This window comes from Tyto alba, unplaced genomic scaffold (assembly GCF_018691265.1).
Source record: "Tyto alba isolate M040663 unplaced genomic scaffold, T.alba_DEE_v4.0 Super-Scaffold_46, whole genome shotgun sequence".
In the NCBI taxonomy this organism is placed as follows: domain Eukaryota; kingdom Metazoa; phylum Chordata; class Aves; order Strigiformes; family Tytonidae; genus Tyto; species Tyto alba.
Window position 1 is genome coordinate 10,576,979 of NW_024881322.1, and position 144,179 is coordinate 10,721,157.

General features: G+C 40.3%; 1 protein-coding gene across 2 annotated transcripts; it reads right to left on the reverse strand.

Moving 5' to 3' along the window:
- Positions 1-21,714: 21,714 nt before the first annotated feature.
- STAC (SH3 and cysteine rich domain) lies at positions 21,715-96,225 on the reverse strand. Of its 2 annotated transcripts, none has more exons than XM_009975126.3 (11): positions 95,733-96,224; positions 71,553-71,829; positions 50,078-50,178; positions 47,756-47,837; positions 45,883-45,998; positions 41,454-41,535; positions 37,201-37,265; positions 36,209-36,297; positions 32,702-32,753; positions 32,438-32,575; positions 21,715-24,745 (listed from the first exon to the last, which is right to left on the reverse strand). In XM_009975126.3, the coding sequence occupies exons 1-11, from the start codon at positions 95,847-95,849 to the stop codon at positions 24,647-24,649; spliced, it is 1,218 nt and encodes a 405-aa protein (XP_009973428.1). In that variant the 5' UTR covers positions 95,850-96,224; the 3' UTR covers positions 21,715-24,646. The 2 variants fall into 2 exon arrangements, with proteins under 2 accessions (XP_009973428.1, XP_032844787.1); XM_032988896.2 differs by lacking the exon at positions 21,715-24,745 and adding an exon at positions 31,200-31,385 and having other exon boundaries at positions 95,733-96,225.
- Between the last annotated feature and the right edge of the window lie 47,954 nt (positions 96,226-144,179).

The following is a 144,179-nucleotide window of genomic DNA, read 5'->3' on the forward strand; positions in this document are numbered from 1 at the left end:
GAATCCCCTGATAAAACCATCTTCTACTGGGAGGCCAAAAATTTTCTCCTAAAAAAAAAATAGCAAGCACCTCATGTATACCTAAAATATCAAGACTTTTTTACTTGTGCTTGCTTTCCTAATATGAGGCTTAGATTATTCAGATGTTTTCTGAAGTTTGGTTGTATTGTTATTTGAGCAAGAAGCTGGCACTTATAAAAGCAGTGTGATTTGGAATGGAGAACAGTCTCATGATTTTCACTATAAATTCACCTACTGCTGGAATAACAACAGATTTAATTCTTCCCTCAGAGGACTCCCATGACAAGAGTCTAACGACAACAAAACCAAAATTAGAGTGGACAAAGCACCAGTGCCCCATCTGAAATCAGTCCTTCAGGTCCCTGCATATGTCAGTGGTTTGGCACCCTTCTCTGACTGGTCAAGGGACCTGTGCAGTTGTATTAGATCTGTGTTGCATGCCTCTGAATTTATATGTTTTTTCCCTTGTATGGGGATTTGTGGCTACAGCTACAATTTGCAAAGATCAGTGTTTTCTAATTCATTAATTTGCTTGTTGCTGTTGCCATGGTGCTTTTATTTGGTAGGCAGGGAGCACTCTTAGCAAGTGCACTGAAGTCAAGCTGGAATTAATTTCTGTTTTCTCTCTGTTTCTTTTCCTTGCCCCTCCAGTGGGGAGGTGTGGAAGGAGCCAGCCAGGAGTATTTCCTCCAGTGTGATGGGAAGTTGCTGAAGCTGGAAAAGGGTCACATGCCTGTACGCCTGCTCTCATCAAGACATCCTGTCCCCCATCCCAAGTCAGCATCTCCTGGGGCAAGGAGGAGGATGAACCTTCCTGCACTGACCCATTCCTGATGACCTGTGGTGATGGAGAGGGAAGGCACAGCAGACGTGTCAAGAAACAGGTCCGTGAGGCATGGCAGAAAGGTGTGAGGCTGACCTGGAAAGCAGAGAGGTGCCCCAGCGAGTGCCAACCCGGGACGGGAGGTAGGAACAAGCCCTTGACACCAGCATGTGTCCATGTGCTTTTCAGGGCTGGTGTGGTTCCCTGTGAGTCTGTGGAAAGACAATTAGACAACCTGGCTAAGAAACCTGTTTTCTTGCCGCTCCTGACATCAGAGCATTTACCCTTTCCAAAGGTTATTTTACTAAAGTGTATACTAAAATACTTTATTGCACATGAATCCTGATTTTTCCAATTACGGCACTAAATAAGATGTAATGCCGAGCTAAAATACCCACTGGCAAGCATACTGCACTGGGCCTAAATCCTCACCAGATGTTTGTGAATGGTGTATGCCGTGCCCAGGAGCTGTGACTTTCAGGAGAGACAGCTGGTATTGTTTCTTGGCTTTCAGCCTAATTGGAGCTACCGCCGAGCAAATGTGGGTGGATCGGGTCTCCAGAGCTTCTACGTGTACGAGCTGTACGTGTGGTTTCAATGCCTGGTCACAGTGGGCCTGTGGTTGCTCTGCCTCCCACCAGCAGACAGGAATTTGAGTTGATTTCAACAGGGCCACGCCAGATTCAAACTGTGCTGTGAACACTGGGGCTTGGGTCTCCAGAAGCACAACAGCAACTGGGAGGGCAAACTCCACACCCTCTCCAAAGACCTGAATCAGGCAATGGAAAAAATTCAGAAGGATCAGAGAAACCTTCTTCCTGGCAGAGTCACTGTTGTAGGGGGTAGCTCTGCTTGTGGAGGAGGGCAGGAGGTACCAGAGATGTTTGTCCTGGAAAATGGTACCCAACCTCTTCTCTGCAGCCCAGGGTGGAGGTACACTCACTGTAAAACCTCTCCTCCCTGGGAATATGTAAGAAGTGGGACCGCTCTGCCCAGGGGTGTGACTCAGAGGTTTGTTTCGGTGGGGCTGAAGTCAGGGCAAGGACCACTCTTTGCATGCCTTGAGCTTTCTGCTTTCCTCAAGCACCGGCTGCTGACTGCTGCTCTCACCCATGCTGGAAACGAGTCGTTGGGCTCACTGGATTGTCAGGTCCCAAAATGGCCATTCCCACCTTGTGCCTGCTAGAATCCTGTGCAGCGAAGGATTTCCGTGCTTTGTTCCTGACCAGTGTGTATTGTTCCCATTAAGTAATATTTGCTTTGTTTCCTCATGGACTTTTTGCCCTTTCTCTCAAATCAGCAACAGCCATTCAGTTTTTTCAATCTGTCTTCTAAATTCACTTCTGTGGTACCTTGCCACAGTATCCAAACGCCCAAAACCTCAGATCTGTGCAGAATTTGGCCATACACTTCATCTCTTGGCTTCATGTTGTTGCTTGCTGTCATCACCCTGAATTCATGGCTGGTTGATCAAGTTCCTGTTCAGGTGACAGTGTTCACATCCAAAGCAATTTGAACTAACTTTGACAGTAAGATTTTTTGACATGGCATTAGATGCTTTGCAAAATCATTGTATATCATAGTTACTCTCTTGCCATCATTCATACTATTTTTTTATATTCCCTTATAACTGCTCTCCTCAGTGTCTCATTTGCCAGGTTTATTCCTTCCTTTCCTTCCTTCCTTCCTTCCATTTTTCAGACACCTGCCTTGTGGTTGTTGTAAGTGTGGGACTCTCTTCCCCTCCCTTCTGCCTCCCTTGTTTGTTGTAAGACAGTGAAATAATAGTGATTATGATATGCCTCAACATATTGACCTGGTTAATAAATATGTTAATAGAAATTATTAAGTACATAGAACACGTTGCTAAGTCAGCTCCACATCTTGTAGCACAACGATTAATTATGTAAATAATCACCCCATAAATAGTCCCATTGGGTTCAACAGTGGTACATGGGCAAGGGAGGATTTCTTATTAAGCATTCAAAATTGGGCCCAGTGCACAACGTAATGAGCCTATATTATGGTAATGATGCTTACCAAGATAAAAATAGGAGAGGAAGATGGTAGAGGAAAGAAAAATGCTGAATATTTATCCCATTAACAGTTTGAACCAGTTTGAGTCTTAAAATGAGGGCAGGGAGAGACAGCATTGTACATCCTTTTCCTTAGGGGTTCAGCTTCAGGTTTTCTTGGTCATTAATTCAAATAGCAGCAGTATCTCTTCTTCTATTATGGATAATGCCACATGAATACTTACTGTGCAGGCTCCTATTTCCAGTTTTGTTCCTATGATCAGATCTCTATTCCAATTCCTTATGTTTATTGCAATTGAAATAAACAAATGAACAGTGTAGGTAACTGAAGCCTCCCATTAAGAAGCTAGCAGCATAGCCCTTTCTCTTGCAAATTTGATTTTATTGACAGCAGTCTCCATTCTGCAGTCCCCTTCTTGGGCAAAATTCTTTTGGGAGGTGGCAATGAACCAGAGAATGACAACTCGGAAAAGAGTTTTCACTTTAACATCTCATTGAAATGGGGACTGTGAAGTTATGTGATCCTCAGTTAATTCACTGGGTTTGCCAGTGTCACTCTGTGAGTAATGTGGTTTGTCATCTAGCCAAGGTAATTAGCTCTATGTGCAGGGAACGAATATGAAACTTTGAAATCCAAGCTCTAAGCAGAGTGCAGGATCAGTGTGAAAAGGAGCACTGGGGATATATTATTTCACTGGACTGTATTACTTCAAACAGCATTGAATAGATTGACTGATGGTAGAAATACAAAGCTTAAAATGGGGCAGCCTCATGGTAACCAGAGCTCAGATGGGGCAGAGACAGTGTCTTGACTTGTTCTCTTTCACACCTTCATGACCACTCAAATTCTTGGTTCTTCTTTCAGATGTAATTCTGGTATCCCTTTTAAAATGAGTCTTCTCCGACCCTGTGATTATTAAAGGACTGCATTGCCTTCTGCTGCAAAACTGGGAAGGTCTTCTCTCTTCTGGTTTCAGCCCACCATTCCTGAAGGTCAGTTCTTCCCTTCCAGCAAACCAAGTGACTGCACTGTGGCAGAAGATAACTCACAGCCCCGGGCAGAGCCAGTTTCCTTTTCTCATTGGACTTGCTCGGCTTCCTCTACAGAGTTTGCTTGAGGTTCAGCAGGTGCAAGACTTGTTAAACTGAGGATGTACAACACAGTGCAGTGGTTTAAATCCAACAGGCAGGATGCTTGCAAAGAATCCATGTGAAAGCTTTACTACGATTTTATCTGAGCTGAAAAATGTGAAATTGAAAGGGAGGACAGTTGATAGAATTAATATTACATAGTATTATTATTAATATTGTAATAATATTACAATAATAATTAGAAATACTAGAAGCCCCAGCCAAAAGAAATGAATTCACAGTATACCAAGGATTGCTTTTTAATCAAACTGGTTTTGAATAACAATGATCAAAAACGTATCATAAAGCAAAAGGTGTGACTCTAATCATCGCATAAGTACCATAAATAACTTTCAGTTATTGGAAGCTGACAATTTTCCTTAAAATTCAAGTATTCACAGCTTATTTCAGTGAAACAAGGGTTTCTTGGTTTTTTAGCCCTTGCTCTGTAAGCCAGCTTTTCTTCTCATTTGTGAAGGTGCAGGCCAACTTCAATCAGAAAGATTGTGTTTCATTCAGAAGTATGTAATAAAATAGTTGTATTGAATACCCTTGATATTAGATGAAAGCTTCTGCCACGCCCAGTCTGTTTGCATCACCTTACACTCTCTTCTCTATGGTAAAATCATTTATTGACCACACATAGATAGATTGTAAATATCTAATCTATTCTGCACTAATTTATATTTTCAGTGATCTCATTTGTTTCCAAAAGCACTTTAGGGAAAACAAGGAATGCAATCTGACCTACAGTTTGATTGTAACTTAAAGTGATCAAATTTTAAATTACCAAATGTTTGTGCAAGGGAGGCAGCCAGTTAGCCTTAAGTTGGTCCTTCCCTGAGATCTTGCATGTCAAGATTAATCTTAGAGCAAATATTTATTTGTCCCTCATAACTGTAAACCACATGTGCTTTCTTTAAAGGAGAAGAGGCCAGTGATGTTGTGCTCCAGAGCAAGGTATGAACTTTAACCGTCTGGAAGGGTCCAGGAAACTGGAGACTTGGAAACTTCAAAGTGAGTTGCTGGTTTTGAATTTTTTCAATGTCTTGGTCATTTGAGACATCACTTTATCTCCCTTGCTCTTTTAATTTCCTCTGGTCTCCCTCTTTTTCTCTTACATGAAAGCAAAGGAAAAGGGTCACAAAGGGCCACAGCTCAGGTTTTCCGTGAGTCGGGTTGGATTAACAGGAGAAATGAAACAGCTCTGTGCTTTGTTCATCCTCTTAGTAAACAGCTGAAAATTAAATGACACATATTCTTGGTTTTCAATAGCCAAACCTGAAATGCTAGATTCCCATCATACCTAGTTTGCTTACCAGTGCACAAGCCACAATGTGTGGAGGTCATGTTGCAAACAGACTTTTCCTTGAAACAGACGCATATCACACACTCACTACTTCTTTACAGTGGAGAGATGGAAAATCAGCATTTGAATTGAAGAAAGTCTTGTATTTCACGTAACCCTACTCCACAGAGAAATTTTTCTCTGTATTTAAACAGGCTGCAGGTCTGATTATTATTACTGGAGGATGCCAAGTCAGTTAAATGTTCATGAATGTACCCATGCTTGTCAGAATGAAAGAGGACTGTGCTCAGCTTCCATTTTTTTTTAGCGCTGTGATATTGCTCACAGTGACAGGGATGTCACTGCGATATTTGGAAGAATAAAGTCAGAGGTTGTTAGCAACAGGTCATTGGGGATGGGAGACCATGCTGCTGAGAGGTCTTATGAACAAATTCAAGAATATGTTAAGATTTGAGGAGAGATACGAATATTTAATAACAATCTATGTATGACCAGCAGCATGAAATGAGCACATAAAAAAAAATACATATTATGGTTAAGATCTTAAATTCAGCATTTACCTATTACATGCCAGCATGGAAAATGTTTATTTGTCATTTGTGTGCAAACACATGATGGGACACACTAGTGAAAAGACACTGGTCATGGTGCAATTATTGTTAGTCCAGGGTCCCTAAGTCCTATAAATAAAACAGGCTAAGTATAATTTCTGCTTAAGTTTTTTTGTTGTTGCCCCATGAAATAGCCTCTAATAGCCAGTGGGTTAATTTGTGCTATCTCCTACAATGGACAGCAAAGTGTATTTATGGGTAGAAAAGCAATCATAATCTGACTTCCTTTCCTTGGGATCAGCATGGCTTCATGATCTGCAACATTCATTCTTCCTTTCTTGCAGGAGTGAAGAACAAAGTGCTGTACAGTGGCTCCTTGCTGCTCATGTTATACTTTACAACACATGTCTGCAGAGCAGAGAGGTAATGCTTTTGCCCCGTTTGCACAAATGAAGATAAATCCCACTACTAAGGAAAGACAAGTTAATTCTGTAGGTTTTTTTATATTTAGAAACATCTCCGTGAATGCAGACACCAGCGAAGGTCTTGCAAACTGGGTTAAGGTGATAAGGGCGATACAAGATATGATAAGCATGGTAACTCACCATCATCTTTTTTTCAGTCGTGTTTCAAAGATTTCTGTCACTGTCAACCTGAAAGGAAACATCTATCATTTCAAAGGCTTTGGATAAAGGTCTGGTCATGATGTCAGCAATATGTGGGTGTTTCAGGGAACCAACACAATTCAAAGGACAGACATTAAAACACGTTTTTAACTATGTGGGACCTGCTTCCCCACTCCCATATGTTTAGTAGATCAATATTAGCTCCTCTACAGTCAATAGAGCTCACTGATGTAAAACTGCTGTGTGCATGTTCTTAATGATTCATAGTTTTGAAGCCCGGCCAGTTCTATAATTCAACCCTCGCAAAGGCAAACAACCTCCTGCCAATCTGCCCTTTCTTCTCTCATCCTGTTATTTGTCAGGCGTCTGTAGCCCATTACAGGCTTACTATGGTATTAATATGTGGCATAATTATTCATAGCCAGAACTGCTGATAAGAAACCGAATGCACTGGTAAACAACTGACTGCTTTTTTTCCATGACATCAACAACAAAGTCAAATGGGGTACTGGAAAAAGGATAATTCCCAGGATCATGTTAAAAGATTGCATGGTTGTGTAGAGGAGGGGAAAAGCTGCTTTCAAAGCACTGATCAGGCAGGTTCTGTGTCATTTCCAGCAGACACACACCAGCATGTCTTCTGCACGGACCAGGGACATATAGACTCATATGTCTAAGAGAGTGGGTTTTGGGGCAGCTCTTTGCATATTACAGGGCTGGCTGAGCAGGCGACTATCTGCACACAGGGCTGCTGCTCGGTGCTGTTTGCTCATGCGCCAGTCACACTGGCATGGGTGCAAACCCCAGAGTCAGAATATATGGGTTTTACATTATATGTGTGTTTTACGTTGTTGTGATTCCTCTGGCTTCACTAGGGTTGTTTGCATCGGCACCTGTGTGACACCAAAACTTTCTCCTCCTCCCCTCCCCTTCCTAGTGGCTGGCTGACTAATAACTGGTTTTGAGGTTGAGATTAACTGTGATTAGACAATTGAAAACTCTGAATAATGCTGAAAACACTTGGGCAACACCTCCTGAAAAAGTAAGTGCCATTTTTAAGGTTTAAAATCATTTCCACTCCTTGTTCCTGGATAACACAATTGCTCCTTTTTGTTTCTTTGAAGTACACTCAGTAACTTAGTGCAAGGATATTATAATGAAAGGCCTCTCAAAGACCTTCAGTGATTCATTCCCATTTTATGTTTCAGGTTAATAACAATGATTTTCAACAGTGGTTCAGGGAGATTAAGTTCAGACGTGACCCTTATACCATTTCCCACATTTCCTGAGTTATTCCCAGTCTTGCAGGTTTACTACTGTCCTGAGGCTAGTAGCTTCAGTGCAGGATGAAGGTTGTTTTCTACCATTCTGGTGTCTTGTCCAACTGGTCAGTTACCCTTGCTCCTCAAAACATGGACTTTATTGCTGGTCTGAATTTATCTCATTCATCTTTGAGTCCTTGTTGCTTTTTATGTCTTTCCTGGATGAAAGAACTTTTCACTGGCCTTGGCCTTGTTCTCTGAAAGTAATAACACCAGGTGAACAAATTACTCAGAAGCCATCCTCTTCATGAATTTCTGAATAACTACCTATCTGGAAGTAATTTTGGACGTGTCTGGCATAGTTTTTGATGCTTTTTCCAGCACCAGTTTTTTCGGCACTTAAATTGCAATTAGTTCTGTAGATGGTGTTCATCTTACCTGTGTTGCCTGCACAGGTAACACAATCTCTCTTACTGTAGGACACATATTTCTTTTTTTAGTCTATTCTAGGGTCTTTTTTTTTAAATCCCTACAGTATCCTGCTGAAGCTTCTTTTGTGCTGGGTGGGAAACCTGTAGAATTTATATCCTTTTCAGTGAGTTTCAAGATGTGACTATCCTGATCTGAAGGTCTGTGATTTCTCTGTATTAGAAAAAAAGTGTCTCTGATCATCCATCTAGGAGAGATCTCGTGTCTGCGGGTGCTAGAACACAGCGTGTTTGAGTGGGTCAGGTTAAAAACGGCTCATCTCCTTATGAGTTCTTTTTGCCATGACTTTCCAAAAAGATTTGAGCTGTATTTGTTTAGTGCTGAACTGGAACTTCAGCATCAACATTGGCAGTTCCTTATCCAACTTCTGTTATACTGAGCATACTCTGACAAGTCCTCTTTCCTGGTCCTGGCAATCCTAGATCTTTCCCTGATATCTTCAGCATAAACTCCAAGTTTTAATGTGTAGAACATAAAAAAGAAAATTAAAGACACTAAAGAAAAATCTAGAATAAATTTTTATGCATTGTAATTTGTTCCATATCAATTTCTATTGGTTTCTACTTTTCTCTCTTGTTTTTAATATCAGCAATTACATTCTTTGTCAGAGAACCTGGGAGAGTGTTTAACACTAGAGTTCCTCCATAGTCAGAGACAGGGATTTGATGGTGTCTTTGGGCTAGCATCTTTTTGTCCAGGATGTATCGTCTCACACAGAAGTGACTTGGAAATTCAGTCTCCTTTACTAACAGTCTGTACAGCATCACCCTCAACCTGGCCGTAGCATCTCCTTACGTGGGCATATATGACCTTCACTGGATCCAGTATGTTTTTCTTTAAGGAATACGTGTGTAGGCATTCAACTTAAAACTTCTATTATTAATGATTACGTTTCATTCATGTATCTCTTGTTGTCTTTAAATTTTAGTTTCTCTCCCAGATGCAGCAATCTCTGTCCCTTCCTTCTCTCCTCCTTCCATTGCATTTTTCTGGAAAAAAATTATTCTTAACCCGTCTTGTTTAATTTGCTCCTTAACTCTTTTCAACAATAAAGCACAGGCAGTGAGAGGTCGGATCATGTTCTCCAGGGGAGTCTTTCAGCTAACTTCAATGGAAGCAGGATTAGGACCTGTTTAGTCTGACCTCCATCCCACTGTGAGCACTTGGCAGTTAAACCTTTTTGCCCACACAAACCCCCTCTGGCACCGCTGGGGCTCTACTCACTGGGGACGAAGGCCATCATTTAAAAACAAAGATGGAGCATAGATATTTCATTTGCTCCTCTGGGATTCTGCTGTTTTCTTCAGGAAAATAGAGGCCATTTCTGGTATTATTTTGCTCCCAGTTGTTTCAAGGGTGATCAACGCTGAAGTGCTACATGCACTTGTACAAAGACAGACATGATCTTTTCTGTTGGCTTTTCTGTGATATTGATTTAACAAAAGATGTCTGTCAAGTGGGAGGGTGTGTGGGTAGGCCAACACATTCCTGGGCATGTATTTCTGAGCAGTGTTTCAGCAGCTCGCCTCTGACTGTGGAAAGCAAGGCAGAACAAAAGGACAGGTGATATGACCAGTGCAAAGCTAGCAAGGCCAAGAATAGCAAACAATACATGAGTTGCATGGATTTAACTTGCAATGTTGTGGCTATTTGGGTGTGAAAGCTTATCAGCTCTTATGAAAACATCAGATTTGTTTTTTTGCTGGAAGGAAGCTTGTGATCTGGAAAAGCCATTATGAAGTTATTGTCTTCTTTTGAATTAATTTAAAACCATCTACTCTTTTATAACATCAGTCTTTGCATCTGAGTACTGAGAGACAGTCATTTTAGGGAAACAAAAAAAGGCCCAATAATTAACTTATGTACATCTGTTTATCTACAGAGCCAGAACAGCAGCAAGAGATTTTAGAGGACTGTTCCTTTTCTTTCCTCTCTGGTATCTCTCTGCCCTCTCTTTGTTTTCCTTCCAGTTGTCAAACGTGCCATCTCTTCTGTTCCCAAAAGGAAGCAGCAGAAGTGGTAAAGCATGCTCTGCTCAGATCATGCACTATGCTCTACACATGCATTTGTAGGTATGGAGGAGTATGAACTACTGTAAGGAACACGCAGTCTTTTCCTTAAACCAACGCAAAGTTTGCAAAGAGATTTCTTAGTTTTAAGCAGCGCTTGAAATCCTGTAGCACCATAAGAGACACCACCTGACAAATATGAAATTCTTAGGAAGAACAGCAAAACAAATTTTCAAGTCAGACTCTTAAGTAAAAAAAAAAAAAAAAAAAAAAATTGTTAGTAGTGCAGTATTTACACTTGTACCACAAATGTCTCTACTGAGGGAGGCAAAGCCAGACTGCAGCTTTCCTCCTGAGGGAAGGTATGTGGCTGTGCTTGGACCCAGGGCAGAGCTGCAGAAACCAAGTGGGAGGTTTCAGGTGGGAAGAGGTGCCTGAGCATCTCAGGGGAGCTGCTGCAGGTGTCAGCCCTTGCAGGCTGCGGGTGGGCAGAGCTGGCTGGTGGCCTGGGGCTGTTTATCAGAGGACAGAAAACAAGCTAATGTTGGAAAATACACAGGTCTCTGAGCCTCAAGTGCCAGCATACCTGGACTTGGTAGCAGAAGGACTCATGCTTCAATTCTTTTAATTATCTCACACTTCCCTTAGGATTCTAGGAAGACAGAGCATGTCCACAGCCCACTACTAGGGGCTAGATGACAGGCTAAAACTTATTCTGAGACATTTCATTTGTATGCTCCAGCCTTATCTGTCTATTGCATTATTTATTCCTGTGGCTTTTCCCCTTTAATCTCAGTTTTCAGAAGCTCAATTTTCTCTAGCTATCACTTTGTGTTGTGATGTATCATGAGTCATGCCCCATATACTGAGTTGTAATAGTGCATGCAAAGAGAATTGTACCAGCCAGCATATCTGAAAAAAACATCATTTTTAGAAAGTTGAACTGCCCTGTTGCAGCAGAGCTAGTTTCAAGTTCCCAATCTTAATGAAGTTGCTACCTGAACATTTATTTTTTTGAGATTTATTTTGCATACATGTGATTACAACAGCCTTGATATCTTAAAAGATGACAGAACAATTCTCTGAAGCCAGCAGGACTGTAATTAGTGTAATGTCCACTAAATGACAGCCCATTTTGTGAACTTTAATCACAGCTGCTCTGGGTGTTATTGGTCTTTGAGGACTTAGCCTGAGCCAAGTCAAGCAGAAATGGTGTTAATCTTGCATTGCAAATATGACAGAGATCTTATTATGAACTTCTCCAATTTCCTCAAGATTGATGATTTAGATCAACCTGGCTCTGCATGCTCCAGCTAGGATCTGAACAGGACATTTATGCAAAAAAAGCTATTACACCCAATACTGAACTTTGATTAGAAGGCATCAGAGATTTATTAAAACTGGCCTTTTATTCATCAGGAATGAAAACATCATAACTGGATGCTTCACACATGTCACAGGGATCAGTTGTCAGCTCCAGGAGGTGAATGCTTTTTTAATTTGCTAGCTACCACAATGCGAAGGGTACCCTTTCAAAACTTTTTTTTTTTTTTTTTTTTTTAAATTAAGGTGAAAGAAAGAGTGATGACTGAAAGGCTGCTGATTTATCTGGAAGACACCACTCCAGGACAAAAGCCTTCTCCAAGGGGTAACTTCCAAGAGGCCTTGGCCTTTGGCAGTTGGATGCCAGGATTCACTAGGAAATGGGCATTCTGGGCACAGGAAAGCTGAAAACTTAGTCCTGCATGCCTCTGTCTCCATTTAAAGACTGTGAGTTGTTCAGTAACAGTTAGGAGAGAAATTTTGGCTTCCGAACATGTGACTGTCCCTGAAATGCAGTTTCAGTCCTGTTTTCTCCTTTCTTCTACAGAGTAACAATTTGAACCAGCTGATAATATCAGTGGATTTAATTAATTTTTCCTCCTATTATTCTTTCCCTTCCCCAAGTTTCCTCTGAGATCAAAGCTTTTTTTGACAGATGCTCTGGTGGCAAACTGGGATTCTTCCTACTCTCTGGTGTGATTTCACCACATCACACCAGATCTCTGCTGAAAATCCAAATAGGCTCAACAGGGAAGCACAGCAGACCCTGCCAATGGACACCACAACACCCCGTAGCCCTGCTGCATCTCTACAGCATCCCGGTATATAGGAAGCTGCACTCATTGTCATGTCTGTTTAGCGAGTTAACATTTTTCTTATAGAAATTGCATTTTGTAGAAACTGAGGCATTTGATTTGAGATTTTACTTACCTTGATTAAATTCAAACTCTGAATATGCTACTGGGAAATTTTTTTCATGCATATGGGACAACAAATTTCTTTAGTAGAGAATGTATTGGGCTTAAAAAAGACGTAGAAGTAACCCATGTGGAAACTGATTGTCGTTAAAAGAGTGCATGTTGGTCACATCATATCTCCCAGAGACTTTTATGAATGCAGGCTTTTTACTGCTGAACATGGTAAAAAGCGTTTCATCCCCAGTTGTTCTGACTGTAAGACTTTTCAAAGGAAAAGCCTCATGAATCTTTCCAATATTTTTCGGTTGTGGGCAGGTTTTATTGTGCTGTGTGGGGTCTTCAAAGCATGCTATTCCACTGGCTTTTGGTACCTCCTTCAGAAAGGAGACAAAATCAGGAGGTGTTTTCGTGATATTGTCTGCCCCTGTAAAACAACTCTGCAGCAAATTTGGGAGAGGTGAGTGGTCAGCAGGAGCTTCGCGGGGAGTCCTTCACACAGAGGAAACCTTATGTGAGGAGGAGGATGGTGGAATTGGTGGCAGTTGTGCCAGAGCACAGCATGCATAAATCCTGCAAAAGATAGTGAGAGCTCATGCAATGCAGTGGTTGCAGCATTGCAGGATATATATCTGCAGTGTCCCCGGAGTCTAACTGGGAGAGAAAACTGTCACAGGGATGTGTAATGCAATCACTGTCTGAAGCATTCTTCTTCTGGAGCCTCAGAGGTGACTGATGTTTGGCTCCCACTGCTTTGTCTGTGTAGCACTGACATGACTAACATAATTAGGAGGAAAGGCAGAGTTAGAGATTTCCAGCTGAATAATTTAAAACAATAAATAAACTGGGATTTTCACTGTAAATCCTTTTTTCCCATTCATTTACTGCCTTTTTTTTTTTTTTACCTTATAACTAATTTTCTACTTTTCATCTTTGTCAGCTAAGATTCCTCACTCAATTTTTCTTAATACCAGTCCAAATCTGTTGCCCATCACCTGCTACTTACTTTTGAATAAAGAGTCTGTGCCCATTTTACTCATTTCAATTAACTGCCATGCTTAAATGATCTTTTCCAATCCTCGCTAACCCCAAGGCAGCTCTTATCTGCCATCTTGATAGGTGATTAATGACTTTCCATTCCTGGAACCAATGTGAAAGACAAAAAAGAAATAAGACAACCCAGAAAAGACTCTCTTTCTAACCTTCTTTCACCTCAGTCATTTCAGGAAAGAAGATGAGAAGGGTAATAAATGTTTCACTCTTCTTCATGGAACATCGGCTCTATTAGTGCCCAATGTTAATTACCTGAAAAATATTTAAATGAGTGAGCACAACTTGAAAATAAAAAGTTCTTTTCTCTTGTAAAGTTGGGCTGGTGGCAAAAATAGATTTCTTCTGTGCTTCATGACACCATTAACACCCTCTCCCTTTGAGTACATTTTTATGCTGCTCCCTGCAATCCAGCCAAGCCTAAGAGCAAGAGCAACACATTTAGTGGGTGTGATTTTAGACCTATCACCGTGTGCCCTTGGAGTTAATCTAATTCAGTCTACAGTGATTTATGGAGCACCAGTTGCTGCCAGATATCCGTGTTGTGGTAACACTTTGGGTTCTGGTGGTACAAGATTCTCAAAGTGCTTTACAGTCTTAACTCACTTACCTTGTCCCATGTTTCATGGATTTTTTTATCACCCTTGCCCACTTGTTCTCAGCCCTCAGTAGCATGGGTGAACATGAATCCAAGCATCACATAGCATACAATTCTTATTATGCCATTGCACTTGGGTCTCAGGGGTTTAAACTGATCCACAAGGTCTTCCTGCTTCCCTTCATCTTCCCCAGGGCAAAACCAAATTCCCAAACATATCCTGCCTATTTGAGTGCTGATCTGTCATGTCAGGCCTTACTGCAAGTGCTTGACTGAGATTTGACATGCAACTGTTGTTTTTACATACCCCAGGTCTCCCTGTGTCATTCCCACCATGGTGGGAGCTGCCTCCATTCCTCAGCACCACTTGAATCTGATCTGGTGAAGCGGGGTGCTCCTTCCCACCGTAACCTCAAACCCATGGCTAACTAGCTTATTTCTCATCCTGTAGATGAGCAGAGTCACCACGCCTCCACAGCTCTGTGCAAACCTGATGATCCTGTTTTGGGACGAAGGGACTTGTGGTGATGTACAAGCTTGGAGATAGATTCTCAGGAAGCTGGAATGGCATATTTACTTTATTTAAGAGTAATTTATGGTCCTGTTCTCAGTTCCTGCTAGGACTCTCAGTGTTTAAGGGCAGCCTTGAGTATGGCTTTGAGATCACCTAGAGAGTGTTTTGGTTTTACTCAAAACAGTTCATTTTATATTAGATTGTATCTGGTATGGCTAGGGTGGTATCATATAAGCTGGTTAGCAAGTATCTCTAACGAAGCAATGAACCCTGAAAGAAACATCTGTCTCATCCTATTCAGGCTCTCCGATGATAATTACATCACCTGCTCGATATCTCATTAGCGCTGACAGCTCTTCCTTCCCTTGATCCCAAGACAGCGGGGGGAAGGCATTTACCCCATCTGTGTTTGGATTTCCACTAAGCAGGAGCTGAATCTTCATCTTTTGTGGAGAGATTCAGAGGCTACAACATTACATTACATGTTGCTCTATCTACTTGTCAGGTCTTTCCTTGACGGATCTGAGACCAAAGCCACAGTCTTTGATTAAAAAAGGGTGAAATCTTACTTACAGGAGGGTAATATCTTTGAAAGCTGGCTATGAAAGTGCTATTACTCTGAAGGGCCAGGGGTATTACCTCAGTTTTTAAGTTAAAAAATGCAAAGACCACTATCTGGCAATGCCTGTCTGCAAAAATTACTCTTTGGGGCTGAGGATGACCTGGCTTAGTCTAGAGGTGGAACCACCTTACAGGAATGAGAGCAAAAGTGGCCATTCTTATTGCCTCCACCACCCAGGGCTGCACTGATGTGGCAGGTAGAGTTCACTCACAGAATTGGCATTGCAGGCAAGAGGTTTCTTTGATGCCTCTGGCCTGCTGCAGATTGTTTCATTAATTGTGAGCTTTAAATGTGACTAGTGTGCTAAATCTATGAGGGGGTTAATTGGGGCACCAAAGCAGGAAGACTTCTTAAAGAGCTCTTAAAACTCAAGAAATTACGGAGCTTCCTTCTCAATTAGCAATTTTTGTGCAACTGAAGTCTAAGGGGTGAGTACAGTGCTGTCAGGTGAAGAACTATGTGTCTGCTCCACCATCTGATCTCTCAGCTGACACAGTGTTAATTGGGCTTGTGTGTTGCGGGTGTAGGGGGGAAGGCATTATGCAGAATAGCCGACTGTATTTTTACAATCCTTACCAATGCCACACAAGCCAACATAAGAGCCACTTGGATTTTGGAGAAACCAAGCTAGAGCATCGTCACCTGTGAAAACAATACAGTCAACAGTGGGCAGACACTGACTGAACACAGACTGGGAAGTGGTGCTTTCTGCACCGCCAGCACTCACCCTGTACACCAGCAGTGTGGCAGAGCAGCCAAGACCTAGCCTACAACCAAGGCTTCATTATGTCTGTGTGAAGCACGTTGTAGATGCAGATATGCCCAGTGTGCCACCTTTTTTTGGCACAAAATGCATATAAGTGCCCAGGATACAAAGACTGTCCTGGTTAACATTGTGTGCAGGCTGGCATGTCCCACTGTACTCCCAGTATTCTGATGGAAGGCCAGCACGGGTTCTTTGTGGTGTCTCTGAGGTCTTTAAAGAGCAGAGCCTTGCAAGCAATGGTCTTGGTGCTGCAGTCTTCAAGAAGAAATCTGTCTCTTCTACAGTCTGGCCATGTGGGACCTTTTGCCCTTCTAAGGAAGACTGTAGGAAATATCTTCCTGTCCAATGAAGATTTATGTGCAGGAATTAAACTGATTTTTCTGTTCCTTCCATAAAGCACCTGTGAGTTAGTTTCAGGATGTCAGTAAATCAGATTTGCCTGACATTTGTTCTAATAATTCGTATTACAGTAGTCTTTGGAGACCACAGGACTGTACACATATCTGCAGAATAACTACAGCAGATGGTGTAAAAGCTGCATGTATAAGATGATGGGTAAGAGTAAGCTAATAACTTTGTTTTGGGCTGTTTTTGTGTATTTACCATTTTATTTACATGATAAAATGCTGCAAACTGTATAAATACAGAAAAAACCTATCTGTCCCAGTGTACTTTTCTATACTGTCCCACCACAGTATTAACTTTAATTTTAGGTCCAGTACCACTAGATGAATTGCTTTGCCCATACTTAAGCAAGAAACAGAACACATAGCAACTAGATACTATTTTTTTATGGAGTAATCTTCTCTTTACACTGTAATAGCCTGGACTTTTCCCTGTGCAGCTGATACCTCATTCCTGGCAGGACTGGGCTTCAAATGGCTTAGTCAATTCAACCGATACTTAGTAAAGTGGACAGCTGTGCTTAGGTAATACATACCACATGTACTGTCAGCTTCGTCTCCCCCATGCCTGCTAATGTAGGATGATGTACTTTAGGCCTGCCAGCAAGCACGAAAGAGTAGCAAGCAAGTCTGCTGTGGGCGATTAGGGGCCTGATCACACTCAATCCCACTAATCAAATAATTCACCTTCTCAGTACCCATATGGGGGTTTAGCGACTTCTGGTTAAGTGGTCTACTATGGTCTGAAAAAAAAACAAACATGACCCTATACTTCCTTCCAGCAGGAACGAATTGCAAATTAGACTGCTGTGCTGTCTTCAGACCTGACTGTGGTACAGGTACATCAATGGGGCTGGATGCTGCCCAGCTGGAGATCAGGCAAGTCCCTCCAGGCCCTGCCCAAAACACAAAACCACTAATGAATATCATTACCCTCCCTCCCTTCCTTCTGCTTGGGTGTTGGTGTCCATGCCATGAACAAGAGGGTCTTCAGGGAACTGCTATTTACCAGGGGTCACTATCAACACAGGAAAGCCTGGCCCCACCATCCTGCAGAGGGGAATTTCTCACTGTACCTGGCATAATATCCACAGGAAGCATGGCAAGAGGAGAAAAGCCAGGGAGGAGAGAATTTTGCAAGACCAAACACAAAGACACAACTCAGCAGCTGATTAGGATGTGGTGTGAAAGAGGGAGCAGGAGAGATTTGCATTCACTTGGCATTTCTTGAGCCCAAATGTGGTAAATAATGGGAATGGGCTGAAATCAGAAGTTCTCCCCTGTTTAGTATGACTCACCTAATACTTGGGCTTTAGAGACACAGACTTCTTCCAAAGGGTCAAAATAAGGTAGCATCTGTTTTTTCACTTCCATCCTTGATCACATGGGAGTGGACCCTCTCCATCCCCAGGGCTGGTGGGCACGTGGCTCACATCAGCCCCATATCCCTTTGAATGAGGATTTCCAACCAGTTTGTAGAAGATGCCCACGTGGGAAGGCTGCTGAGCCAGGACCAACACCAGCCTTGCCTTTTTTTTTGGGGGGGGGCAACTTGCTTGACAGCAAGCATTTGACAGAGCGGATGCACTGGATGGGCCTGAAAGGCTTTTCCTGGCAGGACAGCGAGTGACACTCAGTGGGTGCAAAACGAGGATGGCTGGTGTGCTGGGGAGGAAGCTGCTGCAGCCCGCCCAGCCAGAGAAGGACCACGAGCGGTGATGGGGAGTGACACCTTGCTGGGAGGCACAAAGAACAACCATTTTCTTGCAGCGCGGTTTGCCACACCGCAGGGGCGTGCAGGAAGGCCAGACTCCAAGGTTTTGGGGACTGCTGCCACGCCGGCTGCTTTGTTTGGCTTTTGTCGGCTTGGTGATAATTTTGGTTATTTTCTCCTGCCAGGCACAAGGGCAAGCAGCAGCCAGCCAGCAACAAGCCTGGCATGATCCCTGGAAGGAAGAGCAGCTGGAAAGAGGCTTTGCTGGCGTGGGCTGGGCACGCCGGGAGCAGCCCAGGGGTCTGTGCCCACACACCTGCGTGGGGTGGGAGCCCACGCCAGGGAGAGGGGGCTGCATGGGACACACCAAGGGGTTTGCTTCAGTACCATTGCTGCACAGTTTCTTTAAAAACTTGGATTTTACCCACAGCTACCTCTCATTATTTTTTTTTTTTTTTTTCCTGCTTGTGATGCAAAGCTGAAACAGCTCTCAGAGTCTTTCAGTTTTGTGTTGTCAGCCTCTGACCCTATCAGCTGGCAAACCGCTGGTAGCATAGTAATTACTCAGATGGTGATTCACTTCATTCTAATTAAGGTAAATTTATGTGCCCTTCTCATGGGGCATATGAGGGACTGACTAGCACTTTTATTAAAATTTGATTTTAAGCCCATAGGAATCCCTCCTGGCTACCTCTCCTTCAGGCCTCTACAGAGAAGTTATTTTTTATTTTCAATATCTCATTATTGTGAGGCAGCCAGGTCAAAGAGGTATGATTTACATGTTGTTCTGACAATGTTTTCAGGCTGCCAATTTGTATGCAGCATGCAGTCATAACTTTACCTGATGAATGACATGCATTTCAGAGCAGCAAGTTTCTTGACGGTGCTCAGCATATTGTGTACTTGCAGTTCAACCGCCTGTAACTCTGGGTTTATACCTTATATGCTTTGTCTAACACAGATAACGCTTGTCAAGGCTAGACTCCTCTGTCCCTATAGCCATCTGTCTCAGTACTTATCAGGCACCAATTACCATTCTAACTAGGTGCTGAGCACAATAAGATAAGGAAAAAATCAGTCAGGGCATATTTTTAAAGGCATGTGCTCTTGCCATTGGGTTGATATTAATGAATATAAGATATATATATATATACACATGTTTATGTGTTTCCTGTATGTACATAAATAAAATATGAAATTAATTTAAGCTTATTTGATTGAACACATGACATTAATTTAGGTAGGTTTTGTACAGAGTTCCTTGAGCAACTGAGGAGATGGACATTCATGCTGACCTGAAGCAGTCCTGCTACAGTTTTTCTGGGCCTCTTTTCTGGAGACCCTGCCAAGTGTTCATTCCCCAGGCACATAATTTTCTATATAAAGAATGGTTTTAAAAATAATTCTCATGCACCTCTTAGATTCAGATGTTCTTTTTAGCCATGGAAAACTCAACATCGTGATGACATATATTCCCACTGGGGAAAATATTTATTCTCCTTGCTTTGCAAAATGTAGTGCACACAATCTGATGATAATTTGGGACTACATTTTTTATGAAATGCCTCAAACATTAAATTAAACACTTGTGTTGGTCTGACCCTATTTGTAGTAGAGCAAAATACAGAAGGAGTATGCATGGGAGTATCATTCACACTCCTCCCTCCTTATTTTTTAAACAGAACCCAACATACTTAGTACTTGTTCACTTTCTTTTGTGCTTATTTTCATTGTTGTATGAGCTATTTGGTAAGTGTATCACTAGAGCATAGAAAACAGATATCTGCATTTTGCTTTTTATTATGTACGAATGAGCACACCAACACTCACCCTGGTCTGATTGACCAGGCTGATGCTACTCACTGTGGCGGTTCGTAGAATCTCAGAATGTTGTCCAGCAGAAACACTGTGAAATGTTAGTAGAAAATGAACCACACACAAGTCTACATCCCTAGGCATACGGAAATGCTGCTACTGTTGCTCTCAGAACTTATGGACCGTCAGTATTTTTGCAGGCAGCGGTAGGACCATGCCAATATTCTTCCTGTTCAGTATTTTAAATTATAATGTCCTTGATAGGGTCAGTTCTATATGATATTAAAGCTATGTTTGCATTTAAATTCAAAATGTTCTATTTAGGAAGCCACCATTACCCACCAGCCAGTGAAGGAAATCCTATAGAAAGAAAAAGGGGAAAAAATGAACTTCTCTTCTAATTTCTGATAATAATCATCACCAGTAACTTCAGAGGCAATGTAAAAAGACACATGGTAGTCAGGTGTATCTGTTACAGAGATATATGTTACACCTGCACATCCAGAAATTAGGGCTAGGAACTCTGCTGCCCTGATGCAGACATTACACCTGTGGAGGTCTACACCTGACCCAGCTAACCAATGCTCCCTTGGTTGCTGATGGGTAGAAACTGTGAGGCACAATCTAGCTCATGCAAAAGCAGACATCTTCAGTCAGTCAGATGAACCATAGTACTGAAGTGGATGTTACTCTCTTTTCTGGGGAAAGACGAAAGCTTAGTTGTAGACATTTACAGTAAGATCAGACAAATTACATCATAGATTTAGGGGAGAATGGTAACATTGACCAGCTTTTTCCAGGATAACAGATGAACTCCAGTCTCTATGTCATTCAATTCTTTTTACCATAGATTTAAATTGGACAAGACTGATACAGCTTGTTGCATTTATTCAGTGTCATTTAGGGAAAGAAAGATGTCATTTGGGTGCTCAGTAAATCAAACTGTCTGCACATATTTAAAATAAATGAGTTGGGTTCATTTTCCAAAGACATCTGTCTAGTGCCATTTTAGACAACTTACATGGTCTCTGGTGGCTTTTTTAGAAGGTCACAGCTCTTCCAAATCTCCAGTGTCACTGCCTGCTGGCCCTGTGCAGGTTTCTCTGATGGCACTGGGTGTTATATTTAGTCAACTGAATTTCAACAATTAATTCCAAAAAAAAAAAAAAAAAAAAAAAAAAAAAGTGGCCTGAAAGCAATGCGAAAGATGCACAATGTTTGTAGGAATGTCTCAGGTTCTCCTCGGGCAATGAGACCACCCCTGACTGTGTACTGCAGTATCTGTCTCTGAAGGAAGTCACTGAGTCAAAATGGCCAAGTGTAGAAAAAGATGATAATAAAAAGATACTGTGTTATTTACGGACAGGAGGAGATCATGATTCAGGCAGCTCATCCTCAACTCACGTTGATCAACCGTTCCTAGTACTTATGAGAATATTCTGTAGCCAGTTTTATGCCTTGATGAGATGTTGAATGGCTTAAAATACATCCTGATCTGCCAGAAACAAACGTTCAGGATGGCCCCACCACAATACTTCAACTCTACACATGCTACATACATTGCAGAAGAACTACTTTAGAAATGGTTTGCTAAACGTGGCAAATATCAGTGCTGTAGATTTTAAATGGAAATGCTCAGTAACATCTTCTGCTGATGGGATTAGTGAATGTTCTTGAAGGTGGATAACTGAAAATGATACCGACTGATGCAAAGAAGCCAAGACACATACACTTCTATTCTCCTTCCAACCATCGCATAGTCTTTATTAAGCAGAATATTAAATTAATTCTGAACAGCATTTATCTCCTAAAATTCAATTTTTCTGAGTATATGCCAGATAAGGTCCATTCCATCTTCTGTCTGACTTTTAACTGCTTGCTAATGCAGTATCTATTGCAAACTGCATAGGGTAGGAAAAAAAAAGATGGGATACTCGTCTGGATTCAGAGTAAGGCATCCAAAATAAATCTGAGGAAAATGACCTTAATTCAGCAAAGTGCTTCAGCTTTAAGCATGCAAATAGCCAATGAATCACATGCTTAAAGACTCGTGCCTTGCTAAATTAGTCATAAATTCCGTCTACATATCAAACGGCAGCAAAAGCCCAGTAAAAAGACAAAACAAAACAAAAAAAAAAACACAAAGAAAAGATAACCATGAAAGCTTTGGTTCAGAAGCCATGTTTTCTCAGATGTAATACAGTCCACATAAGGTCTGTTTTGTTTTTACTCAGTCACTTTATTATTTATTGCTCAGTATCAAAAGGAATCAAACTGACATTGATTAAAGGCCATTGTGAGTTGAAGGTAATACTCATATAATTCTTTGAATAGTATGATGCACATTGTAGGGATAAATTGAAATCATAGAAGATTGAAATAGGAGGGAATCACAGTATGATGCAATCATGTAAACAATAGCATATATGTATAGATTAATACAGATTTCCTTTGTCCACTTGACAGCCCTGATCAAAAGTAGCAAATATTTTAATTCTGACAAACACTTAAATTTTTCCTTTGAAGGGGTGAATATATATAAAAAAAAATCTTATAAAGCAGAGTGGATTAATATGTCTCTATTTTTTTTCGTCTTGATCTTTAAGGCTTATCAGAATCCTCCGTCCTCTCACTGAATTTACTGGTTACTTAGGAAAATAAGCTGAGCAAATATTCATTGTTTGAACTGAAAAAAAAAATCTATAAATTGCTGATATTCCCACAGAAGATATGAAATCAGATACGTGTGATCAGCCAGGAGGACAATAATTGGTATAGACCACTTATGTTACGGAGGACCACGTTTCAGCAGTTGACACCCCTGAAACTACCTTCTCTGCAATTAAGTGATACACAAGAGCTGGAAAATGTGTCTCTGAGAGGCTGAAGGCTGATCTGCTCTGTGAACTTCTGGTCAAGGTAGAGTTGCACTGGATTTCATAAGGCTTTCAGTAAGACCGCTATTCAAATAGGGCACCCCAACTATTGAGACCTGGGCTGTGCAATACAGATTCAAACAGCCTCAGTATACGGAGCTTGCTTTTAGAAATAGCATCAACTTTGCAAAGGCCTATACTAGCCTGGCAGCACGTGAATTTCTTCTTACAGTATCAGCATTTAGGACATCAGTTTGAGGTTAATCTCAGTAAAGACTGGCATTCAGTCTCAAGCTGGTCAAATAAGGCATGAATTCAGCAGGGGGCTCTGGGATAAGACTTAATCTCTACATCATAGTACACACTAAGCTGTTTAAGTGTATTTGGTGCAATTACATCCAATTAAATGCTTGGAAATTAGATTCCCTGTCTTTAAACATCATAAAGCCCCTGCTCTACAACAGGATTGGCACTGTCTGACTTGTATAATTTGATCAAGATCTGCAAGTCCCACATACTGCTCTCCAGGTACCAAAAGGTTCATATGCCCAAAGCATGGCTGAAGATGGAGGCTTATATGATCAAAACAGAGCTGCCTGCACAGTCTCACCAGGACGGAGAAGATTTACGTGGTGCTCATGGTGGTTTATGCCAAGGAGGAATTAATGTCAGTGTATTTACTGCTGAATCTGCAAAACTTCTATTTAGCAAAGAAGACACCTTTGGTGTGTGAACACAATGCTAAGACACTCAGTGCCTTTCTGTCACGAGTTCTGGACATTGATAATTACAGACTTCACTTCAATGTGTAGCCTGTCCTTTCCTAGAATTTTCAGTCTTCTGGGGGTTAGTTAACTGTTTTATTTTTTATAAATAGGATCAATATATAAAATCTTCTAAGTGCAATAAACACAGAAAAATATAAAACGTTTCAAGCCTGTGGCTCTCTCCCAGCATTTCACCAATTTTCTGTATCACCAGGTAAAGGTGCAGGAAACACAGAAGGACGCTTCCAAGCAGGCTTGTGAATCAGAGGACCGGCTATTTTTGTGAGCTGTGAGAGCAGCCATCACACCCATCATCCGCTGAGAGCTTTTGTTCATATACAGAGAAAACAAAGGACACACAGGTTCGCTACTCTTTCATATGGGAAGATTGCACAGAAAGAGAAAGCTGCCGACTTCTGGGGCACAGTGCATTTCTCTGATGTTCACATGGTGTCTCCAAATTGCTTTGTTATGAGACTAAACACCAGGATTAGCTTGAACTGATCGGTTGATACCAGGGACAAAACTGTAGAACCACAGCCACACTTTACTACAAGCATTGAGCTGTAGTACAAGGACAGTTTGAATGGTGTTTTCCCCCCTCCCCCCTAAATACACACTTCAAAGGAGAAAGCAGTCCAACAGTTTTCTAAGACACAGGAACAGGACATGAGTGTAGTCCTTCAGAACAAGCTGTCTGTCTCCATCAGGGTTGTAACAACCATCTTGCACCCGATATCAGCCCAGACTTTTTTTTTTTTTTTTCCTTACCTTATTCCTGTTAGTGTTCAAGGACCTCTCATTTCCCTAGAGGTTTCTGACTATATTTGCTTTCAAACATTCCACTTCTCTTTTTTCTTAGTGTTGCTGTGGCAGTCTAAATGTCTTTTTCTTCTTGTAGTTGCAGTTTTCTCACTATTTCCCTGAACATCTGCAAGACAGCCCATCTGGGTTGACACAGTGTGAGATGAGGCAGACAGGCATTGCCAACAAAGGGCTCCTACTGCAGCAAGTGGGCTGTTGAAATCAGATGTTTTCTAAGACGTCTATGGGGACAAAGCCTTTCTTCTTCCCGCTGTATACTTTGATAAAGCCATCATGTTCCTTTTCAGAAGTCACGCAAATCTGAATACAAAGAAGGTACGACAATAATAAACTCTTTGCCATGATCAAAGTGACAAATGATTCCAGGCTATTTATCAGGTAGCTTAGACATCCTGCTAGTTACTTCTATAAGTAGAACAGCCCCTTTTAGACTCACACTTACTTTGATAAGAAAGTCAGACCCATATATTTAGAGAGTTACCTTTCCCCTGACTCCCTGAAGAGACACATATACATGAGAGACATTAAAATCATTAAGAACTTTGTGGTGGATCAAAGATTTTGAAACTTGAATTATGACTTCAGCCTACTGTAATGAGTGTGATTTAGTTGTCTATGTATGAGAGGCATGGGTATTTCAGATCATGAGCTAGCTGGCTCCCTCAACTGCTAGTGGTGAAAAGTAGACACGATGCCAAGGTGGGTCACTTGTAGCAGCTGACCTGAATGCAAGCATATTCTCTTTTGTATGCTTAAGGAGCCCAAGTACTTCTCAGATGAGAAGTAGGTTATGTCATTTACTCAACCCTTGTACCTACAGGTGCCTGTTTTGGATACCGAAGTATGTGATCTAAATCCAGCTCTGCAAGAGTGTTTCCATAACACCTACTCCAAATGAAGCCAGTTGTGGTGAAACCATATGTTCTTTAAGATAGCACAAGTACTACATCGTGGTAGAGGTTTCAATCTCCTGAAGACCTTAGTGATCTCAGGTATTTCTACTTCAGGGCCCTTCCTGAGACACTTCCGGTAATAGCCAAGCCATTTGAAAGCCTACTGGCACAGATGCATTTGACTGCGCACTTGAGCACAGAGTCACACAAAATAAAGTATTATTTTCAAACATCTGTGCCAAAGAGCTATTTATTTCCTACTGCTGAAACCAGGTTAAAAAATAGCCAGAAAACCGATGGTCCTATTGAGACCAACTCACTGACTTCTCATGATGTCAGTGCCAGGTCTTTAATGCCCTCTGTCTGGACTAACACTCACAAAGGCTCTGTCTGATAGGTATTTACAGTGTTTAATTGCAATAATTCAGAGGGTATGAAATGAACAAAAATGGCTCTAAAGCATTCCTGGCTAAATCCATTTCAGCATGAATGTCATGGATTGTATGGTGACACCTAAATACCACATCTGAATTCTGGTCCTGCTTGTCCTCTTGTTGTTACATACATAAAATTTACAAGCAAACACTGGTGCTGCCAGAGGGAAATGAAAGGTCTTAAGATGGTGGTGCAGCTGTTTCATATTTGCCACCTCCAGTATTTGGAAATGGTCAGGTGCATCTCTGTACCTGCAAACTAAAGTTTGGAAATCAAACGGACTCATTAATTTTCTTAAGTTATCTACTTAATTCTAACTGAATTGGATCCCTGCGGCAGAATGACTGAGTACACCAACAGATATGAAATGCAGTAACAAAAAAAAAAATGTATTGTTGTTTGGGCTAAATTACATGGAAAGCATGGGAGAGGTATGGAATTCATGCTATTTAGTTTAGGTTCTGTTGCAAAACAGCCAAGCTCATTTGTGTCATGAATCCCTAGCACAGCAGCTGCTCCCTCTGCAGTCTCACATCACCATTCAAATCAGAGAGGTGTAAAGCACATATATACAGAAAGGTGTTTCTGCCTACTGCTAGATGTTGGTGTCTCTGAGAAAGACTATGAAAACTTATGTGATGAGAGAAAAAGACTGCAAAGCAGCACAAGACTAAGGATGGCTGAGCATGGCAGAGTATCCAAGAGTGGGAAAGAGCATCTTGGTCAAAAGATGCCCCTTCTCAGCTAATCCCTGCTGCTGTGTGGGAAAATGAGCCTTTGCTGCTTCTCCATAACTAGACCTGACTGGTTAAAAGGAATGTCTGACTCCATCACTCTGCTTTCCTCTTACATAAAGGCATCTGCAAGACCTCTAGCTCTTTGCATGGGACAAAGAATCCCCCAAATAGTCAGATCTCCAGAAGGTACCTCCAACAGGTCACTAACCACACTGCATTTCTTGCTTAACCTCTGGTGCTGTGCAGAACATATTGCGAGAACAGAGTGCTTTTCCCTGGTGTCTTGTACTGTCAACAGAAAGATTTGTTGACAAAAGAAAAATAGTGAGCTTTCTGAACACAGGTTTTCATTATCTTTGGAGTGAAAAGGGATGACAGATTTCGTATTTTTTTAGAGTTTTTTTTTGGTTCTGCTGCTGTTTTGAATGTTGCTTGATATCAGTGGGAGTGCTCTGCTACAGCAATAACTTTAGTACTTCACTGGAGCACAAGTTCTGTAAGAACTTCTCTCACTCTACATACTGATACACTGGTTTGAATTCTCCAAAATTCCAGCTGAAATCCTCTCACAGTAATACCCTAAGCCTTGCATGTGCCAGCCTCCAGATGGCAGAGAAAAAAAAATCTCTCCTTCCCAAGGAAAGGGATGCGTTAGGGTCAGAGTGAGCTTCACCACAGCACGCCGCACTTTCCTAAGCCTGTGTGACTCAGGAGGTCTCCTGAGGCTGTGGCAGCTGCTGGAGCTTTGCAAAGCCCTGGAGCTGCTCCAGACTCTACAGTTTATGAAAAGAGGGAACACGACACCATCTTTGGCCACTTTTGTCCTCATCCCCTTTTGTGAGTGCTGCCAAGGATTTAATCCACAAGTTGTAGCCTTGGGATTTGGCTCTTGACTGTCTTAGGTGGATGTAAATCAGGAGTAACCCAGAGAAGTGCATGGTAGTATCCAGAGTTTTGGACTCCATCTGATGAATCAGCTGTTGCTGAAGACTAGCCCTGGTGACAGATGGCAAGCATGACGGCTGTGAAGGCACGAGGTACCATCACCATCAGATGATCACAATTTTCTGTATCAAATTGGAAACTACTTAAAACGGCAGCTACTCAGGCTGTCATGTTTTGGGGGGAAGGCTGCTGGTCCAACAAGGTAAGTGAGCCACTGAGCAGCCACTCTCCAGTGATTTCGGTAGTAACACAAATGGAGACAAACACTTGTGGTTTTTCTCCTGCACCCTGGCTCAAGAGTTAGTAGACTGGAGTAAGCCACAGGGTAAGAAACCATCAGGCTATTTCTCAGTCACCAAGTGATCTTCAGAACTATCTGGAAGTGGGATGTAATATTATAAAGTCACTTCCCCATTCTTTCATTTCATTTTGTTTAAAAAAAAAAACAAACAAACAAACACTTAAAACAAAACAAACAACTGTATGGATCGAGTTGTCTGAACTTGTCAATATCTGCCCTGAGGATTTTTTATTTGTCAGTCTGCCCCAAGCAGATGGTGGAGATGAGCAATTAGGAAATTAGACTTTAAGCTGCACAGTCATTAATACTCTCCTGTTCTTTTAAGTCTTGTGCTTTGAATCTGGGCTCAAGTGGCAAATTCTCCTTGTCTAGGAGTAACTTTGAACTTGCCCTAATTTTCTATAGCTGTCTTCTGCTTATCTTCTCTCTCCCATATATTTAACCCATCTGTCTGTCACAGGCTGGTTCTGATGAAGTAGGAACTTGGTTATGAAGACACTACAGTTTCAAGAGCTGTCCTGGAGCCTGCAGACAGTGCCAGGTCAAGAAGTCTGAAAGCTCAAGTCTTCTGTCTGTCTGTAAGAATCACAACACAGGGACACTGTGAGTTTCTACATCTGCTGCTGCCCATGCACTGAAGTTCTTGCCCATGCGAGCTTTGTGGGTGGAAATGAGAAGTTGTTCAGTTTTCATAGCCATTCAGCCATAGTGCAAATGAGGATGACAGTCTTTCTATCAGCTGTTACATTAGCTTTTGGACACAGAACACCAGTTTGTTTTACCTATAAAACTCATTTAGGGTTTTAAAGATGACCTGGACTATACTGGATGCATAATGGGCTGTGCCCATAGTTTGGACTCTTGCAAAACTTATGTGCCACCCAGTATCTCTGATTGAATGGGGACACCCATCTCTGTTAAACAAAACTGATGTTAATGAAAATCAGAAATAAATGGAAAACCGTCTTTTCCCCTTACGCCTAGCTGTGAAGTGCAGCAGTTACAGCCAGGGAGCACATGAAGAACTGCAACATCACCTTCTGTGCTGGGTTTGTGTTTTAAATTATTAGGTCCAAACGTGTATGTCATCATGATGCAACTGATTTTCAAATGCAGCTGAGTCATGCCCTTAGAATTTCATCCCACGATGAAAAATGTGGGGATGTAAAGTAATTCCTAGGCAGTGAGATGAAAACCCAGGTAGTAACAAAGCATCCGGACTAATCCCCCCAGGCTGGAGACCTGGGCTGCAATCCTGCCTTGTTGAGTCTAGCCTCGTGGATACGTTCAAGCCTGTTCCCGGGCTCTCCTGGAGCGGCTGGGTCATATCTGCACGTATTTGCTAATGTACACGTGCCTAAATGTCACTCTCTGAAATTCGTGTGACTGGGTGTTGGGGTAGGAGGGAAGCTTGTCCCCTGAGCTGTGGTGCCAAGGGGACAGCAAGGCTGACAGTTCTGGTTGGGAGGTTGTGGCCATTGTAACAGTGGCGGCCTGTCTGCAGTCACTGCAGAAGCTGGCTGGGAGATGCTTTTGGTAGCAGAGCTAGTTTACATCAATGACATTTATAAAACACATACATCACAAAATAGATCTGTTGCAATGACCTTATTTAAACTCACAGTCCAGATCTGGATGAGGCAGAGTTTTCTGATTGACAGTCTTGTTATAAATGTCATGGTTTGGGGTAATTTCTATTGCACAAGATCGCTTACACAATTTAAAATCAATTGTGTTATTTAATCACAAAAAGCCCAGCTCTAAAATGGTTTGTGTGACTGTAGACATCAGAGGGGCAGCCAGTGAAGGGTGTGAGTAGGTTTTTTTTAAAGAGGTTATTTTCTTTATTTAAATAGGATGATACAAGAGGAGTAAAACCAGACATTGAAACAATAGATTATTACTACTTCTTTAAAAATAAGGATGACCAAAAATGTTAAAGGCATTTTAAAGGATGCTTTTCCAAACACTGATGATATAATAGATATGACGACTTTTCTTTTATGAGTAGAGGTCAAATCAGAGCCTTTAGTCATGAAGAGAAGCATTTGTATAATGTGTGCTAATGAATTTGGGTAAGCTAGAGCAGAACTTACAGGCTGGAGAAAATTTTATATATTCAAGTGATGGTACAATGAATAAGAGTTAGAAATTATGCAGCCAGTATTGTGTGTGAGACAGCTTAAGAGAGTGGAAAGCCACTGAAATTAGTGGGTTTTGGTTTCCCTGTTAATAATCTTGCTTTACTGATGTAAGGGGCTATGTCTACCTCCTTCCCACAGATTCCTGATTGATCCCTGTGGTGCCCAGTCATCTTCTGAAATGGTTTCAGGACCCAAAAATCCGTCAGTGAACCCTAAATTCCAAGATGTTCATGATTCAGAAGCAGTTCACTCTTCTTTCCCCAGGCTGGGTTTCGTATTTCATAATGAAATTTTCAACAGATCCTTTGTGAAGATTAACTCATGCATATTGCTCAAGATGGGTAAGCAAATTGTGTTGTTTTTCCCTCAGTCCTCTCCTTGCATATTGGCTTTGCCAGAAAGGTTTGCATGAAGCTCAAGATCAAAATATTATTCCCAGGACATGAAACTGCTAAACAATTCCAGACAAAGCCTCACCCACTGTGCTTCAAACTTTGAAAATGTCTCTGCTTGCCTGAAATGGCTTTTCTTAAGGTAGTCATGTGGCTTTGTTGATGTGAATATATTGCTTTTTGCCTTACAAGATTAGACTCTCTACCTGGGAACATTCATATAAGGCACAAAGGGCATAGAGACCTGCAGTATAAACCATGAATGGTATAGAGCAATATAATGAAAATTCATATTACTGTCACTGGATAAGTTTTTCTATTGGTATATCATCCCTGCCTTTGTTGTCTGAATGGATCTGGACTCTTGTTAGACCCTGCAGAGTTTGACCCAGTGAATTAACAGTATAAAATTGAGACAATTTGCCATACTATCGTCACAAGAATTTATTAGACCAGTTAATGAGTTTTTCTAGCTAAGTGAGACTTGACAGGAATTGGTAGCAATGAATAATCTCCCCTTCTTGCTAATTTGGAACAAGCCAGTGCTTTGCACACAGTACATATATTGCACTCACAGCACTCTGGACAATGTGCCCAGAGACAGCTAAAATGGTTGGTTACATCCCACAGAAATCCCCAAATAGAACAACAACAACAACAAAAATTCTGCCAAAATTTACCCAGAAGTCCCATTCAGATGACTGTTTTTCTTTTTATGCCTTCCCCACTGCACTCCTCTCTGCTTCACATGGAAGAAAACAGGGAAATAAAGGACAAAAAATAGAGGAATGGCTGAAGAAAGGAGAAAGGAAATTTGACTTTGGAAATATGAAATAAATTTTTAAACTAAAAAATTCCCAAGAACAATTAAAATGTTTTTTACAATGAGAGTTTTTCCACAGTGAGGGCAAAGTTGTTCTGTTAAAAAAAAAGACAAAAGATTGTGCCATTCAGGCAGTGATCTCCATGGCAGGCACATGTCCCACGGGCCAGGTTCAGGAGACCTTGTGCTCCTGTCCCCATGGTGTTGCTAGACGTTGGCCCAGTGCACGGTGCCATCTCTCACTGGGGGCTGTTATGGGGGGCTCAAGCCCTGTATGGAGGGACAGAGGGAAGAAAATGAGTGTCCATAGCCTCACCGTGATTTCTCACTTAGAAATTACTCAAAATGGCCTTGAAGCTCCTTGAATGTCCCTTTTTTGCATAATTTGTATGAGGGTGGAGTGGAATCTGTTCGCTCCAGTCTTTTCCTCTTGTGTCTCTGCATTCATGTGTTTGTTCAGTGTGACCTCTGCCCCCCTGTTTTACACCAAGCATTTCTTTCTTCCTCCCAAGTCTCTCCCATGTGGAGTGAGGACCTAACAGCACTCACATTCAACCTCAGCATTTGTGTGGATTTGAGATACAGCTGAATAAGTTTGCTAAAAAAGAGAAAGTAGTAGACAGACAGGACGGATTCATCCCTTTGTTTACCTCCTGCCCTACCAGAGGCGACGACGCGCGCCTGACTGTGAGCTCCCACTGTACGTGGTGAACTTTAGCTCACAGCAGCACTTCTTGTTTAGAATAAATTACAGCCTGTGAAGAGGGTGTGGAAGTGGTGACACAAGCAATTAATGATTGAAGATACTTTGCAGCTGGTGAACAAGAGTTAAATTTGAGATTTACAGGTTGGTTCGGTGCTGTCTTAACTCTGTTCCTGCTGAAGCCAAAACAATGAACTGTGTTTAGGTCTTTAGGTAAGTTAAGGTCTGGGGAGGGAGACACTGTCTTTTATTAGATTAGCTCTAATAGTGAGGAGAAAAAGATCATTTTTCAGGCACAAAATATCTACCTCTAAGACTGTGCGTTCTTCAAGCTGGCCCTCTGACGTCAGTGGGAGAGTACATAATATGTAAAGTATCTTTATGAATGTCTGTGAGACTGAAAATTTAGGCTATGTTGGGCAGGGAGTATGCATTTGCACAAGGCCAACACTGCTCTCAACTGGCTACTAAACACTATTACTGTACAAATAATAAATCTTGTAGTAAAACTGCAGTGAACAGCATCTGCCTGTGCTCATCTTGCAGAACTTTCCCTCCAGTCATTGGTCAGACTGCTGGATGCTCAACTCTGGTGGGGATCCGGCACAGGGGAACTTACCTGGTTCTCTTTCAGAGTTATCTGTCCCTGTTCCTTGCAGCCAATGAATGTCCGGATACACCTGTAAATCTTCTCATCGTGTTGCACTCTTTGAACAAAGTTAGCAGGAAAAAATCCAGTTCTGTCATCAATTTTCCCCTGTGGAGAAAACATATTGATAGAAGAAGACTGTTAACACTAGTAGCTGTAATACAAGTTCAGTATTGAAAATAACGTATTTTTTCCCTTTGGAAAGAAAACAGACATAAAATAATTAGCACATACCTTCCACCAGTCTTCATTGGAGTCTTCCAGGAGAGTGATCATATCCCCTGGCCTGTAATTAGAAGAGGAACAGTAGTTAAGATGACTTTTAATTGTTATGCTGCAACAGCTTCCACAATTACTTTCTAATAGGAAGGTGGTCCTTTCTTGATCATTTAATCTGAGCATTCGCTGTGGGCAGACTCAATGAGGCAGCAAGGTTTTCTTCAATCACACATACTAATGTAGAAAGAGTCTCTGTATATTGGGGCTAGATCTTTATTTTGAAATAACATCTGTGAACTGGAATTTCTGTTTCCTGTTTAAGAAGAAACTGTTTAAAATACAGTCCCTAGTTGTTACAGACATTATCTTGTTACTTCAAGACATTTCACATTGTTGGGACACACCACTTTATCATCTGTGTTTTCAAGCTGTGATTGCAGAAGGAAGGCAGCAGGAAAATAGTTCTATTTAACTGACAAAGGCAATTAGTCAGCAGGGATATAATTCTGCCCAAGAATGTCTTTTTGATTTGAATGGGACATATTTACCTTTATAATGTGTGGTGCAGGTTTGTAATTGCTAAGTATCAGCATCCAGCTGACTAGTTCCAAAGCAGAGCTAGGAGAATAATTTGGCTGGAAATGCTAATAGCAAAATGTGCTGAGCTGATTTTGTGCAGGTAGTTGAACAGTTATTTGATCTCTTTCCCCCCACTGGAGGCACTTCATCAATGTTATTATGTAATTATAACAATGCTGCGTTGTAGAAAGTAAGTGGCAGCCCATTTCCAAATGGATTAACCTCAGAAAGCTCTGTCTGCTTGATAACAGGCATTTCTTTAATCTTAATAAAATTAATGGTCGACCCCTAATTATTCAGCTTTTCTTGCATTCCCTGTTAGGCTCACTGTTTTGTTGAGGTATCAGCAGAAGAGCTTGCAAACCCATCTGGAGCACATGATGGATAATGGGTCCAATTTAATGGGCTCTTTCAGAGCACGCATAGAAGATGTGGACCTGTCCAGGATGCAACTGGAGGTGGGAGTGGTGGGGGGGCCTCTTTGGTCCACTTTCCAAGTAGTTGTCATTGCTGCTGACAACTGGAGAAATAGGCATTTAGTCTTCTAACATTGCGTAGTCTGAACCAGAGTTTTTCAGCTTTCACAGAAACTCTATCAGTAGCAACAGGGTAGGATTTTCCTCAAGCTCTCCTCACAAAGTCGTTCCAATGTGTTTGGAATAATTAAATGTTGCTGAGGTGAAAAAATAAGCTAGAGGCAAAAGGACAACTTGGTATCCCAGTGGTAAAAGTTTTTTTTCCACGAGAAAGGACATCTGATTCCAGTTAATATTTAAAATAAAACACCTAATGAGGTTTTGAGAGAGCCCATCTTGCCACTTCAAAGTGAATAGACTGTAACACCACTGGAACCCTTACACTGCAAAGAAGAACACTTTAAACAAGAAATGTTTAGAGAGCCTCACCCTTCAGCTTGGTTGTTAGAAAAATAACTTAGAAAATATAAATTTATTTGGCTGTCAGAGAAAGATGGCAACTGAATCTAACGTCTGTCTATGTCAGTGGTCTGAGCGCAGAGATTTTTAGATGCAAGACCTGTAGATTTTGCTGCCTGACATTTTTTAGCACAGGGCTAGCACAGATGTCTCTAATCTCCCAAAATTATTCAAAATACAAGTCCCAGTTGGACCTATGTTACTCTTGCTGCCTAGATTTAGGCCCCTAATCCCTGAAAGGTGGCAGCCTGCTTGGTGTTTACTACTGGTTGAAATCACTCTCAGGTCTCATCTTTTTCTTCTGTAAATCATTAGCCTGGTGAAGTTGTCGGCTTTACATCAGTGCTCTAGACTTCAGTAGGTGACAAAACAGGCACTAATCAGCCCTAAAGCAGTCATGCAACCACTGATGATCATTGTAGGTCCCTTCCAATTATTCTATTCTATTCTATTCTATTCTATTCTATTCTATTCTATTCTATTCTATTCTATTCTATTCTATTCTATTCTATTCTATTCTATTCTATTCTATTCTATTCTATTCATTGCAGTGTCTGAAACCTGGGGCTGCTTGTCTCCAGGATTCTCTACTTACTGTAATATAAGGCCACCTCTTAGAATAAGCATATTACCACAATGTCCCACTTACACCAGAGCTTTGGAAAATCTGACTGGCTGCTCCTGCTGTTGAGGAAGAAATCAAGGGTGTGGCAAGTACTAATTGCTGCTGAAATCAGGGCTGGCACTTCTCCACCACAGTAATCTGCCACACATTGCATCCCCTCAAAGGTGAGCTGAGATCTCCAGGAATCTTCCCTAACTCTTCTCTCCAGCTCAGGTCCTTCTCCTGTTACTTGCCTTCATTATGTTAGGGTTGATCGGTGTCTGGCTGGTCCCTGACTTGGATTCCCAGGACAGTGCTTAGCAGTCTTGACAACGCTGTTATGCTGAACCCATCTCCAGCAACTTAACTATGTTAAATGGAAGTTCATGCAAGTGAGCTGAATCCTGCTTGGCTCTGCAGTGACCAAACAACATTACTAGCTATTTGGCATGCCTTATGAAACAGTGTTAACCCGTGTATCACTGAAGTTCTGTCCATGGGACAAGCAATGCTGCTTTACCTGAGTAACACTAGTCTAAAACCTGGCTGGTGTCTCTGGAAAAAGCCTGTTAGTCATGACAGGTCTAGGCTGCAGATCACAGGTGCCTTTTACCCCTAATATGAGGGACAGCTGGGAAGAGGAAAAAGGCTTTTTATGAAAGAGATGCTGACAAGAGGGGCATTTCTCTAGCAATTCCCTAAATTCTGTGGCATGTGCATGATTACTTTGATATAGGGGATGCCTTGAAGAGAGCTGACACATTTCATGGCAAGAGCTCTGGTAAGATGATGCAAAATGTGAATACTACAAGTCAAACTAATTGTACTAAAAGAAAAACGTCATTTCGCTTCAGCGTGCTTGGATTAGACCTTGCACAACTGCTGCAGAACTGTAGAAGAAAGCGTTAAAAATTATAAATAACAAGGTTATTTTGCAAAGCTCAGAATGCATCTTTCTCATGTGAAAACACTGCCATCCGGTAGCTGGACATCATTCTCTTTTCTCAGACATAACCTGAATGTGAGGGAAAATCAAACAGGACTGGCAAAATGTTCAGCATTAGCATGATTGCTGCTGAGGAATTCCTAGCTGAAAACTTCTGGTTGAAAAAACAAAGCAACTGAAAACTGAGTATTTTTTAGTTGAAAGCCATCTTGTTCCTAAAGTGACATAAGTGTTTTTGAAACTTTTTATCTATTGTGTCCTTGACAAAAAAGTTGGTCACCAGATTTTTATCTATGAGAATATCTTTGTATCTACAAGAGGCTACTTCTACAAAAAATATTACAAATATTACAAATACAAATGTCAGAATGAACCCACCCTCCCCTGAAGTCATATACAGCTATATGACCCTCAGTTTGCATGGGTCAAATCAACTAACAAATATTTTGGGTCTTTACCTCATCTCCAAGTCTTCATTTTCTTGTGGTACAAATTTGTACAAGGCAACATAGGTGTTCATTTGTAACGTGCTTTTATAAAATGGTCCCTTTAAGAAAAAAGAGAAAGAGGAAATTTAAATATCTGTCCTGTACAGGAATTTAGTTCACTGTTAGAGACTGAGGAACCAGGGCCCTGATCTTCCAAGAAATGAGCTGGAATCATCTCACTGCTTTCACACCTTGGAGGACTATGGCCCAGATATATTGCGAGCCATTAAGGCAGTAACTATCTTCATTTAGAACTATGATTCTTTGAAGCCCAAAATCAAATTCCAGGATTCCAAAGAACACAAGCAAAAATCTGCACAAGTTGGTCTTTTGGGTGAGATCTAAACATGAGCCTGCCTTTTGTTCTCTGTTAATGTATGACTCTTACAAACCCAGTAGTGTATTACTGGCATTATATAAGGTGTCTATAATACAGTCCTCATTATGGATGGAACTAGAATTGTTCAGTGCACAGGTCAAAAAAACAGGGTGGGAAAATCACTTTCTTAAACAGAAAGCTGCTTGCACTGGGCTTCCCACAAAGAAGACTGGCTACTCTCTCCTCACTTTCTCCACTGGTAATCTGGAGAAAAAATAGCACATAAAACAAACCCCAAATAATTTTCCAAATCAGATCTGTGATTTTTATGTTCCTGCAGTTCTACTTTAATGACATGGCCTCCATATGGGATTTTTTGTGTTCACAATATCAATATGTAATAAACATAAGAAAATAAAAGGGACCATAACAGGTAAACAAAAGAGCCATCCAGTCCTGTATATTGCTTCCAGCTGTGGCCAGTGGCCCCGAAATAGTATAAGAACATGACACATTCAGATATCAATGCTTTTCCAGAATAATGCCCCAGCAGACTTACTCAAGATCCTCACCTATCTGTAAAAACAAGACTTTTATATGACTTCCCATTCCCATTGCATTATCATAAAATTTATGCCCATACCGAGGAATGTATACTTTTTGGTTCTTCTCCAAAGTGTTCTGTGCCATTTTCGGAGTATGTAAACACTGAAATAAATCAAACACATGGCATTTTAGGAGTAGTTTAAGACTCTTCACCTCAATAGGATCACCTTTATTTTTTTAATCTCTTCCCTTTCCCCCTTACTTCCTTTGATCCCTTGTGTTCTCTGAACCCCGCTGTACCCCCAACAAAACCATGTACACCACTGGCACGTGGCACAAAACAATCTCTGCCCTGAAGAATTTACAATCATAACCAATAAACCATTTTGATCAGATGAATATACACAAGTAGAGCAATGGAAATAAAACCTAGGTCCCCTAACTGCATTACTATTTAAAGTCCAGCAGCCTTTTTCTTACACTAAGTGCGGTATTTTCATCTTTAGGATGAGCAGTATTTCCATCTAAAAGCACCTGCAAAACCTGATGACCATACATGAGCAATTCTGTGGGAAATTTGTATACAAAATCCCTTATTTCCCCTCTTCAACCCTCTATCTCTAAATGTTTCATAGCTTTCTTGGAACTCTTTCCAGTAGTCCCTGCCTGGGGCGGGGGGGCACTGGATATGCTGCCTCTCTGATTTTATAGGAGGTACCCAAATTGCTTTCAGACCAGGATGGGTTATTTGGGACATCTTCTTGCGTGTGTGAAGATTTGCTTCTAAGTTACTAAATGAGAAACTCGCAGACTAAGCCAATGGAAACAGCACCTAACATACCAGGTATCTAATCAGTTACCTTTTATTGCAATTTCTCCATGAACTGACTGACCACAGTGGCTTTTATACATTGACTGAATTCTCCCTTCACACTTTAAGAATTGCCTGATGTTTATGGCTTCTGGATAAAGTCTGAATATGATTTTAACAGCTGGAGTCTTTGAGTAGCTAGAACCATCAGCATCTTCTCGCACCATTGACCTCTGCAGGTGTTTTGAGCAGAAACTAGATTTTTGTAGTCTCTATCAATTTGGAAATCTCCAAGACGGTAATAAGTAGCAGCCTGATTGAGTGCATTTTCTTTTTGTTTCTCTGTGATACAGCTGCATGTGTTCAGGGGAAAGAAGATGCCAGGCAACACCAAACTGCTGAATTTCTTTACCCCTCTGCTCTTTCACTTGCTCACTCTTTCTTACATTAACACATATTTCTGTGACTATTCTACACTGTAAATGACAACTAAACAAGGAGTCTTTGAAGAAGGTTTATGAGTGAAATAGTAAGGTTCCTTGATAGTAGAGTTGTACTTAGACAATGAAAAACTGTTGTGTTCTTCTAAGAGAGGAAAGATATATAAAAGGGCAGACACGGCATGCATGAGACAGATTTTGTACAAAGTGATGTGCATTCACAAGCACATGTCCTCTTATAAACTGTAAGAAAATACCGTAGCTATAAAGTCCAACGTGTGAATGTGAAGACAGCATGTGAGCTGATACCTGCAGAATTTAACCTGAAAATGTCCCAGGTTCTGTCCAGGTGGTCTGACTGTACCTTACCCGGGGGCCTCATTGTGCTCCTCACCAAGTCCTGTTGTAGCAGGACTCTGGCGCTGCAAACTGTCACGAGTACCTTAAAAATAAATCTAATTTCCTGTATCTTCTAGTATAGGGATATATGTATATCTGACATCTGTATAAAGGGGTGTAAATCTTTGCCGTTAGAATCCAGCAGTCCTTAAGTCGGTTTGTTTTTCGTATCCAGAGGAAAGGAAGTTAGGGAGGCAAATAGAAAAAGTTCTGGTGAATAATCTGTTGGGTAACCAGAAGTATTTTGGACTTGCAGAAAATCATTCACCAGATGAAGTGGAAGTATTTCCGCATCTTGTTTGGAGTAATTTCTGCTCAGTGACAGAAAATAAATCCGAGTTACTAATGTACAGCCTCGCGTGCTGCGGAGCTGAGCCGGCAGGCGGGGAGGGAGCTGGACTGTATCCTGCCCTTGGCTGAGGAGTGCTCACTGAACCTGGCTTTGCAGGGAGGACAGCCCGTGTTTGAGTTGAGGGGAAAGTGCTCAAATCCCTCTTGATAACAGGCTCCTACACATCACTTCAAGTACATTTTGGCTTGTGGGACTTCTGTTACAGATGGCAATTCACAGCAGTGAAGGAATGTAACTGGCTTCTAGGAGGCTGAAGGGCTGGAAATTAGGTATGCCACTTTACAGTTGCAAACTGGGAAGCTTTGTTTCATAGTATGTATGCCAGGGACTGAATGAAAGAATATTCCCTTGAAGTTGTTGTCACGGGAGTCTATAGGGGCGATTACATGGCCACACGTGGGCTGGGTCCTTTCACCCTTCTGCAAGCTGTGTCTTTTTCACCGTTTCTCTTTAAGCAAAGAGTCTCAAACGTACATTTTCCTAAAATATTATTTACAAAAGACAGTTTTTTTAATGGGAAAGAAAAAAAAAAGAAAGAACCGGAATGCACCTGATTCATCAAGGCATTAATGTGGAACTGGCTGCTCAAGAGGCAGTGGACAAGTGAGGAAGAAGAAGTGGTGAATCACACTGCAACATCATTTTGAATTTACTTTGTTAAATTTTTAATCTGTTTAGCTCATTGTCTCTGGATACTACTAGGAGGCACATGAATCTGAAAGCTATACAGGTACGTAGTTCATGTCTCTGTACAACAGAAATCCATCTTTTTCCATATTTGTTTGCCCTAGCAGCAGCAGACAAAAAAAAAAAAAAAAAAAAAACAACCCACCCACAACCACAGAGCAGGGACTTTTACAGTTGGAAAGGATTTTATCATTTCCATAGCTTGTGCAAACAGTGCGGGCAGTTTATTAAAAATCTACCAAGGGGAAATTTTTGGAGTGACTGATGCATAATTTATACCCTGAACCTCTGAAGGATGGATTGTAAAAAAGTCAGTGCTGATCAAAGGAATTGTTAATGTGCCGCGGAAGTTATTTGGAGGTTTGACACATGCTGAGTTTTTAAACTAATCTCTTTGAGTAAGTTCCTTGAATGCCTCTCAGTGCATTCAGTGAATACAAATCTCAGAGAAAAAAGTTTTTTTGGGTTTCAAAAATGAAACTACTGATTGACAATGAAATAAAAAGTTATTTGAAAACTCAAACAGGGCCAAATTAATCTCAGGTGGGCATGATTAAACAATGTGAAGCAGACTGAATTCTTTAACCAGGTCAGGTCAGCTTGCACTTCAAGACAGAAAACCTAAATAAATTGTCAGGAGAAAGCAGATAACACAGATGGGATGTTCATGAAATGAAAGGGAGGAAATGACTGAAGACAGTGAGAAGTGATAGGACCAAGAAGGAAGGAAAGGAATAAGGAGGTAGCATGAAATGGGAATGGACAGCTGAAGCTGGCGTTTCACCTACATGAATTGCTAGCAGCATGTAAGGAGCACTGCGGGTGCTATGAAGAAGAAAGCTATGCTCGTTGTGATTTATTTTTGCTTTTGCAGTGTACTTCTCGTCAGGTTCAGCAAATCAGCCTTCAGGTGCTGCTAGAGAAGTTGTTCTGATGGTTTGGGCCTGAAGTTTTGCTTAGTGCTCCAAACCCCTTTATACTTATTGCTTCCCTCACCATGACTGTATTCAAGAACAGGGTCACGAACATCATCCCTCAGTGGCTGAGATTTTATTACTAAGCTCTCGATTGGTATGATGGTCTTGAAATCCCATTATACCACTGCTGTCAAAACATTGCTCTTGTACTGCAAAGCAGAGAAAGGAATTGGGCTACTGATATTACTGGGCACATAATGTAGTTGTACTGAGAAGCTGTAATTATAATCAGGATTCATTGTGTTGGGTATTTTACAGACACATGGATATTATAGGATTCATTTCCTGTCCCAAAGAGGTTATGGTATATAGAGACATGTAGACAAGTCAAACATATGGAAAAGAAAGGTGTTTTTTTATTCCACTTTGTCGATGTGGAACTGAAGCATATTAAGTGTTTAGACGACAGTAATGTTCATGAAGTGTAGGAGATAAGGAATGGACCTGAACCTTGTTCAGTGTCAAGTCTGGACACAACAAATTAAGAAAACTGCTGGCTTGGATTTCATCTGAATGGCAATAAGCATTCCCCAAATTCTTGCACCAACTACGCGCCTCACTCACCTCCCGCCTTGAAAAGCAGAATGCTGCTAGAACAGGGACATGCTATAAGAAACCCATCTGAAATAGGTTGTACACAGGCCTACACATCTGAAGATGTTACCCCGGCCTGGCAGCACTCACCGCTGTTGCTGCGTTTCCTGCTTATGTCAAGGGTGCCTGCAGAGCTATCGCCTTCCTCAGGAACTTCTGCTAGGTCAGCTGTCTGCAGGGAGAGAAAGAGCAAATGAGATGGGATAAGCCAGGAAAAGCGAGCGATGAGTTGAAATAAGACCACACAAAAGCCTTTGGGGAATGCAGGATTTGGGTGCTGTCAGAGCAGAGCCAGGCAGCCTAATAGAATGGCAGCAAACATTGCACCTGCTGATGCACGAGGAATACCTACTGCAGTGAAAACCCACAACGACTCCAGACCAAGTTTACAGTCTGGAGTACAAAAAATTTCAACAGTAAAAGTGAAGTGAAGGTTAAGGAACAAAGGATTATGTTAAACAATGTGGTTCTCTGTATAAAATAGAAGGGGTTTGGAGGAATTTGTAGATCCTGCAGTTATACTGAATAGCTGTCTACCAAGGAGACTGGACATTAATTGAAACTATTAATTTATTAACCCTGAATACATTATTCAGTAAAATAACTGTAACATAAGAGTGATTTTAATTCTGTTAATGTTCTGTGAAAGAAGGAGCTGGAGTTGGTGAAGTCAGTCTTTAAATATTTGCCCTTACTTTCTTTTTGAACAGTCATCTGGCTGGTATGCTTAGGGAAAAATGAAATGCAAATGTTATTGTTAAAATTACTATGATTTCTTATTTGTGCCATATTAATGTCCATTATGATTAGAGACCCATTGTTCTAGGGTGTAGGAAAATGTGGGATGACATAATCTCAAGCCTCAGAAGTGTAGTCTGCATAAGGCACCAGATTCCTTGGTTGGGTAGTCAGCTTCTCCATGTATAGCCCGACGGGAGCCAGGAGCTGCTCCAAACAACTCTGTCCGAATCTGACCTTATGGAACTTCAGTTTCTGAACTCTCCACATGTGGCTTCTTTTGGTTAAAACTTCTTTGCTAACCATAAAAACCCAAACACAGAACTCAAGTCAGGTGTTCTCTCTAATCTGAAAAACTGTAAATCCTTATATGCTCCTAAGATTTATTTATTCATTGTTAACAGGATTTTAAGACACATGGAAGGATTTAACTTCATTATTCCATGACACTTTACAATTCTATTGTACAGATAGCTCTGTCCATTGCTTTGCAGACCTTTGCCTGTTTTACAGGAAGAAAAACCAAATGAGAAACATTCACTGCTTTTGTTCAAGGAGCACAAACTCTGAATTGCTTTATAGATTTTTATATGTTTTTTTCCCTTTACTAGTGTTGACAACAAAGCTTTTTTTTTTTTTTTAGAAAGTACTTTGACAATTTTATTTCCCATGTCTAGTACTTTCCTAGCTACTTCTCCATCCAAGAATACTAATGAAAAAACAGGTTAAAAGTAGATTTGTGCCACAGGTATATTGTGGTTATCTTATTTCCCTTGCTATTTTAAGAGTCTTCCACTTTGCTGCCTTGGTTTTAGACTCAGCCTTTTGCAGCAGGTCACGCTTGTCTTGCATCTTGCACAAATGGGTCACCCCTGGATAAGAAGGCACTGCAATATCAGTGCTAACATGGAGTCAGTACAGAGCATATCTAGGGATTTCTAGTTGCTGGGTGGAGAAGGGAAAGACTGGCCTTGTTGAAATAGTAAATCCCAGCTATTTTTCAGCTCATTGCTATGAGATGTTCCTCAGTCTTCATAGACTGCTTCATAATTGCTGATTAGCTTCATATTTTGTTGGGTACTACAGCATATGGGATGTGCAGTGACTGTCTCTTCAGTACATACCTCATCCAAAACCTCCTGAAATAACCTCCGTTACCTTTAATGATTTTTCAGTCAAGAGCTATATGACAAATGGTCTAATAGAAATGATAGAGGTACAAAGCTGCTTTTGAGAAGAGCTGATCCATGGAAAACTAACAAGAACTGAAGTCACATTTGTGTCACCTCGAGTGACTTTCTTTATAAATGTGGGCTGCAGAAGCACATTTTTGAAGGAAGCAGTAGGTAGTAAATCTGGAGCATATGGCCACTTTCTTTTATGGGAAATGCAGGATCTGGACTGAAAAATCACAGTGGGTGTGTCCACACTGCTCAGGCGTTAAAAATACCTTGGCTAGTTCAGAGCAAGACGGTTACCTCTACTCTGTGCAGAGACATGAGCTGCAGTCCTGGAAGCTTCGTGGCTGTAGAGGCAAGGAATGGCTCCTAGGCTAGTCACCTTTGCTTTTAACTACTTTCAGCAGGTAGTTAAAGGCAAAGTTATCTGCCTTCTGACCCAGAGCTAGCCCTTTGACAGCTTGGACACCACCTACAAGGTGAAGTAGGATCCCAGGTGTCACCACATCCATGGTGTCCCTGGTTTGGTGGCATGGCAGAACCTTGAAACACTCCTCAGCTCCCCGGGTGGGGGCACAGCCCAGCCACAAAGCCCCCGTGCTGATGTGGGCCTCACAGCTGCATTCCTGCTTCTGCTTCGAGAGGAACAGAGCAGCGCATAAGTGGGGACCACTAGGGAAAGATTTTATATGCATTATTAACTGCTCACACACGTGCTCTGGTGCATTTTTACCTGGACACTAAGGGCTCTGTGTCACGTCCCTGCTCTGGTCACTGCTCAGTGCCTGCTGCCCAGTCACACATCACTGCTGTAAAGCTGCATGGCTCCATCATTTGGATCAGGGTTGTGTCTGCCCCTGGTTTTCATCCTTGTCTCAATCCACAGGCTTGCACTGATAGAAGTTATGGTTTCACATGTCTGTTTATTCAGTTCTCCAATGTTTTCTATTTTCTGTATGCTGACACATGTTATATTCTCTTCAGCCTCAATACCCTGGAGAAATTCCCATAATGAACTTACATTCCTCATTCTACACCCACACCCCCCCAGTTATGATCAGCTCCCTAGGGCAAGTTGACACAGCATTCGTGATTTCTACGCTTGAGTTGTCATTCATAATTCAACAGAATGCTTTATTGATTTAGAAAGCAATAATTACATTTGTAGAACTTCTGTTTCGAAGCAAATTAAATAACTGAAAGAAAGAACTGTATTCACAATGTGACAGGTGGTAGAGTCACTTTGGGTTTTAAAAAAGAATGGAAATCACCAATTTCCTTTTAAGGCACAAACAAGGGTGGATAGAGGACGTGTCCTTTAATAACTCCTCTGCAGATTTCACTTAGTTCTTGTTTAAATTTATCTGTCTTCTTTCCCATCTGACACAAATGGACTTGTTTAGAGGCCGCCTATACTACCTGAGGTTACAGTTCAGCCACATGAGTGACAATACATTTAAGTGCCAGGGAAATGTTGTACCAAACATAAACAGATATTAGCACAACTTTAAATTAAACACGTAAGTATCTGCTCTGAGGTCTGGAGCCTCATTATGCCTGTGTGACTGATGATTTTTATTCTGAGGTGAGGGCAGGAGAGATTGTCAGATAATGTGAGTCTGATTTTTAGACACAATCAGCTTTAGCCTCCAGTGTATTCAGGTGTGATTTTTTTTTTTTTAGCCCCCAGGGCAGTGGGGGGATGAGGAGTTGGGAGGATCTCTCGAAAAAAAAAAAAAAAGAGAGCCTCAAGCATAGGCTTAATTGCCTGTTAGAGAGGTGAGGGGGTATGAAACATTCTTTCAACACCACAGATGAGCTCCTGATCTCGTGTCTCCCAACGCTGTTGAAATAACTGTTTCTGTAAGGAAGAAGCTGTTGAACTGGATATGGATTTAGCAAAGGCAGGGCTGAGGGAACTATCACTTCCCTTGTCATCCTTATCCATCTCTTCTGCCATAGTCCTGAAAAAAGTGACTTCTATGACAGGAGAGAGTGAATGACAAAGATTGAGATGAAGGTGAAAATCTCCCTGCCTGGATACAACAAGCTGAGCACAACTGTCTGTATTTTGGTTTTGGAGAAAGGAGCCCAAAGCTGTGATGCCTCTCTCCTGAGTCTAGACTTGGCAGGGGTGGAGGTGCCAGTCCATTATCTTGCTGTGGTAGCAGTGGTTTAATTTTAGCTGGGCTTGTACTGTGGAGCCTGTACTTTTAAATCTAGGCTCTGAGGACTCCGATCCATCACTATCACTTCTATAAAGGGTAAGTGCTCACCATCAACAAGAGGCAGTATGCATCTACTCCAGCGTGACAGTTAAATGTCTCTGTTCCACTTTTACAGATATGCAAAATCAAAGGAACATAAGAAGATTATTCATTTAGTTCATATTTTTCTGTTTTTCTCAAGAGTCATCTAAAAGATACTTAAACCCCAAGTTTGTAAAAATAACATGCTTTCTGGTCTCATTTTTGGAAGCTGAGAGTATTTTTTTTTTTTAACAGTTTGAAATACAAATTTTGTGAACTCGGAGACAAGATCCTGTGAATGAATATCTGTTGCTCCTCCAGAAAGAAAATGGAAGAAAGATGTGGGATACTTACAGAGTTTCTGTTAGGAGAGTCAGATCCACTTCCAGAACTGCCTTTTTTGGTTTTCTGGGCTAAGGAAGTCCCAAAGCGGAGAGTTTCATACACAGGGTCAACCTTATTTCCACAGGCTGCAAGAGAAGGAGCAAAACATGCATCAGTCCCTTGAAGATATTTCTGGTCATGTTCCTGCTCCACTTGGAGAAACACCTGCCTCTACCAACATACTGGGGTGTATACTTAGGCACAAGCTGAGTCGTTATCCTGATAAAAAGTGTTTGATGAACTTAGTGGAATTGGTTTTTGCTAGTGATTTACTGTTGCCTCTCTGGTCCCATAAAGATCATTCTCCCCTCATACAGGCTCTTCAGGTCCCGGCCATTGCCTTGTCTCTCTTCACCTGCCATCCTCCTTTTCTAATCACCACTGATGCTGCCTACACTGAGGTAAGGAAGACAAAGTACCAGGAGGCTTTAATCCATGTTTGCTGCCTGTTCCTACCACTGGCCTCTTGGATTGCTCTCAACAGTAGATGCTTGAAGGGAAAGAACCCTGCACTGTGCCTGAGCATCCTTGTGGTATGGGTAGACCATCGCTTTTATCCACCTACCCTCACACAGTGCTCCTACTTGGCTAATCTGGGTAAACAGGATGTCCTGGAGTTGCCTTGAAAGGTACTGACATCCCCACTGTGGGGCCACGTGAGGTCTAGAGGGAGACGTGAGTAGGTACCTGCTGTTCGGAATGCGCTCCAGGTTGCTCAGCTCACTCTAGGGGTAGCCAGAAAGGCCACCACCCCCACTTGTGTATGTCCATTCAATTCTCACTCCCACTCTCCCTCATAGCTGGCCCCCAAAGTCATCTCCCATGGCAGAGAAATAGATGTCTTCAACTGGCATGAGCAAATCCAGTTCAAATTCTCCAAACTGCATTATTAGACCTCAGCCTGCCTTGCAGCAGTAGATGGGTAGAATACAGTACATTTGTAGCACTGTGTAGGAGGAGGGAAATTTTGGCCAAAGTACTGAGAAAATACATAGGATTTTGAATTTTGATGAGAGCAAAGCACACCTCATTTTTTAGCCAGTTTGTTCAAAATGTTTCCATTACTTCTGACAGAAATGATGGATTTTTTTTTTTAGAAAGAGAAACTTAGATGAAATCCATGTAATTAACTTTTTTTTTTTTTTTTTTTTTTTTAAATGCTGAAAATAACAAAGTAAATGTCCTGAGACAAGTAATTTAAAAATGTCTGCCTAGTTTTGGCTTTAATTTTTCATACTGCCAGGCTTGCCTGGTCATAGTACTGGTGGGGAGAAATATTTTCCAGAACCAACTAAACTTCTCCATTTCAAAATATTTCTTTTCAGGAATTTGGTATTACAGTGAGCAAAATCTGGTCTTTTAAGTACTTGGACAATGTGAAGACATGGTCAGTAAGGAAAAATATGAGGTAAGTAAGAAGTGTGGATGAAAAAGAGCAGGAACCTAACAGTGTCACTCAAAAGCCAGACCAATGGTTTGAGCACCTCCTGATCTTTTGATCTCTCTGTCTTTTATTTGGTTCCTTCCAGTTCAGACCTTCAATATTCCAGCGATTCTTCCCTTTTAAGTTCCTACTTTGATCTCAGGTAGTTATTATGATAAACAGGGTAATTTCTAAGAGACTATATGTACAGGGGGTTGAGTGAAACGCACAATAAACACACCCTCTCCTCTTCCAGCTTTGTATCTTTGAAGTGGTCCTTTCCTGAGATGGCAGAAGGACATCCAGTCACTGAAAGGAGCTGGAAGGCTGCTGAGGGTAAATACCACGGCTGGAAGTCTGCCGCTGCTGTTGCAGAGCACTGCCAAAGGGAGACTGAACAGAAAAGCAATCAAAACCTACCAATAGGCATCACTTCTTTGATGCAGCCAAACTGTTCATGAATGAGTAGTGGTGAGCTGTAGTACCGTCGAAATCCCTTCGGCTGGAGGGAGAGAAAGCAAAAACAAGTGAAGTGCATTACTGCCACATAGTAGAAATAACCTCAGCTCTTCGGCTAATGGCCCAACAGTGTGGTGAGGCTGGAAATATGCCTCCTGTTGATGAGTCACAGCAGAGTTTAGACATCAGGGATTTACTTGATTTTTCTCCTGGAAAAAAACCAATTTCCTGTATTTATGTGGAAGGAGGGGCTAATTTTCAGTTCCCCTTTTTCTTTTGTCTTACACAAAAGCACCACTAATTAATTGCAGCAAAAGTGCTGAATCACTAGAGGTTCTGGGAAGTTTCCCTCTCCCTTTCTTCTTCTGTAATGTGAATTTGCATTGCTTTACATTTGCTAAATATGTGACTGTCCTTCCCCACCCTACCTCCAAATCCTCACATTCCCATGTACACACTTGTGAAATCCAAGGAAATTATAGCCTTTCTATAAGCTTTTCTAAGGTTTGTTGCTGACTGACTGCAGCTTCCATTGCTTTTTTTGTCTTGTAAGTTCAAAAACTCACCAAGTTGTCACCAGATAACCCCTCAACGCCCAACTGTAGAGAAATGCACTATAACAACTCAAGCTATACCATTAAAGAGTACCACAATATGGCCAATAACAGTGCCCTATACCACTCCAAAACCTATTCTTAGAAGGTTAAACATTTCCTGTCACCTCTCTATTTACTATCTCAGCTAGCAAATATTTCAGGCAAAGGTTGAGTATCCAAAATTAAGGGGTTTGGATATGACCTACAAAGTATTAGAGATTCACAAATGGTCTCTCAGTTTTCTAATCTTTGCAGATTGTGAGAACTTTCAGTCACAGTGAGAAGTGGAAAAGCCTCGTGGAGATGTGCATATTTTCTATATCCTATGCTCAGTATACATCAAAAAATGAGAGAAAACTAGTTCTTTTGCTAATGAGCTGCAGCATAGACTGAGAAGGAATGAGGGGACTGATAAATTTGGTTTCATTGAGAAATAAATTCCAGATTCTCCAGCCTTGGTTTGCCCCCAAACTAGATTCAGACACAACATGAGCTCATAAAACTCCTGTGACTTTGCTGGACGACTTCCTGCTGTAAATTTGGCCTCTACTTTTGTGCTTTTGTAAACTAGTGACCACAGGAGCTGAGGCTGGAATCAAAAAATGTGTGAAACAATTCAAGTGATTTAATATTTGGCTTGTCCAGGGCTTGCAATGAGGTCATTCAGCTCTTCACATACCAACTTCCTATACCAAAATGCCTCACCTAAGGTTAGGATTAAGATTTAAATGCATAAAGATTTGTCCCAGTTATATAAATAACAATAGCTTTCACCAAATACTCTTGGAAAGACAAGATCTTTTCAGTGAAAGGTTGGTTTTCTAGCCCTTTTGAAGTCAATGCTTGCATTTTTTCATCCTTTAATAGAATGAAACTGTTTGGTTTTAGCTCATATTTGTCTCAGGTGCCTTCAGTTTGCAACAAATCTGAGAACATTTGAAACATGAATATATGTATTCAGTTTTCATATTCCAAATGGTCATTTCTCCAAGTTCTTTTTCCAAAAGTAACCATAGGAACCATATTCCCATAAAAATCATTAAGCTGTGTTCAGATCGTCTCAAACACAGTGTCCTGCCTTTGTCAGTTACGAGAATTTGCTGCTCAGAAGGTGACCCAGGCACTAGGGTGTTGTGTCTATACAGGGGCAGGTCTCCTCCCAGTCTCTCCTACTGAGAGATTGCTTCACACTCTGTAGTGTCTCAATGTGAAATATCCTTTGGTTTTCTTTTAAGGATGAATTATGGTTTTTCTTCAAGCCCTAACAGTGGAAAAAACAATAAAACCTAATTTGAAGGATTTTTCATTTATTCAACTCCACTGAAATATTTTGACTAATGTATAGCATTCCTTGAGAGACTTAACACTACAGTAAGCACAGTTTAAAACAAGGGAATCAATTCTGTTATTTAGCTAGATTTGGATTCTGTAACTGTATTTTCACATCCACAAAGCAGACCAGATTTGTGCTTCATTTTTTGCTCAAGTTTTTGGGTAGTAGCAATCGTCCAAATTGATAACAGGGCACCACCTGGCTTTACTTTTCCTGCCTCAGTAAAGTGACCTGGTGCCAGCTCTGTTGATGCACCAACTAGATGCCAGCCAGGGGGTCAGGCACACAGAATAAGCGGTTCCAGCACAAGCTGGTGCCTCCTGCTGCACTTGCTGCCCTGAGCTGCTCACTTACCAGCTTGCCCATGCAACGCTGCTGTCCAATACTGTCTGCACACTTGTGGTGGATGCTCATCTTACAAGCCTTACAGCGCAGTCCGTGCTTAGCGTTTGTCCCTGTGAAATGCACGGAAATTATTTAATTAGACAAAATCAATATTTTCCATGCGTTTAATGAATGACCTGAAAGAACTGATGGTGAGGTCAGTTGCAGTAGAGTAAATATTGACAGCGTTCTTCACCTTGCCTACTTTTTCTAATATACATTTATACATGCATTTTGTTTACAGTCTCTCTGGTTTAGGCATTTCTCCCCCAGGCTCTTTCCTAGGATACTGCTGCCTTTAGATATATATTGGATTATGCTCTGCTGTATGATAGTCTTATCAGGGATGTCTGTCTCATAAACATCAAGCAAAATCCCTTTTCTACTTTGAAAGGGCTTGGCATGAGAGCCGTGCATATCTGAGGGAGCCACTGAAGGAGTCCCCAGGCTCTGGAGCTGCCCTGGGGAGCCAGGCCATCAGTGGAAGGCCAGTTTTTGTGGATAAGAGGTAGCTCCAGGTATGTGTGAGAGGGCTAAGCCAGCTCCCTTACAATTTCCCACCCATTTGCCCAGGGACTGCTGCTCTCACCACCCCGGACCAGTGCTCAGAGGGTGCAGGAATTGCTCCTTGCACATCCCTGAGCAGGACAGGGAGGATGCCATGAGTCTGACCTCACTCCTTTGCTGGCATTGGAAAAGTTCAGTGCTGCAGGTAGAGGAGCTCTAGGAGAAATTTAGCCTTACAGAAACAGACTTCTCCCACTTGGACAACAGTAGTTCTGCATTATCTTCAATGTGGACCTACTCTTAAATGACAGAGCCAAGTCCGTTTGCTTCCAGGCAGGAACAGTCATTCTTACTCATCAGACTTCCTAAACTATGCAGAAGCAGTTAAGCAGTTAAGCTGCAGCAACTCTTTTATCCCCACAGGACTATATAAATGGAATGAGTAAACACGTCAGTTCATTATCATCTACTGCAAGGGTGAGTAAGAGACAAGGTAGTAAAAAAAAAAAACCCAAAACTCTTGACATTTTAACTGGCCCTCATTAGTCGGACATGATAGGAATATTAGTCAGAAGGATCCTGCATCTGAAAGTACTCCTGTAGCTCTTGGTTATTTGAGTAGTCAACACCATATACATGCTGCTGAATTCATTCAGTGAAATAGTACATCTGAAAGAAGCACTTCAGGGAAGGGTTCATCAACTCTGACAAAACCCAAGCTGTGACAGCACCACTTTCAGGGGAAGAGGCCCCTGAAGTGGCCACTTTTGAGCCAAACAGAGGCAGGCTGGAGGAACTGGGGATGGTTGCAGGGAGGCAGGCTCAGACGTTTCACTTGTGCGCTTCTTGTAGGACAGGGAACCGACACCCTCCCCCACCTTCCTACTGAGACTGCTGGAGAGATGAGGAGTGAATGGGGTTGAGTGTGGGGTGCACCCCAGGGACTCCCATGGAGTGGGGTCAGTGCTTGTTCCCTGCTTGTTGCCTGCCTGGCTCCTCGCAGCTGAGCCAGTGCTTGGGTATGTGCAGACATCTAGCCTCATTCCCGGGATCTTTTTTCCTAGTAAACATAAGATTTACTAGGACATATCCCTGTTTTGTTTTGTTTTTTTTTTTTCCTGCGTGGTTGCACTCAGATTACCGTGCTGTGAAAATTCTTCCAGTTATGGTTTCTTTTCAATAACACATGCTTAAACCAATATTGATTTCTACGGCTTTGTGTTTTTATCACTGATGATGAAATGCTGAATCACCCTTCCCGATGGTCAACAACTGACACAGTAAGAAAACAGGACTTACTCCACATTTTAGAATTATATTTATAGGGTAGAATGAAAAAAAAGGAAAATTACATCATATTCCGCCTATACAACACGTACTTAGCATCACTGGGTCTAATGTTTCTCTCATGCCGGTCTCTACTGGCATAACTGTTACCCGCTTTACCAAGTTACTCCTGAGATTCAGCTGAAAAGGCTCACAGTCCTTTCTGTTGGCTGTATTACACTCTTCCAGCCATTTTAGTGTTAATATTACAAGGTGGATATTGGCACTTCATATGTTATAAGCATGTGATCACAGAAGATATACATCTGTCAATATAACTGTGCATCCAATTGACGTGCAAAATGAATGCAAAGTATCTGTGCTACATGCAAAAATTAAAACACAGCTTCTTCAGAACTGTGGTCATGTGAAAATGAGTAAGACAGTAAGTTACAAAAGAGCAACACTTGTTTCTATTGACGAATGCCATTTGTTATCCATGGTTATGTAAATAATGGCTTCAAAGAGAGGAAAAGTATTTCAGTCACACACTCAGTCTACAAGAAGTCTTTGCAAATTAAAGTAAAATTCCTTGTAACTACCAAAAGCTTCAATCTTTAATTCATTGTCATTTCTAACTACTTGGTTTACTGTGGGACTAGGCAGCTTGGAAATAATTTGCATGTATCTCCCTGCCTCCCAACGAGGAATAACAAAAGGGCTTAAAGAAGCATTTATCCTGTATTTACACTTAACTACCATATCTCAAGCTCTGAAAGTGACATTTCTACAAGACACATTTTTCTTTTTTCCCCAGTATAATTCTTTCTTCTTCAGTTTCTGATCCCTATCACACTAAATCAAGCCTCCTCAGAGAATTATGGCTAAGCTATTTCAAATTTTTTTGCCATAGATTAGACAACTACATATCAGCAATGTATCTGACCCAAAAGTTCCTGAGATTCAGAACTGATGCACAGCCACAGCTCACATTATGGAGAACAGATCCACATCAGTGTAGGTGCAAATGAGACCAGGGTTTGACTCACTGCATCAGTTTTTGGCCTCCCATGTAAGCACGCTTGTTGACTTTGCAGTTGCCTGAATGGCACTGGTTTTAGAAGGCATCCTGGTAGTTTGAAATGGGGAAAAACCAGGCAGAATATTGAACTTGCAAACAGGGTCTGTAAAGCTGAGTGAGAATGATGAGAGTCCTACAGTCATGCCAGTGTAAGAGATATTTCACTATGCCTAAAGTAGTAACACAGGATATAGCAACATGTTGAAAGATTATTTGTCAATAAATTCCCCCAGAGAGCATGAGAAAGCTAGTAATTTGGTCTGAACATACATTAAATAGTAGAAAATAAGTGGTATTAATGTTTAAAAGTAAAAAATTATGACAATAATAATAATAATTATAGTAATAACAAAACCACCACAATGGGGCAGATTATTTGAGTGCAATTTGTATCATTTCACTTATCTGCCATAAGATATCAGGTCTTGTTTGAAGTTAAAAGCCTCTCTGTGGTGTGCTTAATCCCACTGGGTTAATCTTTCCATAGATTGAAACATGGGGAAGGGGAAGAGTAAGGAGAGAGTTCACATTTGAGATGGCCACAGCAATGTCTGGAAGGGGCAGTAGTCCTGAAGAAGTAAGTAGTGAAGTTTGGGATAGTAAAACACTGTCCCAAGGACTTCTGCTGAATATACTCTGATGACCTGCAAGCCTGACCATCACTCTTGTTTGCTTCCTGCCCTGCTAAATAGCTGACAGCCCAATTGCAGCTTACCATTTGTTCCCATTAGCAGATATTCCCCTATGCCAACCTTAAAGCACAGCTGGAAGCTGCCGATAAAAAGTACTTCCTGAAATGTCTTGGCCCACCTGGAATCATTTCAATTTGTGGTGGATCAGAAATAGAAGAGCTAAAGGCTTAGCCATTAAGCTACACCTGGAGTACCCTATCTTTTTCTCTGTCTTTCATTCAAAGGGGGAATAGACTAACAGCTTTGATAGACTCTTTGTTGTTACCTTCAAAAAGTAATCAGCCCTCCCACCTTCTTCTCCAAAGACCCTTACTAAGGTTACTTAAGCAAATTGTTAGATGTTGAGCATGCCAGAATAAAGGTTCTGCTCAGTCACTTTTGGATTGCAATCTAGGCATGTGATTGTCATTAGTTTTATTACAGACACGCTACTTCATTCACTGAACAGGGTGGACAGCGTCCAATGCATCGGCACCTCTGTTCAATACTTCTTTTTTATTTTAATTGGTCAGTTTATGTCCATAAGCATCACCTCTTGGGTGCCATATTAGCCTAATTCCAAATACAAGGTGATTAATTACCTCACGGGCTCTCCTATGGGCTCACTGTCTTTGCCTCTTTATGCCTTACAATAAGAGCAAGTTTGCCAAAACTTGGATGGGATGGTTTCCATTTGAGGAATTAATGGGTAAAACTGTCAGAGGTGTCACTGATACAGTACTATTTGGCCCAGATGCTGACATTTAAGTTGTAAAAAATGCAAGCTGCTAAAATGGGGGGTTTAGAACAGAAAGTATTTGCATGTTTAGCTGACTTGTAGTGCCCATAGACATAACTGTTAATGTAGTCATGAAACTCATATTAAGAAAAACCACTTACACTTACATTTGCACATATCTTCCCTGTGTCCTATGCATTAATGTATCTATTAATTATCTCACAGTCTGTAAAGGCTGGTATTCCTTTTGTAAATGAAAATGACAACACTGACAAAATAAACAATGTTTCACTGGAAGCAAATGAGGAAATTTCATGTCAATATACCTGAATAGTTCTTAAATAAACTTACAGATGAGGTTCTGCCAGAGTCATTTTCTTCAGATACCAGCTAATGCATCCAGACACCCCGAACTGGAAGGACACGTGCTTTTGAGAAGCAGGTCATGTTTAATAATACCTTGCTAGAAATACTCTATGACTGGGTCATCTCCCATCTGAGTATCTAAACCAGTGGCTAGGTTTTTCAGAACAGCCATGGAAAACTGAATCTTAAACTCTTCTGATAATCTGACCTTAAATACTAGCAAAAGCACACACTGTATCACTTTTGTAAATCTAAGCCTTTTTTGAAGGAAGACTAAATGTAAACAGAACACCTCAATATAGGTGAAAGGAAAGATTTGAAGGCAGAGAGACAGAGGAGATAGGGCAGAATTTGATTCCAAGTCTTTATGTTTGTCTCTCCTATAAAAGTAATTTAGTAACTACTCTGCATTTGAAGAAAGTGACATTTGTCCTAAGGAATGCAAGTGAGAATTATGTTTGTCACACACACGCGAAGGAAACCTTTATCATCCTCTCATCTTGGCCAGCACAGCTATGGCTGCAGCGCTGTTGGCTGATGCTTTTTGCCTGTTGTTTCAAAACTCAACATTAAGATTAATAGCTAGAGAGGGAGAATGAGCCCTACAGCCTAGACAAATCTGAAAGAAAACTGCAAATGTTGGTAACAACATGACATTATGCTGACAGTATAAAGATAACCATAATAGGCACTTATGCTAAAGTGAAAAACAACCAAAAAAAAAAAAAAAAAGATAAAAAAATTCAGGTCTATAAAAGAGAGGAAAAAAAAAAGGGAAAGAGACACAGAGAGACTGTCACCTCCATCTAATCCAGATATGACCCAACCACTATTTTTTATCGTTCCAGCTGAGAGGAACATGCCAGTCAGAAATTGTTTTGATTTAAAACTTTCATAAATAAATACATTTAAAATTACATATTTTCCATAGAGCTTCAACTTCTGCTGTGGGAGGCTGATAAAAATAATGAGTGCCTTGCCCCTTTCTCCCCGAGTACATTTGCAATTGTCACCAGAAAGCTGTCTCCATGCCAGAATTTATGGGAAATGGAGAATTTTAAGCAAGCCAGGCCAGTATTGTAGCAGTGGAGGGTTTAGGATGTCACCTTAGAAGGAGAAAGAAAAGTCCCTGAAATGGCACTGGTGCCCCTGCAGTCATTTCTAAGCCTTTGCGCAACCTTGTCTCCCAACCTTTTCTTCATTTTTAATTAATTGGTTTTGCGTAAAAGCTCTGATGCTGAAATGGAGACTATTTTTAAGAATTCCTCTATGGCTACTTCCTGCCCCCACAGCTGGCTGCTGCTGGACAAGCACTTGTCCTCCTCCTTTCCCTGCTGTCTCAATCAAGAGCCGTGGATAGATTAGAGAATGGCATTTTCTATACAGGACATTCACACCTTTAAAGGTAAAAATCTTGATCTTGATTCCCCCAAATCATTAGGTTTGAAAGGATGAGCTAGGCATCCCCCTCCTTGACCTTCAGCCTCTTTGGGTGCCTCCTGGCACCTTGGGAATTACCCCTTTCCCCTACCCTAATCCCTGCCACCCTCCTGCTTCTTTTTAACTGATTCTGGGACCCCATCGCCTGTCCCACTGACATTTTGGAGAGGCCAGAGGCACACATCCTCAGCTGGTCATCAGATGATCTTTAGATCAAAGTCTGATGACTAGATTTCCCCATCCACCCTAGATGGCTGACAGCTGGAAGTCATTGCTGTCTGATGCCTGGCTGATAATTCAAGCTGATGGACTCACAGTTGCCAGGTGTGTTGACTGATACACAAATATTCACCTCACATAAAATTACCACTACTGTTAGCAATCCTCTCATTACGCTTTCCACTGTTAAACACAGGACTGAAGGGATTGTTCAAAAAAGAGGACATAATTTTGTGGTCTGCTGTATATTGTTCCTAACTGGCCCACAGATAAATGTATTATGGCAGCTCTTGGCATTGTCATTTCGATGATTCAAAAGGATCAATTTTCTTTTTTTTAAGGAGATGAAATTGCCTTTACGGATACCCTTCTTTTTTTGACCTGACTAGATAGTCTACAATCATTTGAACACTACGTCAAAAGCACTCTATGCATGAATAACAGACATATAGGATGAAGAAATTCAAAACATACAGAGAAAACTAGTCAAGAATCTTATTTAGGCGTTTTTTAAGGAATAATGGCAGCATGGGATTGACTTCAAAGGTTTTACTCTTCAGTAAGGGGTTTGTGTGTGTGTGTGTGTGTGTTTTTTGTCTCTGTTTTTATTTATTTATTTATTTATTTTTCCAGTTAAATCTGCCAGTTCAAAATGTGCAGAGTTGTGGGTAGGTTAAATTAGTAGCTACTTGGGATGGGGATATACTGTACAGGGACATCCCACAACATGCAGGAGCTAGAGGAGGAACCCCTCCATTTGGGACCAAGCTGCCAGGTCTGGACCTGACACCCTGACTGGTTGGAGTGTCCCGTTTCCCTGAATCCACCTTGTGTCAGTTCAGACCAAATGGGGTGTGTGGAGAAGCTGGGACTTGTGTATTTACGTTCTGTAGAATAAGATTTAATATTCAATCATGGTACGGGTCCTGACAGATTAATAAATTTTAGATTATATGTCACTGAGAAGTGTGGACCTGTTTGAGTGCCTACCCCACCCAATTTCCCCATAACAATATCCAATGTTTAAATAGCAAGAAAAGTTGCCTTGCATGTAGGCAGGCTACAAAACAGTGCATAAAATTAGAACAGACTTCCTAGTGACATAGTTTGCTTTAGAAATAACATGCTGAGAAAAAACTGAGGCAGTAATAGGCAGGTTTTTCTTCAAGGCTGTTACAAAGAAAAACATCCCTACTAAAATAAAGTCCTTTCTAACTTCATGGTTTTAAATCATACATATCATCAAGAAGAAATGCCTTTATTCCTCTTGCCAATCAACTCTGTAACTCCTTGACAAATAACTTCAAGTGCTGCCAGACCTTTTAATCTGTGGTTCAGGACCAATGAGACTTACTTAAAATGCAAATAGGCCTTTCCTCTCTTTTGGTGCAAAGGTGATTCTCATTCTTGATGTCTGGTAATCAGAAGGGGATGGAACTCACTGCCCTGTGCTGAAAAATTTGACCACAAGAGGTTTTTTTGCTATGCACTTTTCACATATTCAGCAGCTTTGCTATAAATGTCTGTCCCTGAAAGGAAATATCCACCTCCATACTTCTTAAAATATCATCTCATGGGTTTGATCATCTAAATGTTAATTAAGATGCTGGAATGCCATGATAAATAAACTAACAGCTAACAATTAATGAAAGAAAAAGTCCCAGTCCTCTAAAAACCAAACATGATAAATCATATTTAAGGTTCTTTGCTCTAAACAAACTAACACTGATATCTCAATACCTAATTTTCTAGACAATTTTCTAGACAATGTTCTAGACTGCTGAGTCTGTGCTTGTAGATCTCTGCTCTGGGTTGCTTTGCTGAGAAGGAAAATACCTCAAAGAAGATAGGCATAGAGTTGCCTATGGGAGGTGATGCTGAGCTGCTCCAGAGATGATGATGGTACCAGAGCTGAACTGGACAAAGGAACATGGAGAAATTAAACCTGGTGTGGTGTCCCAAAGGAAGACAAGCAGACATCAATGGCTGAATAATATTAATCAACATGGTGTGTTCAGTAACTCTTCTTGATATGAAGATGATGAAAGCCAGATTTCAAACAAGATCTCCATGTTGGCAAGCTCACATTATTTGTACCTGTGTTCTTACATGTGTTAAAATGAAAAGCCATCCAGTTACAACCTTTTCTGTGTGTTTTGAGACACTTTGAAAAAGCAGTTGAATTTTGTAAGGCCACTTATATGTGCCAAAACATTGATCTTTCAAGGGCCTTGTACCATTATAGAGGAGTTGGAAAACAGAAAAACAATATCTGAACAAAAACTATGCTGCAAAATAAAGAACAGGGCTCTAGGCTTGCTGAAAATGTGGGGAAAAATGTTACAGAAAAGAGCCATCTGCCCTCAGCAAAGGGACTTAATATCCTCTCCGGTCTGCTAATGGATTTTTAACATTGCCTGTTGCTTACAGAGCTATGTGTCAGAAGATTAGGACAATCAATTAGGACTATAAAAGGTTTAGTTAAAAAAACCCCTGGTATGTAAATAGCCAGTTGCTCTCTGGCCTTCTGCTGTTTCAAACTTACAGAGGTTTTTGGCTCTTTCCTCCTGTAGCAAAAATGCTCCCTCATCAGCACAACCTCTTGTTCCTGGTCTTTGTTAGCACAGGCTGACTGGCAGCGCCCGCAGCGATGGGCCTCGCACACGAAATGCTGACGTGTGACTTACCACGGCCACGATTCCTCTCCCTCCTTCCTTCGCCCATTTCACAGGAGCTAGCAACAGAGCCGGGAAGTGGAGCAGCAGAATATAATTACACGTGTCTCCACCTAAAATCTAGTGCACGGTCAGGATCTGGCCACACGCAGGCTTCTGCTCCAAAGCCACTTCTTCCCCCGGATCACACGTCACGAAGGAGGACTTCATCACAAGCCACAGGTTTAAGTGATGGCATGATTTGCTCAGACTGGAGATGATTCAGGGCACCACCGTAAGTAACTGGGCAGTTATACCAGTTTGGTGGGATCGGTTTTCAGGGAAGTTATTTTTATAGTTAGTCACAATGTGTTGCTTCTTTACAGAATTTTATAGTCACATTTTATAATAAAGTGTTTCAGTTTCTTTCCCACAGCAGTTTTGAAAACTACAAATGAAATGGTAAATGTGGAAAAACATTCAAATTAAACCTTTCAACCCAAGTGCAAGGTTTTTTTAATTTCTTTTTTTCAGAAATAGTTACTGATTTCAGTGAAATCATTAAAGTGTTTTTCTGCCCAACTTGTATTTCCTACTGTGATTTGCTCAAAGAGGCAATCTCAGCCTTCACTGTTACAGTCCAAGAGAATTTGTTACTTGACATGTAGCAGTGCTGGCCTAAAGCACGCCTTCAAGTACACTTCTTTGTAGCATCAATTATTGTTTAAGTTAGTAAGAAAAACTTCTGTCAAATGATTGCACAGAAGTTTCTGCAGTTCAGCAATGCAAAGAGTATTACCTACCTGGGGGTCAATCTGGATAGCAAAAAATATGGACACTAAGCTGAAATGTTATTTTATTTCTAAATATTTAAATCATTAAATCAGAAATACAAAAAATCTGCTTTCTAAGATTTTGCCTATCAACAGGAATAATTCAAAGCATCACTCATAAACTGTCCATGTTTAGAATATTTGTATTATCTGAATTGACACTGGACTCAAGTAGGAACAAACCAAGTCAACTCAAGCCATAGCTTTTCTCACCCACACATGTGGTTTGCACCTGCAAGACTATGTGGTTTCATGTCCAGAAGCTTTAATTAGCACTGACTATAACTGTGTTATCACTGTTAGAGATAAGGAAACCCATAGGGTTATCAATAGGTTTGGTAGCTACAGCTGTCTGGCCGGTACAATTATATAACCTATAAAAAAAGTGGAGCAAAATCCATCAGATAACCTTGATTTTGGCAAAATGATTTCCAGTGCAATGGTGGGAAGTCACTGAAGGCATGATTTGGAGGGGGGGAAAAAAAAGCAGATCAGTGTGTTAGAAGGCACTGGCATCTTGCTAACAGAGAGTTCGGTCGATGCACATATTCAGATTTAGGAGCTGTCATAGGCAAAAAATAGCTGAAATTGTGAACATGAACAGGCAGCAGATAACTGTGTATGTGCATGGGTGAATGTCTGAAAATGAACTCCTGAACTGTCAGAGAGGAACGTGCTAATTGCAAGCTGCAACCAGTATGGGCTGCTTAGATAATTTTATAACACTTTGACTAAACAAAAGTGATGCATCCCAAATCTTCCAGTTAATAAAGAGAGAGGAGACTGATCCACCAGTTAAGAGGCCGATTGTGTGCTGTTCTTATGCTCATACACTATTTAAACTGGAGGAACTGGGAGCTTGGAAAGAAGAGCTGGCACCAAGAGATGGGTTCCTGAAAGGAAGAAGTGGTCTCAAAACGAAGAAAGGAACCCAGATCTGGCCTGGAGAGAATTCCGAGAAAATGGGGGAAGATCCTGGAGATGAGGAAGCCATGGACACCAATTCCAGGGGATGCCCAGGGACCTTGGTCAGTGGCACCTGAGATGGGAAACTGCAAGCAGCATCACAGCAGGAACCGATACAACTTTCTGCCCAGCCTTCCCAGGTCAGCAGTGACATCCCTGAGGGAAAGGGAGACCTAGGGAATGACATGCTGGTGGGGAGGGAGGGAGAGAGGGAGACAGTGTGAGAAAGAGTAAGTAGGGTAAAAGCTGTAATGTTACTGAACCTTCAATAAAACCTGGTATCCAGGTCCTCTCCACACTGACATTTATGCTGTCTTATCCTTGACAAGACCTCAACATAATTTTTGATTCTCTGGTTAAGAAACAGCTTAAAATTCCAGATGGGGCATTTTGAAGGAGCACCTATGAGATATGCACCCAAACCCCATCGACATCTGAAGTGTGAATTTTCTGTTGCTCTTCAGAAACTTGTTTCAGCTAACAAAGAGTTTGCCGCCCTTGGAGAACACCACTAAGCAGTTCAGGCTGCCAGAGCATGTCATCAGCTTGCTATGGAAAACAACTGCTCAAAGGCAATTGCTCATCTGATGCTCTCCAAGAGAAACCATCCCATGTTCTCCCTTCTGGTGACACTTGAGACACGTCATACTCAGTGGATGTTTATCCCATTGTGCTGGTTCTGGCTGGGATAGAGTTAATCTTCTTCATAGTAGCTGGTATGGGGCTGTGTTTTGGATTTGTGCTAAAAACAGGTTTTATAATTCAGGGATATTTCAGTTATTGCTGAGCAGTGCTTACACAGTGCTTGCAAGACCTTTTCTGCTCCTCACCCCACCCTACCAGCGAGGGGGTTGGAGGGGACACAAGAAATTAAGAAGGGACACGGCCGGGACTGCTGACCCCCACTGACCAAAGGGATATTTCATACCATATGGCGTCATGCTAAGCAATAAAACTAGAGGGGAGGTTGGCGGTGGGGCTGCTGCTCGGGGGCTGGCTGGGCATCAATCAGTTGGTGGTGAGCAACTGTTTTCATTTGTATCACTTGTCTTTCTTGGGTTTCATTTCTCTCTGTTATTTCACTACAATTTATCTTTTTTTTTTTTTTTTTCCAATTATTAAACTTGTTTTCTCTCAACCCATCAGTTTTCTCACTTTTACCCTTTCGATTCTCTCCCCCATCCTGCTGCAAAGGAGTGAGTGAGCAGCTGGGTGGTGCTTAGTTGCCAGCTGGGGTTAAACTATGATACCCAGGTTATTAATGGAAAATGAACTTCCATGCTCAGCTGTGTCAAGGGACTAGATCTAGCAAAACAGATCAAGGATCTTGCTGTAACTTCTCGGTATTTGCTAGCTGTAACAAACACTGCAAGACAGACAACATCTCACCTTGCAGCTGTAAGCAGATGTGCAGATGAACCCCTGACGATGACAATATGCTGTGTCTGGGCTTACAGAGGAAGGCAAAGTGGTGGAACAAAATGAGGCTGCACATAACAGCCTCTTATTTCAAGCCCATTGATGATAGAGCTCTGTAAGCAACCAGCAATGTTAAAAATTCATCCCCATGCTTCAGAAAAAAAGACCTGGGACGGCACAAACTGTGTCTGGAGAGTTTCATGTGCCACATATCCTGGGAGACGAAAGACTGCTACACTTCTGAAAGGTGAAATTAGGAAAACAGGCAATATTGGCACTGCAAATACAAGTTCCCTCATCAATACACCCAGTCCTCATTTGGAGGGATCTTCCTGTGCATCAAACCTATAGCCTTTCTTTTGTGATTGCTGAGGAAGGCAATCAGGAACATACTATGACATTGTAGTTCACACTGGATTATACCAGCAGTATGCCATTTCCTCTCTTGGCTGGGAACGTGAAATTGTTGTTGGGAGTGGGGGAAAGACATAGCCATCCTTTTTTTTTTTTTTTTTTTTTTTTTTTAATCTTCCTTGCTTGCTTGCTTCCAAGCCTTCTATTAAGCAGGAAATAATCTAGTGGTCAAAACAAAGTATTTCAAGATTTTCAAGTTCATTGCCTGCATGTTATAAAGGAAAGTACAATGCATTCACAATTTTCAACTGCAGTGTGTCTTCAGAATTAAAGTCAGGGAGGGGATCCATGTGTGTGCAGCATCCTTCAGCATGTAAGACAAACTTATGTCAAAGAGGAAAAAAGTTATAGATTGTGTATACCTGGAAAACTAAAATTTAAGCAGAGAAGATATTTGCTGAAGTTTCACTTACTTGCATTCATATTACCAAAGCAGAAAGAGCATGCAATGAATGCTCCACGTGAGCCACAAGGATCATTGCTCTCCAAGACATCCTTCTATATTAAGGACAGCAACAAGCAACTGTGAGTAGGCATTCTACTCTACATGATGGGAAAGCTCTATTTCTTGCAAAAACATTTCTGCTAATTGTCTCATTTTATGGCTGCTGCAACTCATAGTAAGGTGAAGCTCCTAATAATTTTCCTTCTAGATGACACTTTTGTCAGCTATGTGGCAATGTAATTATCCACGTAACAGTGATACTCTGGTAGACAAAGACTCTAAGTAGAAAAATAATGTTTTTACTAGAAGGTCAGTTTCAGAGAAGATGCATTTAATTTGCTTATCTGAAAACACTCAATGTCTCATATGAGCCCAGGAAAAGCACATAGCAGGACATAAAAAAAGAAACCTTGTATTTTACTTCACCCCTAGGTCTTTAACAAACACTAAGCTTATCATTACGGTCTTCACTAGGGCTGACCTCAGGAGCAATGGCCACTACCAAGTAGGGTGTTTGGTGTTTTCTAATGTAGTTTTTGGTCAAAAGTCATATTGGCTAACATTACATTAAAATACTGATTGTAGATTTGCTGGAAATTTTTATTGTTTTCCATCTAATTAGATAGCAAATGTTGGTCAACATCTTTAAAATCTCTTTTCACTGAGTATTAACTGCAGTTTCATATTAATACCAATTTCCCCCAAATTACAGTGAGCTTGAAAATTAGCTAGTAACAAATGCGAAACATGCTTGATGCTGTTCAAGGACAAATTAGAATTTGAAATATATTTCAACCCTCTTTTCTCAGCTAAGCAGCTCCTGATTATCCAATTTACTGATAACATTCTTGCCTCATCTAAGAGGAGGAAGCCCTCCCAGAGGATAAACAGACTAAATATTTGCTTTTCAACATTTGCTTTAAAGTATGCTTAACTCTTTATTACCAAGCAAAAATATTAATTTATTCCAGGGATAATATATGGCCCTCTGTAGCTACTATACACACATGGGGCTGTATGAATTGGATGTTTTTTGTCATGTTTATTAAAAATAGGAGATGTACTGATATAGCACACCTATATTGTATATGCCATATGTGTTTCTAGCTCTTTCCACCTGTTCATTCCCACTTTATTATTCTAATAGACAAACTATCCATTTTCTGGAAATTTTGCAGAGTCCAGATGACATTATCTATACCTGACTAGTCTTTAAATGTTGACTGCACGCTGTACAGTTTGATTAATGTAGTATTTAACTTCCTATCTCCAGAAGGCTTTTGTTTAGCTATTTTTACAGGGCTTCTCTCAAAAGTGAGAAGTACACTTGGGGAGAGTTATTAACTCAAGAAAGAAATCACAGGAGAAGCCAGGTTCAATTTCAGGCTAACAGATATGGTAAAATTACTATTTTGTATCATTTTTTTTCAGATGTGTGTTAAAAAATACAAAGCTTTTGTTTGCTCTAAACCCTAACACAGCAGGTCAGAGAGGACTGAAGAAATTCTCACTCACACAGATTCTCAAAAGTGTTAGAAGATTTAGGTGCCCAGAGCCTTTCAGCTTCAATTGGAGTGAGAACCTCTCCTAAATCCAGGAGTGGATTTACTGGAGGGAAGAAGGGGGGAGAGACAGGGACTTTAGTCCATTTAAATAACATATGGGATGGTACCTGGGACCACACACTGACAAGGTTATGCAACTGCCTCTTTTCCTCACAATCAAAATCAAAGGAGTCTGGATTCCGCTGCTTCTGAAAACCACTTTCCTTAGGGAAATTCTTTGCCTTCTTGCATTAATAATAAACAACATTCACACACACAGAGTGACACACACACACACACTTTTTATACTGTAACAGTCTGTCATCTGGAAAATAGATCTGGGAAGGCTCAGCTGTGTCTGCACAAGCCCATTGGAGAGGAGGACATGAAGCCACCTCCACAAGCTGCTCCAGGGGCATCTCCTCCTCACTGGCAGCTCTTTGCCCTTCTCTACAAGGGACAACTCCCATGCTGATGGAGTGGAAACACAAATCTCTTCCCCCAGTGTCATCTGGGCTAGGAGAGGCTAGAGAGACTGGGAAGAGTGGAGGGCAGGGTGAACACTGAATTAATAACATTATCTTTTCTTTTATCCTCCAAGAAAAGCCTCAGTAAATAAAACGACTTTTTATTTTTAATTTTTTTTTAAGAGCTCTGGAGGAGTCCTCCAATCCACCATAGCCTTGGAAACACACCTTCAGTTACAGTCATGCTTCCCAGGAGTACTTCTACTTTGTTTAGCTTCCAAGCAGTAGTGATCAACATGTGACTGTTCATAGCATCCTTGTCCACCTGGATAATGCTGAATAAAGGCAGGCTTGGATCAAACCAGAATGCCTACTTAATGGACAGAGGCAGCAAGCTTAAAAAAAGTCAAGAATATTATTGAGGGAGCTGATCAGACCGGAGGCAGAAAGCACTATGTCACAGTTCCTGTGAAATTTTGCTATATTTAATAAACATCCATATAAATTACAGTTATATAAACGCTTCCTCAAACTGTGGAGCTTTTCCATTACTTATTAATTACAGAGAAGAGGTTCAGATGTAGTGACTAACAAAAATGGGGTACCACAGCTCCAATCCAGATCTCTTTCTTTCCTTCATTCCTGCATTTGAAAAGCGGGGCCAGTTCATCAACTTTGAGCCTAGCTTTCTGGAGGATGTCGCATTACAGCCTTGGGAATGAAAGTGGTTGAAAGTTCTAGTAGTCACAGCAGCACAATGAAATAAAGAAATACAGGCTGCTTGTAAAAGATGTAGCCAGAACGAGTTATTCATGGCTCTTTGTTGGTTGCTGGAAACTCCAGAATGACTGGCTAAAACAGGACAGACCGTGGTAGGAGTGAGCCAATACTGAAGAGATAGCACGATTTCACTGCTCAAGCACTGTTGTTTAGTAGACTGGAAGTAAACTGTGCTAGGGATTTTTTACTGGTTCTATCTTTTTTTACTTTTTTGTTTGTTTTCTACAGGTTTCTCTGACTGAAACCTAGTTAGTTCCCCAAGAAGGCAGGTACCAAGTTATTTACCTCCAGAGCTGCAAAAGTCTGGAGAATCTGCATCCAAACCAGAAACAAGATTGCCTTGAGACCAACTATAAATGTATATATCTCAGGTGCCTAAGCCAGCAACGGCATGATCCAGAAGTACCTGGTTTTGACTATTATTGGACATTGCAGACCACATTTTTGTTTAGTCTTTCAGAAAGTTTTGGCCCTTTAGCATGTCCTTCCAAGCAAAGATACCTCAGCAAGTATGTCAATAAAACAGGTGGTTGGTCAAAGTTCTGAGTCAGAGTTAAGGTTAAGCATGGAATTAAATTGCTAAGTACACTTTTGAAACACAAAGAAACACACAACGATGTTGTTATAAATGAGCAGCTATTTCTTTAAAACACAGCTTTAAAGGATTCACTTTAAAGTCATCTATTTTTAAAAGCAAAGTGGCTTACTTTTTTGCTACACTACTTATATTTGACTTAGATGGAAATACATTAATTGCATGTAATATGCTTGGAATGTGTGGAAAATAACATTTTTTCCATGTGAGTCAGCACAGGAAATGAACTGCAAATGAGTAAAATGTTGAGAAGTCTACAGATGGAGGTTTTTTTTTTTTTTTTAAAAATACACAATGTTTTTCAGGAGTAGAGTACTGACATCATGTTTTCTTCAAGAGTAAAGTATCACAGAGATGACTGATGACACACCAGAGACTGAAGAAGAGCTAGAAGTTGCTTCTGATCAACATAGTTTAAGACTCTAATCTGATGCAACATTAATTTAATAGTTCCTATCATTGCTGTTACCAGGCAGTTTTGCCTCCCCTTATTGAATACTGCCAAAGGTTACCACATTCTTACTAAATGCAGAAAATGGCAGATAACATGAAGCAAACTCAGAGGTGTTCTGACTTGATCTTCTTTTCACACTGATGTAAAATAAACAAATCACTGTCTTCTAAATAATCTAATGACACATTCCACAAGATACTTTCATTTTTAAAATTTTCCCTTGATGGGGTTAGACATTAAAATAGTAATATTCTACTAGTAAGAACAGCAAATTAACAGGTTTTTAAGAGTCATACTGTGAGATGATGTTCATGGGTGTATATATTTAGGAAAATATGTAACCCACCACGGAATTGAAGCCTCAGTCCTAAACTAACCAACACATGGAGCTCACAGTGGCAGAACAGTGAGCAGCAGAGAGGATTACAGAGTCTGCTCCAACATACTATTTATTTGCTCTTAAATTATGTAATTACTGCTGTTGACCAGTATTAGAACCGATAACTGTATTGGAGTATTTGATGCTGCAAGAAGGCTCCATTAACATAAACTGGATCTCCATGTGCTCCTCAGAGCTCCCTTGAATCTGAAATTTTCTCCCTTATTTTATTTGGCACAAAACTACTGTTTCTATAACAAATTTTTCTTCTGTTTACTGAGGTAGGACTTTAGCCCCAGTCTAGTATAGTTAGTAGGGACACTTGACTCCTGTCTTTAATGTGAGGTATGAAGCACACTATTGATACTGGTTTTTCTTTTTTGAAATCAAACCAATAAAGAGAGTTTCTTTTGAATATGTTGCATTGCACTCTGAGATTCATGAAAAGCATTTGAATGAGTGAGTTTGCATTACGCTGATACTAGTAAACATCCTCCTCTAAATGCTGAAACCAATTACATGTATTTGGCCTTTATCTTATGACTGTACTTCTGTCAAATGAACAAACAGGCACACGTGCTTCATCCCAAAGGCAACATTTGGCTCATAGTGCCTAACAATCAAGGAGAGATGATGCACATATTCTTTGTAGGAAGACAATATTTCACATTCTTTCGCTTTAAATTTGCTGTGAAAAGAGCAGCACAGGGAGCCTGCTGCCTCTGCTCCGAGTGTCCTGTTTACCCTGAAGCTACAGATAGGTTAATTATTGAATGGTTTTGGTTGGAAGGGACCTTAAAGACCAGCTAGTCCCAACTCCCCTGCCACAGGCACAGACACCTTCCACTAGACCAGGCTTCTCAAAGCCTCGTCCAACCTGGCCTTGAACCCTTCCAGGGAGGGGGCAGCCACAGCTGCTCTGGGCACCCTGGGCCAGCACCTCACCGCCCTCATAGAGAGGAATTTCTTCCTTACGTCTAATCTAAATCTACCCTCTTGCAGTTTAAAACCATTACCCCTTGTCCTGTTACTACATCCCCCCAATAGAGTCCCTCCCCATCCTTCCTGTAGTCCCCTTTAAGCACTAGAAGGCCACTATAAGATCTCCCTGGAGCCTTCTATTCTCCAGGCTGAACACCCCCAACTCTCTCAGCCTGGCCTCACAGGGGTGCTTCTGATGTTGGGGGCCCCAGAGCTGGACACAACACTGCAGGAGGATCTCACAAGAGTGGAGCAGAAGGAAAGAATCCCCTCCCTCAACCTGCTGGTCACACTTCTCTTGATACAGCCCAGGATATGGTTGGCTTTCTGGGGTGCAAGTGCACATTGCTGACTCAGATTCTGCCACACTAGTGAAGCGTGCACTGCATGTTCATGCTATTCACAGTTCATCATGCTGCCTTGTACCAAACAGAGCTGCTGAGTTCATAGATCAGAGAGCCATTTAAGGTGAACCTGGAATCATTCTTGGTGGCAAAACTGAATCCATCTAAAGTCAAGCCAGGATTTTCCTGGACTCTGTCTCCAGTGTTCAAAACATGCATCTGTCTTTGCCTTTATTCTCATCAATAAGGAATTTAAAGCCATAGACTCATTACTCTCAAATGTCACTAGCCGTGTAAAATGCAAATAGAGAGAACAAATAGGCTCCATGTTGCAAGTGTAGCTTCAGAGTCCCTGCACAGAAGTGAACTTTTTTCAGTCTGCCTTTGGGAGCAGGCTTGACACGATTTCCTGAAAAGTTGCCTGCTTTGATTTACCATCCCCATAAGCAACAGTTGCACAACATATATGGATTAATTGAGCTGCAAAGATTAACATCCACATCTCCCATGCTGCTTAAACTACAATACAGTGAAACCAGGCGTCACTGCAGTAAGGATCAAAGAGAGAGGATTACAGGAGTAGAGATGTCTGTCTATGAGAATCAGAGCATCTAGACTCTAAGGCATTATAAGGTAAAACTCTTAACATCTTTCCTGCCACACCTCCAAGCAAAGATGAGCTGGAGGAGGTCAGAGCAATTCACCTGAATCAGCCTGCCACCAGACAAAATAGGTCACATTAATTTCTTCAGCAATTATGAAAAGCTTCTTTCTCTAATGAAGTGGCCAAGATACAGAACAGAAAAGGGAGGCCCCCAGAGGACAGAAAAGAACAGCAAAAGTTCAGAAGGCAGGTGGTGTTAAAACTGATGTTTTGAAGCCTATAGCTATGCTTCAGAACTTTCCCATCACAGGCGGGACACATTGCCCAGCAAAGGACAAGGGCACAGGTGTTTATGAACTGGGTTTACTCTCTGCAAAGTTTGCTGCCAGTAATAATCCATCTAGAGCAGCAGTGTTTTGAAACAGAATTGCTGAGTTGTGCAGATTTGTCATGATACTAATCTCCATACAACTTCATGAGAAGCTGCCAGAAATGCGAAGAACTTATATTTGCAGTATATATTTGTGAAACTAAGCTTTGCTAGACCGTCCATCCACATTACAGAAGGAGACAAGTTCTGGGCCTGCTTCCATACATGAAGTTATTTCAACTAACTGCCTGTCTTCCAGACTGTGTTTAAATCTCTGGACTAAGAACTTCCCTGATAGTGATGCTCTATTCCTTCTCCCTTTGACTTGTTCTACCACTTATAGTAGGAAAAAAAAACCTTAAAGACTGTAAATAATACCAAAAATCTGGGATTAAAACTCCTCTGTCTCCCTGGATTCTGTAGAGCTCTGTCACAAAGAAGATGAAATCAGGCTTCATGTGTTTAAGTCTTTACTTTATGGAAGCAGGATTGTCTTGCATCAGATTTAATGTTCTGCAGACAGCTGTCTTTTCCAAAGGACATCAGTTCCCTACACAAGTGGGGGACACCGAGCAACCTCATGTGGAAAGGAAGGTATCATTCCCTGAAAAAGGTCGAGCAATACTATCAGCATCTTTTGAGAATTTACCATACTGTTATCTGAAAGACAGTGACTTCATTGCCAACAGACATGGCTTTCTTACAGTAAGCTAGACAAATTACAGACAACAGTTTGTACTCAAAGACCTGCACTACTTCTACATGAAGCTAAACCAGTGTTTTACTCCTTGTCCTGCCTACAAACCTGGAAATTGTGTCACTCACTTTCACGCTGGTATACTGCCACTAAATTTATTCCTGATCTACTGTGTTGGGGCAACTAGAAGGTAAGTAGCAAGAAGACCAAATCACATACATAGCAAGCTAGACACAGCTGTGTGAGCTTCTAGGACCAGACTTCTGCATCACAACCCCTGCAGCTTCCCACAGCAGTGACCATGCATGTTCTACAGCTCCAGCCACCCGTCACCACTTCTTTCCTGACCGCTCCTTGCACAGCCTTGTAGATAATCTGCAGCATGAAGGCTGGCTTTTTAGGGATCAGTATGGAGTTGTTCTCTGCACGGTGAAGAGAATAATAAATGATTAGCTCTGTACTCTATGTCTGTCTGTCAGTCAGATCCCAGAAGTAACTTACATACCCACGGACAGATTCAGAGAGAAGACAGGGTGATCTTTCAAAAGTATAAAGTTTGTGTGAGGTTTTGTGAGTAGCAGGGATCAGGTACCAGAATCTCAAGAAAGTCTGCAGTGTGAATTCAGCTATTATTTGTTCCGTTGACCTTGTCTCCCAAAATGTGTGTCCTAGACAGCCAACATGCACACACAAGCAGCTCAGAGCCCACCACCCAGCAGATGCTACGTCTTGCCCAGTTGTCCCTTAGGAGAGATGTGAGGCAGCTGGAGGAGGTAGGCACTATGGCCCCAGCGAATGGGAACTGGGGGCACTGCAACACGTGGCGGTTGTGACACAGGGAGCAAGACAGAATTACTGCTGTGGAAAAGAGTAAGGATAGCAAACAAATATACAAGATGGGTTTCTGCTGTTTCTAGTGTAACATACAACAGAGTTTGTGTTTGGTGCTCAGTATAACCTGAACAAGAGAGAAAACTGACTCTAGTTGAAACCCTCACCTGTAATTTATGATAACGGTATGTGTCTACAAGGCGAGAGATCTGTCAACAAATATAGAACTTGTATTAGCCTGTGGCGTATGTGACGTAAGTCCAGATCCTTTTTGCATGAATATTCTCAGGTAGACATCTGGGCTCACATAAGTTATGGAAAGGTCATCCTGCAAGTTCTAGCACATACACTCACAGGGATTTAAAAAATCTTTTCTTACCAACAATCATGTGGTTGCAGACATCACAGAAGGTGGGTTTTTTGAAGATGTGCTCCTGGAAGATGTGAGCCTTGTTGTTTTCTGGCAGCTGTTGGGCTCTGGTGGGGGAGGACGCCTGGCTCTCTGAGCTGGGGAGCTGCCCAGTGCTTGTGCTCACCTCGGGCATCAAGTCTACTTGCAGTTTCACATCGCTGTTAGTCCTCTGGAAGAAATTGTCTGCACTTTTACTCCGCAAGCTTTTAGTCTTGAAGGAGAGCGATCGTTTCAGTTTCTGCAGCTGCAACAAATAAGCCAGTTACAATTACTGTCTTTTCCTCTTCAACAGCAAGGCAAGGCTGCTGATTTGGGGGTGTGCTGTTGACAAGTGAACCTGGGAGCCACTGGCAGACATCGAACCACCAGAACAAAAAAACTGACTTCCAGAATTTAACCAGCAATTTCAGAGTAAAGAAAACAGATCCCAGTCAGAAAATAAACTACCCTACATATACTCTCTGATAGACAATAAACCTGATAGCCCTATTGAATGCTTCTGTTGGTCATTTCTTTCAGGTATTATAGCAAAGAGGTACTGCTGAGAGTTGTACCCATTGAAGAATATATCCTTTGCATTCAAGCATGAGACAACTTAGAGTATTATTTATCCTCTCATGGTCCTTAGGCAGCCTGTAAAGCCTTTTCAGGAACAGCTGTTAACCGGCACTACGAGAGGAGTGAGTTCAGTAAATATATTTGATATACTTAAATTTCTTGAATTTGGCAGAAACAGAGAATATATGCAGGTTTGACTGAGAAGTTCTTGTTTTATTTTTTAAAGGAAAGAAGGCTAAGAAGCAGTAACAGTATAATTAACTAGCCAATTGATAGTTAATTCATTAATTAATACTAATTAACACACATTCACATATATACTTCTGTATTATATTATGTATTGATTGTCAAACTATTATGCACCACACTAAGGCATTATTAACTTAAATTTGTTAACTCAGACTCTTTACCTGTACACTGTTTTGTACCTTATCAGAGCTCCTCTCATCTTCCCTCCCCCAATTTTATGTAAGGCTGAGGAGGGTGTTAGGTGAGGTACAGAAGCTATGAGGATATGAGCTACACAAATTTGTTGGTTTGTCAACAGCAAGGGCCCACAAGTGGAGCCCAGGTAAAAGGGAAGCCAGCTGTGCATCCACTTCATGTTTGCTATCTCTGAAGTGTAATCCTTCCGTATCACCTTTCACTCAGCATTATTCCAACCACTGCAAAATCATTTCAGTCCCTGCTGCAATTCTCTAAACAAATGTGATGTAACAACTGAAATTTTCCATGCCGCTCAGGCTGTCTGCGGTAACCAGCAGGAATGGTTTATATTAGAAACTGTTTATGTTAGAAGCAATGATGATTGGTAATCATAATTCACACTAATATGAAGGGAAGGAGTTCACATACTTTCCCAAAAAAGCATGGCATTGGTCTGTCACAGTGACTTAGCAGTCTCGGAGCATTCGCTCTCCCTAGATTCTACTCCTGATCCATCCATTTTTTCATGATGGAGCTGGAAGCACAGTGTCAGAGAGGAGCCTTAAACCACCCTGGGGCAAAGCCTCTCTTCTACCTTCTCACAAGCAGCTTGTGCTTGAAGAAGGGAGACACTCCAGCTCTCTTCCCCACATTCCACAATAAGCTTCCCGAGTCCAATAAACAGGCAAAAAGCTGCCACTGCCTCCGGTGAATAGCGTTTGGGTTTGCTAGGTGGAAGCAAACTGCATTCTGCTCCCTGAGCTGTTTCTCCACAGTGACTTTGGGAGCCAGGGGCCCATCCCATATGCACTACTCTCAGCCACAACTCTCTCCAGGTTCACAGGAGGAGCCCTGGATCCAAATGAAGGAAATACTCCCAGGTTTGCAAGAAATTCTTAGTCTCTACGGGAATGAGTAACTAACAGCATTTAAGTCATTAAATGCCAACTACAAGGTAAGTGTGGATTCTGGTTTCTGAAGCTCTTTCACCAGAAAACTAAGTTGAGCCCAAAATTCACTGTACAACTACACCAACAAAATATGAGATCTTCCCTCTTCTGCTTGGATGTTAAGTCTCTGGCTCCTGAAATCACTGAGGTTACCCAGTACTGAGATTACTTCATCTCCCCAGTGACAGCCAGGAACTCAGCAATAATTCACCCCCTTGCTCCTGAAATGCTTCTCACTGAAGTCAGACCTAATTAGTGTAGGAAAACACAGAGAATTACAACACCACAAGGTGACTGAAATGGCATTCATTATTGATTTGCTATCCGTTTCTACAGTGCCACATGAAGTGAATTAAATTTCAAAATGCTGCTTCTGCCACAGAAAGAAGACTAAACTGTGTAATACATTATTTATTTTATCACAGAACAACTGACCTGCTAGTTTGGAAATTGCATGCAGTATCATTTAAGAAGCTCTGTGTTTACTATCCTTAACCCATTCTCCTGTGCACAGTCATTTGCCAGTCACGGGATGTACCAACAGTTTTCCAAAGAAGGGTAGTCCAGCATTCAGGCTATGCATGCCCAAATATATGCATACACACTAAGGTGAGCATGCAACTGTACATACTCCGTGCTTCTTCAACTGCAATGTTCACAGCAGGACACCTATTCAAGAACAAGTTGTCTGAGTTATGTTCACAGATCCTGCAGGCCTCTTTGCACAAGCTAATAGTCCTCTTTGAGATCCCCTGATCACTGTCCTGTGTTAATGTGGTTAAATAATTTCCAGACAAGGTGGGCATCCTTGTTGTTACCCAAATGCAGATTTCATACTCATTTGTAGTCAGGCTGGAAGACACCTACATGTTTGGCTTGCATTGCAGAGCTAAAACACCAGTGAAAGTCTGCAGCTATTATATCCCAAATAGGTCATATGTGTACAGAAGTGACTATGCAAAAATGCAGAACATAAGAAATGTTTAGCATTTTGCACAGCTAATTGTACACTTTGTTGTAAGAAGTACTTCTCAAATCAGAGTGTTTTACACCCATCTGGCATAAGTGAGAACATACAGGGCAAGAGAAGATTGGCATCAGATTTTAAAATTTGATCCAACTTTCCTTTCTTATACTAGGCCCACAAGAGAATTTGAAAAAGGGTACTGGTATGTGATTGTTTACTCAGGGAAAGGTGGCCCAAGCAAGGGCAAGGGCAGTTGTTGTACAGATAGTATAAACTGTAAAACCATAAAAGCTTAAGTGATTATTATGCTGCAGTCAAGTGAGCATCACTTCCCTTACTTAAATATCACAGTCTCCTCATTTTGAAGTTTGCTATTGCCTAGCTCTGTTCTTTTATTGGAAGACTTCGAATGTAATTAAATCCAGGCATGTAATATATGACTGATTTCAATCAGCCCTAAACGGATTTAATGCACTTGTGATGCCACCGGGTCCTAACAGAGATGCTATAGCATTCACCTGAGGCAGGAATCAGGTCTTTCAATAGAGAGGAAAGCATGCAAATTTAACTATTTATCATTTTTTGTTTTTCTGCAGAGTGAATGAATCTGAAGTTAAATCTTAGGAAGAAACACCACCAAACGTTGGAAAAACCTGAGACTAGGGTTGTTCTGCACTCAATATTTACTTCAAAACTTCAGTGAAAATCATGTATTAGGACTGAGGAAAAAAAAAAAAAAAAAAAAACAACCCTAAGCCAAGCACAAAAAGGCTTTAAGAAACATGTTTGAGATAAATCTCTGAAGCTTTTCACATGTTCCTCTCTGCAAGGAAGGCTACAAATTAGCTTTAATTTAAATGAAAGGAAAATAAAAATCCTACAACCACAAGAGTTTTTCTAGACTCATGATAGCATCACAAGACTTCACAACACTGACACTTCAGAAACACGAACCCTTGATATCAAATCCAGGATGTTCCTGTGGTTTGAAATTAGTCCAGGGGAAAAAAAGTTTGTCTCTAGTTAAAAGCATTTTATCAGTCACACAGACTCTCAGTAACTGCACATACTAACCCTGCAGGCAAGGTAGAGATAAGTGCAATAGCTCAACCTCAGAGCTTAATTAACCTTTTTTTCCAATATCTTCCAGCACAATCTCCATCTTCCAGTTACTGAATGTTCAGACTTCAAGGCATCAGGAAGGTCTGATGAACCACAGCTTATCAGCACCTCCTCTGTTCCTAATTCCCCATACTACAACTCTTTAGCTGCTAAAACAGAAGGCAGCAAAAGGACTGCTATTGAAATTCACTCTTAGTGTTAACTAGGTGTCACTGCTTTTGAGGTGAATGGGAATTGCACTTGCCATCACTAAGACTTTATTTGACTTAAGCATTGGAAGCACACAACTCTTTTCTACAGTTTTGGTTTAGGAACTTCCCATGAATGTTGGGGAGATAGCAGTGATTTGAGCCGTTTTATAATCCCTAGCTTTACAATTACGAAAGATAATAATCCATGCTGCCCTGAGTAATTGCTCCCTGACACCTAGAAACTTTTTTTTCTCTTGGCTCTCCAGCTTGTCTATATTAGCAGTCAGCATGGCTCAGCCTGAACGGATCTGGAAAGTGAGAGGGGCTGCTGAGGCCCCAGCGTACACACCGTATGCATTTCAGGGCACAGAGCTCTGAACCAGACCAGCCTGTTACTCCTGGCGTGCATGAGGTGCCCACCTGGAGCAGAAGCAAGCCCACAGCCTGTGCTCTATGCACCACAAGGACCAAAGTGAGGTATGCAGCAACTACGTGGAGATTTGCTTTGAAACCACACTCCTAAATCAAACTACAGTGCTAAGATAGGTGTCCCCTATGCTGTCACCATCTCTCTAGAGCTTCTTCATCACACCTTCTCAGCACTGAAAGCTCAGGGAAAGCCTCACTCCCTCCACATCCTACACACAAATGTTTCATTCCCCTTGCTGAAGCTCCCTCCTTAGTCATCTCAGAGTGAGTGGTGGTTACTAGGAGGGCAAACTTTACGGTAGTTATGGTATGACATGTTATGGCCATCAGCTTTGGCATTCAGAGCAACCCTCAGGCAGTCTGCCCACAACAGCTTATTTCCCAAGACGCTTGGTCTTGTTCCCTTCTCAGCCACTGCTAGCCACCCTTCCCAGCAGCAGAGGCTCCTGTGCAGCGTGGGGCCAGCTGGGAGATTATTTTTATATAGTTCCAGAAATGAACAAATGAATCAGGCTTATCAACTGTACTTTACTGACAGACCATATAACCAAGCCCTCATTTTCAGACATCACCTGTCTGATGCATTGCTAATTGTGCTAGTAATAAAAGTAAAAATAAATAAATAAAAAATATTGCTTACTCTTCTCTATTCCTTTCTTTACACCAGTGTTAACAATATCATTAAATGGATTACAAGTAATACAAGGTATTAACAGAGTTGGAATGAGCCACCAAGCCAGTTTAATTCCTGTAATTCTTATAAACTACAGCTATTTTGTTTAGATATGCAGACCAAAAGTTCTCTGTCAGCAGATTTCACTCTGCTGTGAGATAAACATCCACCTTCTTCTTAGAGCAAGTTTCCAAATTATTTGACTCCCACATTCTTATAAAAGGAGGAGTTAAACACATAGGGCTCAGATGATGTTGTGTGGATTCACCAGAGAGCGTGTCAGGTACATGGGATATTACCAAAAGGGATTCAGACCAAAAGTCTTTCAAATAAGGGAAAGAACAAAAGTCTGGATGAATGGCGTCTATTCTACCGAGTACTGACCATTTTCTGGGTCATGGAGCATTCAATTTGTACTAGCAACCCTCAGAACATACTTCAGATGTTAACTAGATTTGCTGAAGGACTGGATGTTACCAGGGTGTAAGCTAGCCTGGCGGCATTGCTGGGCTTCAGCTAGCTATGCTGATTAAGAGCAAACAACGAAACAGTTCTATCAAATAGAAGTGCTTACTTTTTGTGAGCATGAAGGCTAATGATTTTCTTCTTAAAATTGAGGGATGTAAAAATAAGTGATTTTTAAGCACAGACAAGTGTGGGTTTTCTTCTGGATTTGATTTGAAAATACACTGCCTTAACATTTTAATGAGCAAAAATAAGATTATGACATGCCCAAAGCCAGTATGCAATTTCATAAATAATATCTATTCTTGCTTGCTGATGAGAAAGTACCATGTCTCATAGCATTAACAAGATAAAAGGATATTTCAAACACTTAAGGGGTTGGTATTGTTTATTGGCAAAGCATCCCTGATAAAATTTGTGAGCGAAGCTGATGCCTTTTCTACCTTATAAATAATAAATAGTACAAATACGCTACTAGTACAAACTGAATTAGCTAAACTGACTTCAACTGTAGCTGATTTATACAGTTTGAGATTCTGGCCCTATGATGTATTTGTGTCTGCCCTAGCCAGCTTTCTTGGAAGCTGAATCCTTTTAATCCACTATAGACAAAGAGGGAGTGTTGATTATTGCAGAATCTGCTATGTATTATATTTGTGTATTTTCCCAAACAGATTGCATAGCTAGCATTAGAACAAATATGTTTGTTATTGTTGTAAAAAATAAATAAATAAAACTGTCTGCTTGAATACTCTGTTGGACTAGTCAAAGGGGAGGCATTTTCCATAATGCCTAACAATAACATTACTAGTGTTTTATTGGGTACCTCCAACTACTTTGGTTGGCTCTTGCTGCTCTGACTGTCCTCAGATTCTCCTCCCTGCACTATACTGGTTTTGAAACGCATTCAGTGATCCTCAAACCTATTTAGGATATAAACCTTTAGAGGCAGGGCTCTTTCTGTGGTTTTGTTTCACACGTAGAGTCCTAACTACAAGGAAATGCTCTGATTAGCATGCCAGAGCGTAACAGCAAAAATCCCTTAAAGAGCCTCAGGGTTCGACAGCATGAAATCTGAAGGGATGCTCAGTTGTCACTGCTCCCATAAATGTCACGGTGTATCACATGTTCTCAGCCCTCTCCTGATGTACTACATCCTTGGCAGCTGTACGTTTGCATCTCTAATTGGCAGTCCTCTAAATTATCAAGAAGTACAGTCTGCACGTGTATTCAAACAGTGTGTTTGCTTAGCAGACCTGTTCATTCTGCACGAGACTCTGGTTTGGTTTAAACCAAGCTGAAAAATTCATTTAGTTCTAAATCATTGCTCCTGCAGTTGGTTTGAAATTATCTTACGGTTTTCGGTAGGTCTTCTAATATTGTGAGGAACCAGGATTCGCAAATATGAGAGACAAACGTGAAATAAAGTGCTGAAAGTCTTAAGGCTTGAAAATATGAAAAAGTCTCCCTTCTGTTCCAAATGCCTTTATATATCTTCAAAATTCAGTATAAGATGTAACAGAACAAAGTAATGCAGTCCAGGGAGTGACAGATTTGAAGAAACAGAAATGATTTAGTAACTATAACAACTGCAGTCAAATCTCTGGGAAATCCTTTTTGTCTCCATTATGCTCAGAACTGTCTACTTAGTCTTAAGGCCTAAAAAGAGTAAACTCTGTGTTAGATATTCTGCAATTGTGACTTCCCTGAGCTCATATTACCTTCCCTGCTAAATACATTTTCATATTAACTTCAAAAGACTCAGTCATTTAAACAGTTCAAAACAGCTTGTAAAAAAGCATGAAGCACATACAAAATAAATATAATGATACCTGTAAACATGTCAAATCTAGAAAATGTTAAGGCTTTTTTTAATCAAAAATTAAGTAAAATTCCTCCTGACACATTTAATACATTTATTCATTTAGTCAGAACTCTCAAATTTTATATCTAACAGCATTTTTGCTGTTGTGTTTTTGAACAGGAGTGTACTGTTTTCTTTTAATCAAGCTATATTAGAAAGAGTAATCTAGAAAGAGTGCATATTATATTTCTCCTCCTGAGAGATATAGTCTCTATTCATATTTCTTCTAACTTTGTAACAGGCTTGATTCAAGTTTAGTTTGGGGAAAATTATTGCAATATCACTCAACCATCGTTTGTGTTCAGCCTGCTGCCAGCAGAGAGGAAAAACAGTGAATCTTTCTCAAAATTACAGCATTTCAAGCTAACAACTCACAAGAGCTTTCAAAGAAACTTTACTGTAGCTCTCTGAGGTTTATCATCTGATTCATGAAAATCAGATTAAAGTCCCAAAGTAAAGACCTGCTCGGTTCACTGTGCTTAACGATCGTCAATTCTTCCTCCATTGAGAACATGTGCATAAACTAAAATGCATTAAAAATCAAACTAAGCAACACTTCAGCCATGACCAAAGCCAGTTGCTTGTTTTCTATCAGGGTTGGAAAATGTGTTGTCCCTTTGATCTCCTCCCCTGCCTCACCTAGCAAAAGAAGATCTGCTCCTCTCAGGAGCAGAGGGAAAGACTACAAATCCTGTATTTATATTCAGTATTCAAGATTATATTCTCCCTGTTGCTAAACAGCTGTTCCAACATAGGTGGCACCAGCTGTGGGAGATCTTTTATAATTCACGTTATGAAAGGTGGCTGGTGGAATAACCAGCTGCAAACCTCTGTGTTACTCCTGTCACTCCTTCATGGTCTGGCAACTGAATTGTCCCCAGTCTTTCTTCCTGAAACCAACAGGAAAGCTAATCAAGAAAGCAAGGATGGTTAAGAATAGTCTTTCAATTTTTCTAAAATCCCTCTGTACTTTCAGTTTCAGGGCAGATACTATAACATCTTGTTTTGTACTTTGGGTTTCACCTCAGGCATCTGGTTGCTAAGCAGCTGGTCATCTCCATACTTTGTCCCCATTAGGATGAGGCACACGTGTGATTATCTCTTGCCTCTTGACATAGACGGAATTTGGACTGTTATCTCTGAGATCCCTTTAGGGAATCCTGCATTTTACTGCCCTGTTTGGATCTGTCTTTTCCATTTCAGCTTCTAAATGGAACAATGATTTCCCTTTGGTAACTCCCGATTTAGTCATTTACTAAACTTTGCTGTGGTGGAAGTAGCACAATGAAATTTGAAGATTAAAAGGCTGGATTTCAGAGTAATGTAAATCCAGGCAGCCCTGCTGAGGTGAAGGAAGCTACATTTATACTCAGCTACCTGCTGAGAGTCTTCAAGAACAGTAATAACAATAGGGCCTGAGTTTTGCTCCTTTTCTTTCTTAGGAATAATCTGCAGGGGATGTGATTGTGAATGTAAGATTAATCGCTGATGGTATCTCATGACTGTCCATCTATGAAGTGTGCATCACTATTTTCCACTATTGATCTTAGGAGAAATTAAAGCTCAATACAACCCCCTTGAACTTTTTAAAAACTATAATAATGGTCTGCTAAAAAGTGCTGGTTTGCCTATAGCAATAGTTTCCACTAAGTTATTTTATCCATATGGGGTTTTTTTGTTTTGTTTTGTTTTGTTTTGTTTTTAAACAGAACTGTTTTAGAATACTCTAAATGGTAGTATGTCTCCTGAAGTAAATATGGAAATATATCTGGCAGGGAGGTTGATACTAACCGAGGGCAAATTAACATCAGCACCAGATCCCACATACTGTATAATCACATTTGTACCATCGTAAAACAAAAAGGAATACTGAGATCTACTGGGAGTTGTTATAGTTAATATTCTGTCAGTGTTTCCACTCCTACTTCTGGGGTTCCAAACGTACACTGTTAAAATTGCTTCACAATGAAAACACGTAAGTGCTCAGTTCTACAAGAAAGTTATTGTCACTGGGCCAAATCCTAAGGTCTTTGCTTACTGCTAACTCCCGCTGACTTCAGTGAGCATGTTTCCTGAATAAAGCCTTGGAGTTTGGCTGAGTGTTTGATTTTTTTGTTTTGAAATGAAACTTTTTTTACTGTTTTATACTGTGCATTAAAAACAAAGGGTTTCTGCATGCAGCATGAAAAAACACCTGGCCACATTTGGCATCCTGACATCTGGCTGACTTTATTCAACTCTTCTCAATTCCCTCCTTTTTTTTTTTTTTTTAAACCATCTCTGTCAATCTCTCCTCCTCCGCAGCCAAATATAGATAGATTTAGGGGGACACCTATGCTTCTTGCTTCTTCCGTCTTTCCTAGACGCTTGTTTCAAATTCATATTTTGTGTGAATTAATTCTGCCCAAACTTCTTGCTTATATACTGTGTTTTAACTCTGAAGTGATGTTATCTCATTTTCTGATCAAAGAAAGACCCAGAAACACAATGCCAGGATTTGCGTGCTATATAGCCTACTGGCTTAAAAAACATCCCCATAGATATTTGAGCTTATTTGATCACGTAGGTTTCTATACTTCCTTCTTTGCTGCCTGTTCACAAACAGATTCAGATCCAAATTTTACGTGTTTCCATCTTTCCATTGCGAATTCTTCTCAGTGGGAGATGTGGTAGGAACTTATGCCTTACAGAATATTAGCAGTGTTTGTTGGTTCACTTCCAGTTTTTCTTTTTCACAGTTCCCTTCCCCTTCTTGTGCATATTTTTGCAATCTGGTAGCAAATTCACTGCCTTCCACCTTCTTTTTACCCCTCCTGAAGAGTGACGCTGTCCCACCCTGTGAGCGCCGCTCCTTGCCAGCCCCTCCAGGGGCCGGGGCGTGCGGCCACCCTGGCACAGCCCGTTTGGACACCACAAGTCCAGCAGGACCCGTATGGTCCCGGTGCGGAGCCGCGTCACTGCCCTCAGCCCCTCTAGTTTGAAGCCCTGGATCTAGGAGAAGAGTTGGCAGCACAGGTCGAGCAAAGCTAGTTAATTCCTCTGGGCTTCTCCATGCTTCATCTGGGTACCCACCAAATTTCCTTCATCTCGTATTTCTAGTTCTGATCCAGTCCACTAGTATTTCTAGTTCACATCCAGTCCAGATCTGGCACATTTTTTGTTAAAGCTCTTCTCAAAGTTCAACACATCCACTCTAGTAGTCTTCTATTTTTCAGAAAGTACTTCCAAATCATTTTGGGGAAAATTCCATCTGTAATACCAGTTTCCAAGGAACCTGTTACTAGTACAGAAAGTTCCCATCTCGGCCTGCTTTTTGTCTTCTTGTTATTACATGTTAGTCATGTCCAGAAAAAAACTGCATTCAGTGTCCTACATAAAGAATAGGCCAACTCTCCACATGAAGAATCTGTTTAACCTGATGATGATATTGTCATATATATGACATACAGTTACTTGGCACTTTATGGAGATGTTTGAAGGCCTAAACACTGCTTCAAAAGTTGACAATGTAAACACATATATTTGGAGACATTAATTGCCAAGAATTGTTATGCATGAGATTTATCATGCATCTTTGACTCCTTTTGCCTCAGGCTAATCTATTTCTTTTATATATTTTCACAAACCTCCAAGCTGCTAAACATCTTTAGCCAGCTATTGTTTCAAGATCAACTCTGCAAAACAAAAACATTTTATTTTTGTCCTCACCAGCTGCACAACTTCCTTCCTCAAATTACCTCTATCAAAGTTTCAAGATTAAAATGACTATCTCAACTGCAAAAATGTGGTTTTATGCTGAGATAGCTAGCTTCACATAAAAAGATAGTTACATACGGAATACCACAAACAGAAAGGTAGAGAATTTGATTATAACTCTTTCTGAAGAACTAAATTATTTTTTCTGAGTGTTAAAAGAGATTTTTTTATAGTCCCTTGGAATCCTCTAAACTGTTGCTAATAAAAGCCTGCACACAAATAGTTAATAATAAAATAAATTAAAAAAAAAAAGGGGGGGGGGCAAAAAGCTTGTAATATTGTCATAAGATTGTGATCACCTAATAAATGATGCATATCCAAACTTCATGGTTTTGGTGTTAAGAGAGGAAAGAGCTGTTGGTATTAACATAAGATACCAAGACATTTAATAGCATTTACTTATTTGATATGAAATTGAGGGATCTTGAAGCGGTAAAACTGAAGCCTTGTCTGACGAAGTTACTATCAGTGACTTCAACAGGAACTCCATGTTGTATGGGGCTGCATGAGGGGTTCAGGCAGGCAGGAGAGCAGGGGAACAAAATTACGAAGAAGAAAGGAAAGTCAAGTTAGGACAGAGAGAGTTTTAAAGAATATGATATGAATCCTGTGTAAGAGGGGGAATTTCCATGAAGTGCCGCCCTTTGTCTGGTCTATTCTACTGCCAGGGCAGGAACAATTCTTGGTATCAAAAGCATAGCAGTGACTTACAAGGAGTGTGACATATTACAGCAGAAATCAGAGCTACTGGCCACTGTTGAACTGAAGACCAAGTGCAGCTCTAACTTCTGAGATTTATATCCAATTTCTCCTGTCAGGTTTGCTGTGGTTTTGTTCGTGGTTTTTTTTGTTTGTTTGTTTGTTTGTGTTTTTTTATATGAAGTAGTGGCTACAAGTATGACTGTATTGGAGGGATGATAACTCACAGAAAGGAGATTTTTTTTTTTCTGGAACTCAGCAGCTGGTAGTAAAGACCAAATGATGTTACCTCTATTGCTACATCAGAAATATTTTATTTATTGCGGTGTGCTCCCTACAGTGCCAGACAAAATAGGTTAGCTTTCTCATCTTGTTTTAAAAAGTTCTGACTTTTTTTGACCAGACTGAGTATCTATTTCTTATGGCTAACATGTAGTCACAGCTGAGTTCTCCTCAGAGGCAAATCACATTGTTAAGAATTTTGTTTTAAGGCTTGGCTGTCATTTTTTGAACCTCTGTGAAATGCTTTTAATTTATCTACATTCTAGCAGAATTCAGGTAGGTCTACTACAGCTGTTGGCATTCACTTTAGCTTTGATAATCTCTACTGAATCATTTGTCCAGAGCATTTTTCTTGGATACCAGGCAGGAACTGCTAAAAAAGCCAATGCTGTCGAAGTGCAGAATTGCAGCCCAGGGAAGTCTGTGGGAGCCTAAGCTGCTGGGGAGGCAGGAGCTCAAAAGGCTTCCACTGGCAGGGCAGCTGAAAGGGGATCTCCTGAGTTGCACTGGTCTTCAACTAGCTACCCAGAAATGAGGAGACTAAAAAGACAGGGGAGACTATGAAGAGGGCTTAATTTCTTCTGCATAATGAGGGTTTTCTATTACCTCACTGCCTAGGTTTTAGATTTATGGATAGTTTCCTGCATATGCATACAAATAAAACATGAAGTTACATCAAGAGATAAAGAGGCATCCACACACAAGGAACAGACCACATAATACCAGACAATGAAAGGAAACTAAATTGCAACTTAAGGCATTTTTCTGCTAGTAAAGTAAGCACAGCTTGGGTATAAGTGATAGGGAAAGTGCACACTGTAGGGTTTGCATTTTTTCAAGTGTAGTTATGGCATGAGCACCAGCATCCACAGGGTGTTTGTAAACGGTCCGCCCCCCTAACAGAAGAACCACCATTCATTTCTTAGCAGGAATCTTTAAACATGGCTAAGCTGTAAAGGCAGACCTTGCATTGGCTCATGGTATCAGAGAGCCGGGTTCTGGATTACAGCATTTGAGTGAGAATAAGAACAGAGGGGAATGAAAGAGAGAAACGTTGAAAGGCAGAGAGTGAGTGGGTGAGCTAGCAAAAAAGTTAACTGCTTGCCTGGATCTTTAACAGCCAGGAGGATGAAGTCCATTTGTCATTACAGCTAACTACAGGAGATAGATCTAACTGCTGTGAACACGCCAAAGACTCCTGTGTGCCCATACTTTGTGAAACTGGTACGTGATTCATCTTGTGGCTACAGTTTAATAGCAGCACTTCACATTTTGAAGCCTGGATAGGCTCACATTTTTCTCCCTTTTTGTCATAGGTGCATAACTTTCTGTTATAGGGCTGGCTGGAAAAGAGCAGTTCCACTTAGCAAAAATTTTCAAAGTTTGTATGGTTTTGTTCCACGTTGACATAAAAAAAAACAACGGCAGCCTTTCGAAATGTCTTTGAGAGAGCTGTGGGCAAAAGAGGGGAAAGTCAAACAGACTAACCTGCCAGAGGAACAGACGACTGACCAGTTTTTGTAGGCAAGGTTCAAGACCTCAGTCTGACATATTCACAGTGGCGCTCACCCTACTTGAGTTCAAGCTTTTAACTCAGATGTAGCTGCCTACTATGGTCAATGGAAAAATATTTCCCCTCGGAGAGGCTAATTTAGAGCACATAAGGCAGGCTTTTCCTCTAAATCACCTTTGATAAAACAATTTCAGTCTGCATTCCATTTATTACATAGGGAGACTGAACTACTAACTTAACCACTTAATGTTGGTCTCTAATTGCAGGTAAAGCTGTACGATTTAACCTAGGATGCATTTTTCTCCTCTTTTTACTACAAATTTCACCTGCAACTAGGGAAAGCTGACAAAAGTTTACACAATTAAGAAAATGGAACGTTTCCTCAAAACCAGAAATTCTGCCATTTAAAAAAAAAAAGGCAAAAAAAAAAAAAAAAGCACTCAACAAGAACACATTTCACTGGAATGTTCATTACCAGAAACGTCTGGCAAATCTTTACAAGTCACCTTGTGTTTATTTGTAAATAATTTCTTAATTAGATAATTTGAATTAAAAGAGGATGTGTGAACGTAAGTGAGAAATGAGCTACACACACTTAATATAAATAAGCATACCAAGATGTACAGCAAAAATCATATTTGCTGGATCCCTGAGTTGATTGATACTGGTCAATAACTTAACAGTAGGTGTATTTTAGAAACATATTTAGACCTGAACATCCTAACAACTGGATCCTTAATTTAACTGCACAAGTTAGTGGCACTCTGCCAAGTTTACCGTGTTGCATTTTGCCTAGTATATTTTGTTTACTTGTGAGGATAGTGATGCCCAGTCCAAGGCCATTTCTCATGGTGCATATGAAGAAAGGTAAGTGAGGCTGGGTCAAGGTTTTCAGCCTCTCAGTTCAATCCTAATACATTCTGGTTTTGTGAATCACTACCACAGCGTTTAAACTGGCAGGGAAAATGCTGGCAAATCAATAATGAATTGTACACCTATGTATGTGATGTTTGCGGAGGTGACTTGTATGCATCACGCCATAAATCTGACTCTTGGCCAGCAAAATCTGATGCCTCACTTCACTATGCATAAGCAACTTTTGTAAAAACCAAATGAAGTTAAATATTGGAGTAATATATTTATTGGAGTAAGTAATGGAGATGCAAGTCTGTCTCTAAGATCATATTCAACAGTATTTGCTATAACAACTTGTCAGGTTGACTTTGCTCTCTCGTCTGAGCTGTGCCTCCATGGTATGCATTTCCTTGCCTTACCCTGATGAGTAAGTTAAGCTAAAAGAATATCCTAAATGCTGATCTTAATAACTTTGTGGATACCAGATTATAGTACTTTGCTCCTTTCTGAATGAAACCTAATCATCAGTTACTATAGGTCAGCTGCATTTTGCTTTTCTATTCAGAACACTAGACTGCTAAACTGATCTTTATTAGTAAAGCAGTGCATGTGTGGCATTTTACTAAAGCTTTTAAATGGCACTCAGAAATGGAGCATATTATGCCTACAGAAAAGAAAAGCATTCGAGTTGTTACTGTTACTTGCCTAAAGGACTCTGTCTACGTTTCCACATAAAACTTGCAGCCTTCTCTGGCTGGGAAACCTCTCCCACAGTTATTCATGCTATGGTATTTTTAAGTTTCACCACTGAAGCCCCTAAACCGTAACTCTTCCACTGGACAGTGCTCATCAAACTACTCTCATCAATTAAAAACAGGTCAGCTAAGAAATGCTGACCTGTCAAAAGGGGAAATTTCTATGAACATCTAGCACATTGATGCATGACTACAGATATAAGACTAATTTTTTTAAATAAACAAGAAGATACGCAAGTCATTTGTCATATTTAACTGCTAATGTTGAAGGCATGAGAATTTTGCTTTTCAGTCATCCATTGTAAACGTGTTTTGCTGGATTCCTGAGTTGAATTTCCTGGCATGGATCATATATTGTATCAGTTGGTTTATTGAATCAAGGGAGTTTGCTCAAGCAGAAGCATATGTCAAAGGAAAACAAGGTCAAGTTATTTCGGTCATTCACACATAGATTTCTCATTTTCACAGCTGGTCCTCTTTGCTAATGAACATGCAAAGTTTGCTTATGCTTCAGCTAGAATATAGAAATTCACTTGCCTGGAAAAGGCAGTACTTATTTAACACGGAATGACCATTTGCCTATGCAACTGGAAGTTGGGCAGGACTGAATACTGTGATGGGAATATTCAACTCATACACTCACATCTGAAAGATTAGTCTTCTGCCTGACTAACATGAGCACAAATTTATCAAATACACAGTCTTCTACCTATCAAGAGTATACAGCAATGTCTTAGGTAGGCAACGGGAGAAATGCTTGTGATACAAGGAATTACAGTTTTCTATCAGGTGATTATGGTTTCTTTCCATTTGAATTAAATAAAGTGTAAGGGAAAAATGAACCTCTGAGCCATGTTTTAGCTTTCAAGAGGAAAGCCTTTGATGTGCTACGTTCCCCCGAAGTAATTCCAAGCCTTCAGCACTCTCAGATCCCTAGGGATATATTTTAGACCACATCACACTTTGGAGTGTGACACAGAAGGACCCAAACTAGAGTCTGTCTGAAGGTATGAAGGTCTTAGCAGTGGTCTGGAAAGCAGCAGAGCTGTGTAAGCAGGTCACCGCCTCTGCTAACAAGTGCTGGATCTCAGCAAGTACTGAGTGCTGATGACCCCAGATGACCACGGGTTGTGGAACAGCCTTGGTCTTTGCTAGCTTTTGGGTATCAGGTTAGAGACATGCTTCACTGATAAACACAGCTGATCAGAAACGGTCAGATACTTGGATGTGATAAAATGTGTAAGAGGCATAGAACGTCTTCAAAGCAAATCTTTTAATACTAATTGGAATATGAAACAAAAAGAAATAAAATGATTCTGTGAATGTGTGCTCCTGGCAAACTGCATGAAAATATTCACCTCAAAAAGGAGATCTGGAATAAGCAGAGTCCACAAAGAATGGGAGGTGGGGGTGTGTGGTGGGGTGGAACAAGAGAAAGAAAAAGAGAAAATAAACCTGGTGTGCAAATAAAATTGGAGCTTTCAAACAGAGTTCCTTAGGTCTAAGCATGTTAATTGTCAAGAAAAGCTGAGTGAGTCCTTGCAAAAGGTATTTAAGGAAATGTCAGTGGATTGATTCAGGCTAGGGAAAAAGAAGAAAGGCTGTGGTACAGTAAGGATGGGATAAAAGGCTGGCTCAGAACTTCAACAAACACTTCATCTTCGCTTCTTCCCAGAACAATGGTCCTAGAGCAAAGTAACAGGAATAATAGGAAGGAGGTTGCAGAAATGGACAGTATGACATTAAAAAACCAGTTCAGTGTATCTGCTTAAGTGAAAGGGAGAAAAGAAACCATTTAATCTCCATCACAAAATTTGACTTTGGAAGTCTAGGAACAAGTTTTCTTAAGAAGATTTATCAAGCCAGAAATTATACAAGGAAAATAGAAGTCTGCTTCAAGAAGCAGGAAAAGCAGCCCCAGCAACTACAGATCTATAGATCTGACCTCAATAGTACTTGACAAAAATACAAAAAAAAAAAACCAAAAAAACAAACCCCCAAAACAGGTCAATCCTCCTAGACCATTTGTCTTAGATAAGATGAACAATTTCCTAGACAAAGAAAATGTTTTAGGTCAAAAGTAGATTCTATCTATTTGGATTTCATTAAAATTGAGTATGCTACCAAGAGGGAATTTATTAGCCAAGATTGAAAAGAAGGGAAGTAAAAAAATTTTAAGGAAAGTTCAATGGGAGATGGTTACTGTTGAAAGGAGAAGTGCTAAGCTGAAGGAAAGTTTTTGTTGTAATTCTTCAAAGAACAACACTGGCCTAGTCTTAGGCCAGTCGTGCTCTCTGTATTTTTATTGCTGAATTTGATGCAAAGATTAGGCATGCCATAGGGTGATTTCCCTCTGACCTGAGGTTGGAGCCACTGTCAGAACTGAGACGGCCTGAGGCTTGAGGGATGGAAGCATGGAAATGTGATGAAGTTCACCCATGGAAATGCAAGCTTGTGCACCTGAGACCTGATCCAAACTACTCTAGATGAGGACAGACAAATATATCCTGGGTCCACTGGAAATTACAGAGAAATAGAATGGTAACCTCTGGTTGACCAAGGGGTGACTAGGAGACAAAAACATCAGAAACACAGTCTCTAGGAAGGTTAGTGAAGCATTAGTGATACTGTATAAGAACTCAGGTAGAATACCATGCACAAATTCAGTCACCCTTTTTCAAGAAAGGTTACTCAGAACTGAAAAAAGTTTATGGATCTGCTCCTAGAATGAGATGAAGAATGGAGAGTTTATTTTATGGCTTCTTTAGTATAGAAAATAAAAGTCTGGGAAGAGATAGAAAAGTCTATTCTTACATGATGGAAACCTGCACCAAGGATGGAAAAGAGCTGTTCAAGCTAAAGTAACATTACCAAAATTACAGTGCCACACAAGCTGGCCAGAAATAAACTTGGATTGGAATTAGAAGGGAGCAAGGGGCAGAAGACATCCCTTAGCCATTAGATCGTGCAGGTATTGGGGGAGCCTTTTAAAAGTAGTGGTAAAACCTGAATTTAGCAGGATTGCTTTAATGAAAAGAATATAACGTAAGAGACTGAGACTGTAGGACTGGACTGTCTTCCAGCTGTGAAAACTACTTGTTTTGTTTCAGTGAAAATTTGCACTTCTTAGTAAATATTTTTTTTTTTTTTTTACCACACTAGGTTTCAGTTAAGCCATCTTTAGTTGTTGAAAGGTAACAGACATTTTCTTCATTTTGGCAACATTAAAAGTGTGGATAGAATAGAATGAACTGATCACATTTCTGTTTTGCCTTAGATATGTCAATATGCCTAGAAACTGATCTGACATATATATCAAAGCGAGAACAATACCACAGTGTTTCAATCAGAAAAAGAGTAAGAAAGAGAGAAAAGTCAAAATAAATGTAAATACAAGAACAACTCTGCTCAAGAAATTATGGATAGAGTAGAGCATTGCTTTCCTGCTCTTAATGAAACCTTCCTGTACATAATTTCTTCTAACACGTCATCAAAACACATAAAAAGTTCATTAAGTTAATTTCTTTCCTTTAGTCTACACAGTATGTACTCACCATTTTACACAGAGGCATGGAGATAAGATTAAGGAGAACTGTTTTTTCCTTCCCCTTTCACAGGACTTTTTAAAGCTGTTTGGTATTCCTTTGAAGACTACAGCAGTAGTTTACATACTGGATATTTATCACTGGTGGGGAGGGTGAAACACTAACTGTACACCATACTCCCTGCCCTTTTAAAATATTGATGAGTAACCATTTATGGAACCTTGTAAAATATTAACTCATTCAGTGGGGAAGATCTCTGTTTAACAGCATAGCACAAATCCTACATGATTGAAAGCCCACACAATCCTATTAAAATCCAAAGAGTTTCAAGCTGTTCATGTTAGTTTAGTATCTAATATTGACACCTGGTTTTGAAACCTCATATAAACAATATCGATCTATTGGGCCAGCAGGACAGGGGAAAGTAAGTTGAATCTTCTTGACTGATGTGGGGATATACATAAATGAAGTCTACATCTTGAACTTCAGTACTTAATCCTTTACTTGGCTTCAGCAACTTCCATTTTATGTACTACATATCAGGTTAGCTTGTGATTGAACAATTGTACCACATGTCCTGAATTGCCATACCTGAATTTGAAGATAATGGTATGTGTTTCCCTGAATACTGGCCACTGGATAGTCAGTGTATGGAAGCGTCAGACTTAGAAGACTAATTTTTTTTGTGAAATGTCCAGATTCCATATTTACCTGGAGTTACCTGACCCAAGTGTAAGTAATTTGTTAGGCCCATGAGTTTCTGGTTCAAAGGAAAAATTTGAAGCTATCACACCAAAAATGTGTGACTGGTGTACATCACAATTATAGCTGGACTTTATAAAAAGCAGATAGAAATAGACAAAGCTGTGAAAAAAAAAACAATTGGTCTTCACAGATATCCACTGATACCTATAAAAAAGTAACTTTCACATGTCAGATAGCCTACAATAGCAGGGGCAGGGCTTGATACTTCTGGGGTGTGTGAGGGAGCCTGGAAGATGTTTAACTTACTTGAAATTAAACACTAATATCTTGAAGATCAAGATGGTACTAGCTCTAACATCACAGATGCTCAGGCCCCTCTTAAAACTTAAAAACGGTAAGGGAATTTTCTGAGATATACTGTCTATGAATATGACCAGTCATTATTCACAATACAGCAGTAATAACTTGACTCACACCCAAAGAAATCAGCAGATGGGCTCTTTCCTCTTCATATAGAAATGTCAGAAATATAAGAAGGATAAAGATAACAGAGTTATGTGCCAACTACTCCAAAACATAAAGAAATATTGCCAGGTGCAGGAATCTTTTATTTTGACATACATTCCTTCAAATTTTAGTTTTCTTTACTAAATTCCAAGGTACCTTTACATAAGAGACATCAGAAATACGATCTCTGATTGCTGCCACTAACTTTTTGCTTATATTACTAAGTTTGTGATTGTACAAGTGTGCAGTGTGTCCTTAATTGCTACCACCAGGAGGAAATTTTCCCTTGAGGTTCATTAGCTAATGACTTCCTCCCTCGTTGAGTTGTAAATCTACAAAAGTCTTTGGCAAACTGGTAATTTGCCTTCTTGGAAGCCAGATGTGAAGGACCCAAACAGGTGGGAGCCATAACTACAAACATATAAATGTAATAAAATTAGCAACTACATGTATTTGTATGATACTCTCATAAAGTTATTCTCCTAGTAAACCGTAAGTATCTACTCAAGTCATCCTCAGATGTGAAGCTAATGTTTTCAAGAGCCAACAGATTAATTTAATAAATGATTAGTTTTGCAACATTATTAAACATTCCAGCTGTAGGGGTTTTAGCACGGTAGCAGTATATATAGTGGTATAGGATGGTTCAGTTACACTGTGTTTGCTACCCTTTGGACACCTGTTTGAAGTTACATTAATGAGACAGTACACTGGAGGTACTGTGTATAAAGAACTTGAGGACACATAATCCAAAAGACACAGTCACATTATATAGCAATATAAATATACTATGCTATATGGCAAACATACTTAGAACGTGTAAATGGGTTTGCTTTTATGGGCCAGGAAATGTGGTGAATTGAAAGTGTATTTGAATTTCCTCAGTCTGAGCAGTTGTACTGAAGTCCATGTGTTAAGGTGCTCATGAGGAGGAGGACATAAATGTGAGCCTAGACTTCCAGCATCCAAGTGTGCTCACCTGTAAATATGTTCCTAATCCATAGGAAAAGGTGGTGGGAAGCTTTAGCATTTATTAAAGAGTGAGCTGCTTTCTGGTGACAGGGGTGTGTGACTAACACAGGAGAGTCATTCTTCCAAATTTCATCTACTTGGTAGCAGCCTGAAGTTCTGCCTCTCAAACTTGCGCTAGTCAGGAATTGCAGTATCTCTTCCGTGTCACCTTCTGAGTACGGTCTGGACTGTGGGAGATAAAACTCTTTTCTGGACCTTGATACTACAAGGGACTATGTGCCACTGCTGTCTATGATTACACAGGGCTGGAAGCAAGCTTGCTACATTAGTTCAACATTAGTTTTTCAAAATTGTTTTTCCACTGAAATGTTTTCAAATGCATTTTGAAGGTTGCTATTATCCATGTTGTTTCTGTTCCTATATTTGGAGTCATAATAGTGTTTTGCCACAGAAACAAGTCATTGTGGGGTTCTGCAGTAACTCCAGCAGACTTGAACTTGTTAAGCTATGCAACAGAGAGCACCTGAACAAAGCTTAGCCCTCCGTGAATGACAGGATAGCTCCCTCAGCAGGGGACACTGCGGGATAAAAGCTTTCACACAGGCCCTTGGCACGCACTCACTTACGCCTTTGTCAAAGTCTTTAGCTTTTGAAGTACATCTATTCTTTTAGGAAAAAAACAAACAAACAAACAAACAAAAAAACCCAAAACAAAATATAACAAACAAACAAAAAAAAGCCAAACAAAAAACAAAACAAGCACAAACAACATCTTTATGAAATCACTGATAATTTTTCCACCCTGCTGTTTACTAGGACCAAAAAAAGAAAGCTTATCTCATTACCCCAGTGATCAGAAGGTTCTTTTGACTCCATCTACTGAAATGACAATACAGCATGCTTTCTGATCATATTTACAGTTCTAAACTGTAAATACGCAGATTATGTTTACCAAAAATATCTGTATGCAAGTAACGGCATCAATTGCACACTCATAGCTTTTGCCTACTCCAGTGTATCACTTCAAATGCTCACAACACTGGCAAAATTGATGATGATAACGTTTGATTATAAACCAGTTTGTAGTCTGTTTGTTCTCTGGCTGGATGTGCCTAATTCCTGTTGTCATCCTTGCAAGCGCATGGGTGCACAAACAGCAAGAAGGAACCCCTCATGCAGCACTTCACTTTCTCTCAGTTTAGGATTCATGCTGGTCTGGGGCACAGCGCTCTGCGACCCACTGGGAAGGTCCCTCAAGCACCATGGTAAAGAAGTGCCTGACCCCGTGAGCAGCATCTTGAGCTCCATAATCACTTGCCTGGCACTGAGTGAGGATCATGGGTGGGAGCACAGAGCCCACCAGGCCCGGTGCACAGCCCCTCACCCATGAGGAGCCGCTGCTGGCAGTGCAGTGAAGGCTCCAGTTACTTTTTGGACCTCACTTGGGGGGCTGATCTTCCCACTGGCCAAATAACAATTCAGCAATTCCGGAGAAGTGGTTGCTGGGGGCAGATGTAGCTACAGACCAACTGGATTCTTTAAGAACTTGGGGTTAAACCAATAACCCGTTTACTTTTTATTTCCCATTAACCTGTAAGACTGCAGCAGTGTCCCGGTAGTGCTGAATGTGTATAGTGAATAGCATATGCTATTGCTGCTGGGAAAGCTCTTTTCTTTTAAAGAGGCTGTTTTACACAGGGAATACCTTAGCTCTCCTCCTTGGAGTATAGCATCTAATAAAGAAAAAGAAAATAAATCCCAAAGCCTACGTCAGAAGTCTACCCACACAGACAGATAATTTTGACTCACTCTCCAGAAACCTAGCTCTAACTGCGGAATAATGTAGCAGGCTTCCTACATTAGACCCAGGCAGCCACTGCCTTTAAACTCAGGCCAGCACAACCCTCCCTTGTCAAGTAGCTGTTTTGCTCATACAGTACCTCCTAAGGCTCTGCCCAGCTGTAAGCTCCTAGTGGCAAGGACCTCCCTATTTTTACATATTTACACAGCACATAGCATCGCCATGAATTTCACAGGATATGTCAGGTGCTATCATGATATCAATCATAAGTAACGGAGAATCAGTGCAAGCACATTATCCAAGTAAGCTGCAAAGACCATTCATTATGTAAGGTTACTACTTTTCTCCCTTTACCTCTCTATCTTCCAAGTAACATGCTGGCAGGCAGAAAAACTTTTCATATGCAAGTCAATTAAAAATTCAGGGGCTGTGCCATTTGAGCTGGAAGTTGCTTTTCAGTAAGGTAAACAGAACCACATTTAAAAATTAATAAATAAGTAAAAGGCTGTGAAAAAAAAAAAAAAAAAAAGTCCTTTTCTGGGTGGTGTACATAAGGATTATTGTGCCAAAACTGTCACTTACATCCTGTTTCAACTGCTGGCTGCTTAAAGAAAGTTCACTGATGGGTCTGCCAGAGAAGGTGAGGCAGGTGAAACACCCCAAGCCCCCAGGCAAAATTCTCTTCTCTGAACCTGTAAGAATAATTAATCTTTCCAACCAGGAACAAAACCCTGTAAGTGATCTGATGCTTGGTGTGGAAAGAGCTAACATCTATTGTCATTGATCACCTCCCTGAGCCCCACCACTCCCCCAGGCCCTTACTGTAATGAGGAGAAAATACAAGCAAAAATCCCCAGACCCAACCATCTTAAAAGGCAGGTATTTTCCCAGTTCAGATTCCTGAGCTGCCCAGATGACAGGGAGAATTCAGAAGTAGGAGTGTCAGAGCAGGCACCGCTATGAGGTGGCTCATAGCACTCTACAGCTGATCCTGGTACAGGGATCCAAATAAAAATCAAAGCAACACATCTCTTTTCAAAACAAAGAAAGAGTAAAAAAAAAAAAAAAAAAAAAAAAAAAGAAGAAAAAAAAAAATCTCATTCTCTGAGTACCTTTGATTCCTGGCTGGTAGTTGATGCTGGAGAGGGGGGCTGCTCTGTGCTCTCCACTTCATTCTCTTTCTCCACACTATCCACGCTGACTTCAGTCGTGCTGCTTGGAGGAATCATTTTACCTCTAAAACACTGCTACTATCAGGAAAAAAAGCTACAGACCTTTCTTGCTTTTATTCTTAATGTCCTCTTTCTTCTCTGCTCTTCTAGAGCAAATGAACTCCGACCGCTCGGTTTCACTACATTTGCAAGACTAGAATTCTCTGGATTTTCTTTTTTTCCTCCTCCTCCCCCTCCTTCCTCCCTCCCCTCCCCTATGCAATTCTGCTGCGAGGGGAGTAAGTTATGGATGGCTCTGTAGGTCAGGTGGGTGCCTGCTTCTGTGTTTTCCCCGATCCTCCTCCCCTCCGTGGGAAGCCTGGAGGTGTGGAGCAGCGCCGTGACCGGCAGCCCCACGATCGGAGGGGAGTGAGCCGAAGCAGAAAGCCCGAGCCACGCACACGCACACGGGGCACCGGAGGGAGGAGTTGTGTTTCTAACGCTGTGAATAGCTTTGGAGGAGCATGTGCTGTCAGAGTAGTGAAAGAAAGTAATGCACGCATGCACACACACACACACACACAGGCAGGCAGTGAAGATGAGGTTTGGAAGCATTTTACCTTTTAGCAGGCTGGAGAAGGCAGCGTTTGAAGGGCAGCTTTATATTCTTACAAACCTTGTCCTGAAGAAGGACTCTAGAAACAGAGGAGAAAAATGCATTTTCCCTTACCTTGTCCCAGAGAGATTATTTAAAATCCTAGCTACCCAATGTCTCTAAAGCTTCCACCTTGCCTTACATCCCAAACTTGCCAGCAAGTGACAGGACCGAGTCAGGGGAGAGTCGCCTGGGGATCCACGTGTTCTTTGCTCCCCTCCAGTGCAAAGAAGCCCAGCTCTGAGCCATGCACACTCAGCTGGGGTCAGCTGGAGCTCCTGCTGCCATGCACATCCTATACCTGTAGGTTGTCATAGTGATAACACTCCATCAGGCAGCGACGAGCAGAGGTAGCCTTCAGGAAGGGCCTGCTGGCTGCCCCCAGACCTGTCATTCCCGAGGATGCGGCACCCGAAGTCACGCTTGGGGCTGCAGTAGTACCCACAGAAGGTCAGCGTGACTTTGCTGGCTGGCTCAGATGGCTTTATGTTGCTCGAGTTTCCGCCTCTGATGTAAATCTGCTGCAAAGGCGCCTGTCAGCTCTCTTCCCCGCTGAATTAGGGTCCGTATTGTGAAAGGTTGAATGGATGCTCTTCACACCAGATACATCCTTTGCAGAGCGGGAGCCACTCCATATGGCTGGTGAAGATGCCTCTTTCATTTAAAGAAAACAGAAAAAAAGCAACCCAGACATGCTTCAAATAAGCAATACTTACATCCTGGAAAGTAAGAAGAAAAAAACTGTTGCTTAGTTGATCTATAGTGGAGGTACAGGTGTTTGGAGGTGATTTGCTGAGGTCTGAGTCAGAGAGGAGCTTCAATACCTTGTAGCTCTGGGAGAGGGTACCAGATTCCCTTCCAGCCCCATCCCTTAGGAACACAACTGCTACCTGGAGCTGCCTTGCAGGCCCCCTCCACCTCAAATAATCCATACGTGAAAGTGAAGGCAAGTTTTTAAGATAGTAGGAGTTATACAGATGAAAGCCAGAACAGAAATTACCCTGCAGCATCTGTATTCCTAATAACTATGCAGAACCCAGGGAAAAAAAAAAAAAAAAAAAAAAGAAAAAGCTTTTCTTTGAATCCCCAGCGAATTTTCAGGACTGGCAGTTAGATGGGGAAAAAAAGCTTTATTTCCTTGAAATAGAGCATATAAGATACTGAAACCTTTAGCAGACAATAAACATGAAATGCTGCAATGCTATTTGTACACATACTTCAGAGCAAAAGTGCATCTTGGGAGTCTGCTGGTAGAACCTATTATTCAGCCCGTAGTCACTAACACCATTACAGAGATCAAAATGAGAACATTGGTTGCTGTTGAGGCAGCGTCAGTGACAAATGAGATTGAAGCAAGGAAATACAGAGTTCAGAGGGGCCTATTTGGCAGGTAAGTAAAAGAATTTATTTCCAAGTGTTTGACTTCTAAAATACAGCAGCATCTTAGACTGTTCCCTTCAGAGTTGGAGGAATTATCCAGGTGCAAAGCTCATTTCTTCCACTCAGTAGGTGAGATTTGGGCTTTGCTGTAAAATCAGCCTCTTAGCAGTGAGTGGGGACCAGGCAGAGACACAGTTTGGGAGAATTAGGGCAGCTGTAGGCAATGGAGATCTTGGCAGGTCAACAGTGACTGAATGCTCCAGCTCTGGCAGTGGTTTCCTTCCCTGACTGTCCAGCCTAGCTCAGCCAAGGCAGGGACAGGGCATGGAGTCTGCCCCCTACAAGGACTGTTCTGTGTGCCTGGTATTGTGACAGGTGAGAATCATGAAACTAATTTTTGTTCAGTTCCCTGGCAATGTCATGAACCTGTCTTTCCTGTTAAGAGGCTAAAAAAATATCTTCTGGTGAACTTGTAGGTCTCCTTTGAGATGGCCCTGGAGTGGCTGGTTAATAGTTAATGCTCTAAGTGTTGTAAAAACCTGCACACATTTTATGTGAAAAGCTTGTAACGTCATGACTGTGTAAGCGACTATCATACCACTCTCTACTCTTTTTTTTTTTTTTTTTGGTTGTTTTACCAAATTAGTACTGACACCTGCTGCACTCCCTCTCTTCTCCCAATTACTCACTTGTCAACCACCACTGATCTGTCAGCTTCTTGACAATTAGCCTGGGAAAGATGAGTCAAGCCTAAAATCTTACCAAAAAAGCAAAAGAAGAATAGAAGCTGGAATTCTTATATTTTCATTTCCTTCCACAGACGCTGGCTATTGAAAAAAATCAAATACTCAGTATAACAAAACAGACTGATCAAATTAGATGAATCTACATCTTCCTCTCTCTCCCACGCTTCACTCTGGAGAAGTTGGACTTGTGATTACTGCCGATCAGTCTCTAAGTGAAGGTACTCGGCGGAAATGTGAGCGCTGTGGCACAGTGCTAAACACCAAGAAATTGAACAGATTCTCTAGTGAAGAGATGAGTGTGGATTTCTGGAGTGGGGAAAGGCAATTTGGATGAATAAAACATGAGAGCCGATCCTCAGCCCCCAGCTGAAGCTGTTGCAGCCTGTAAAGGCACTTAGGTGCTGCCTGGAGTCACCGCCCAACATTCCCCCCCCCCCCTGGGCGGCATGGGTGCTACGCCTTGCCCGCACACCCAAAGGTGACTGACCGGTGCCATGCAGAGCACTCCTCTGCCCTGGGGCTCCAGCGGTTCTTCCTAAACTCTGGCTGCAGCTGGCGCTGGAAGAGCATCCCAGGGGCTCCTGACACCAAGAATATATACACGCTGCTGTACTGCCAAGTCCTACCTGCTGTAGAGCTCCATAGTGACAAGATTAAGCTGATGTAGGGGGTTTGGCCCATGCCATGTTCTTTTGCCTTCTTTTTCTGGTACAGACGTTTCTCTGAATTATTTGAGCACCTTTCTGCAAAAGAGGTATGGGAGTAGAGCTGGATTTCACCAAAGGAAAGATATGAAATCTGTACTTATCAAAAGATGTCATTTGCCTTTAGACCCCCATGTATTTACTAGAGAAAAATAAGAGGTAAAAAGGAGAGAGGGAGCTATATATGTCACTATTCACTGACTAGTGCATAAACCATCCCATACTCTTGAGCAAAGAGTGTGTAAGGGACCATATAAAGGTGATACTACTAATAAATGGCACTGGTTTAAACCACTATGCACCTCTCTCTAGAAATGTACAAAGCAGTGAGGAATCAGGCCAGTTGCTGCCAAAGCAGAGCCCTTGAAGGAAGAGAAATTAAGTCTAATGAGTGTCGAGCTTCCAAGAGAATGCAGACTGAGCACCTCAGAAAACTATTAGACACAGAAAAAAAAATGTAGTTCTGGCACTGGCAGTGAAACTTGATTAGCCTCTCCCCAAGTCCCTAAGTTGAATTTGTGAGGGTTCCAGGTGAGAAATAGTAGCTTAATTTCTTAGCCAATTCAATTTTGTCTTTGTGGACACTGGCAACAGGTTACCCCTCTAGTGCCATTTGTGATGGGAATTTTACTTTTGGCATGGTGCGTTTGGCCAGATATACTGGTGGATATCTTCACCAGGCTCTGCTCTCAAATATCCAGTATCGCCCACAGCCGGCTACAAGACTGCAAAAACCAGACCATTGCTCTAGTGGAGTATCTGACTGTTTCCAAGTAACAGGCTTCTGGGCACTTCTCGCCAGCAAACATTGTACCCACAGAGAAAATGATATAAAAATAGTATCAGGTGGCTAGGTTTTTTTTGTTTATAGTCACACACCCCTTGTTTGTTTTCAGTACAACCTTGGCAGTTCATGGAGCAGCTAACATAGTGACAACACACCCCCCCCCCAGATTCTGCTTATCAAAATACCTTCTAAGGGCTACAATCACCAGCTCATCAAGCTGGAAGCACAAGCTGGTGGATGCTCTGAAAGCATTCCCAGTACTAATGGAATACTGGTGGTTTGCATTTTAACTAAAATGATCTCAGAGTACTTTGTAGAGTTAAAGTATTAAGCTTCCTACTGCTCCACGGAGTGATTAAACTGTAGCAAATGAGTAACAGTGGAGGAAGCCAAACCAACAGATTTGCACTTGTACTTAAGTGGGGAGAAAAATGGAACCTCTGCCTGAGTATTAATTTCAAGCCCCTCTTTCTCTCCATCTGCAGTAATGCCCCAGGGAGTGATGCAAAGATCACGCTGCATCTTGGGCAACTTGAATTTGTCTTTCAGAGAGATCACAATGAGATTGAGACATTGCTACCCAGACACCTGGACCAGGAGAAAGAAGAATGCTGCATCCTCTTGTGACAGCAAGAAATGTTTGAAAAGGGGAGAAGAGGATGTAATTGTAAAAGATGGAATTTAGCCAGAATACAGCATGTAATATGTTCAGTCTTACAAAAAGCACTGCAATACCTTTAAATAACCAGCGACAGTCCCGACCTGATTTTACATCTCTGCTGGCAATATGATTCCTTCTCACTTTTTATAGGAATGTGATATAAAAAGAAGAGGCCTGTGGAATCAGCAGCACCATTTCCTGCAACTCACAGATGCTCCTAGAAATTCCTGCCGTTTAATAAGCATTTACTGACTCAGTCCAATATGACTGTAGCAGGAATGCCCTGAACAAGCTCAACGGGTTGCTGCGGTGATGATTTAGCCGTGTACTAAATCCTTTCAGGGTATCCATGTTCCAAATATTTAAAGAGATAGCAAAGGTATGGTAATTAACATCATCTCCTCCACTCTTTCTGGATTCTGCTTTAGCCTCACTTCTGTTTCCTTGGATAGTCATTAAGACTCTTCCTGATGGCTCTCAGTACCACTCAGAAAGGTCTCATATAAACATACCATCTCAGCCAGCTCTATCTTTTCTTCTTTTCCTCAGTCTTTCCCAGGGTGGGAGGAATCCCCCACGAGGTCACCACCCTGGGTTTTTTTGTTTTGTTTGTTTGTTTGTCTGTTTGTTTTTCTGAAAGACTTTTGATAGGAGAGAGCTTTCAATGATCCCTTTATTTCCTAGACCTTTCTTGACCTAAATTGCCCCTTAAATTCCTTCATCCAGTTGTTAGACTTACCATGCATGAGCTGGGTATTACAGCTCTCACGGCTTTACTGGATTTGTCTCAGGTTCCTGTTTTCTCCATTCACTCTGGTATTGAATACTGTCATCATGAGCTGTTTCTTAACTAATGTCAGTGAAAATGCATTGAGGGCAATGTTTTGCTTAGACTGTAAATAGAATCCAAAATAAGATCTGGCAAACATTCCCAGCATAGCTGGTGGTGAACACAAGGATATGTATATACATTTTTTTTTTTTTTCATACAGATAACTTAGGGCTATGCACCAATTTTTTTAAAAGGCTGTGCATGCACAGTATTTCCTGTCTTAGGTAGTTACAGCATGTCTGTCACTAATATTTAGGCACAAACATGCATGCTGAATGCAAAATGAATCTCACTGCAACCCTGCAACAGTTGTGCTATCATCTTTTGCTTTGGAAGAGAAAAGGATTTCTCAATGTGCTAACGACCTTTGTCAGGAAAGTTGGGCTTTGCCACAGGGTGTGGTAGAACTCAGTTATGCACACCAAATCTTTCAAATGCCTTCAGACCCTATAGCATGAAACGATTTGTAGAAATATCAGAAATTATCATTATCAAGATTAACATTCCACTCTATCAGATTAGTGCATGTGTCAACTGGAATAGAAGTGTGTATGATGAGGGTTGCCCACAATTACATAACTTACTATAATGATCTATTACAGCTCTCAAATAAGAATAAAGAAAATAAATGTTCAGTCTGTTATAAATCTGACATGAAAGTGAATATCTTACAGTCCAAATATATTACTTTTGTTCCTTGAATCTCGATAAGATGCAAAATTTGAAAGGTAGTGATAGTAGCTGTGTTGTTATCTCTCTACATAGTTACCAGTTCAAAATGGGAAGTAAAATTTGAATTCAGCAAAAAGTAAAGATAAACCTTAAAAACACTGCAAGTGGTTATCTATAATGATTTGCATTATTTTATTTAAAGCAATAAAAAGTCTTAGAGTCCAGTACAAAATGATAATTGGAAGGTAAGTTTGTCTTCTTGGTAAAGACAAGACTATCACTATCCTGTGAGCCTATCAAATGTAATCAATACCTTTTTAAAAGGAGTGAGGCCAATTTACATAGGAAAAAATCAGATCTCACTAAGTTTACAAGCAGTGATAAAACCACTAAACATTGTAGCTGAGAATCTTTCCAACCAGATTTCTTCATAGAAATAACATCTACTTTTTAAAGTGCTCCAGTGCATACAATTTTTATACTTTGTTGCTTAAAGCAATAGGAAAGAATATGATCACTTACTTACATTCGAAATCTCAACACAAAGCATTCCGGAGTCACTGCTTCTTTTGATAAGTACATATTAGAGCATCTTATTATTCAAGGGGGTCAAGCTCAGCTGCAAGGGCAAACAATTTCACTAGCAAAGATAGTTGAGATTTTCAGAAGTACAAATGTCAGACAATAAGAGAAATAAAAGAAAAATGAGGGGAAAATTGTCTACAGTATGAGTGCCTTTACTTTCCACATTCATAACTATTTCTATTCTTCGTTGGATTTAAGAAAAACACGCTTAAGGTTTCCTTATGTTTGTTAGCCATACCACCTGCAGTAATACCACTCTGTAGTTGTCACTGATGCCTCTGAGTGTCTGAAGTGTTCAGGCAGAAAGGGATTGCACACCAGACCCAGTAAGAGCTGGACCTCTCCTGCTGTTTCCATGGAATAGGTTATCTCAAATTCAAATGCTTAATAATTGAGCTCTCTGATTTCAGACTTTGAGTAAACAGCGTACTGAAGTATGTTGTAGATTTATCCATATAATTAGCCAAATAGATTTTGATAACTGAGGCACTATAAGTTACATGAATGATGATTTAGCTAATATAACTCTGTGTGATTTTAAAATTCTGTTTTCATTTTGTAGTCCATAATACTTCTGTGTCTTATTAGTCTCTTTCACTGGACCATGAATAAAGAAAATATTACTGAGCAATGAGCATCAGGATGGCTGAAATCTGGAGGGAAAGCAAGTTACTACAAATTCCTACAGGGTGCTAATATTTGAGATGTTTTGATTTAGCCAGAAGCAGAACTAACAGAACTGAGCACAGGTGGTTGGATATATGTAAATTCAGTAGACCACCAACTAAAGAAAGCATCAGTTATGGCAAAAGGGATAGCCATCACCTCATAATGTCAGGGATTGTTTCAAACTGGGGCATTCTTCTGGGATCCCAGACACAAGGAAATCCAGCTACCACTTGGTAGTCCACATGATCAGAACATTCAATAGATGCAGACATTAGGAAAATATAACTTCAGTCAGAAAACAACTTTGATTCACAAGAAAATATGAAAAGTACTAGTAATGAAGCTGAAATACAACAGATGAGATTGTCTTTCCAAGATGATGTCACCAGTCCTTAGATATGAACTCCTACAAACACAGAAAGTTTATATCTAAATTGTGAGCTCTTCAGGCTAGGTATTGTCCTTCTATTTTGAGTTTGTACAGCATCTAGCAGATAGTTTTCTTTCTGTCTGGTTTTAGGTATTACAGTAAAACAAATATTAATTTAAAAAAATGCATGCATCTACTCAGTCTCAGTGGCACTGTAAATCTGACTTGTGCAATACTTGGCTGTGTTCAAAGATTTGATCACCAACATTTTCCTTTTTCTTTCCCATCTGCTTTCCCCCTTCCATTAGGTTATTATAAACAAAGTTCTGCTTTTCTGCACTGATTATTAGAAACTGCAGGAAGAAGTATAAAAATTTATTAAAAAAAAAAAAACATTTAAAAAATAACCCAAACAAACTACAATGGTATTTTCAAGACTGAAAGCTTAAACAAAGACACTGAAGTGAAAATGTAGAAGCTGAACAGTAGTTTTATATATATGCATATATACACAAGTTTATATGGTGCATACTTAGCACAGTAATGGCTTCATATCTTGTAGCTGTCCTAAATGATAGACGATAATAGGCAGTGATGATCAGGAAAGATAGGGGAAAGATCACTGCAGTAAGGACTCCATACATCAAAAGAAGTAGTGTAGAGAATGATCTGATTTAGAAAAAAATGTCTGCTGTGTGTTTGTGGGACCCTCTAATGAGAGCTTTGTGTAGGAAATCTATTTTTATCTTCCACACAGAAAAGCAAAGAATGTGCAGAGCTGTGAAGGATGTGTTTTAACTGCAGATAGTTGGTAAAGGTTTTGACTTCTTTAGGATATTTTTTTAATCCCATTGCACCCAGTGGAGTTATAAGGATGCTTGCAATATGTCTTAAAAGCCATTCCTCCATGAGCTGAAATACACTGTGCTCAGATTATCCTGAGATTTTTCAAAAATATTTCATGGACCTTTCTCTTCTTTCACAGATGCAAAAGCTGCCTTCCTTTGACCTGGACAGAAATGTTGGACCGTGATCGAGCATTTAGCTGAAAATCCTAACATCACTTTGGTCCTAAACAGTTTAGGTCTATTTTCCTTGTTGTTATTATTATTATTAGGCACTAAAAATTACTCCTGGACCCCATGCTCAGAAACAAAAGTAATCTGATATGGCTTCACTCACCTCATGTCCATATTTTTACTCCTTAAAAAGTCAGGATTGAAAGCTTTATTCTACCGAACCAAAACTATCTGATCTAAATGCAAAAAGTTGTAAGTAACATAAAATACATGATAACAAGCAGCTGCAACCCATTTTTTTCCAGTTCTTTATTTTTAAGTGTTGCTTGCTTAGCATCTGGTAAATAGGCTATTAAAAAAGACTTGGGGACAATTTTCCAAAAGACACGAATGACACCAGAGTCCTGAACTTTGGTTAACAAAAGACAGGTAAATCTAACTTTTAGTTTAAAGAGAACACATCTCCCTCCCACCCAGAGAGGCACATTTTGAAAATTACAGTAAGAGCTTCTATGCCAACTCTAAAAAAACATCTTCCCTGAGCAATACAGCTTTGCACATGACATTTCAGTCCTATTATTCTATTGACAAGGGGGAATCATTCACATTCAACTATCTAAAGAACAAATATTTTGAAAGAGTATTATCTTAAAGGGAAATTGTGAGGATGCATGCAAAATTCTAGGACCACTAAAATCAGCAAAAGGTCCCAAGATTTCATCCCTGCAAACAAATACAGGTGGTTCCAGTTAGGCATGTCTGCTGCTATCTGTGGGAATAAAATTATTCTGAAAAACCAGGCTGTAACAGTTATCTGGCAAACAGATCAGACAGTACTATTATAGTCAGCATGCAACCATTTTCCCTGTTAATTATATGCGTCTAATGTCAGAGATCTAATTATCCAAGAAAAAATTAAAATTCCTAAAAGAGCACAGAACTGAAAAAATGGAATACTGCCAAAGTTCCCTGAAGTTTTCACTCATGACAACATTAGCCTGAGAGATCAGCATCAATTTTGACTGTTTTAACTATGCTGGTTTTGGGGTTTTGTTTTGTTTTGTTTTGGTTTTTTTTTTCCCAAGCATCATGAAAAAAGAAAGTAATAAACCTGGGGTATATTACTTTCAAGTGTCCTTTTTCCAGCACTTCTTGTACCATCTGACTGTACCAAATTATCCTGGTTATTTTTTTCTTTCAGTCATTGTGAGAGAAGCATCCCTGAAAACATACAAAATCACTTTGTGAAACAGTTTTATACCGTATTCATTTCACCTCTGAGAAGACCACTCACAAATTCCTGGAACCATGAAGAATATTAATAACTGCTCTGTTAACTATTTAAGCTCATCAACTGCAATTCATATATAAAACAGAAATTAGAGTTTAGGTGAAATTCCTTCATGAAAACTGAAGTTTTCTCTGCATAGGTGTTTGGCTTGTTCCACCTAATTCAAGAAATGAAACAACTGAGTTAGGAGATCTTCTGATGACCAGTACAACTAGGCTCCTTTCCATCTTCTGCCTAGAGGTTCTCTGGACTGAAGACCAGCTATTTCTCCAGGTCTCTTAGATAGTATTATGCAAGCCAAGAACAGGTTTGCATTTGGCAACTTTGTCCCAAGGTTTCCTGCTGAAATATCTTGTCATTCTCATGAGTCAAGACACTATGGGACTGTGCTCTTCATACTTTTTTCCTTTAAAAATTTCATACTCAAAAAAAAAAAAAAAAAAAAAAAGTGGAAACAAAAGTGAATGGAAGAAGGAGGAAAATTCTGTGACATCTCCAGCTCTTGGGTTGACCTGATATTGGTTGGCATTCAGCTGGGTTAAACAGCCATATCTCAACTGAATATAGGGACTTGTGTTAATTTACACAAATGGGTTTAGAAGAACGAAGTAACATTGGGAAGCAGGTGAGCCAGAACTTAAGTTGCATCTGAAGACACATGTGGAAGTTTCATTTTGATACTTAGCATTTTTTTCTAGATCAAGCCTAAAGTCCCTGTTCTAAACTTTCAACTTCTTTACTAGCAGAGAGTATAATATGAGCTGAGGGCACATTTATAGAAGAATGCACCAAAAGGAGGAATAAGCATTAACTTGACATTACAGAAACTATATTAATTACATCACCTGGGACCACAGAAGAGACACAAATTAATGGAATCATTGCTCTCATTTTGTAAGAGTCTACCCATGAGGGAGCAACTTGACAAAATATCAGTTACTATTTTAAACGACAAAGTTGAACCAATTCATCTTAGCTGTCAGACATTCCTACTCAGAAAGGACAATCCCTGTTTTTAGCACATATGTTTGTATTTTCCATATTTTTCTGTATAGTCTGTCTCACAAAGAGGTGTAACTATTCCAATGCATTTCAGCACAGTTTAAAAGCCCTATCCCTATTTCAGCCTCAGGGGTTCCTAAAAATTCCCATCAAATGTTACATGTTAGCTCAGGATTTTCTGTTTTAATTAGTCACCTTAGTTATTAACTCACATTCTACTATCAGTCCTGGACAGGTAAGCGATTAACATATTGCCCATAAGGCTAGCTTTGATATTGGGGGCCTTATCTAACAGTTTGTCAGGGCTCTCCAACAGATTTAACCTACTATTTTTTTTACTCAGAGAATACCACTACACTATAATCTCTATATGGACTTATCAGCAGATGTAGAGAAGCATGGTTGTCAATTTAGACAGTGTTATAACCAGCTGGACAGGTTTTCCCATCGTGGAGGAGGCAAATTGCTGCTCAGTGAGAGCGCCGCTGGTGTCTTGACCTTTATTACAGACATCACAGACCTGGTATAGAGCCATCAACAGTAAGGCTTCTTGAGGGACATGTGAACATGCCCCTTTGAGCTGCGGCCAGAGGATCTTCCCTTTTTCCCCAAGAGGGGAAGGGAAGAGCACAGCGTTATAGAGTGATTTGTCTACGCAAAACCTGCGTGCCTGTGTTCACACCATGCGAACTCAGGAATGGAGCACAGGGAGATTTCAGAACACATTTAGGAGAAAGCTAGGGTTTGGTCACAAATTAGCTGCCTCCTGAGATGGAGGCAAGAGGAATAACTGTTTCCTATTTATTAGAAATTAATGCCTATCCAACCACCATAGAGACATTGGCTGTTTTGGCTTGATGCTAGCATGAAGGTCTGTCATCCAAACTGAAGAGGAATAGGTGTTTCTTTACTCCTTGAAATTCTAAATCAACAATGTAAAGTATCCTGTCAATGACTGTTGGGCCTTTCCTAAGCCTAGCTTTTCAGTTGTAATGCCTTGGTCATGCTGGCATGAAGGTATTAGGTAATACACCCTGAAGGCTAATACCTAGATCTACTTATTGAACCACTAAACATATCTTCTAATTCCCTCACCTGTGCAAACTCCTTTCTCCTACCCACATTCTACCTTGGCCTTTGATTGGAATAGTTGTACATGATTTATCTCTTCAGGCAAATCTCTTCAGTGTTTGTCATTTATGACGTGGTCAAAGCCTTTCAAAACTGTGAGTCATTAAGGCTTGATCAAGCCATGTGAGCTCATGAAAGGAGGAAGGAGTGTGATTGTGGAAATGTTTTGCTTTCTTATCTCTTGTGTGTCTGAAGTAAGCCTTTTTTAAGGCAATTGCTCAAGAGCAATGGTCTTTCTATAAAAGGAGGGAAGGCACTGGGTATACTGTGTTCAAGTGGGCTTTTAATTCTGAATGCAAAATTCTTGTTGGATGTCAGCTGTACATACCAATGCATATTAGAAATGGAAAATGGATCAAATGTAGCACAGTGCTGCAGCTGGATCAGCTTCATGTCTTCCAAAATGGAAAAATTTGGTGGGTTTTTTTAATCCCTAAAGCATAAATAAAGGTAAAGGAGCAGAATATTAATAACTCAGACCTTGACAAGGAATTTGGGCTTTGGGTTTAGTTTTGCTGGGTCAGATACATGGATAATGGAATTCACTGCAGTGCTTCCAAAACTAATGGCAGCACTCTAAATCCACACAGCAGAATATCAGATTATGAAACACTCTCACATGCAATCAAAGGAAATCACAAAACGTGTCTATGATTCTGATGTAAATCTGTCAGGTCGTTCATCTGTTTTAGAGGAACATGATTTTTGCAAATTTCGATGCGTTTGACATTAACTATGACTTAACCGTAGTAGAACTTAAATCCAGTAGAGCACCTGATAATTTTAGGTTTCCAGATACTTAGAGCCATTTTGCTTACAAAGGCCAACATAAAAGAATATTTACCCATGTTAACATCAATGTTATCACAGCATTCCTGTGACTGCTTGTCAAAGTCATTGGATAATTTAAAGGCTGTAAGGCAAGAGCTACATTTTCTTTGCGAGTAGGGCAAGCCCACATTTAGGAGAGACTTCAAAATCCAATTTTTATATATTTATATATACATATATATATATATGAATGCTACAAATGCTTCTCTGGGCCTGGTGTCCTGTATTAATTGTTTTGATTATAAGAATTACAGCCAGAAGAGTATTAGCTCCTGGGCCACTACTATGAAGTGAAAAAATTTAATGAATCTAAACATCTCAAAGTTTGGGATTTAAAAGACAAATCAATATCTGAATTCTGCTTCACACCATGCAGCCTCCTCTTCTCCTCTGCTTCCCACTTGATTTTGCAGCCCAGAAGTCAGACAGCTCGTTCCAGGCCCAACCCTATCCCATCCTTCTTGTTACTCTAGTGTAACTTATCAAGCATACCCTCCTCGTGTTTTTATCCTGCTGCTACTACAAAAATCTGTTTCTTATGCAGCAGTGGATGCTGCATGTCTGAGGTCAATGTTCCTAAGCAAGTGTCTCAGTCCCTGGAGGAGATTTGAATGGGATCACTGAATTATGAAAATACTGCAAGAAATGGGGCCCAAAACTACTGTAACCTCACAGCTTCTGAAACAAGCAGAGTCCTCTCAGGTCTTTTGTTTATATCTTCTATAATGCAGATTTAAAGCAATCTGGGATGGCCAAACTACCTTTAAATGGAAAATCTGCACTAATCTCCATGTACAGATCATTGTTATAGGAAGGTACTTCCAAGTCCTTAATCTGCAACCCCCCCAGCCATTATTTTGCTCTCTCAATGCAGCCACAATTTAAAACTAAGACCTCAATGTATTTGTGGCATAGCTAACAGCATGTAGGCAGGACAGGTTTTACTTCTTCAGCATTACGCTGGTCATAACATCTTTGCTTTTAGCTGGAAGAGTGGTTGACAAAGAGCCTCAGCAAAAGTTCATTTAACATAAGGTGAAAGCAGTTAGAAATAAGGACACTGAGCCAAGCACACCTCTCAATCAGGTTGGCTCCGCGCTGTGAACCAATCAGCCTAATTAGACAGACGTGATGAGGAGCTACTGTCCTCTCTAGAAACACCCAACTGTGCATAGAGCTGGCAACAGTAATCAGTCTTTTATCAGAGACGAGAAGCAAAACATTACCACCGCAATTACTACTGAATAACACTCAGGTGCAGAGCCTTGTGTATCTGTGTGTGGCACTGGGAAATTTTTAGGCTGTAGTGAAACTGTGCTCTGGTAGCTAGGTTTACCGAGAAAGGAGAAAAAGACGAATGAAGGATGGATGTAAGTTCTGGTGGAATTGATTGAAAACTGTCAAAACTGTGAGACGTTAGAGAAAAAAAACTCCAAAAAAAAGGCATCTATATTCCTGTGGTTTTATGAAGTTACTTCTGCTTTAATACAAAAAGAAATGAACAAAACTTCTTATTTTAAATTCTGAAATAAGAGAGAATTTCTTTTCATGCTGTCATATCTGTACACTTTTTTGAGTAATTATAGTTTCTAGTCCTTATGATTATAATTTAGAAAACATTAATTGGAACACTATACAGAATAGAAGTGTCTGCAGTCACTGTCTGAAACAATAGCTTGGATGGATATGAATTACTTCATCCACCTTAGCGCATATTAACTCTGAAGACTGATAATAACAATACTGTTACCATTTCACTACTATTCATTTCATTTGAAATATCTAGCTAAAGCACATATCTCAAAAATTTATATTCTCTCTAAGCATAAAAAATATCCCTGACTATTTTGTGCAATCAAGCATGAACCTCTCGGTTTGCTGGCGTTTCTTTGACAGAAATCTTTTCTTCTGGCAAATGGTTTCTTTGTACTCCTCAAAAAGGGATCCATCTCCAAAGAAATATGAACATTCAATAGAACAAAAACATTTTTCTGAAGCTAAAATTGACAAAATCTGAAATGGGAGAAGCAGTTCCTTTCATATTCAGGTTTATAACATCGTGTATTGCATTTCCCTTGTGCAATGATGTTACCTCTCCCTACACACTGTCTGAGACTCTAAGGACCCAGAAAACTGAGGGTCATTTCTGCAAAATAGGTGTAGCCTTAACTAACATTTAAGCTTAGCCTGCACCCCACTAGACAAAAGCCAAAAAACAGAAATGCTGGAAAGGTTTTTCACCAATTTATTCCTCCCTTTTTTTTTTTTTTTTTTTTTTTTTCTCCCAGTGAAAAAAAGGAACCAAAGTGAAAGTCTTTGTTTTCTCCCTGTGTAATTCATCTTATATATCATTAATGTTGTTGTGTTTTTTCTCCTCACTTACACATTCTTTAAGATGCAGATCTGGAAAGTAGTTCCCTGTTTCTAAATTTGTGTCACAGGCACAATGAGCCGGTGGGAAATGAAGGCAGTGGAATTCCAAAGGCCCCCCACTGATTCCAATTAAAATGAGGGCCAGAAAGCAATTACTCTGTAAAAGTATATATATCTGCAACCACTTGGGAGGGGTGGTATTAATAAAGAGTTTTAAAGCTGTAGCCTAATTAGGAGGAGGAGAGCTAAGGTTAGCAGTTTTGCTTGTCACAGTGACTCAAAGCATGACAAAGGGGAGTGAGAAATAGTACTTTTAAGGTAAGGGAATCTTCACTTTCAAGCTCACAGTAACTGTGCTTTCATCTGGTGATTGCATGACAGATGGAAGAAGAAAAGAAACAGTCCTAAGAAGCCACAGCCTAAGAGAGTGTCACAGATTTTGGAAAACTGCATCTTCAAGAAAAATGAAACTCATGCCTATTGGTCCTATTAGGAAAGGAGCCATCTTCATATATGTATTTCATACAATATATGCTCCCCTCCTTCCTCATGTCTCACATTTAGGCAAATGCCAACTCAAAATGTTTGTCTCCTTGGGCTGTGGATGCTCTGCAAATTTCTGGCACTTTTGTTCCTTTCATCATTAAGTAGTGAGAAGTTCAGGGGCTGAAACATCTCTGTTAATGTTGTCTGCATCACTGTGATTTAAAAGGGCTCATCACCCTACTCTTGATAATCAGGTCTCCCTCCTTGTACTCAGAAGGAACTCAGCTGGTGGCCCACCAGGTAGGTGGGCATCAGTGTCCAGCTCCTCCTCTCAGACAATGACACCTGTATGAGAGGCCAGATCCTCATCTCTGCTCAAGGAGGTCAGAGGAGGGTTACAGACCAACTGTTCTGCCAAATCCACTTGTATACAGGGTTTGCTAGGAAACTTTTCCTAATGGTGTTGCACTGCATCCTCTGCTGAATTTAAACTGCCCTTTCCCAGTTGACATGAGTACGTCTGCTCCAATTTTCACGGGCATTTATACTGCATCACATTCAGTTTGACTGGAAGGAGAACATGAGACGGGCCTGAATACAATTATCCTCGCTAGGATGTATAGGAAGCTCCACTCTCGTGGCAAGGCATACGAGATTATGCTATGCCTGTTGTTCATCAGGGACTTTGTTTTAAATGTTATTAATCTGGCATCATGTCCAGAGACAGAGTATCCCCTACAGCTACTTTGGATCATTTGTGAATTTGAGGGAGAAGCACAACTATCGAATCATCTCTTCCTGCATCGTTCCAAGTTTCCAGCCACTTAGCAACCACCCTTACCCAGATTACTAGAATTTATGAGGCCATGGCCCTATGGAGTATATGTGCTGTCTAGACAGACAGATGCAATAGGTTTATATTGGACGAACTGGCACTGTATGCTGTTTATTAACAAAATAACCTCTTCCCATGTGCTAATTATTTACTTTGCTACTAGAAAATATTCCACAGTAATATCAACATAGAGCAGCCAGCACATAACATTTACACTGAACTTTGAGTCATTTCAAGTACTGTTGTAACATTTAAGAATGGGAATCTTAGAAACAACTACTAGTCTCATCTATTTAGAGTATGACTAGAACAAGCTCAATTGCTCTCAAATATTAGCATCTCCTTGTGTCTGATCAGAAGGGTTAAAGATGGTGAAAGTAAGTATTTATACATACTTTCTCCTTTGCTGCACAATTAAAACAAACAATCAGGTTTATCTGCCAGACAGAATGTATGTATGTATACGTTACAGTAAAACAGTATAAGTCTCTCTCTCCAGGGCTAACTGCTGATGATGTTTTTAAAGATCATCCAAAAAGGTATATGCTCAAGTGTTATTATGCCTCTCTACTGCCAACTAAAAAGAGAAAATCAACCTCAGCTACCCTTCTGACAATCCTCAGTTGCAGACTTTTCTTCCGTGCAAGCAGTTAGTTGAGAGGGTCAGCCAACAGGAGCAATCCCTGTATTTTAGGTCATTCAGAAACTATTCCTTCACTCTTACACTCATGAGGGGGAGGCAGGATGCTTAAGGAAGTCTGGAGAAGTAACAGGGCTTTTTTCCCTTTCCATCACCTACACAACAGGTCCACACACAGGACAAGGAGATCACTTCTAATGGAGAGAAAAAGATTGCACTCACACTGCTTGCGAGGAGCTAGACACCAGGGCTCTGGCTTAAAAGCCAACATCCAGCTCACAGGCTCCTAAGTGGGGCCACACAGACATGCCAGGATTCCTGCAGCTATGGAAAGCCTTCTTATTAATTTCAGCCAAAGCTCAACATGTTTCACCCGTGCTGCCCTGCTGGGCATTTTGGCCAAAATTCCTATAGCAATTGTTTTGGTTAAAAACAAATAGGGAAGAGAAAGAAGGCAGCAGAACTTAAAAATAAAAAATTTTTTAAACCCCCAACATTAAAAATCTTTCTGAAATCAGAAAGATAGTCAATGTACATAATGTGGGTATATTAAACTATGAACCTGTTTCTCCCAGGATAAAGTTACCATAAGTGTGAATATTCCTGGCATGACCTCTTGTCCCTCATTCATTTTGTTCAGGAAGAGATAAGGCATTTATCTAGTCTGCTGGGATTTCAACATACACATACTTCCCCTTGGAGCTCTGAGTGGACTACCCAAAATCCAGAGGACTGGATAGCCCTTTTACAGGCATCAGCCACATGTATGTCACACATGTACAGAGCCTGGATGCTCTGGGTGGGAAAGACTTGCCCCAGCACATCTGTATATAACCTAAACGTCCATCTAATAGACTAAATTACAGTCCCAGATAGAAACACAGATGCATTCAGCGTTGAATTGTTGAATCAACTTCCATATGAACAGTATGTCTGATAAATCCAGCAAGCATTGGGTTCATTCTGAGTGACTTTATACATATGTGTACCTGGATGAAACCTGGGGAGCCCTGGGACAGCGCATGGTGCTAATCTGCCATGAGAGAGTAGAGAATGATAGTGCTGAGTAGCTGATACCTTTTTACATTACACAATGAAGTATGGAAGATTTTATGATAAAATAGCAATGTTACATCTACTTAGCATGAGATTGCTTTAGTTCTAGTCTACCTGGCTTACTTTAGCTTGAGGCAAAAGTTTCACTACAGCTTTGACTCCATTTTGAAATGCTTGCCTGCTGTGCTGTTCTTGCTGCTTGATAATTCTATCCTGAGTAGCAGACTTCTTAGAGCATTTATGCGAGGATGTCTCTACAGAAAGTTTCCTGAAAAATGCCTGTTAATACCAGCTACAAGAACTGAAGGCAAAGATCTAGAATGTGCCAGAGACTACAAAGAAACAGAACAAAGTCTATAACAGGGCACGTGGGAAGAACTGATTCTTGTTAAGGAGAAAAGGGAAAAAGCAGAAAGGGTGAAAGAGAAAGGAGTGAGTGATTTCAAAATTTTCTCTTTAAATTATCAAAAAGGGATTAAAATGATGTTCAGTTCTGGTCTTATAGTCTTTGGATTCAATTTTCTGTACTTTCCGTTTCCCCAGTCCGCATTCCTTCCCAGCTGCATACAGGACATTTTAGTGGTTTGATGGAGACTTTTTTGTAATGCTACCATTTTGCAGAAACAATACTTTTCCTCAGTGTAAAACTGAAACCTTCCCCTTCTGGAAGTGGAGTTGAAGAGACACTGTCATTTTTTCTTTCAGGATTGGCATCATACCCATATAATGATGCATGAGCCGTAGGTGAGTTGAGTCTATAAAGGAAATCTGTGATCAAGGGGACTCAGGAAATCCTCCACAACATTAGACTGTGGTGCATCATGCCTGAAAAGAAGTGAGTCATCATTTCCAGCCAACATCAACACCTGAACAGCTTTTCCTTAATGTTGTAGCCCACTGCCACCACTCTTCTGGCCTGTGATCCCAAGCGCAAATCTAATCATGTACCTTAGGGATGGCTTATGCTAAATTCTCACCCTCCCAGTGGTGAATCAGACCCATCCTACCTTGTAGACCAACCTCACTATTTTTGTGTTCACTGAGCACCAGCAACTGTTCAGCCCAAGCAGAAGATTTGGAGAGAGAAGGAGACTTTGAAGACAAAATAAAAAGACAGGAAGAAGAAGAAGGTGACTTTGCTACAAGACAGTATTGATTGTTGCTCATTGTCAACAGACACTGACTTCTTTATGAACATGGTAGCTTTATATGAAAATAACAAGGCCAGGATAAAAGCTTGTATGCTGACTGTGCCTTTAAGTACTTACAAGTACAAGACATCACAAACCACTGTAACCTGAAGGAATTGAAAACCCCATCAAACAAAACCAGACAGACATACAGCCCTCCAATTAAACTAGAAGTGAAAATGCCCTAACCTGAATATTTGTTTTGGATTACAAAACAAGTTTGATTTAAATTCTGAAAAATGAAATACAGAAAACTTGGCAACAAAGGCATACAAACTATCTCTGCTACCAGGATACACAAGACTTGCAATTCTCTATTAATGATAGGAAGAACTGGATTTTCACCAAGTATATTGGACAATAAATCCAAGAGTATTTGCAGTACCATTTCCAGAAATTAGTGTCTGCAAATATAGAAGGACTTTTAAAACTACCCCTTCCCTTGTCAAGACAAATAACTTAGTTTTTGTTTGTGTGTTTGTTTTGAAAACTAGAGAACTCTCAAAATCTTCCTGATCTAGCATGTGGTGGAATTTTCACCATCTACACAGCCCAACTTCTTGAGCTCTTTTGAAAATCCAGCCGCTTAGGCTGGTGCCTAAATGCTTACTGTGAGACAAATCAGTTTGCAAAATCTGTCCTAGAATGTGAGGACTACCTAACTTTTGTTCAGATTAGGTTCCCAAAGACAAACGGTCTAAGAACCATGGACTAAAACAGGCACGAGATACAAGTACTTTTAAAACTAATTAATATTTCATTAAAGCAAAAAAAGTCTTGCAGCTTTTTTTTGTTTGTTTCGGCCAACTTCAACAAGTGCTCTGTGCCTAGTACAATAGGTCATCTCATGAGTTTCTCAGACTCATCCTTCTAGTCCCAAACATAAAAGCAAGACAGTCAGTTTTCCTTCTATTATTTTACAAGTTCTATATGAAGGCAAAAGTCCATAGCTGTAGGAATAATTAATGCAATTCTCAAAACTTTTAAGCTATTTTTCAGCATAGCACTTGGAAAGATGGAACTAAAGAAATAACTGATTATTTGGGATTAGTGACTGAAAGCATAAACCAGCCAGCAACAAAGCCTAATTTGGATGAGGTACTCTGAACTCTAATATTTCATCCTCCAACTTCTCATTAGATTGAAAAAAAAAGAACAAAAACAGTTCTTAGAATTTAAACTTGCACTTTTCTGTTGGCATTGATTATCTCTTTCTTAAATTTTAGTTTTGTTATCATAATCTAAAATGTGGATTTGGAAAGAGAAAAAGTTTTCACTTTGAAAATGCTCCATGAAATATGAAAAGGAATGTTATGATAAGGTCCTCAATTTTCCCAAACAAAATTTTCTTCTGAACTTAGTTCCCCACTGTGAGATTGTTTAGGTCATGCAGAAATTGATTTCTCAGCTAGTAAACAATGTGACTGAAAACTTTTACCTAAATCTAACATTACATCTGATTTTGTCAAAACCAGTTCAGCTATTGTCCTGGTTCTGGCTGGACTAGAGTTCCTGTTTGTTTTGGTAGCTGGAGGAGTGCTGCAGCACCCTGAGACCCCAGGGGCTCCCCAGGTCCCAGTGCCCTCACCCGTGTGCGGGGGCGGGGGGAGCACAGCTGGAGGGCTGGGCCCCGATTGGCTGATATTCCATGTCATGTGACATTGTGCTCACCATATAAAGGCAGGAGAGGGCTGGGAGAGGCTGCCACTTGTGGGAGTGTGGCTGTGGGGCCTTTGTGTTTGGGATTGCTGGCTGGGAGCAGGTGGGTGTTGGTTGGCGGGTGGTGAGCAGCCGTATTGTACATTACCTACTGATATTGCTGTCAGTGTATTATTCTGTTACTATTATTAAACTGTTTTTATCTCAACCCGCGAGTCTCCCTTTGCCCCTCTGATTCCCTCCCCATTCCCAAGTGGGGGGAGGGTGGGTGAGCGGCTGTGTGGCATTCAGCTGCTGAGCAGGCTCAAACCACAACATCTATCCTAACCTAATTTCCTAGGTTACTTTCCAGAATTCTTAACATTTACTGAAAGACTACCATCAGGTATGTCATTCAATCATGTAGTAACTGTACATTCAACTAAATCATACGTACATATGTATTTCAGTAAGCACACATTTATATGAAGTGTGTTAAAAGCTTTGGTCTTTTCTGGTTGCACATTCCTAAGAGTTTACTAGCACCCCCTAACAGGCATGAACACACTCAACCCTCAGGTCCTCTAAATGGAATATCTTATCATATATGAAAAATGTATAATAATGGAAGAAAAAACATTTCTCCATGCACTGCTGGAAAAGACCCCAAAACAACCTGTATGTAACAATGAACAAAACTGTAGCTGGTTAATAAAATAATTAGGAACAGTGTAGATAGTCTCACTATGGCTGGGAGGAGATAAAAAAACATTAGGAAGATAAAATGGAGAAATAATATGTAAGCATATTTTTTGTGATCTAAAGAGGGTATAAAAAGGACTATAAAACCATTTATGTCCTGACTCTGTGCTCTACAGCAGGTACACCATAATGTGTTCCTCCTGAGAAAAACACATACACATATAAACTGATAATAAGGATGACATTTTCCTGCCTTTACCTACAATTCACTAATGAAGCTGAAGAACAGTAGTGTGTAGTAGAAATTCAAAAGGTCTGCCGTGGCCTTGGGGCCCATTGCTCTGCTTTGGCACAAATCATAGCAATTTCTGTAGCCAAGAAAGCTTTTTTATTGTATTTGTCCATTTGAAGATGTCAACAATCTCATTAAAACTGACACCAACAATGTTGTGCCTGATGTTACCAACTCATGGAGCTAGTGTAAAAGAATCTTCTTTTGGAGATGTAATTTCTCATTTTCCTTAATTAGGGCAAATTACATATTACACCTATGCCAGGCAACGCTAGCAGGTCATGCCACATTAGATGATACCTGAAATACACATCCAAGTCACGGCCATCAGTGTTGTTACCGGTTGTGTCTGCATCTGTCCCATTTTTGCTCTGCTAAACACCGGGTGGGAGAGGAGGCTGAAGATTTGCATCTCCTCAGAGCAGCACAGGACAGCTTTGCAGTTCAACACTCCAAACCACAGACTACAGCTTTTGCAGCTTGACAAGAAACTGCTCAGAGGCAGCTGTTGTCCTCACTCTCCATCTTGGGTTTGGAGTATTTCACCAAATTAGAATCCTGTTTCTACAAGCCTTGGGTTTATAGATTTTTAGTCATAATTTTAACTATGACTGATTGGGGCTATTGTTTTCCCCTAGTAGCACATCTCAGTGATTCAGAGTCTGAAATGGTTCATTTGAAAACTCAGGGACATTCACAAGGGATTATTTTTGGAAACGGCCAAACATCCAGCCATTGCAATAACATCCTGAGGAGTCACTTATAAAAAGGCAGAGGAGATGACTGGCTAAAGGATCATAAGCAGCTGAACCTACAGCTCTGCTGTAAGCCAGTGTGCAGAAAAGTTCCTCTGTGAATGTCCATTTGGCTGCTAATAAGAAGCTGGAAAAGATGTTAAGCAAAGCAGTACTATGACTCATTAGGGCCATCAAATTATTTTCTTAATCATCTCAACATTTCCTCTTTAGCTTTTCATCATTATTTTTGTATTTTATGACTAAAGTTTAAAAAAAAAAATAAACAAAAAAAAGGACAAGTGAAGAAGAGAACAGACATAGATTTTTTTGGTTTGAAAGGATTATTAAATGAGTTTCCCTCTAGGTAAATAGTTCTCTCTAACTGTTCCCTAACTAGCAGCTTGCACCAAATCCACTAGCAATTCATGCTGTTGGAATTGGAACAAACCTTTTATTTCAAAGGCATACGATTCAATGGCCCTTCCTTGAGTGCAATGGATCAGTGCAGTGGGGTATGTTTAGTGCAATGTCACCCCACTTAGCCCCAGGCAGACAAATTCTGTATTTAATGGGAGGAACAAGAGCTTCTTGCCTGTTTCCCCACAGCATGAACAAATGAAGGGGGACAGCAATAACTCTAGGAGCAGTCCTGGTTTCTCTCTCTTGTCAATAGAACAGAAATAGCTTTTGGCAGCACGAAAGGGAAGACCACTAATGTGTGAAGTAAGCGCTCTCCCCCTAGACCGAAAGGGAGTTTCTTACACTCGTCACTTCTGATTTTTATGGCCATCTGTATAGTTTTCCCTGTGTAAGAAGTTGTGCAAAATTACATTACATCTACCTTCTTTACTGGCAGCTGTGTGATCTTCACAATCAAAAGACCAATGCTTCCTTACAAAACTCTCTCAAGCAAACTACCCAAGTTTTACTATAACACTCAGTTTGACACCAATAACTTCCAAGGAGACGAAGGAGGCAGCATAGAAGAATAAACTTCGTGAAGACTAATTCTTGCTCTGAAGAAGAGGAAGAGAATAAGGTGAATTTTCTCTATGCTTCCTCGTACCAGCAAATGTGTGTCAAAGAGAAAAGTCAAAGAAAAAGTATGAAAGGCTCTGGAATACAATCTGAATTTCTCTATAAAGACAATTTTGAAGTGAAGTATTGTTTGTTTACATTCAGTTTCTGTAGCTAATCCTTTGAATTCTGAGTCCTCAAAAAAGTTGCATATTCTCATAATCTCATTTTCTACACGTATCTACTTTCTAGATAGGAAACCCATTCTCACATGACAGGATACATCCTCCTGCTTACCTTAGGAGCTCCCATCAGTGAATAACAAGACTTTCTGAAAATGCTGGTTCCTTTCTTTCTGGTGTGCATCAGGACTCTTTTGACATTACACAAACAGCAGTTTTACACTCCCGGTAATTATAATTCTCTCACACTGAGTTTAGGAGTTTGTGACTGTTATGTAGTCTGTCCACCCTCTGTATTTAGATGCATAAAACTAACATTCTTTGCTCAGAAAATATCACCTGCTTTCACACTCAGATCTGTCCTTTCATCCTCAGGATTTCACAACTCTGTAGTAGTACAAACAAGACAGAAGGGCTTAGTTTTCCCTTATACTTAGTCATGGGACAGTGCCATAGTCTGAGATCTCTTTTTTCCTAAGAATTATGGCTTGCAGTAAGCAACTTAGCTGTTTTGCCCCTGATCCCATTGGAAACTTTGTTGCTGATTTCAGTACAGGAAGAACAGTTCAAGTTGTTATATCTTGACTTGATCTGAGTTAACTTTAGGATACCACAACAATATTCCCTCTACTCCATTAACTTTTTTTCCAGCACTGGTTGGTAGGTTGATATAAAGAAAGACAAAAAATAATATATTATGGATTAGCCTGTCCTTTGCAAAATGTTTTTCTAAGGTACTGGATTTTAGACCCTTCTTGACATAATGAATTTTATCTGAGGCAACTGAGTATTCCTTTTATCAGCTGAGACGGAATACGGGTAGTAAGCGATACTATTTCGCAGTGATAAGATTATATTTTAATTGTGTAAAAGAATTCAGTATTACTCTCTATTAGTTATTTCCTGGTGTGCATACACACTTGCTGGAAGCTTGATCAAAACCTAATGGAATATCAGACAGGGTTAAATGAGAGTGCAGATGATTAGGTGCAACATTGATTTTCCTGTTGTTAAGTACCAGTTTGTGTGGTGATTGTGTGTCTTTCATCAGGCTGGCTACTTAGCATATGACAAAGCACAGAATACATTATCTGAAGACAGGAAAAAAGGGTAATCACAAGAAGTGAAAGCCAAAGACTCTCAGCTACAATATACCCAGAGATAACAATACACTGTGCCTGGGAGAGAAAACTTACAAAAAGGTAAATCACAGAGAAAGATAATGAAGCAAAAAAAGATATTTAACCTGAAAGATACCCAGTAAAATCAGGTATAGGATAATATCCAAGACATGGATTATAAAAGTTGTATGCAAGAGAGAGAGGTGTGTATTGCATGAGAGATCTTAACTAAATGAGAAGGTTATTTATGGATGACTTCTAATCATAATTTAGGTACAAAAACTATTTTTACACACAGACACAACTAGAAAAGTACCTGAAGATAAATAAGCATAAGCCTTTTGCTCATCATGTACTTCATGTGACACGGGTGGTTGAGTCTAATATTTAATGGGAATGGTACATACTAGCAACTCAAGTCTGCACTCAAAGAGTCTTCTGTCTTCTATGACTTGGGAGAAGTATGATAGAGCTCAGTGAATATTTACACATTGCAAATTCTGATGACCAGAAGGGACAATACTCTAATTTCCTGTTTATGGCTCTACAGATTCAGGTTACTATTTCAAATGGATGAGAACTCACAAGAGAAAAGGCAAGGCTGGGAAGTGGAGGTGAGATACTAAAGAGGAAAGGTTTCTGGGAATACTAAAAGTGGCACATAAAAGTTACAACATTACAACCTTATCTCTACAAGAACCAAATTCAAACACAATTTTCAATCCATTTCTAATGGGTCTTCTACCCAGTTGTGATCTTTTAAATCCAAAAGGGTAACAAGCCCTCTGCATATCTGGAAAAAGATCATATCCAGAGGGTTATATTCAAATGACTTTATCCTTGAAGGTGGGAAGAGCTGCATTTTTATTTGGTGCACTTTCCAAGAACATTCAGATTTACTGTTATTATACTAAAAAAAGAAAATTAAAAAAAAAAAAAACAAAAAAAAACAAAAAAACCAGCACCTGTAGTAATGACAAAACATGTGTTTTACCAGTTGTTAGGTGGACCTTAGCAGTTGACAGAAAAAAAAAAAATGAAGAAAAGGAGTATGTTTAAGTTGATAATTCTGGCCCCATGAACATAGTGGTAGAGAAACAAGAATTAGTAGACAACCACTTTTAAAACAGGAACCTTCATTCATTTGCTGTTTTTGATTGTTTGATCTGAAATACGGACACACACACACACACACCAAAGAATTATAATAAAAGCAGCAAAACATGGACTGGTAATTACTTTGTCAATACCTCACCTAACAGGACGTGATTTCCAGCAGATCTGTATCTGAAGTGTGGGAACATGCATAGATGTGTCTAACACAGAGGAAAGCCACCACCCCTCCCAGAGTGACACAAGCTGGGGTCTCCCTCTCCCACCCAGCTCATTGTCATAAGAAGAAGTTCCATGCTTCTGACAATTTTGGTTAAGGTTTGCTAATGGTATCAAAGCTACCAGGGATAAGTGAATGGAAGGAGAGTGGTAGATTGACTTTGTGATCATCAACACTTTCTTGTCCTAGGAAATTAAGCAAAATGCTCTGGAAAATTGGTCTCTGACACCATTTAATGGGAAAAGTATTAACTTTAGCATTACTGAGGGTATGTTTGTCCTCTGGACCAAAGTGACAGGGGAAAGGAGTCTGTTACAGCTCCAAATAAGGATGAAATAGTAGTATCACATGCCACTAGAGATCTTGGTTCAATTCCTGCTCGCTTAGCCAACATGGCAACTGTCACACTATCATAAATTATTCAAAAAGATGCTCCTAAGAGGAGCAGTTCTGGCAGCATCCTGTACTACCTCATTCTTAACTCTCTATTTGGTAAGAAGCAATATCTGTCAAGCAAGAATTAGTGGGAAAACAAGGCTGAAACTGGAGGACCAGGCAAATGCAAAATGTAGAAAGTGTGGTTTTGCCTTCAGGGAAGTGTAATTGTGGAGAAGGCATCTCAGAGAGCAATAGCAGCACAGCTAAGTGTTTTGCAAGTATGCATAAGACATCATTACTAACTTTAATTAAAGTGCTTCTTCGAAACACTGTGTAATGCACTTTGACTGATCAGAAGCAGACAGGCATAAGAAAAGAAGCTATATTTATCTAGAATACCACAAATATGAGTGAGAAAAAAGAAATCCTAACATTTAAAAATATTTTAATACACCTGTCTTCATGCCCTTGCAGTTGCTAATATAACAAAGTAGGAGAATTCAAACCCCAAGTACCTAACCATACATCAACATTATCGGAGCATTCCTGACTTCCTACAAAATTATTTGGTAAAATTTCAATTAAAATGCAGATCATTAAACAGTAATTATATAATTTTCTTTCCATATTTTCCTTGTGCTTTCACGCAGGAATCTGTAAACAAATATTTATAAAACATACTGTAGCTGTAATTAAAGAGATCACAGCGTTGGGAGAGAGAGGGCCGAATGGGTTTACATCGAAGTGTTCCTCTTAGAGCCTCTATTAATTTAAGATGCTAAGCTGAGCATCATTTTTCCCAAGTTTTTGAGCAAACCTGAAAGTACTAGGAAATAAGAGAAAGGCTCTTTCTTCCCCCTAAGTCTAAAATGGCATAAGTGCCAAAGATTTGCTTAGTTCTGTTAACAATCAGGATTAGTTCTGTTAACCATCAATATTTCCATTTGCAGGTTTAAGTGAAACTAGTCCCCATCCCTTTGTGAGCTTTATCTTTGGTATGGAGCTTGATTTTGGTTCCTTTAGCACTGTCAAAAATTTGGGAACTTTCTTGTTGCTTAAGGGATTGAAAGGTTGCCTAAGGAAACCTCCCCATTTTTTTGTGCTCAGGTAGAGAACTTGTAAATTGAAGTTTGGTCTTGGTAAAAGAGAGGAGATTCTTGCAATGCAAAATGGTCACCCCTTCTTTAACAGAACAAAGGGCAAAAAGGATCAGCTGGACATGTGCTGCAATTTTGCTGTGCCAAACCTGTGTTTTTCCCTACAGAATGGAGGTGAAAAGTGTAGCAGGGGGTTTCTTGTGTGTTGTATAACAACCTTTAAACACAGTAAGATTGTTCTCAGTAACTGTACTGGCTGCTTGAACACAGTAAATTAGACTGATTCTCTTGTCAGCTTCACAGACTAAATGTCCCATTCCCAGATATCCTTGCCTTTGAAATCTGTAAGAGAAAATGTTCCTAAACAGGACAGTCAATGAATGAAAACTACATGGAAGAACATAACCCATTATAAAAATGCCCACTTAAAATACCCACATGGACAGTGTTTACTGCCTTGAGAAATTGTGTTGCATGCTATGAAGATGAGGAAGACTGCCTTAAAATCCTCAGTCTACATCCACGTACATCATGGATGGGATGCCAAAGGAAGTGTTTGCCCTGGTTTTTTTTTTTTTTTTTTTTTTTTTTTTTGGTTTTGTTTTTGGTTTTTTTTTGTAGGAGACAAGCTGAGGCTAAAAACTTGCAGATTAACTGTAAGAGTCACTTCCTGGAGCCGAGAGCTTAGTTCAGTGGCATTTTAACTCTAGGTTAGAAGACAACCATTTTCTGTCCTCCATTTCTTTTGTGTGCTTTCCATGAGGAGGGGAGCTGAGCATGTGGGTCACAGCCAGACTGCAGAGCTCCAGCCCCTCGCTAGTCGCATATCCACACCACATGCTAACCGCTAACCCTTCCTTTTCTGTATCCCATTCACCATAAACCTCTGCCTTGATATAGCTGAGCTACAGCTGCAGCAATGTGCTACATAAATGAAATGAGAACTTGCTTTAATATTCCCTTTTCATGGGCTCTTTTCAGTACTGAGGTCTCATTTTCTCAGTTTCAGGAAATGTGCTGCTTTGCTTTTTGTTTTTGAGGCACAATATTAGATTGTGTCCACAAGTAAGAAAATCACTGGTGTTTTCTTCTTTGTTCTCATTTTCCTCAATATGACACAAAAAAACCTAATAAAAACCCCCATTTTGACTGACATACTTGTGGCTTGTTCTTTTTTGTCTGCCATAAACATTGTTGTAATGAGTTCATTTTAGTTCATTCCTATTTTAGGAATATTACAAGTTGTAGCACTATCTCTGCACTTAAAATGGAGCATACATTCTGGATCTGGCAAAGGTTTCACAAACATTAAAAACTTCATTTAATGTGTCCATTATACTTTATATTTAGATTACTTAATTAGAACCAGTGGGGAATTTTCGATTGGAACAACTTTGTGATGGAAAATGCAGATTTTGGTGGGGGGGATATCAAAAGTTTTTCAATAAGAAAAAAATGATTCTACATGAAGAAAAGGAACTACTGTGGTTTGTGCCTGTTCAACCCAGAATATTTCAATTTATCCAGTTCATCCAAAAGCATTAACCACATAGCAGTTCGATAAAACATTACACTGAAACATCCCTCACATCAATATCACAACAGAGGCTTGAAAAATTAGTTTGGGGTCTGATTTTTTCCCCATGTGTTGCATTCCCTAGAAGTTTCGTTCTTTCAGGGTAAGGTTATACAGTATTCTTCCTTCTATAGCAAAATATGAAATAAGACATTCCAGCACCTTCCTGTTCCTGTCCTCTGCCTCCTGTGCCATCCGCCAAGAGATCATGCTCTAACCTGGGTCACCGAGCTGATTCAGACTGTGACAACAACTGTACTGGAAGCCTATTTTTAATCTGGTTTACATTGTGGCCCTCAAAATCTGCATCAGCACAGAGGAGTAGAAAGAACAGCTGAGGACCAGAGCATCTCTGGCTTTAGCCCCAAGTGCAGCACGCATTCAGACTGACCCTGCGTAAGGCCCCCTGCAGCCATCCATCTAACTGTTCATTCACTGTATCTGAAGGATAGAAATATTATGGGAGATGAATCCCATAGGATAGAACTATTATGGGAGATGAATCCCATAGGATGGATGGATTTTCTGTCTGTCTGGAGATCCAGAAGGACCTGAACTTCTAAACTTTTTAGTTTTTAAAAAATTCATGCTCATGAGAAAATGTACTGTAATAAGTTACCTCAAAGTATTATGTAATTTCAAAGGAATCAGTCTTTGAGAATTTTAATTTGAACTGCTGAAACATTTCTAAATTGAATGATTTTTGAGAAGTTTTACCTCACAGCTATTCCAATTTTTCCACTTCCACCAACAGATGAAATATCTTATACTTTTCTGTGAGATAGAAATCCCTTGGGTTTTTATTTCAACGTCATTAGAAGTCACGTATCTTATTATATCTTATTAACCTTTGTGTAGTGCTTTCAAGTTAGATAAATACTCAAGGAGTATAATAATATAAGATGCAACTGAAATAATTTAACAAAGCCATTTAGCATATTTAAGGATGGACTTAACACTTCGGTTTTGTTTTGGGTAATTAGACTTTTCCAACATTTTATGGGGCACAGGAAGTTTCCTAATGTGCAAAGAAATTTTAAAAAAACCCAGACCCCAGGTTTCATCAAAGTCAGTTGTTTTCAACATGCTGTTCACAGCAAAATATGCTTAGACACATAAGGTATTATCGGTTTGGAAAATGTCACTGAAAGAAGTATCAAACAAAATCATCTAATCCCATTTTGCTTTTCTAAGCAGTTCAGCAAATAAATTTGAAAAATTACTTCGGTTAAGTCAAAGCTACAATTTTTGGATGTAAAAATATCTAAAAAAATTTCTTGCCTTTTTCTACTCCAGATGCTGTTTGGTGATCAGTGCACATGGCTGATACATCCACTCCTAAGCACAAGTGTTGATGATCCACCAGAATAAATGAAAGATGGAAATGGAAAACACTTGCCATGCAAAGTGGCTGTGGGAAAATGCCTATGGTTCATAGTACTGCAAGACATCAACCCTATAACAGGAGAAGAACAAATTGGGTTTCCTGCTGGAGATGTCAAAAAGATTATAGTTCTACTCCTTCCCTTCTTACTGTGTTGGTATAGAATAGTAAGCTTGACTATAAATCATCTTCTGCATACATAAGCTTATAGCCACTCATCAGGCTTTGAAATAATGTGTCCCTAGGCATTAAAAGAACATTTCAAAGAGGACTGACTATATTACATTAGGAAAACTAATTACCAAAAGTACAATCTAATTAAGATAGGTCATTTAGGGGACAGGATCCCAAAGCTAGAATTACTAGGGGACTGTAAGTAAAACACTGAACAGAGAGTTTCTAGTGTATGGTATCATATCTCCTCTATACCCCACATTAAACCAATGCTGATTTGCAACAATACTCTTGAGAAATCATTTCCCTGCATGTGGTCTTATGTACTATGCAATTTCATTATATAACATAATGACTCTAAAGTATGTGTATTAAGCATTATATATGGGTTTCCATTTCTTCATCCTGAGGACCTGTGTCCTTTTATTAAAGGTGATAAAAGCCAGACATGAGCATGGATATAATACAAATAGTCTGTACAAAGCCAGCCCAAGTATGTAAATAATGATACTTTGCAATTACTCTTTAATAGCCTCCACAGAACTACCTCAGTGTATCTTGGAAAAAAAAATTAGCAATAAGCCATTTTACACACTTCATCTGCAATACTTTATAAAGAGCTTGATCATTCAGGTTTTCAAAATCAGCTAGTCACACAAGTCATCAGAAATCTTGCTCTTTAGAAGTACCCAGACATCAAAATTGCTCTTCAGCTAAATGAAAGAATCAGGCAATTAAATCCCTCATTATTCTTTTTTTTTTTTTTTTTTTGAACCTGGGGATAAGAAAAAGGTGAGAAGACATCAGATGGAGGCTTGCAACAACAAAGATCAGCAGGAGAAAGGGACTTCCCCTGAAGCCCAAGGTGCCCTTCCGAAACCACTTTACAGCTCTGCAGACAGAAGAGGAAAGACCCATCACATCAGGAGAGATGCTGGAGCTGAGCAAGGCAGCCCAGTCTGCTCCCTGTAGAACAACCGGCACAACTAAGATAGGTGAGAGGTGACAGTAGTAGGCAACTCTCTTCTCAGAGGTATGGAGGCACCATTCCCTGACATGACAGGCTCTAGAGAGGTGTGTTGCTTACCAGGGCCTTGTATCAGGGATGTTACTGAGAGACCACCGAGCCTCCCACATCCCACTATTGTCTGCAGTTGTAGTTTCACATGGGCACCAGGGATATATCCAGGGGCAGCCTGAGGAGCATCAAGAAGGATTACAGAGCCCTGGGTGCAGAGATAAAAGACTCTGAAGCACAGGTATTTTTTTTTCATCAATCCTCTCAGTCATAGGGAAGGGCTTTGAAAGTGCCAGTCAAATCTGGTGAATCAACAAATGGTAACGGGACTGGAACCACTGTCAGGGGGGTTTGGCTACCATGAGACCTGCTTTGAGAAACCTGGTCTACTGGGGGCTGATGGGGTCCGTTTGTCAGAGAAGGGGAAGAGCATCTTTGGCCATAGGCTTGCCAAGCCGGTGAAGAGGGCTTTCAACTAAAGTTGCCAGGGAGGTGGAACCTCAATCCATCCCACTCCTACCAGTTTGATGCCAGTGCCAGCAATAGATGCCCAGAGCCTGGAAAGGGATCACAGGTCAGCAGGCGAGCACCTGAAGAGCAGCACAAAGGAGCTCCAGCCAGTAATTCAGCTTCATTGGGGGCCCAACTTAAATGCCACTGTGAAAAAGCATGTAGCATGAGAAATAAACTAGAGGAGCTAGAGATGTGTACACACCTACAGGGCTACAATTTGCTTGACATCACAGAGACATGGTGGGATGGCTCCTATGACTGGAATGTTGGAATGGAAGGATACAGGCTCTTTAGGAAGGACAGGCAGGGGAGATGATGGGGTGGAGGTGTCACCCTCTATGTCAATGGCCACCTGGAGTGCATGGAGCTGCAGCTGGGGATGGGTGAGATGCTGACAGAGCTTATGGGTCAGGATTAAAGGGAGGACAAGGATAGGTGCCATTATAGTGGGGGTCTGCTACAGACCACCCAACCAGGAAGACCAAGCAGATGAAACCCTCTCTAGACAGAGAAGCAGCCTCACATTCACAAGACCTGGTCCTCATGAAGGACTTCAACTACCCTGATATCTGTTGGAGGGACAACACAGCAGGACACAAGCAATCCAGGAGGTTCCTGGAATGCGCTGATGATAACTTCCTTCTCCAAGTGATAGAGAAGCCAACGAGGGGAGGTGCTACAATGGACCTGGTTCTCACCAACAGGGAGGGGCTGGTGGGAAACATGAAGCTCAAGGACAGTGTTGGCTGCATTGACCAGGAAATGGTGGATTTGAAGACCCTTAGGGCAGTAAGGAATGTACACAGAAAGCTCGATTACCTGGAATTCAGGAGAGGAGACTTTGCCCCTTTAGGGATATGCTTAGTAGAGTACCATGGGATAAATCCCTGGAGGGAAGAGAGGCCCAAGAAATCTGGTTAATATTCAAGGATCACTTCCTCCAAGCTCAGGAGTGATGCATCCAGACAAAAAGGAAGTCAGGCAAAAAAGCCAGGGGGACTGCATGGATAAACAAGTGGTTCCTGGACAAACACAAGCACAAACACAAACACAAAAAGGAAGCCTACAGAGGGTGGAAGCAAGGACGGGTAGCCTGGGAAGAATACAGAGAACCTGGCTGAGTAGCTGGGGGTCAGGTTAGGAAAGATAAAGACCTGATAGAATTAAATCTAGACATGGCTTCATGTCAAGGGCAACAAAAAAAACTTCTATAGGTACATTGGTGATAAAAGGAAGACTAGGGAAAATGTGGACCCTCTCTGGAAGGAAATGGGAGACCTGGTCACATGGGATATGGAGAAGGCTGAGGTACTCAGTGACTTTTTTGCCTCAGTCTTCACCAACAAGTGCTCCAGCCACACCGCCCAAGATTCACAAGGCAGAGGCAGGGATTTGGAGAATGAAGAACCACCCACTGTGGGAAAAGATCAGGTTTGAGACCATCTAAGGAACCTGAAGGTGCACAAGTCCATTAGAACTGATGAGATGCATCTGTGGTCCCAAGAGAACTGTGGATAAGGTGGCTGAGCCACTGTCCATCATATTTGAGAAGTCATGGTGGTTCAGTGAAGTTTCCACTGACTGGAAAAGGGGAATCATAACCCCCATTTTTAAAAAGGGAAAAAAGGAAGACCTAGGGAACTACAGGTCAGTCAGCCTCACCTCTGAACCCAGCAAGATCATGGAGCAGATCCTCACAGCAAATATGCTAGGGCACATGGAAAATAAGGAGGTTATTGTTGGCAATCAGCATGGTCTCACTAAGAGCAACTTGTGCCTGACGTATTTGGTGGCCTTCTATGATGGAGTTACAGCGTTAGTGGATAAGAGAAGAGGGACTGATGTCATCTACCTGGACTTTTTCAAAGCATTTGACACTGCTCTGCACAACATCCTTGTCTCTAAATTGGGAAGACATGGGTTTGATAGATGGACCACTCAGGGGATCATAATTGGCTGCATGGTCACACCCAAAGACTTGCGGTCAACGGTTCAATGTCTGAGTAGAGAGCAGTGACGTGTCATTCCTCAGGGGTCGGTGTTGGGACAGGTGCTGTTTAACATCTTTGCTGGCCACATTAACAGTGGGATTGAGTGCACCCTCAGCAAGTTCACCAATGACACCAAGCTGTGTGGTCAATATATGCTGGAGGGAAGGGATGCCATCCAGAGGGATCTGGACAGGGATGGGAGGTGGGCCTGTGCAAGCCCCATGAAGTTCAGCAAAGCCGAGTACAAGGTCTCGCACATGGGTCAAGGCAATCCCATGTACAAATTTTCTGGAAAGTGGAGTTTCTGTTTGATTTTAGACTATGTCTTCTGCCATGGGACTGCTCCTTCTGACAGCCGCAATACAGAAAAGAACAGTACGTGATGCTTGTCATCAAGTTGTGGTCTCTCAGTGAATAAGTGACTTAAAAAGTTAGCGGGAACTGTTACATTTTAAGGAAAAGGGTTAAAGGCATGGATTCTAGCACTTGCATGAAGATATATTTTCATTAAAATTATTGAATAAATTATTAAGGAATGTAATTTCTCTTAATGAATCAACAAAGGCATGACACAAACATAGTAATTGTGGCTAGCCATTTAAAATGTACCTTAGAGCTTAAGCTGAAAAAAAAGAAATGTGAGCAGAAATTAAAAAAAAAAAAAATAATTCATAAACCAGCCATTGAGCAAGGCATTATCAGAATAGTCATCCTGGTATTCCCAAGGTTTGCTGGTTTGCTTGTATAGGTCCTTTGGGACTGATTTACTCTATGTCTGGATTTGGAATATGTTGAACATGAATAGATGGGTATGATGGGAAGACTGGACTTGTCCCCATCAGTTGTTTTTAATGCAAATTTTGGACAGTTTTAGAGAAGTCTTGAAGTTGGCCTTTCATATGGCAAGGTCAGTCTCCAGCCAAGTAGAGAATCACAGAGCTGTCAGCAATTCCTCTGTTGCTTTCATATTTGTTGACAGAAGAGATGTGGGTCATGCCAGAGAAACTGGCTCAAATAATTAAAAAAAAAAGGGGGGGGAGTGGTGGTGAAAAACTAAAGAAAATGAGAAAAATGTATCTGGAGACTGATTTTAATATTTAAATGTGTCTTTAGACATCTATTATGCATCAGATACTTAAGCTGTCACACTAAAATACAAGTCAGACTGCAGAGGTTACTGAAATAATGGTGTACAATAATAGAAAAACAAAAATTTTTCAGCCTTATTCCATCAATACAGAATAAACCATAGCAGTTAATGAGAAGACTTTAAATAGTCATTTTTTTAAGGCAGTTGTCCTAATGTAGCTGATACATTCCCCAGACCTGGTCCTGAGATACTCTTGTTCCCTAGGGTCACACGTAGTGCTTCGTGTAACTTCTTTAATTGTCTTTTAAACTCTTACTGCCCACAGTAAGTGCCACTCTTCAAAACTGCAGTTTGTTCTTGCATGTAAACACATTATATGCAGAAGAGAAACTACAGTGAATGAGCTCTAAATGTGTATCTGTATACTGGAAGTCATTATGCTTTCTGTGGAAATACAGAATACAAATGACATTTTGCATGCTAATGAAAATTTGCTGAAGTTCTAAGTCTACTGAGATATGAGACTTATTATCAAGATGACCTAGCAGCTACCCAGTTTCCATGCCATTTTTATAAGCAGGCTGAACTGACAATTTTGTGTGTAAGCAGCATAGTCTGTTTTTAGAAACTACCAAGTTAAATTGAAACCAAAGTTTTAGTACAGGGTACAACTACATCTTTATTCTACCTCAATTTAAGCATACCTCAATTAACAGATTGTTAGGAAATTAAACTCCTGCTGCAAGAACAAAGCCCCCCAAACAATGATCAGTTAAGTCTGCAATTCAAGTAGCCATATCCCTTGCCCAGAGAAGCACATTTTTAACGTTTTCCTAGTAAGAATACCAAAAGAAATACAATTTTTCTAGCTTATTTATTTTATCATGCCACCTTTGCACACCTTCCTTGTGATACTCCATACTTTATGGTTTGGTCTTGTAACAACTGGAAAACTTATTCCTTTTGTTTTCAGTCAGGTCCTTCCCAATTTATGCCTGCCCAACTCTTCATCTCCAATTTCATACAAAGCAAGGAGGGATGTAACTTCTCAGCCTGCATTGCTGGCTTTCACTGCTCCCCTGGTAAATATGAAAATAATTTTACTGTGTGCTTTCCCCTATTCTACATCTGAAGGTTGGAAAGAGCAGGCTATTAATAACTGCAGTATTACATTCTTATCCACCTCCACTGACTTCCACAAAACTCTCACTTCAGTGGTTACAAAAAGGGAGAAATTAGTAGTGCCCATTCCTCTCCTCTCTCCTACATATTCACAACTAAACATGACTGTTAGGTCACAGATGTGCTAAATCCATTCATTTTCATCCAAGCATTTCCTTTCAGCTTCAGACTTATCTTCACCTATCTTGCATTTCTATCCTAAACTCCAGGGAAAAGATATTTCTATGTATATATTATATAGTATAAGGTGAGCCCAAGCCATATGTTGAGAACCCAGCCACATGAATTATAAGTAATATCCTTTAATCACAAAATCTCTTCCTACACTTAAAATAATAACAACTACAACAACCTCTTTTACATAGTGCTTAAAGCATTTGAAATCTGGGCTTTCCATGTATTTCACATCTATTCAGCAGGATCCTGTATAATGAAAAACGGTAAGAGAGAAAACTGAATAAGTACACCTGTCACAGAAACAGTTACAGAGAAGTGTGAGATTATATTAATAGGTGACTATTGGTGGCAACTTCCTATTAACTCTTGTGGCTAACTCCCACACTAATTTGTTGACACCTCTTGGAGATGCTGTTTGTGAACCAGACATCCATACATCTTCTCTCAGTTAGAGATTTCCTGTTTTCACTTCAATATTTAAGTGAAATGCATGTAGATTTGATTAACTATTTATCATATTTTGCTAAATTAATCATCTAAATCTGAAAAATTTTACCAGACATAACTGGGGTTGAATTTCTTCAAGGGTTTAGCATTCATTTAATTGCCAGAGAAGATGGGAAGTTTTCAGAAGAGTTCTTCATGGTAGCTACTGAATTAATCTAACAATATGGCCCTTATTTGTAGACCTAAATAAAAGCTTTATTCTTTTGAAAAGCTTGCTGTGGACACTTTAAACCAGTTTTCGTTTAAGATGATCTCATTGGCAAGTTCTCCAAAACTGAGGCTCTGGTACAGTGGTACTTCAACTAACCCAGACTTACACTCCTCTGAATACAGAATGAGGATAATACTAGCAGACAGTTAAAAAAAAAATATCACTAAATACACAGGCAAAACTTAAAAGCTGTTCTTTCTAAATGGTTGTTGCTATCCACAATGATACTGCAACATTATTACAGCATCATTAAGGGATCAAGCACAAGACACAGTGAACTGGAGAACCATAATTTTTCTTTAAAATAGGTATTTCCAGCAATTAACAAAAGTGGCTAAGTAAAAAAAAAAAAAAAAAAAAAAAAAAAAAGCGGTGCAAAGTAATTCTAAAATGATAAAACTCTATTTCTATAAATTGGAAAGTCTCCTTAAAGCTGTTGTGTGAATGCACTGAAATGAAGAACCCATGAATAGGATCTTCTAAAAATTTCTGCTTCTAAGGGGAGCCAATTTGGAAGCAGAACTGTCCAAATCTTCATCACTCCTGTAAATTAAGGGAGCCATAGGAGCAATTAAAGGGCCAGATTTTTAATGACATCCATCTTCACGGACAAGTATGAGAACACTGAAAGACTTAATGCTTTACCACATCTACAATAACATTTTTTTCATGGAGGTTTCTGGAGTAGCAGTGTCCTGTGGAAAGGATCCAAACATACAGAAAGGCCAGAAAAGATGAGATATAAGAGAAAGAACTGCCTCCCTTATGCCTGAAATGGAATTAAAGGAAAGATTTCAGAGTAGCTCAGCCCAGAGAAATATCTAAGGTAATATGTGCCTTTGAAAGTTTCCAGAAATCTGGTCTTGTACTCCCTATGTGGTATGCAAAGACCAACTTGATTAGCAGCTATAGCTCTTCTAGTATATTGGTACTTGAGAATAAGCATTGCTACAGCTTTAAAATTGAAGTCTGCAGCATGTTCTAACAATACATATGGTAAAAAAAATATTGGACAAATTTCCTTGAAGGGTCCCACTTCTGACAAAAATAACCATGTTTCTTCATCTAAAGATAGCAGCATAGTGGCCATAAAAAACAAACTAGCAATTAACTCAGTGTATAACCAAAAGGCCTAAAAGGTATTGCAAAGTGCTAATTGTTTGTATACATTGAGTACCAACAGGAAATTAAATGGTCTAAAGACAGGATGTGATTTGAATTGGCAGACAGTGAATGAATGGTAGTAGACATAAGCATTTTGTGAGTCAAGTATCTGTCATGTCATTCATTATCATAATTAATGTCTTCTGCAGGGGACATTCCAGTCTCTTTCTGCAAAATTCCTTGGATTTATGAAAAGAAATAGATCAGGATTAAGAACCACAGCAAACCACCAATTTAGTGGGATTTTTTTTTTTTTTTTTGCAATCATTGTAACAAAAGCCCATAACAAAATGCCTCCAATTTCCTCATGGAAGATGGATGATAATTCCCCACCAGCTCACACTCACACACAAGGCTTCATGCAACATTTCACATCTCATCTCCAGAAAGAGGCTGTATATCTAATAGGATGTTTAAGGACGCCATTGCCTTGTTTGCATTATCCATTTACATTTTGAAAACTTCAAGATACTGTCTCTGTGGTCTAACTCATGTTTTAGCAGCAAACAAACAAAGCACCAGCATGCTGGATCAAATGGAACAAGAAGGAAACTATATATACTTTTTTGAAATTATATAAAAATGAAGACATTTTATACATCTATGTGTTCTTAATCCTTTCTCCCAGTAAAGGAAGATGGACAAATATTCAAAAACTTGACTGACCATTGTTCAATGTGTAGGTTCAAAGAATCAAATGATCACCGTTAACAAGAATCTTAGGACTATACTATATGCTGCCCTATGAATGTACTCTTTACCAAATTTTTAAGCGTATTTGAACAATAGGATAAGAAGTTCATAAAAATCCAATCCTATGAGTCACAGATACACTAATGCTAATTTTAAGACTCCATTTTTCATTTAAGTGATTCAAAAGCCTCACAGTGGACAGCTGAATTCTCATCTAGATCTCATACAAATCTGTGGAAAGATACCCATTGCCATTAAACATCTCTAGATCAGAGCAGTCTATGTAAACTGCAAGGATTTTCAATCCTAGACCACATTTTCCTCCTTACTTCCCAGTGGTTACTGCACATCACGTATTGCACCACATCATGTTATAAACAGAGGCAGCATCTTTTTACATCTAGCATGAACAAGCTCATGCTTTGCAATAGGTGTTACCAAATCAAAAGTGAGTTCTTCACCACTCTGAACCATATTTGGTTTGATTTACTTCCTTTCATAAGCAAACAAGCTGAAGACAAGATTTAGTGACTTGCTCCAAGTATCCGTAGAGTCAGTAGCAGAGATCAAGTTCAGTGCTGCTATGTAGTACCCAAGTGCAGTGTTAAACCTGTGATGAAATCATCATGAGTGTAGACCTGCCTTGGGTTACAGTGGCAAAGATAAAAATGGATGGGTATTAGCTGTTTCCTAAGTGGTGTGACCTAGTATTAAAGTCCACACTTACCACTTTATGCTACCAGAGTACTTTATTTAGCATACTGTATTTTTTTTTTTAATGCCTTTTATCACAAAGGAAGTAAAGATGTGAAAATGAGACAGGGAGTACACTAGATAAAATGGTCACAAAATACATTTCTGAATTAAAACTCTTGATAGGGAAAACCAACTTCTTTTGATTATAGTTGCTATCATTTCAGTCCTGCCAAAACAATCCAAATTCTCCAGTGGAAGCCACAGTCACATAATTCCTTGCATGCAGCACAGATGATGGCAGCTCAGTGCTACCAACATCCCTCTGGATGCAGGTGAGCCTTTGTCTGGAAACATGACTGCTTATGTTCCTCTCAAGTTATTTTCCATCTGCAACAAAGGTGAAGCTTTTGCCTTTTAATAACTGTAAAGTGGTGAGAATCCTTAATGAGATAAAAGCAGTGTTTCTCAGAGGGCAGAACAGTTTAATCTCCATGAGATTACACTAATGGCATGGCAGTAGTTTATTAGGGCTGAGTTTTGTCATTGTGAATCAGGAAATGGATTGCTGGAATGCCTAGCACAGGACTTTGAATGTTGTGGCTTTCTCATTTGGATACTTTAAAAAAAAAATCAGGATTGTTTTGTTTTTACTTTCCTTTCTTTCACCATGAATTGATCAACTGGTTACAGAGTATTCTGGAAACTGAAAGAGAGTGTTACCATTAAAGCCATTGCAAATGGTTCAGCTTCTATAAACAAGCCCCTAAATAAAACAGGGGCATTTGGACCTTAGATCTCAATTTCTTATCCTTCAATGAAACTGCAAAATATTTTCCAGTTTTCATTCTGGATTCAAATCATGGCACTGAGGTAGGATACAGTTTTGGAAGAGGACTACAAGCATTACAGAAACAACTGGGGGGCGGAAAACAGCAGAAGGGAAGCCATGTCAGAGCCTCCTTCTGCTTTTCCCACTGGGGACTGTGTCAGGCTTAATGGTGCAGAGGAATTCCTCACATTTATGGCAGCACCAATATCAACTGGGACTATGTCTCTACAGCATGAATTAATACAGCCTAGAAGCATCTTAAACCTCCCTGAGAGCCAGGGCTGGCCTTGAGATTTGGAATAACTTTCCCAAACTTCCCTCTCTGACTCCTCTCCGCTAAGCCAGGGATGGAACAGCGATGGCATCCATGCAACCTCTTCCTGAGCTGCTGGTTTAATTCAGCAGTACCAAAGTTAAAGCTGCAAGGAGAAGGGGATATAAGACCTTCTGAATTGCAAAGCTCCACGATAAAAAGGAACCATCAAACTGCACATGAACCAGAACTCAAAGCTTTCAACATCTAACTAAGGAGAGGAAAATAAAGTAAGTCACTGGGGTCTAAAGTTAGAGAGGCTGCTACCTTGACCTGCAATAGAGTGTTCCTTTGTATTTTTTTTTTTTGTCCTCCATTTGAAACTGGCACAAGAAGCCAGCAGTAAAATTATTAAGGGATTACTTCCGAGTTTCAGACTTCAGAGGATTTTTTCTTAATAAATACCATGGGTGGTGGGAGAGAGTAATGGGAAGAGATTTTAACAATTAATAGAAACGTTAGCAAGCACACACTATTTTCAGATCCCTGCTGGTATCACTCTGGATGCCTGTGCACAAATGCGATGTTTTGTCAAATAAGGTGCTATGTACTGCAGACTCAAGTTATCAAATAAAAATAGCAAAGATAATTTCAGCTCCATCCACAGCACTGGGAGTTGGGGAGGGGAGGGAAGTGGAGGTGGAAAGGAGTATTTGTGGAGTGGAAAAATTCAGAATTATTTGGGGGTGAGAAAAGTGGAGGAAAGATTTATATAAAAGCTCTGCAGAAACTGCTGAAAGAACAGAATACAGTGCACGCAGGCCTGGTCTGTATGCAGCTTTTGTAAGAGTCTGACAGTCTATACATACAATGCTGTGTATGCTGTGTACCACATACCATCAATAAAATTCAACTGTGAACATGCTTACTTTGAAACTTTTGTACCATAGGCCTTTGCATATACGCCCTCTTCAGTCAGATAGCCTAGTTAGAATAAACAATGTAATTAGTAAGTCTGCAACTTAGACTTTAAAAAAGACTATGAAGCAATTCATTGAGAGCTCAGTGAGAAGAACTATGAGGTACATAAAAAACAGCTATGGATTCAGTCAGCAAAAATGATGCAAACAAATGGCACAACTTCCTAGATGGGAAAAAAAATCTTAGACATTAGAGTTAATCTATGTTAGGATAGTCAGAAAAGTTCATATGGAATATTTTTTAAGGTTGATTTGCCACACAGCCTTAAAACCCATAGGTGAATGCTTACTTAGTGTAAGTGTAGCCAGCATTCATCTTTCCTTAAAAAGGGAATAAAATGAAACAATCTTAACTTCAGCCATTTGTTTCACCAAGGAAAAGTCCTCAAAAAGATATAATACAGTTCAGCTCTGATAGAGTTATATTCTGTCTGAGCTCTCTGTAACAGAAATAGGCAATCCAAAGAGATAAGCCTAGACACAGACAAAAAACTTATATGAGAAGAGAAATTATTTCTCAGACAGATATACATATATGTGGGCCCTCCATTCAAACAGTTTAGGAGCAATTTCCTCTTTCCAAATGAAAGTCTGTGACAAAATAACATATGCTGAATTATTACAAATTCTGAGCAAAGTAGATTTTCCTACACTTGATATTCATAAATTCGATGAGGCAAATCTTTGTATCACACAATCTGTGTTTTCAGCAGAATCATCCTGAAGGCAGCCAAATATGTCAGTTTATGGGGTTTAAAAAGTCTTAGTTATAAATAACACATACATATTGCAAAGAATTTTAGCCATTATCAAAAGATTTGTCACCTATCTTGACCCACTAGTGCCCTGTTGGGTATGTTGCCTGAGAACACAGTATTTCTTGCAGCAGTGAGGTGAGACCTGTGCCATGGCCACTCCAGTGTCCAGTCTAAGTCAATGTGTAATTTCTCCAGTGATCTAAAGACTTTGGCTAGTGGTGGCTGTGTGAATGCCACAGTCACTCTACCAAGACATTGAGGATGTCTCAGGTGGGAACAAAAGAACCAGGCAAAATCAGAGACTGAGAAACCTTTATCTTGTCTGTCCCTCTTAGCATCCCATAGAATCTCCTAATTCCCTTAACGGAAAGCAGTAAAAACATTTCCCTCTTGTCTGCTGAGGTTACAAGTACACTTGTACCCTCACACTTCCCCCTAATATGCATTTGGTTTATACCTGCAGGTGCCGCAGGGTCCCACGTATAGACATACACTTGGTCTCTTCCTCCTCAGTCATCATCAGTCTTAGGCCCAAAGACCTCAGACACGATGACTGAATTTCTCTGAGGCTGAAGTTAATGCTTTTGAGCATCTTATTTGCTGCAAGAGGAGGCACTGAACCTGAACAACTGCCATGTCCAAGCACTACCTGCTTTTGAGCAACACCTACTCCCCTAAATTCAAAGAAACAGAAAGTAGTCCCTGATTTCCCTTACCTCCCAGATGTTTTTTTAAAGTAACTACCTCCACAGCATCACTCATCCAGTAGCAATGACTAAAATGAAAGACATGTGGTTCTGGAAAATGGTTGCACAACAAAAACAATTTTAAGGCAAAGTGGATTTAAACAGAGCATCATCCTCCAACTTTGTTTTTGTAATTCCTTTTCAGACTCTAGTCTCTGGTTAATCAACCAAATCAACTGGCTACAGCAACAAAGCCGAACAAACCCTCTCCTTTAACTGAGGCTTTTCTTCCACTTCCCAAATAAAGCTCTCCAAGACGGCTCACAGTCACTCTACAGAGGCTTTCTATGACGTGTCCCACAATGTGCTTTGCTCAAGGACTGTGTAACATTACTCTGCCTGCTTTAAGGCTGCATGAACACAGCTGTCACTGGCTGAATTAAATGAAACTGTGAGTCATACTACATCCTTGATATTGAAAAAGGTGTGGGTAGTATTTCATAGCTCTCAAAAAGCTATGAATTCACATTATGTTTAAATGAAGAAGGGCAATGACTTTAGAACATATAAACCCTAGCTGATAGATTATGTACCATGTATTAAAAATTTTTGGCAATATTTTATGTGTTTCTGTCATCATCTGTCAGCATGAGGATCACAATCAGAAGAGAAGTTTAGGTAAACTTTCGGAAGAAAAAGTATACATCACAAGAAAAGAAGTTAGGGAATTAGAGACACAAACCATTGCTCTATTCAGTCCCCAGGTCAGATTTTCTTTGGTAGGGTAGGAAGAAAAAACTCTGCACATTCAGAGGCTCAGGCCTTGTCTTGGTCTCACAGAGTCAGGCACATTTGTACAACGTGGATATTAAATACTACTCTTCTAGCATGGTGGTATTCTCACATTTGCCCTCTGAAATGAGAGCACTAGGTCATAGCAATGGAGAATTGTGGACAAGTAATTTATGCGATTAGAGACAAACTTAAATTCTACTTCTCCCTATTCCTCTCTTTTCTTCTGCTACTTACCCCAGATGTGTATTTTTGAAAGTATTTTCTACTTAGACATCTACAAATAAAATGAATCTCAAAGCAAAAATAGTAGACAACAGAAGTACACTATGCTGCGTATACGTTGTAGCCCATGGCTGGAAGTACCTTGCCCTTGATGAGCCAATACACTTTTAAAGTTATATTCTTCAAGACACTTGATTCCTTCCTGCAAGTATTAGATTAAAGAGAATGTGAGGTAGAGGTTTTGAAACCAGGATCTAGGCAAAAGAAAAATTCTGTTTATGGAAAATGTTGATGCCAGATACTTTTTCCTCCTTAAGTCTTGGGGGAAATAAAAGTAAGGAAGACAAACCACACTTTCTAGGAATACTGTAAAATGTACATACTTAGGGAACATAGTGGCCACTTTTCCTTTTGAGAAGCAAGGCAGAAGACACAGTGGTCAAGTTAGTAGTAAAGGCAGCCATTGGAACACTTGATGAACACTTTACTTTCCAGATGCTTCAAACTGCAATTTGGCTGAGAATGATCTTAATTTTTAACACTGTTCGTTTGCTGTTGCTGTTGATTCCAAATCAATATTACTCATTTCACATAAGATGGCAGTGTAGAGGCAGGCTGAGGTAATCTGGGAAGTGTTAGCCAGCTGATACCCTGGAGGTGTTCGGAGGACTGGATTCAAATACTTCTCAGCATGATTTTGAACACCCATAAAGTCCCACTTCTTCCTAGTAGCCAATAAAAGAGTGAGTCAACCAAGAGACTTTTATTTTATATGTACGTTGCACCCACCTTTCTAACTTGCATATCATCACAGTGATTCACTATCATTCTGCCTCAGTCTTCACCTCTCTGCTTTGTTGTTTCTTCAGGTACCAATGTAAGCTTTAAGTTCTCTAGGATGCTATAATGTACTAAATAAAGAATAAGCTTTTCCCAATATATTCCCCATATTTCCTTTGTCTTCATCATGGCTTATTAAATCTAATTATATACACTGGAACATTACCACAACTAATCTCCATCTGTCAGAACAACTAATAGTACATTCTAGAGAAATGTGCTCAAAAATCTGCTCATAATTCAGGTCCCACACCCTCAAAGATACAGCTACAGATTTACTTCTTCCTCTGACACTTGTATCAGCTCATGCAGAGGGTCAAGGAGGAGACGACATAGCAGGCTTTCAATTCAGGTTGCCTGTTTTCTTACCTGACCCTTTGCACAGTATGGGAGTTGCATAAGGAGCTAGAATCAATGGCCATTTTACATTCCAAGCAATAATCTGCTTTCCCTAGAATCTCATCCTTGACAAGATATAGCACAACTATGCCAGAGTTCAAGAGACGCTAAGCTCTGGACTTAGATTGCTTTCTAGAGTCACATCTTGTGACCCTTGGACCTTGGAAAAATTCTACGCATCCAAAATTCTAGGCTAAACATTATTTTTTTTGCAGTAACATAAAGCAAAAAGAAGAAGAAGAAAGTATCTACTTTCTACTACTAGATAGGATTAAGACTAGGCCTTTGGGGTGGGTTATTTTGTTTGTTTTTAGAATAATAGAATGATTTAGGTTGGAAGGAACTTTTGGAGGTGGATCTGGTCTAAACTCACCGCACAGTCTGGGCCAATTTCAAAGTGACATTGGATTGCACTGAGCCTTATCAATTCAAAATGGGAAACACCAAATCAGGGAAGGAAGAGATGGTATTCTGGTGCTGAGGGCATTTCTGTGTGTTTTAAAAACTCTTTATTTCGATATTAGGGCAAAAGCTTCTCTTGCCTTTCATCTTACTGTTTATCGTGGGAAGAGATGCTGCTGATTGCACAGTGGAGATCCAGCCAATTAAAGAGTGTAAAACCATATGAAATCTGTCTTTATGCCTTACAGCTTCCACATTCCATGATGAAGGGAGTTTGGAGACAGAAAGTGGCATTACAAAACAACTCTGGCAAAAAAATATGCAAGCAGTTTGCAAAGAAGCTGCTTCATAATCCCAAAGCTTGTTCTATTCTCTTTCCCCTCCCCTAAACCTATAAAGTTTTTAACACAATTCTATTAAGAACCTCTTCTTGACCCATGACCTATTAGCAAAGTATCAGCTCTCTGCTCCTAGCAGCGTACTTGCAGTTCTTGGAGATATTGGTATTTTAGGCTACACTGCCAGATAAATGAAAGTGATCTGAAGCACAAGGAAGCAGTTTGCTGCAGTCATGCTTGTAGCTAGTCAGAATTTTAGCACTCACTGTCATGGATTCACAGAGCGTATGTGCCCTAAGCTAACCCAGATATGAGCAAAGTGACTTAAGTAACTGTAAAACATGTCTCTAATGCTGCACCATCCCAACCTCAGGATCATGTCAATAAGGCCTTTGGCCTGAGGTGGGTGTCACATGTGTATAAAATTGTATTTCTCCTCTCTTATGACTTTCTCACAGAATTCTAGGCAGATAGAAGTAACCCCCTTGGATGAAGAGACGTGCAGCTTGCTTAGTAGTTGTCCTTCTGTGCCTGAAAACAATATAGTTGTGTTAGACATTTCCACCTCACTTTCCAGTTAGGAACATCCAAGGTGCAAAGGTCCCTTGCAAAATTTTGTGTCCTATTCTACTTTTTTTTTAATAAACAGAGAAAGAAGAGTGCAGTTAGGAATAAGATAATGAACAAGTCCTACAAATATGTTAATTGTTGCTCCCGCAAGATCAGCATGCTGACTGCAGAGAGAGTTGTCAGCACGAATTTATCATCATAGCCAAGATGCCAACAGTGACCAATTCATACCATGCCAGCAAAATCTACAACTTAATTTTATCCTGTACAAACTGGCTAATGCATGATCTCTAAGTATGGTGGTTAAAGATGCATCCACCTGTGCTTTACTAATGCAAATTATCTAATGAAGTGATGAGGGCATATACTAATGCCATTTTGAGCAGGAGGTTAGACTAGATTACCTTGTGAGGTCCCTTCCATCTGGATGATCCTAGGATTACTGAAATGTATTTTGAACATGGCTTGCTTAAATTCACAACTACTAGAGAGGTGTTTGTGTACAACACCCAAACACAATGCAAATTTAGCTTATGAAGTTTATCAGA

What these genes read in the sequence shown, in the direction of transcription:
- STAC (XM_009975126.3), bottom strand. Translation starts at nt 95,849, where the DNA reads ATGATTCCTCCAAGCAGCACGACTGAAGTCAGCGTGGATAGTGTGGAG. An exon ending in CAAAGAAGTGATGCCTATTG is followed by an intron (nt 45,999 to 47,755) that starts GTAGGTTTTGAT and finishes CTTCTCTTGCAG; the next exon opens with CCTGTGGAAATAAGGTTGAC. An exon ending in CCAATGAAGACTGGTGGAAG is followed by an intron (nt 32,576 to 32,701) that starts GTATGTGCTAAT and finishes TTTTCTCCACAG; the next exon opens with GGGAAAATTGATGACAGAAC.